Source organism: Prionailurus bengalensis, chromosome D2, assembly GCF_016509475.1.
Source record: "Prionailurus bengalensis isolate Pbe53 chromosome D2, Fcat_Pben_1.1_paternal_pri, whole genome shotgun sequence".
NCBI lineage: Eukaryota > Metazoa > Chordata > Mammalia > Carnivora > Felidae > Prionailurus > Prionailurus bengalensis.
Genome location: NC_057351.1, coordinates 6,260,374 through 6,404,552, shown reverse-complemented (window position 1 = coordinate 6,404,552; position 144,179 = coordinate 6,260,374). Strand labels below are relative to the sequence as shown.

The following is a 144,179-nucleotide window of genomic DNA, read 5'->3' as shown; positions in this document are numbered from 1 at the left end:
AAGACATGAACAGGCATTTCTCCAAAGAAGGCATTCAGATGGGCAACAGATACGTGACAAGATGTTCATTGTCACTTACCCTCAGGGAAATGCAAATCAAAACCACAATGAGATATCACCTCATACCTGTCAGAATGGCTAAAGTCGACAACACAAGAAAAAACAGGTGTTGGTGAGGATGGAGAGGAAAAGGAACCCTCATGCACTGTCGGTGGGAAGGCAAACTGGTGTAGCCACTCTGGAAGACAGGATGGCGGTTCCTCAAACAGTTAAAAATAGAACCTACCCTACAATCCAGCAATTGCACTACTAGGTATTTATCCAAAAAATACAAAACACTGATTCAAAGGCATACATGCACCCTGATGTTTATAGTAGCATTATTTACAATAGCCAAGATATGGAAGCAGCCCAAGTGTCCATCAATTGAGAATGGATAAAGAAGATGCGGTGTATATACACAAGGGAACATTATTCAGCCATCAAAACGAACGAAATCTTGCCATTTGCAACAACATGGATGGACCTAGGGCGTATTACGCTAAGCGAATTAAGTCAGTCAGAGAAAGACAAATACCATATGATTTCACTCATACGTGGAATTGAAGAAATAAAACAAATGAGCACAGGGAACAAAAGAGAGGGGCAAACCACAAAACAGACTCTCAACTACAGAGAAGAAACTGATGGTTACCAGATCCCAGGAACCAGGTTACCAGAGTTCAGGCGGAGGGGGAAACAGGTGATGGGGATGAAGGAGGGCACCTGTCGTGATGAGCACCGGGTGATGTAGGGAAGTGTTGAATCACTATTTTGTACACCTGAAACTACTATTACACTGTATGTTAACTGGGATAAAAAAAAAAAAGACCCATGAAGTAATTATGGGAAAACACAAACATCTGCTGGTGGTTAATGCTGGCTACATAGGTATCCATTATGTTATTATTGTTTTGATTTTTTCTAGATGTTTGTGGTACTTCACTGACATTTGTAAGAAGAGCACAACAGGCGGAGGTTAGCATGACCGTGAGGATGGGGGGAGGGAAGGAGGGACTCAAAGTAGGACTTCAGATTTGGGTGACAGTGCACTTGTCACGTGAGAATCAGGGACGAGCTGGTGGATGACAGCAGCACTTCTGGGTCCATAATATTTATTTATTTTTTTTTTATTTGAGAGCGAGAAAGAGAGAGAGAGAGAGAGTAAGACAGCGTACGAGTTGGGGAGAGGCAGAGAGAATCTCAACCGGGCTCCGCGCTCAGTGCCGAGCCCAACGTGGGGCTCGATCCCACGACCCCGGGATCATGACCCGAGCTGAAATCAAGAGCCGGACCCTCAACAGACTGAACCACCCAGGCGCCCCGTTGAGCGCATGATATTTAAAATTCTGGCTGGGTTTCATCTACAGGTGCCCCAAAGCCCACTGGAAATGCTCATTCTGACATTATCGGTAGTTTGGAGAAGAAAAGTAGCAGGATGTTGTTTAAGGGTTTCACCTCAGCTTTTCCTGAAGCGCTTTTAGAGCGACGAATTAGAAGCTGAAAAACCCGGGGGTTGTGGGTAGGGGGAAGAACATAGAAAAACCATAGAAAATTCCCGAAAAAGCAGTATCAATGACGGGACCTGCCATTGAACTCGAAATTGGTACCTGATTGTCTTCAAAGCCAAGGGGTAAAAAGCCTTGGCACGTGCAGGTAGTGGCTGTGGGGCAAGAACATCTGGAGGACTGGGCCATTCTGGGCCAACAGAGCAGGATTTCCTGGACAGTAGGTCCGCAGTGCCACCTACTGGGGAAGACAGGAAACAGTGCAAAGCCCGTAAAATATGTCCCATGACACACGGAGGAAATCTTTTGTTTTTTACTTAAGACCACATAATTTAACCAGATAATTTAGCTGCACTTACCTGATAATATATGTTTTTTTTTTTTTTTTTTTTTTTTTTGCAACAGAAATCACGAGTGGAGGAGGGGCAGAGAGACAAGGGCAGAGAGAGAAAGAATCCCAAGCAGGCTCTTCACTGCCCTGACGCGGGGCTTGAACTCATGAAACGTGAGATCATGACCTAGGCCGAAATCAAGAGTCAGACACTCAATTGACTGAGCCACCCAGACGCCCCTTACCTTATGATATTTTAATAGGTGAAGGCTTTTGAGAAGCTTTTACACCGTTTTTAATCTAATATGAACAAGAATCATGAGTAGGTTGTCAATACATGTTGAATCATGGTTTCATTTTTGTAAATTATTATTTTAAGTGATAGAGTTGAAGATTAAGAACCCCAAACCCCCAACCCCAAAGTGTACTTCTGATGCCCTTCTAGTCACAAGAATGTTAGTTTTAGGAGGTAAGCAAGTCTGGGAGGGAGAAGAAAAAGGCAAGCGACGTTTGTCAAGGGTCGCTTGGGTTTTGCTCCAAAGTGCTGTTCTCAGGACCATTTCTATCAGTGTCAGGAAAGAGTCCCATGATCTGGTAAGTTTGGGAACTACTGTGTACTAATCCCTTTCTCACTGACTCACAGGGCACATTAGAATAGTAGAGGTTTTTAGATTCTCTGAAGGCAAGAACTCTGTTTAATGCTAATTCAGTGTTTCCTAAACTTAGTAGAACACGACTTCTTTATTTTAAAGCATTTCCGATTTGGGGCTCTCACGTGCCAGATGCTAGGTGCTTGGTATACATTAGCTGATTTACACCTCATTACAGCCTGTGATTTGACAGAGAGGAAGATGCTGAGAGCCGAGGGGACTTTTGCAGTGCACATTTTTAGCGGCAGTGCAGGAACCGAAACCCAGGCCTGCCTGACACCTGAGCGGAGGCTGTCCCCAACGTTGCCACATGGCCTCCTGACACAACATTGTGGTTTCACATGGCCGAGGGCAGGCTCTTCTGCTTGGCAAGGGGTGGGGTGGTCACAAGAGCCCCCATTTTCAGCTGGCCTTTCTCTGGGGTGAGCACTTGAAACGGTCCTCTTGGAGAAGCAAATGATTTGCTTCTCCTGGACATTAGACATCGCAGCCTGCCTGTGACAAACGTGCTCTGTCACTCCTCACGAACTCAGCCGGCTCTTTCCAAAGCTGGCCTCATTTTGCAGGATACCTGGTGAGAAAGGATGTCTCTAGGGGATTGGTAGTTTGCACACCGTGCATCGGCTCTGGTTCCTTCCCAGGGCTGTACCGGGCTTGGGTTTTGTAGCCCTTAAAGCAGAATTTATAGCTGAATTCTCCGAGATTCAGAGTTCAAAGACATCTCCTGCGGGGATCATGGATTTTGTACGTTACCAACAAGGCACGGTTGGGAGAGAACAGACAGTTCCAGAAGGTCACCTGTCCAGAAGCTATTTTGAGGCAGACTATTTTGGGTGCTTTATATATGAAAGTTGAATGAGAGCAGGCCTTTCGAGCTCTGTGTCCTCACACGTGCAGAGGAAGCAAACGTACCTCGTTCCTCAGGCTGGACTGAGTCCCAAAGGGAATCTCAAAGGCCTTCATTCTCTCATTCCAAATTGTTGTCAGCCCATGATACTCAACAAACACCACCGCATAAAACACAGCTGACCGTTTGTCGACGTGGTAGAGGAAACCTCTGTGTCTGACCCATGTTTTAGAAAATATTTTGGATCCCTTCCTCCTGACTTCAAATGGTGGATTCAAAAGAAGGCGGATTTAGGAAGTTTGAGGACACAGGGGAAAATCTCAGACTTTTTACGTGGATTAGAAATATGATTACGACATGGGGCGCCTGGGTGGCTCAGTCGGTTGAGTGTCTGACTTCGGCTCGGGTCGTGATCTCATGGTTTGTGGGTTCGAGCCCCGCATCGGGCTCTGTGCTGACAGCTCAGAGCCTGGAGCCTGCTTCGGGTTCTGTGTCTCCCTCGCTCTCTGCCCCTTCACCACTCATGCTCTGTCTCTCTCTCTCTCAAAAAAAAAAAAAAAAAAAGAAATATGATCATTGCATTGGACGTCCATACATTGGACGACAGAGTAGTGAACTGCCCTGGGAGCCCCCAAACCAAGGTCAAAGCTCCAGGGCTGGAGGGCAAGCCTGCCCAGGTCTCTTTGCGTGAGGAGACCAGGAGCTCAGAGGAAGAGAAAATTAACTCTTGGACTTTGGCTTCTCCACAGGACCCCTCTCAGTTTTAGGGGAGCCATGTAATTTTTTTTAACGTTTATTTTTGAGAGAGACAGAGCACGAGCAGGGGAGGGGCAGAGAGAGAGGGAGGCCCAGGGCCTGACGTGGGGCTCGAACTCACAAACCTCGAGACCATGACCTGAGCTGACGTCGGACGCTCCACCGACTGAGCCACCCAGGCGCCCCAGGGGAGTCATTGAAACACCAAACCTAAGCCTCCTCCTTACTCTGCTTGTAGAGACGCAATAAGATATTTGAGTAGTAGAGAGAATATTCTAGTAACCATTCCATGACTCCGTGTGGTTGAGGACTCCTTGGCTGCCCCCCGACGTTGCTGGTTACTAAGGTAAACGCAGCTCCCTGGCTTCTGGTGTGTGAGCGCAGTCCATTGGCCTCTGTCGCTCTGGGACCTGCCACCCTCGCATATCCTAGCGCATGCAGCTCTGTGACCGCCTCTCCTATGTCAGCCCCGGCCTGTGGGGGAGAGCCACGAGTACATTCTTTACGGCGTGTGCTCTGGGCCGTCCGCTGCCGGGGCTTTTGGACGCACAGTCTCTCCAGCGGGCATGCTGCCTGTCTGTACCTTTTAATTTCCTCTACCATTTTTCAGGGCAACTCAGGCATTTCTGCTTCAATCAGAGCGGGCCACCGTTTTCTCCAGGCCCTCAAGAGTCACCTGTTACGTGCACGGGGATATTATCCAGTCAAAAAACCAAAAAAAAAAAAAAAAAAGCAGAGAATCCTGCTCTTTGCCACAACATGGATGGAGCTGGAGGGTTTTATGCTAAGTGAGATGAGCCAGACAAGAGAAAGACAAACGCTGCTAGATCTCATTTCTATATGGAACCCACACACACCCAGAAAGGGACTTACAGACACAGAGAGCAGACTGGCGGTTGCGAGGGCTGGAGGGTGGGGGCTGGGCCGAATGAGTGGATGTGGTGGAAAGGCACAGAGTTCCCCTCGGGAGAGAAGTAAGCGTCGAGCGCGGCCTGGTGACCCTGGTTAGCCACACCGTGTCGCAGATTTCAAAGGTGCCAAGAGGTTTGATCTTCAAGGTTCTCGCTGCGAGAAAGAAATTGGAAGGACGGGAGGCGATGGATGCGAAGCCAGGCTTCCCGTGTGATCCTGTCACGATGTGAACAAGCACCAATTCATGGCGTGGGCCTTCAAGTAATGCAATGTGGCGTGTCAAGAAAAATGTCGTCAGAATCAGGCAGAATAATGCCCCGCCCCAGCCCCAAAGATGGCTGTGTCCTCATCCCTGGACCCTGCAAGTATGTTACCTTACTCTGCAAAAGGAACTTGGCAGCTGTGACCAAGGACCTTAATGTAATTAAGATCAAGGATGGGGGGAGCGGTCCTCAGCTACCCAGGTGTACCTCCGTGTAATCACAAGGGTCCCTATTAGGGAAAGACGGAAGGGGGCGGCCAGGGAGCGAGACTGAAGGTACCGTACGAGGAGGGGGGGCCACAAGCCAAAGAAGGCCAGCAGCCTCTAGAAGCTGGAGAAGACGAGGAAGCAGATTTCCGCCCTGTCTCCAGAAGGAACACAGCTTTGCCAACGTCTGGATTTTAGCAAGATCCGTTTTGGCCTCCTGACCTCCACAGCTGCAAGACCCGAAATGTGTGTTGTTTTAAGCCACTAGAGCTCGTGATAATTTGCAGCAGCAGAGAACGAATACGGCCCGTGCCGGTGAGTGTGCCCCTTCCTGAGGGATCAATCCAACCCCACGGGTCCCCCTTCGTGTCTGCCTCTGTCTGCCGGGTCATTTTTGCCATGCCTGCTGGGGATATAACTTCTTTCTTCTCTTATCAGCCCCAGCATGCGTGAAGCATGAGTTATGCTGGAGTGGACGTCCCTGTTGGCCAGGCAGTCATCCTGAGGGGGTGGAGCACTGCCTTAGGGGGACATCTGTTGCCTTGTGGACAAACTTCCCCCAGCGTCTTCCCATCCTGGGGAGATGCTAGTTCTCCTGCAGAGGGGCGGGCCACTTTGGCAAGCTTTTGGTGGGGGTGGTGGGGTGTCTGCAGAACCAAGATCCTTGGGGGCATCCATTCCATGTTCCGGGGTCCCGTGTTTTCCCAGCCAGAGCCGTGGTTTTAGCTTAACTGCCCTATTTTGGCTGAGTATTTATTTTTTTTCCTTAATGTTTTTATTTATTTTGAGACAGAGAGAGACAGAGCATGAACAGGGGAGGGGCAGAGAGAGAGGGAGATACAGAATCCGAAGCAGGCTCCAGGCTCTGGGCCATCAGCACAGAACCTGATGCGGGGCTCGAACTCACGAACCGCGGGTCATGACCTGAGCCGAAGTCGGACGCTCAACCAACTGAGCCACCCAGGCGCCCCTTGGCTGAGTATTTAAATGTGAGTATGGAAAGGCGGCTGGAGTCCTGCAGCTTTCGCTATCAGGTTCTGAATATGGCCCTCAGCTGTTTGGCTTTTCTGCTGCAAGATAGAAGCCACCCGCAGAGGCGCTCAGGTTCTCTCACTGAGCCTGGAGCCCTTTCACACCACCCGTGCGGCCTTAATACAGCCTGGGAATGACTAAGCCACTCCCCTCGTCTTTGCAAGAGTTTTTCCCAAACACCCGAGTCCTTGTATGTTGAAGGCGTTCCCTTCTGCCAGGGCTTTCTCCCCCCACCCCGCTTAACCCCGGTGGCATCTTTAGGGATTAGGCTGCCAGCGGTGCAAAGGACTCCGTTGCATTAAGGATGGGGTCGTCCCTGCCGGCGGGATCATGAGAGAGCCGTCCTGAAACCTGACCACATAGCCTCTTTTCTCAGACACTTCTGGTGTCACCTGTGTCATCCGAGAGGCAGATGGCCAAAGATTAGACAGGCAAGAGATCATCCCTTGAGGATGCAGGGAGGGTGCGGAAGCAGGTTGGAGAAGCCTCAGGCTGCAGGGCGGATCTGGCATCAGTGAAGGGAGAGCAGCTGAGGATTCACAGACCCAGTGCCTTCCTGAGAAAGTCTAGGTAGGGCCGATGGGGGATCTCCAAGCAAAGCTTGCTTGATAGGTGACATCCATGCTGGGTAGGGATGGTCCTGTCCCAGTGCCCCTGCTGTGCTTGCTGTGAGGGTGACACCCAGAGAAAGTGTGGCTTGCTGTGAACTATGTGGTGGACCCAACTGTGGCGGGTCCTCCCCTAAAGGAGGTGTGAGTGGCACCCCTCCGTGGCCTTGGAACGGTCGATAACGTCAGTTCCTGAGTGAAGCTGCGAACGTTCGAAACTTGACAGAGCCGCTTATTAGCTACGGGATCAATTTCCGTAAGCCCTCGTTGTCATGTCCGAAATCGTGAGTTCATAAGAACTATCTCATGGGCGAGCTGTGAGGCTGGAGTGGGTGACTACGTGTGAAATGGGTCGGACACCAGTGGGCACACACAAGGGACATCAGAAACGGCAGCTGAACAAATCAACAAACCAGGACGGTGGCTGGAGAACCCGTTTTCCCGTTTGAGCCTACCTATTGCGCCAGGAAATGCTGTAGGGTGTGCACCCTTTCCTCTTGATACACGTGACAAATGATTAGTACGAGGCCCCTAGGCACCCCCATAACACTTGGCTGACCTTGGGATGCCACCTTCACTCGGGAGTGCCCTGTGGATTCTCTGCAAGCCTCGCAAGCTTGACAGGCGTGGTCACTGCATGGTCCCTTTCGCCGCATTCCCCTTGTGTCCGGGAACTCGGATTCTAATGGGGAGACACAGCCGTAGGAGGAATAATCACAATGCAAGGCAGGATGGAGAGAATGAGCGAAGGGGGAATGAAACATGCCGAGGTAGTAAGAGGAAGACATTGTCCCAGTGACGGGATCAGGGAGTCCTTCAAAGAGGAGACTTCACTGTACTTGAGTTGCACCCTAAAGCGGGACGTAACTTTCGAAAAGTGGGAATAGCTGAAAAGATAAGAGGGATGGGAAGGGAGGTAGACGTGGGGGAGACACTCGAGCCAGAAGATGTCGCTGGTGGAGAAGCAGAAGAGACTGGTCCTGGGGGCTTCGAAGAGGTGAGTCCTAGGGCAGGCGCAGCGTGGGAGCAAAGAAAATAGGACAGAAGACACCTTTCGCCAAGATCACTGTGGGCTTTCTATCTGAATGCCCTTCAAAGTCACTGGGGAGATACAACAAATGAATTCCTTAGAAGCTGTTTCTTGAATGGCTGTGAGAGTGAATTGAAGAGTTGGGTTTTATCAGGGAAGAACAGGAAAGGGGGTGCTGGACATAGTTCTTGTCTGGAAACGGTTCCCCTGTTTGTAGCATAAACTACAGATGGAAGGTGGGAGAATCCCTGGCCAGATGGGAGATGCCATCCGCCTCCTCCGATGGACTATGTTCATGGGTTTAGGATGCGGCAAACCCAAGCCGGTCTTCAAGATAAGCTATCTTAACTGCACAGAAAATGTTCACTGTCCTCATTTTCGATGTTAAATCTTGCTAAATTAGATTCCACATTTCTTTACTTGGTTAAGCATAGGACTCTAAGAATAATTTAATCGTTAATGCCTCAGGATCGTCATGGCAGGCATTGATTATGATGCTGGGCTGTATGGAGTAAAACATTTAGAGTTTAAAGTGTGTCAGACTGGGCCGCCTGGGTGGCTCCATCAGAGTTAAGCGTCTGACTCTTGATTTTGGCTCCTAAGCAGGCTCCAGGCTCCGAGCTGTCAGCACAGAGCCCGACGCGGGGCTCGAACTCACGGACCACGAGATCATGACCGGAGCCGAAGTCGGATGCTCAACCGACTGAGACAGGTGCCCCCCCAAATTAATATTATTAATTCTTCTTTTGCCTCCTTTCTGCTGCCGACTCTTGATAAAGGGCATTTCTATTATGGTCAGTTAATTATGGAAAGATTAATTGGTGGATCTTCTGTAAGATGTGGCTTCTAGCCTCAGCCCTGTCCCCAAGTAGTTATTTTATTTTTGGCATCATGTAACTTCCTCACCCTAATTTCCACCCGACGGAGAACACTTGTTACGTCCGATTCCCTTTGTTCAATTGAAGTCTGTTCAGCAAGACAAAGGGCCTCCAGGTCAGAATTCCCCAGGCTGGTCCAAAGTGTCTAAGTGTCATTAGCCAAGGTGACCACTGGATGTCACACTTGATCTAAGTTGCCACACACACAACGTCCCGTGCACGTTGGCTTGGACACTCTCAGGCTTTTAGGAGTTGAGTAGACCTTAGTGATCTTTGAAACCAGAGTCAGTGGCCGGCGGCTGGCAAGTTTTATTTCGCATATGCTTTATTGTTTTTCAGCTTCAATGGAACTTGAATTCATTAAGACTCTGTCCTATTCTCCAGAGTCCTCCTTGGGCCCTAAACTCACTTGGGTTATTACCCAGCAGGTTCCTCAAGGCAATAAAGGGGGGAGCACCCGGTCTCACTTTACAGAGAAGGCGACTGACCCCCAAGACACCTTCACAGTCTGACCGAGGACACAGGTTAAGTTCATAGTAAACGTGGGACGGGAACTGCTGTCATTTGACTCCCAGGTTGGCCTCTGGCATCGAGCCTGGCGCTTGAGAGATCTATCAAGATTATGCACCTTTAGGATATTTTTATAGTGCAGAAGCAGATGAGATCATTATGTAGCTGAACCTCTCTCCTAACCTCCGTCCAATCCACAAGCTTCAGAAAGCTTTGGCTGTCACATTGGCATTCTATCGGATGTTTTCTCTCGTGCATTTTATTGGGGGTTGGGGCTGCGGTTGGACATTGGAACGTGTTTCCCAGGGCACTTAGCGGAGAGACATCAGGCTAACAATAAAGTCCACAGCCTCTAACAGGAAACCAGTAAGACAAGTCAAGGGTCACGATTTATCCCAGCTCTTATCGGAAAAAGCAAGCCAACAGACCTCACTCTGAGTACTAATAAGTTACAATGTAACCGCACACACACGTTTAGATTTTTATAACTACCAGAGGGAGGACAGGCTAATGTTGCTCACATTGTACCCATTGCCTTTGGAAAGAGCGGGCCAGAGAGGGTCACGATCCCTCAAAGTTCGACTTCCCCGGTCGTGTTCTCGTTAGAAGAGCAGAAGGTTATTTGTGGGATTATCTCAGCAGAACTGCAAGCCTGCAGGACTACGGAGATACGAGTAAATCAGGCTTGCCCTGAAAATGTTTCACTGCCCAGGGCACCTGTCCCTGGATTCTGCTAAGTGTGGGGAGGTTATGGTCCCTTCCGTGGGCACCAGAAATACGGACGGTGGGCCATGCCTGTGTCTTCAGTTGGTGGGAGTTTTGAAGGTTCATAAGAAAGCAGGCTGGCAGTCTCTTTAAAGTCTGGTTTGCAGAATCTCGATGTCAAGGAGTAAAGAGCATGGTGTAGCCTTTAGAAGGGGAACAAATATTAAAGAGCGTCACGTCCAATCACTTCAGATCACAGATCATACTCACAAAGCCAACCACTGCAGCCAAGATGATGAACACAGCCATCCCCCCTTCAACGTTTTCTGCTGCTGTCTGGCCACCCATCCGTCTTCTCTCCCCCAGGCAGCCACGGATCTGCTTTCTCTCACTGTACAAGGGTCTCCATATTCTGGAACCTTACATAAATGGAAGCACACAGTGTGTACTCTCTTTTCGTTTGGCTTCCTTCACATGGCATACTTCCTTTGAGATGCCTCTGTCTTAACACTTATCAATAATTCATCCTACTTACTGCTGGGCAACATTCCTTGTATAAATGAGCCATAATTTCTTTATCCATTTATTCACCTTGTTAATAAATGGGTTTTTTCCAGTTGTCGGCTACTACAAATAAAGCTGCTATGAACATTCACGTTTAGGTCTTCCTATGGGTATAGGCTTTGGTTTCTCTTGGGTCAATACCTAGGGAGAGAGGGGCGCCTGGGTGGCTCAGTCAGTTAAGCGTCCCAACTCCTGATTTCTGCTCAGGTCATGATCTCATGGTTCATGAGTTTGAACCCCATGTCGGGCACTGTGCTGACAGCGTGGAGCCTGCTTGGGATTCTCTCTCTCCCTCTCTCTCTGCCCCTCCCCTGCTCGTGGTCTCTTTCTCTCTCACAATAAACAAATAAACGTTAAAGAAATACCTGGGTATAGAATAGCTAGATCATATGATAGGCATGTATTTAACTTAAAAAAAAAACAGCTTTATGGAGTTATATTGGATATATGGTACACTGGGCATATTTAAATGACAGAGTTTGATAAGTTTCAGCGTATTTATGTACCTGTGAAAGCATCACCACATTTAAGATAGTAAACGTATTGATCACTCAGAAACATTTCCTGGTGCTCCTTTGTAATCCTCCTTCCCTTCCCAACCTCAAACCCAGGCAACCTCTGATCCGTTTTCTGTCAAAAGAGAGTAGTTTGTATTTTCTAGAATTTTAGAGAATGGAGGAATATGGTGTGTGCTATTCTGTGTTTGGCATCTTTCATCCAATATAATTATTTTTAAATTCATCCATGTTGTAGCAAATAAAGAGTTCATTCCTTTTTAAAAAAAAATTATTTTGAGAGAGCGAGAGAGTGAGCAGGGGAGGGATAGAGAGAGAGGGAAAGAGAATCCCATGCAGGCTCCGCCTTGTCAGCACAGAACCCGATGCGGGGCTTACAAACCGTGAGACCATGGCCTGAGCCAAAATCCAGAGTCGGGTGGCTTAACAGACTGAGCCACCTGGGCGCCCCATCATTCCTCTTTCTTGATAAGTCGCATTCCATTAAATGGGTGGGTTTTTGGCTGTGACAGAGAAAGCCGGTAGGAACAGTCATGTACAAGTTTTTGAATGAAAAGAAGCTTTCATTTATCTCTGGCGAGGCATTTGGTGAGTGTGCGTTGCAACTCGTGCACATGCTTTCCACACTTGGTATGGCCTGTCTTTTTTTTTTTAATTTTTTTAATGTTTTTATTTATCTTTGAGACAGAGACAGAGCATGAGCAGGGGAGGGGCAGAGAGAGAGGGAGACACAGAATCCAAAGCGGGCTCCAGGCTCTGAGCTGGCAGCACAGAGCCCGACGCGGGGCTCGAACTCACGGACTGTGAGATCATGACCTGAGCTGAAGTCGGACGATTAACCGACCGAGCCACCCAGGCGCCCCGGGATGGTCTGTCCTTAATCTCAGCTATTCTCCTGCGTGTACGGAGCTCTCTCTCATGGTCTTTGCATTTCCCTGATGGGGAAATGATATTGAGTATCGATAATGATATTGAGTATTTTTAAATGTGTTTATTTGCCATCTGTACATGCTTTGGTCAAGTGTCCATTAACGTCTTTCGCTTATTTTTTATCAGATTGTTTTCTTTGTGTTAAGTTTTGAGAATTCTTTACATATTCTGGACACATGTCCTTTGTAAGATACCTGCTTTGCAAAGATTTTCTCCTCGTCTATGGCTTGTTTCACCTTCTCTTGTAGACCAGAAGTTTTTGATTTTGAGATTCAATTTATCAATTTGTTCTTTTATGGACTATGCTTTTGGTATTGTATCTAAGAAATATTTGCTTATCCTAGGGTCACAAAAATGTTCCCTTATTAATTTATTTATTGCCAGAAATATTTTTATTTTTTAATGTTGACTTATTTTTGAGACAGAGCCAGAGCACAAGCAGGAGAAGAGCTGAGAGAGAGGGAGACACAGAACTTGAAGCAGGCTCCAGGTTCTAAGCTGTCAGCACAGAGCCTGATGTAGGGCTTGAACTCGTAGAGTGTGAGATCATGACCTGAGTCAAAGTCGGACGTTTCACTAACTGAGCCACCCAGGTGCCCCATGAGCATAAGGTTTTAAAGTTTCTTTGTCTAAAAATATTCCTTCCTTTTCAATTTTCTAGACGAGTTTATATAGAATTGATATTTCTTCCTTAAATATCCGGTAGAATTCATCAGTATAGCCATTGAGACATGATGTTTTCTTTGTGGGGATGTTCTTATCTACAAGCTTAATTTGTTTAAAAGTCATTGGACTATTCATGCTATCTATTTCTTCTTGATTAGACTTTGGCAACTTGTGTCTTTCAAGGAACTTACCCATTTTGTAAACTGCTCGATTTCTTTTAATATATTTGTTCATAATTTTCCTTTGTTATCTTTTTAATATCTATAGAATGTGTGGTGTATTAGTAACTTGTTGTCTTTTCTCCTCTTTTTCTGATCAGTTTGGCTCGGGGCTTACTAATCTTACTAATCTTTGATTTATCAAAGAAATAACTTTTGGTTTCATTGCTTTTCTTTGTTGTTTTCCTGGGTTTTATTTCATTGATTTTCATGTTCATCTTTATTATTTCTTTTCTTCTGCATGTTTTCATTTGCCCTCTTTTTCTATATTAAAAAAAGATTTAAGACTTTCTTTCTAATATATGTATTTAGTGCTATAGGTACTCCTTTGTGGTATCCTGGATATTTTGATATACTGAGTTTTCCTTTACGTTCAGTTCAACATATGTTCTAAATTTTTTCTTTGACTGAGCCAACCAGGCACCCTTTTCCAGATAGTCTTTCTGTTACTGGTTTTCAGTTTGATTCCATTGTGATCAGAATATACTCTGTATGGCTAGGATTCTTTTAAGTTCTCTGAGATTTCTTTTACGGCCCCAAATGAGGTCTATCTTGGTAAATATTCTTTGCACATTTGAAAGGAATCTTTGCTTCATAAATTATTGAGAATAGTATTCCAATCTCCAGCCATAATCAGGCATTTTTTTATTCTCCTTTTAATTCCCTCAGTTTTTTGCTTCATGTATTTTGAAGTTCTATTATTAAGTGTACAAACATTTAAGATTGTTCTGTCTTGTTCAAATTAGCTCCTTTATCATTAGGAAATAGACTTCTTTATTCCTGACCATGATCTTTAACATGTCTTTTTGAGTTTTATTGTTGTTGTTGTTGTTGTTGTTTTTTGAGTACGTGTAGCCTGGGGTGAAAGTGGAATTTATGTCCATTAATACACACATTTAGCAATTTCCCTTCCCCGCTCTACTTTCTGAGATTTCTTTATGTTCTGTCTCCTGGGACTCCTTTGCCTGGTCTCTTTGGCTAACAGGATGTGTTTCTCTCAGTTCTGTCTTCCTGTGTTCTCATGCAGCTCTGTGTGGCTGGGTCTGCTCTCTGGGTGAAGTGGCAAGGGAAAAGAGTGAAAATGAGGATTCTTTCCACACTCTTCCTCCTCTGCCTGGATACTAGAATCTTCTCTGGGGGTCTCTGTGCTGCTGCCACTGCCGCTGCCCCCTTGCAAGGAGGTCAGGGGTGGGCAAGACAGGGAGAGAGAAAAGGAGGCTAAAAAAGGAAAAAATAAAGACAGTCCTCCACCCTCCCCCGCCCTGCTGGGTTCTTCCTTTCTTGGGCCTCTGGTCAGAAAAGGAGATTTCTCTTGGACGTTTTAGTGTTCATACTTGTAATATTTCATTACCCTGAGGTTAAATCCTAAGAGATAAAGGAGAAAAAAAAAACCCCACCAGGAAAGCTCACTATCATTATGGATCGATCTTCAAGTTTTGACTTTTCACCTCAAGCTGCCTGCTAGAATTTTCTATTGTCATTAGCGGGAGAAATCGACTGCAGTTGGATTGCTTGTTTGTACAGCACCAGAAGTCTGTGTGCCTGATTTTTACTTGTTCCTTAGAGAAGGGAACCCAGACATTTCCATCAGAATCCTATGTCCTATGTGTAGAGTTTTGTAATGATAATGACTTCTATTTATTTGGTTCTTACCATGTCAAACACTGTGATGAGTATCCTAATGTACATTATCTCAAAAAATCCGTATCATAACCCTATGAAAGAGATATTGTAGCTTCTCTTTAATGGATGAGGAAAGAGAATCAAGTGGATTAAGTTTTTCCCATGTTCCCAACAGTTGGTAGTTGGCAGAACAGACTCCATTTTGACTGGCTCCAAAGCCCGTGCTCTTAGCCATTCTGCAAGTTCGCATGGGATTAAAAAGAACAATTGGGACTATGTGGAACTGGACCCTGAACGGCAGAGCAGCAGGTCTCAGTACACAAACGCAAGCATGAAAGGAAAAAAATTATTTTTCTGTAACCTAACTTGATTTTTTCCTGAGCTCCCATCTCCGGGGGGGCAGGTACAAGCAAAAACTCGCCCACATTCGTCCTTCCATTGTTGAGATTGTGCAACAAATCATTGGTGTCCTACAGAGGAGTGGGGATGAATCCAGATTCCCTACGTTCTTAGTTTTTCAGATCTCTTTCTTCTCTCTCTCCCTGTCCGCATTCTATTTGGGGGATGAGAGCATGCCTCTTCCCCTCGCTTTTCCACGGTACTCTGTCTCTACCATAAATCACTTTCTCCCGGTCTTTTGCTTCCTCCCCAAACCCTGTAAATTCTTTGAATTGCTAAGGCATTTGGAAGACCAGAGCCAGAAAGGCTTGTGTGGACTCTGTTTGATGTTTGGCCAGATACTTTCATTGAAGCAGTGATAGATGGGCTTGCTGAGGAAAGAGGAAAATACATTGAGAATAGAAGTAAGTTGATATCTTTCCTTCTCTTTCCATGCCTTCCCTTCCCCTTCTTCATTTCCTCTCTCCCTCCTTCCCTCCCTTCCTTCTCTCCCTCCTCCCATCCCTCCCTCCTCTTCTGCTTCCTTGGGTCCTTCACTCTCTCGCTTCATCCCTCCCTCCCTTCCTTTCTTCTTCCCACCCCATCAGCATTTGTGAGCACCTCCTGCAAGGCATGTACAACTTCCTTAGCTTTTATTCTCCTCAGCATCGAGCATATGCTCCTGCATACTGACAACAGCAAGTTATTCATAAGCTCAAAAATTGGGTTGGTTTCGCAGGGTGATGCATGCCAACGTTGAACGACTGTATTATACACCTGAAACTAGTCTAACACTGTATCTTAACTAACTGGAATTAAAATAAAAACTTAAAAAAATCGGGTTGGTTCCTCTGACTTTGCATAAGAGCCTCGGTGACTCTGCTGATAAACACATTGGCATTTGCTGTAACTTTATAGCTTTTTTGCTATTGTAGCCGTTATCTGCTGTTCACAGCAGATTATCCTGAAGCTTAGCAAATTTAAAATACATTTATTATCTCATGACTCCTGTGGGGTGGACATCTGGGTGTAACGTAGCTCGGTGCTGGGCTTTAAGACTCTCTCCTCGTCCGTGATCGCTATGCTAGGCCCGGCTGTGGTCCGTCAAGGCTCCACTGAGGCAGGACCTGCTTCCAAAGCCCAGTCATGCAGTTGTGGGCAGCCCTTGGTTCACAGCCTGTCGGCTGCAGGCTGCCTCCAGTTCCCTGCCCCACGGCCCTTTCCATAGCATGGCTCCTGGCGTGGCAGCTGGCTTGACCAGAGTGAGCGAGCGAGACCCAGAGAGAGGCCAGTGAGATGGGGAGCATCATCTGTTACAACCTGATCTTAGAAGAGATGTCCCACATTCTAGTCATTAGAGGCGGTCACGGCCAGCTCCAGCCTGCCTTTACAGAAGAAGGTTATACAATGGTGTGAAGATGGGACCCGTGGAACCATCCCCACCACAGATGTACCTTCAACGGGTTACGAGACTTCGACAAACTCTGAGCTAAATGAACAGTTCCCCTTTCGTTTGGGAAGGGAGGGGTTCCAAGCCCAGTGTCAGATGATCTCATGTGCCATACTTCGTTTCACCCTCACACCTTTCCTGTGTTGCAAATACTTGTGGCAAGCTCTGTTGGTTCTCCTCAGTGTTCATCATTCCATTCTTTCATAGCAAAATACCTCTTTATGGTGGCCCAGATAAGGACTGCATTTCACATCCTCTCATGTGCCTAAGCTCTGCCCAGTGGGATGTAAGCCAGCGTGAAGCGTGGCAACTTCCAGTGCATCTCCTTAAGGGAAAGCTGCTTAGCTGTCTTTTCCTCTCCTTGTTTCTATCTTCTTTCCTTCTACCGGGATGTACGTGCCATCATCTTAGACCATGAGATGGAGATCCTACAAGTAAGGAGACAAGAAGAAAGACTTTCTGTTCGTAACCCTGTGAAGCCTTCTGCCAGCTTTGTACTACTTTTGGGACTTTTGGGGCCAGTGACCAGTTGTTGCCTTATTTAAACCGCTGCCATTTTGGATACTGTCACTGGCAGCCAAACCCACTCCCACCTAATTTGGAATCTAGTACTTAGAAGCGGGGTGCTACCCGTAACAAAAGTCAAAATACGCGGTGTTGGCTTAGGGCAGGGTTGGCAAACTTGTCGTAAAGGGACAGGTGGTAACTATTTTAGGCTCAGGGGGCCACCTAGGGTCTTGTCACAGATTTTCCCTTTATATTTAAGCAACCTTTTAAAGTGTAAAAAATGTCTTGGCTCAGTCCTTTAAAAAGATAACAACCGTTCTTAGCTCAAGGACCACCACCACCACCAACAAAAAAACCAGGTAGCTGGATCTGGCCTTTGAAGGATAGTTTGTGACCTCTGTTCTTTTCCATTAGGGATCAGCACCTGCCCCCAGGGCAAATGGCGACCTCAGAACCCACTGGCCTTTCTGGAGTCACGTTTTCTTATCATTTGTAGTTTCTGGGTATTTCTCTTGTTTTCTTTATTGATCGGAAAATAATGCACTTAATTGTTGAAAGTTCCCTTTACCCTCAGAAGATGCAGCAGGGGGAACTTGTATCAGAGATGCAAATGTATGGAAATCACCAAAGGATACCTGCTGTCATTACTAAGGTCATTACTGTTTAGGTATTGACTCCAGAAGAGTAAAGCTGTAGTTTTCAGGAAAGAGAAAATAAATCGGCGACTCAGGCTGGTACTTATTAAAACTTTATGAGGTTACATGAAAATTCCATCGAAATCATCTTGTCATCTTGAAGGTACACTAGTCATCACAATACTGCATTACTTCTTAGTTTCTGTCATTCACGATTGTAAGGCACCGGCTCCGTTGCATTTACATTTTCGAAGCCAATGATCACTGTCCTGATGAATGGATGTTGTCATTTTCCTTAGTATATTCAGATAGACCCGGGTCCTATAGGATATGGTACTCATAGTACAAAAACAGGCACACTATGCACATTCTTTAATACTGTTTCTGTTTCTCCTTTTCTTTGGTACCTCAGCTAACTAACGTCATGTAAATCAGGTCGATAGTACCAAAAAGGAAAAGAAGCAAGAGATTGTGTAACACCTGGAAACGAGAAACACAGTTTGCTGACGGCATTCTCTTTGTTGGGAGGAGGTAACGATGTCTGGCTGTAATGCAGTCAGAGAAATGAGAAAGCAAGGACTCGGGAAGGAATAGAAACAAAAATACCAATAATTGCACTAAATATTTAAACCAGTGATAATGATGGATTGATGTAAAGAGACTCATCTGCGGGTCTTGTCCCAAGATCCCCCAAATCTCTTAGGAATTACGGGAAAAAGTGCCAAATTTCAAAATAAAATTGCCGTTTGAAAAGAGCATGTATCCTGCATTGCAAATCATTTCTTGCAAACCATATAGGTATAGCTCAGGCTTGTTCAAAAGGTTTTTGAATTGTCTAAACACGAGTACGTTTAGAATCCAGAAATAGTTAATAACAAACTGTTTTCAAGTGAATAACAAAGTCTGGCTACCTGTTCTTTAACATCAGAAATCAGTGGGTGAACTTGGCAATTCCACGTTTCAAAACATGTGTTTTTGTTTTGTTTTGTGTTTTATAAAACTGCCCGTGTCATGTGCTGGTGAAGATGTACAGCAACTAGAACTCTTCTGTTTTTTTTTTTTTTAAGATTCTATTTTCAAGTAATTTCTACACCCAAAGTGGGGCTTGAACTCACAACCCTGAGATCAAGAATCATGTGTTTCACTGACTAAGATAGCCAGGTGCCCTTGCTGACGTCTGTTTTAAATCTGCACTGCTAACGAAGATTGTTTCCTCTTGTTTTTTGCACTATCTTTGCTATTTCTCCCAGGAAAGAGCTTTGAAAACTCATTTTACTTAAATCGCAATAATAACAGTTCAAGGGTGAAAGTCATCTTTGCCAAGGCTTACAACACCCACCTTGTATTTGACACTAATGGCTGAAACTTAAAATTGAGAACAGGGTTGATTTAATTTGGGGGATTCCGACTAAGTGAAAAAAGCTACCAGCTGGTGAATTTCAGTGCAATTACACTCAGTTTGTAAAAATGCAGACGATGTGTCACGGGACCGTGTACTGTGCTGTGGAAATACACACACACCCGTTCATAGTTTCCGGCAGAGGAGAAGGTGCGTAATAAATACAGACGAATCATCCATTCTATGAAATAGAGGCCTCTGGTTTATAGCAATAGAGATTATAATTTGTTTAATTCTTACTATCAGCGAAGAAAATGAGAGAGTAAAAGGAAGTTCTATAAAAAGGAAAGTATCTGTCAATATTCTTCTCCATTAAGAAATATTCAACACTTTATATGAGATTATATGAGGATAGTTCATGAGCAACAGTAATGTCGACGCGAGAGGCAGATATTTGAGCAAACCTGTAAAACACGGAAGGGAAAAACAGCGTGCCTTTTACGAGGAAGGCTGACGTTGGAAGCCCTTCCTGGTTTGCAGCATAAGGAGCTTGGTTTAAGGAAGAAAGGAACTCCCAAATCCTCCAAAACCCTCCCAATGCCCTACCTTTTATCTTGTTCCCTGTCCCATCTGGCCCCAGTGGCAGAGCTCAGGACCCAGAGCCCAGGGGCTTGGGGAGGACGACCAGGACCAGAAAGGGGTTGGTGGTGGGGTCACTGGGTGGGGAATGGATTGAGGGTAATCATAAATGAGAGGACGACACGTTTCTCTCGCTTTCTCTCTGCTTCTACCTCCGTCAGAAAGAAGTCAGTTGGGCATTTTCCTTTAACGTGCACCTGTTCTGGAGAGGATAAAGCCAATTCTATAAGATTAAAAAAAAAAAAAAAAAGGAACGACAAGAAAAGAAAAGGAGCCAACAAGATGAGGTCACTGTATAATTTGTTGTCTAAACTGGGACACATTTGTGAGTCTGAAGGGTTATTGTTAATATTGATAAACAGGGCTGTCCCGGCAAACAGAACATACTGTCATCCCAGAGGGACATAGTTAACCCCGAGTGGGGTTGATGTTCTTCAGTCTCCAAGAAGTCTCTGAAGGCAGCTTATTTTCTTTAAAGTGCTGTTTCTTGGCACCTCCCCTTCCCTTAGACAACGTAAGGAGAATGCAAGGAATATTCTTCTTGATTTCTCTCCCCAAACGGGAGAACAGTGGGAGGAGGGAGGTGTAGAAGGGTTCTAGATCTCATTCCAGGCATGTTCAAATGAATGGGGGCTTCTGGTTTCCAGGCAAATGAGTGAATTATTTTTCACTTCCAGATTGTTTACCAGTTTCTTTTCACTATTAGCTGAAGCATAAGGCTTTCTTTTTCTCTTTTCTACAAAACTGAGGTGACCTGAAAATGCCTAAAGTTCACATTCTCCCATCAGTGAGTGTATGTGTTCAAGATATGCACTGTTCTCCCTATTAAACTCACACATTCTACTTCCTGTAGAAATATTGTAAGAAAAACCTGGCTTGTAAAATGGACATTCTCTGTAGAATTTTCTGTAGAATTCGGTAGAATATTCTGTATGAATTTTCTGTTGAAAAAAGTTTTTGTATGTTCTACTCCATAAGCAAAGCGATCTGGCATGGAGGTCAGAAAGTCTCATTTCTCTGATGGTTTTACTCATTAGAGCAGGACATGCTTGGCTTTGTCCTAACATTGGCAAAGACAAACATCGATCCTGGTGGATACATGACATTTTCAATAACTATGTTCTTATAAAGCTTGAAGCATTTTCAAGACGTCACTAGAATGAAGTAGAATTTCAACATCATATTTGGTGATCAGTTCAACAAAAAGCAGTAGGTAACTGTTCCATGTCAGGTAGGAATATTGGGTCCCTAGTTTCTTTGTCTTCCAAGAAGTCCATTGAAATTCCCAAATTTTGCCGTTAATGTTTTCTTGTAAAAGTATTTACCACAAAGTTTACTGTAAGTGTCATACTTGAAGCTCGGTTTTGTCTTGGACAGAGGTATTTATATATAGGTAAAAATGTGTCCCCAAGATGTAAAAGATATAAGTTGTTTCATCTCCTGGGTATTTCTGTACGAATGAAGTCAAGGAGGTGATGAATGACCATGGCCTTGTGTGAACCCTGGGGCACACTGCTCGCTGTTAGTTGTAAGTTATTTGGGGGAAATCTTGGCTGGTCCTGGAGCTACGCAACATTACTATATTTTATCAAACTTTGTAGCTTTGGATACAAAAACAATTTACTCCAAATACTGTCTTTACTGACTCTTCTTCTTGAAAAGCCACCCTGGAGAATCTCCCTGTCCCCGTGGATTCAAACTGTGACCCAGTTGTCCAAGGCAGAACTAGAAAACAGTCATTTAAAACATCTTGTGAAAATGGACATAAATCAAAAATTACGTTGAGGCAATATTTATGAAAAGCTAATCCAGGTGAATGGGAGGTTGTGTTCACAAAAACTTTTTAAGTAAAACTAAACCTAATTTCCTGCATAATGGTTACATAGCCATAATAGCTATTAAATTACATAGCTATTAATACATAGCTATAATTTGATCTCCATTCACCATTAAAAAGTCCAGGACCTGTGGGTTGTTAGATATTTTTTGAAGTCAATGTTTTTTTTTAACGTGAGGTAGCTTTCTAGCAGTATTTTGGGTGCTTTTACGCCAACACAGTGTGGTCTGGCATGATACCAGGTTTGGGCACAGGTGGGAGGCAAGAACTGGCTATGCAGGAAAACTGTATCTTGCTACAGGTAAAGATGGTCTTCTAGTTACAGTAATGGAGTGGGAGAGAAAGATGGAAATTGGAGAATAAGCAGCACTCTTACGGGTAAGAGAATAGATATCTAATCTCACTACTGTACCATTTCTCGTGAGTAATGGTGGTTAATTTTAATTTTCACTAAGCTATTAAGTACCAAAACTTAGAAACTCAATTCTAATTTACTAGATGCTCCTAAATGATTGGTTTGGTACTCTGTTATCATTTGGTTGGTTTACTCATGTTAGTTTCTTCTGTGAAGAGTCTTTTCTAGGAAATAAGAAAGCAAGAAGTAACAAAAAAATAGATTTGATGCACAAGGTACAATAGGTATTAAGCAGGTGCTAATTTCCGACGTCCAAAAACATCAACATCATGTGAAGTAAACCTGTGGTCCCACACTTGATTTTTAAACATCTCATTTTTTTCAAGTTCCAAACTCATTATAGCTGGAGCTGTTCTACACGACTCAATTTGGGCAAAGTCAATACATATGGCACTACAGACACATTGATACTTTCTACGAATAGGTTCTAATGGAATTCAAAGTATTCTCTCGATTTTACTAGAATGAAGTAAAAGTTCAGCAAAAAGTAAAACCATAGTTACTTGCTTGAATACAATCCATCCTTACGAGGTAAATGTACGAATACCTGTGTTTCCTTGGTGTTCAAGTGGCAATTCTCGATACTTTGCTATTTTTGTACGTTTAGGCTTCTCTTCTTAGCCGTTAAAAAACTCATTATGATTTCACCCAGAATAATGATTTTTCTCATAAAAAGATTCCTGTGGTTAACTAACTGTTCATTTTGATTAAATTTAAAACTCCTCTGGATGAAACCTTCTATTTTGCATGGACGAGACATGTAGAAGGAATCTTTTCTATTTCCAGAGATTTTAAAAAACATTAAAACTTTTGCTCTTGGAGTTTGGAATGCTTTTTTGGACTCAGTGGGAATTTGCCTGCCTCAATGTAATTACTCTTTTTGAGTATAAAAGCAGGTCTGTCCAGGAATGTAGATTTGGACCTCAAAATTGCTTATGGAGGAATTTTTCACTTCCTCATTTTTCGAACTAGTTTGGTCCAAAAGTTAGTTTGAAGCCAGTATGAATTATATTCAAATTTGTACTTTTTATGAGACGAATATGTGTAAAAATATGATTTGGCTATTTAGAGAAATTTTTCTTGCATTTTTCTATTTAATGAAAAAGAAATAAAAAAGGAAGACATTAAGGGTTGAAGACAGGGTTGAAATGGAAAGATTATGGCCATTCTCAAAGTTAGTTGCACATTGAAATCACCTGAGATTTTTAAAAAGTACCGAGAATTTCACCCCGTGGTATTCTAATGTAATCCATATGAGGCGCCATCTTGGTAAAGGCATTCTGAAAAGGCTTCCGGGTGTTTCTGATGTGCAGTTAAGTTTGGGAGCCACTATCCTAGGGAATATGAGGATCAAAATGTAAAGTTGAAAGCACCGGGTCTTTCAGAGTGAGCTTAGCCTTGAGGCCTTTGATACCTGATTAGAATTAACAGAACTGAAAGGTTACAAGGACTTTTAACTCTTATTGGAATTTAGCTGATTTTGATTGGAATCTGGGCTGATTTTGGATCCCAGGATCCCATTCAAGAGTTGACCAATGGTTCTATGTTTTCATGTGTATGTTTTCCTTTGAGTCCTGTAGAATTTTTACCAGGGCCAAAGGATTTTTTTAAATGGAAATTCTGGTACTGTAGGTCTTAAACCACTAATGAGACTGAAACAGTAGTGATAGGTGTTTGGAGTTCAGACCGGGGTTATTTCTGTTTTGATACAGACGCAGTCATTTACATGTATGGCAAGAAAGTAGAGCTTTCTGCTCCCTCCATCCTGGTTTTTTGTAGCACCCGTATCCCTAGAAGATGTTCCTGGAGAGAGGCCTGAAGCCCTCGAGGATTTTGGTAAACAGCACCCTGGCTGGGTGTCTAAGAATCAGCTTCTGATCAATCGGCAGTGGTGGGTGTAAGGTTTCTGTGCTGAGTCCAAGACCAAAGGGCTCAGACGTGGTAAAGCTGTCCGATACTTGTTGAAAACAGAAGGGAGGAAAGGTAGAGGATTTCTGGGCAGATTTCATGCGAGTGGGTGAGACAGTCCAAGGCTGACCCCACGTCAATATAACAGTCTCTGAATGCCGGACGGTGGACTGGATGCTGCAAAAAGTCCAAAGAAATGAGAGTGGATCTTCACTCCTCTGTTTGAAAAGACTTCACAGCCCCTTTGCTGAGTAGGAAAAAGCATCACAAGTGATGATCGGTAGATCTGATGCGCCTTTTTATGGTATTAGGCACGAGCCACGTGAGACAGATACGAAAACAAATCAATGTGAACAAGCGAAAAGTTTACAAGGAGAAGTCCTTTTACGCTGGGGTGATTACTGTGTTGGGGGACCGTTGGCAAGGATGGGGGTTCCAGGGAAGGAGAGGTGCGGGCCGATGAGGTTAGTAGACAGTGGGCCCGGATTCATTTTATCGTTACCTGCAGGACATCACGCTGACTTCCACGAGGTCCCCAGGGGTCGAGGGGGCCACGAAGATGCTGACCTAGGACAGACTGACCCGGGGCACTTTTGGGACGGAAGTGATGCTGACCCCATCAGACCTGGGGCAGTCTTTCACGGACCCCAGCCTGAGGACCTACCCCACGCGGTAGGCAATGCGAACGCCTTTCAAAGAGCGTCCTCCCCCGCCCCCACCCTGCCTGTTTGTGACTCTCTGTGTGACAGAAGCAGCTGTGAGCCCAGGTTAAGACTCTGGAATTCACATGGCTCTCTTTGTTGTTTCTGGCCCAGGTCTGCTGACCCCTGAATGCTTGCTGGTTAACAGATCTCTCTTTACACTGTCAGGGTTCAGAAAGCCGTCACCAGGTCCCTCAGGAGCCTGGGAGAAACGACTGTTGGGGCAATGGTTCTTTAGCTTTCTGTTAGACAAAAGCCTGCTTGACATTTGATTTCACTGGGAATACAGCCTCCTATCATGATTCTACAATTAGTATACACTAACCAGTCTCGGGCAAGGCATCGCTTTAGGAAAAGTATTACTTGTGATCGTAAGGAAACTGAGTGAGAGGTTTATTTCTTCCGGATAGAGTTGTGTGTGTCTTATTCTTAAGTTAAAAGAAAGATATCTTCAGAAGGCTCCATATCCATCCCCTCGGGCAGTCACTGCAAAAGTGGGGTAGACCTCATACGTCGTATATGCTGCTAAGTCTTGTCCAAGGGTCACCGCTTGCTTGAGCTGGGCCGCGGACACAGGTGCACTTGCGTTAGGGACAGCGTATCCTGGAGAAGGAGGCAGAGAGAGCTTCAGCAAAGGCATCCGGGTGTCCTCCCTTTTGGGTAACTGTCTTCTTTTTGGGATATGAAAGTCTGACGTCGCTTAAAGCCAAAAGTTTAATACGTCCCTCTAAAAAAGTGAACTCCTGGGGCACCCGGGTGGCTCAGTCGGTTATGCGTCCGACTTGGGCTCCGGCCTTGACCTCACGGTGTGTGAGCTCAAGTCCCACGCCAGGCTGTCTGCTGTCAGCCTAGAGCCTGCTTTGGATCCTCTGTCCCCCTTCCCTCTGCCCCTCCCCCACTCTCTCTCTCTCTCTCTCACAAATCCACATTAAAAAAAATTAAAAAGGGAACTCAGGAGACATAATATCTAGACTCAGTGACTTAGGGGACAGTGTTCCTCGAAGCGAGGTCAACTATGTGTGCCTGATCCACTTCATGCTTGCAGAATCGGAAACACCAGAGATCGAGTCCGATAAACAGAAGCTTAACAGGATGCTGAGTTAATTACACTTGAGATTTGGGTCTTTATCAGAGGGGCGCAGAATTTACAAAGGAGGAGAGGTGATTGAGAGGTTGGCAGGGCTGGGGGAGTGGGGGCTCCGTGGGTCTGATTTTGTGCCCCCACCCCCATCTGAGTGAAATGTTAAAAACTCATTGCTTTTGCCCAAGAAGGACGTATAGGGAATAGGTAGACCCGTAGAAAAAATACTGAGCGTTTTCGCGTATTTCTACGTAGCACCGTGAAAGCAAATACGTGGGCTGTTTACATTTAGACCCGACCATGAAGGGCAAAGATCATCCTGCCTCACCAGCAAGCTGTCTGGAGGCCACGATGCTTGTCCTCACCCTCAGACAACTAAGGGGTTTGAGTGGTGAGGAGGCCATCACGGGCAGTCACATTAATATCACGTCTGGCTGACTGACACCCACGTTTAGAGAAAAGGGCCTAACAGCTATTACCTAAAAGCAATGTTTCCCTGTTAACATTTTAGATCAAAATTAAACCGTTTCTGAGACGACCCAAAAAGTGTGCAGGTGACAAGAAAAAGGGAAAAATATACTTAAGCAACAAACGGGGACCTGAAAAGAAAAAAAGAAAAGTAAAAGAAAAAGCCCATTTGGTTTATGTGCCGTGGCCGTCATCCCAACCCTAGACACATTGATTTCTTTCTGGTGGCTTCTCAGGAAGTGGTGGCAGGAAACTGGCTGGACTGTTTTTTTTAAAAATTAAATCCACTCCTTGGCTTGAACACTTTGGCCAGTAATGCTGACTAAGGCACGACTGAAGTTCGGTCTGTTTTCCAACGAGATGAGAAATGTGTTACCGATTACTTCCCTGACTTTGGAAATAGTATTTCTAAATAAGTGAGTAAGAAATACACATGTGTGAAGAGAGCGTGTGCATGTGTGCGTGCGTGTGTGTGGTGTAGATTCTATTTTAGGGATTTTGAATTTTCTTCTTCAACTTGGCTAATTTCCCAAGTGCAAGAGTATTTGGAATTGAAACAGATTCTTCCCTTGTGACCCATTATTCTTTGCTTGACTCCACAGCAAAGTTATAAGAGAGGCTCTCAGATTCTCAGGCGTCCCCAAGACAACTCTCATGCCCTAAATATTTTTTACCTCTTGTGGGAGCAAACAGAAGTGAGGACAAGAGCAAACGTTCTTAGGTAAAAGCAAATCTTTTGCAATGTGCAACTGGAAAATTCTGACAGTGGCTCATTTGTTTTTACAGTACATTATTTAAGTGGCTTTGGGGTGCAGCTGTCCACAAGACAGGGGCTGAACCTTCTCCCAGAACCAAGAAGCCGTGGCACAGGACCCCCAGGAGACTGACATGTCAACACCCTGTTGTGTGGGAAGCGAGCACGGGCCTGATGGCCCCAGCGCAGCCCAGGGGACCTGCCCTGTGCATTGGCAGCTGTGGTCTTGGCAACCTCGTGGGGGCACACCACGCATCTTCTCCACGTTCTACAGAACAAAGCTGGCATTGAGGTCACATTCACCGGTTGCAACCTTGCTTGCCAGAATGGAAAACACATTTGCAACTTTTGAGAAACAAAAGAAAATCAGAATGGGCCCAGGTGTTATGTTCATGAGCAACAGACAGTTCTCACGCCTGTACGTGCCCAATATACGAATGAATGCATGGATTGACAGAAATGCCCTATTTCTGGGTCCAGTCAGATCTCTTAATTTGTCTTAAGGGGGGTATGCCAATGCAGTGACTCATGACCAATTTCTTCAAAAGAAATGAACTTTTATTTGCTAAAAACTGAATGGAGTTACTCAACCTAACTGTTAAGGAAAAATTTCCAGGACAAATTTGTCATCTGGTTTCTTTGAATCTCTAGAGGGTTCACTTTTTAATTGTTAGCATTGGTTGTAGGTACATAATAAATGGGGGAAAGTCTTTTAAATGTGACCCTGGAGGCGTGTCGATCGACAGACAGGCTTTATTCTGAGCAAACAGTGCGCTCCAGACCAAAATTATAGAGCAGATAAAATGAGGGCTGATTATCCACATATTGAAAGGATCTCGAGCTGTCTCTGACTCTCTCTTGCACACAGAGTTTTTGACTTAAAATAACTTAAGAAATGCGTGGTCTACACGATTCTTCCAGAAAGCAAAGCAGCGAAAGTCAAGTTGAGTTGAAGATGAGAAAAGTGCAGATACTCCAAGGGCTCCTTAAAAGCCAGTTGACCTTGGCCAAATTACGTCATCATCCCTGTCCTTGGTTCCTTCAGCTCACAATGGACATTATGCCACAACCTACCTCTTGCGGGGGCCTGAGCGTCACTGATACAACATAAAGCATGCAGAGCATTTAGGTGAGCGCCTGGCGTGCCCTGAGCGTTCGAGTGAACATCAACTCTTAATAGGCAGTTCCAACCTCTCTCACTAAAAGTGAAAACCCAAGCCGACCAGATGCAGAGGCTGGCTCTGAGCCGAGCCTCGCCCCCGCTCCTGCCCCCCTCCCCCCTGACTCCTCTCTGTCCTACCTGGATGGTGCACTCGCCTGGAGAGCGTCTTTGGTCACAGATGGTGTAAGTCAGATTTCTTGTGGGTGGGGGTCATAAAGAGCTCTAAGGGTCCATGGCCCCAAGGGAGGGTTTCCCAAACACGCTGGGTGGGCTGCTGTGTCCAGCACAATTTTCCCTACCTGGGAAAGCAGCGGCGGCCGCGGGGGCGGTGGGGGCCTCGGCCCCGTCGGTGGGGATGCCCAGGGTGTGGAGGGTGTGCTCTGCCGCGTAGGTCTTGGCTTCATCCACGTAGGCACTTAGCTTCGGAGGCGTGAAGGGGTGGCTGCAAGACATATCCAGTCGGGGTAGGCATTTAAATTTGAGGTGCTGAGGGCTGAGATGGGAGCAAAGCTCTGTCGCTGTTAGCGTTTGCAGATGAGCGGGTAGTGGGGTTTTGTGTGCGTGGTTTTCATTCTCTTTGCATTTAAGACTTTATGTGTGTGTGTGTGTGTGTGTGTGTGTGTGCAGGGAGATTTGTGACCTGACCCAGGACCTCAGCGGTGGATATGACATTCCTGGGGCACACGCCTAATGCACCGCATGGCTGTTCTACTGCGCACGTGAACCAGGAAAGTTCCTAAAACGTGCAGAGACGCGGGCTTGAGGCGGGGATACCCACTCCCAGAGAGGATCTTTGATCCAAAATTTAAGTGACTGTGCACGGTGTCATGATGTACAACGTGGTGATTTCCCATGGTTCAACCTGAACGCTGCACAGGTAAAAGACGGGTGACAGTTTTCATTTCCGTTACATTTTACATCTGCAGTTTCTCATTGGTGGATGATGCTATGCAGTCTTCATCGTCTGTTTGAAACATGGGGACTTTGAGAGGCTGGCACCTCTATCCCGCTACACGACTGGACGTTTGCGTTTAATGAAAATTGAGTAGGCAGTAGACTGAAATATTTAGCTTATATAGATAGTGACAACGTAGGGGCACCTGAGTTGCCTAGTGTGTTCAGCGTCCAAATCTTGACGTCGGCTCAGGTCATGATCTCACAGTTCGTGGGATCAAGCCCTGTGTCAGGCTCTGCGCTGACCGCATGGAGCCTGCTTGGGATTCTCTCTCTCTCTCTCTCTCTCTCTCTCCCTCTCTTTCTTCCCCTCTCCTGCTCACGCACACCTTCTGTCTCTCTCAAAATAAACAAACATTTTCAAAAAAAGATAGTGACAAAATACACTCAATTTACTGGAGACTCTTACTCTAAAAAGGAATTTGGAGATGTTACGCACATGGCAGGATTCTGGCTGGCCAGGGCAGGAATGGTTATTTTGTATAAGAATAGTTGCCGTTGATCTTGTCCAATGGCCGAGTGCAGCTGATATACCGGTTGTCCCCAGTTATTTTTCTGACAAATTTCTTCTAATATCTATGAGAGTTAAAACAAAAAAAAAGTGATTTTCCTTCCAATTGTCGTATTTGCACTATTTCATCAGCTTGCAGGGTTTTAAACTCTAATCTTCAGTGTTGAAGCTAATGTAAGAAAATATAAAACGCCACATGGTTTAATGACTCATAAAATTTTAAGACGAACTCAACTTGAACTCCATTTAAAACGTTACATCTATTAATTCACAAAAATCGTTTCACGCCATTTATTCTAATATGTTTTTAGTTCAGTCCATTAGCCATAACTTTTTCTTCTTCTTTTTTTTTTTACCCATAGCTTAATTCTATGATTTGTTGGATGTATTTATTCCATTAAAGAAAAACTGACATTTCAGCACTGTGTGGCTGGATTTCCTCATTACCCTCAATCCTTCTGTCTACAGTGGTTTAGAGAAAATAACCTAAGAATATATTCCTACTTCATGTCGTTTGTCATAGGGTTTTAACTTTGCATTTTCGTAAAAATCAAGGTAAAAAGTTTAATGGGTTACTAGTTACTGGGATTACAACTGCTGACTGTACGGGACAGTCCTTGTCTCTCTGCTCCTGGTGGGCGTTCGTGACTCCACCGTGGAACTGTTAAGGCTCCAACTCTGTTGGTTTGGGTTGGCACAGCCTTCAGTGTCTAAGCTGTAGTTGTAGAGATTCAGAGACAAATTAAAGAACTTTCGTTAGTTGCTAGAGATGGTTCCTCACATATTACTATAAACCACGACCAACTTCTGATCTGGGTTGAATACAAGAAGGAGAGATTGTCCCTCACGCTATGACAGCTCATAGAACTATGACATGGAATTTATAACAATTACTATTTTTTATTTTCTTAAAAGATTTCCAAGTATCTTAGTTCTTTAATAAGGTGCCTTATTTTAAATTTTAACCCAAGAGGGGCGCCTAGGTGGCGCAGTCGATTAAGCGTCTGACTTCAGCCAGGTCACGATCTCGCAGTCCGTGAGTTCGAGCCCCGCGTCGGGCTCTGGGCTGATGGCTCAGAGCCTGGAGCCTGTTTCTGATTCTGTGTCTCCCTCTCTCTCTGCCCCTCCCCCATTCATGCTCTGTCTCTCTCTGTCTCAAAAATAAATAAACGTTGGAAAAAAAAATTTAAATTTTAACCCAAGATAGATTGGATGACAAGCTTTAGTGTTTTCTGAGCAAGGCTTCATCATGATTTTATTACAATTAATTTTATTACAATTAATTGGCTTATGTGTCAGCTGTCTCTTACTGGATTGCCATATGAGTTTTGATGGCAAAGACCGTATTATATTCTCTTTTCCATCCCCAGCACCTAACACAATAGTGGTGCGTGATACATGGCCAACAAATGGCTTTTGAATAAACAAATGGTTGCTGTTTACCGCTCTGATAGGCATCTTTATTTTTAATGGCCTGGGTAAGGATAGCAGCAACCTTAGATGAACTAATGTGGATGTGTAAGACAGCCATCAATCCTGCAAAAATAGTACTCAGGATGAGCTGTTAGAAAACCAAGTTTTCCACTTGCTTGCAATCATAAGGCCTACTTCCACTAACTTGGGGGCTTATACCTTTGGGCCTGGAGTAGGAATGTTTCCTTTAGGGTCCACAGACTATACCTCTGAACAACTGGTTATTGGTTCCTTAGCCAGTGTCTCTACAGGGAGACCATCAGAGGTACTGCACACCCACGGGCTAAGGGTTAACACATCCTGTTTTGTTTTATTTTTACCCCTGTTAATTCGTTTTCCATACTGGAACAGCTTTTATAACTTTTAATTTTCCAATAATAAAAACCACAGCCTCAAGCAGAAACATGGAGCTGTGGAATGAGAGCATTAAAAATTCCCCATAATCACTGCCCAACTATAATTATTGTAGAAGACTTAATTGGATAGGAGTGATGGCATCTCATAGTTAATATGGGTAATGATATCACCATTGGCAGCGTGGTTTTTATCTCTTAAACATAGTGTTTCTGGGGCGTCTGGGTGGCTCAGTAGGTTAAGTGTCCAACTTTGGCTCAGGTCACGATCTCACGGTTTGTGGGTTCGAGCCCGCATCGGGCTCTGTGCTGATAGCTCAGAGCTTGGAGCCCGCTTTGGATTCTGTCTCTCTCTCTCTCTCTCTCTCTCTCTCTCTCTGTCTCAAAAATAAATAAACATTAAAGAACCCCACAGTGTTTCCAATAAAGGATGCCTTTTATTGGCACATAAGAGTGGTCTATTCATTCCCTGTCACGAATACTCTCCATTAGCCTACTCCCACACAGTAGGCATTTATTTTGAGTCAGGGTCTTTGCTGCACTTTATTTGCATTTAAGGTATTGGTTAATAATTCTTAGTAGGATCTTCGTTTTCCAGTTGTTCAGATTATTTAGGGTGTCAAACTTCATTTTTAAGAAGAAGAGTGAAATGGGACAGTGACACTCAACAGCGGGGCATTCTCTCATTGTGTCGATTGGCTGCTTTATCTATGTAAACGAAACAAAACGAGCAGTGGCCCAAGTAGGGATCAAGTCAAATCATTTGACAAAAGGTGTATGAAGGTCTTTGGCCTAACTTAAGGAAACTATCTCCGGAATAACATCACCTACCTGGGGAGCAAGTTTAATTCCCTGGGGTTTTAAAGTGACAGGATTCATTGGGGTGAGCTCCATCCCAGGTAAAAGGTCGTAGAGTTTGTCTTCTCTCTTGTCTCCCTTGACCTGGTATCCACGACCCAGGCCTGTGTAGGTCAAATAGCCACGGCCACCTAGTCTTCTTACTCCCGCAGCCCCTACAGGTACATTCATGTAAATTTCTAGGAATGTAAGAAGGCATTAAACTGAATCAAACCACCAGAAAATCACCCTGAATCTTACTGAAATGGAAAAGTTAGCCCAAGTCCCATTGATTACCGCCCTGACGATGCACAGAAAACTCTAGGATTCTGATGTAATGAAACTCAACAAAAGGTAGGGGTTGCCACAGGTGTGTTTTTGTGTTTTCTTTTTGACTGGGGAAGAAAGCAATCCTATCAAAGCTATCATCACTAAGTACACGAGCAACTTTAAAACTTTGGTACAGAGAAAAATTTTGCAACTTCTGTCTGCAGTTAACCTTTTGTTGATATTTTTCTATAGGCTAATAAATGTTGGGAAGGCATTTATTTCAAGATCCCAGCGTGTTATGACCACATGTATTAAAATAAGAGTTGCATTTTTATCTTCGATTAGGAAATCAGAAATGAATTCTAGCTTCCCCAACAGTTCCGTCCCCAGTGATCAGTCAGGAAATGGAACATTGAGAAAACAGGTTTTTAAGTTCACTATTTTCGGTTTCATGGCCTGTCAATGTGAGGCTTAAATTCCCATTGAGTTTCATTAATAGATTCCTTTTGATTTTTTGTTTTGCTGTGTTGCCACTTTGATTTCCTACTGATGGCATAAAGTTGATAAAAAAATTAAATTGATTACCCTTCATCCATGAATCTCATTCATTGATTTCCTTTCTTGTTATAAGGTATTTTTTTCCCTTGGAGTGGAGTTTGTTTTTTTCCTACATTACAACTGGTTGCCAATTTATATTTAACGTATGCATTATTTAATAATATGATTTCAGATTATAAATTTGTAATATTTTAATGACATAATTTGCCACCACATAGATAGATTATACCGGAGGAAAACCTGATGATTTCCTTAGCATCATAATCTTGGGTAGAGTGATTTTATGATGATTATGGAAATTTTAAGGCTGTTGAAGACTAGAGATCTTAGGATGGCCAACTCAGTTTTCCTGAAAAATAGTAAAACACAGTAAGAGGATAGTTTCCACAGGAATCTGACATGCCCCTTTGCTTCTAACTAAAACCCAAGGATGGGATTTAAATACACAGTTTGTTGTCAGGTTGCCCAGAATGGTTTCATATTTGGAAGACTGAACTGGGATTCTTTTGGCATTAACTACATCCTAGCAGGACCATTCTGAAGGACCCCATTAGGCAGAGACAAACTAGTTGACTAGAAATTAAAAAAAATGCTTTCCTTTTCATCTATCTTGCTTGAACTGAGCCCAGAGCACTGCTTGAACATTTGGAACTCTTATAGGATTACATAGGAAAGATTTATCGTTTAGTAGTCAGTCTTTTTTCTATTTTGACTTTACTATTTAGTTCCCCATATCCTGGAGAAATAAGTTGATTTCCTCACTAGTGTGGCTTTTTAGAAGGCATAGTGCATAATCCTGGGAGGAGGTCAAATGAAAGCATGTCATGTGTCTCTTAGAACATGTTTATGATAATTTGATTTATATACGAATAGGCCCCTGAGTCGCCCTCAAAGGCACATGTGCCTTGACGTGTTTTTGCTATTTGACATAACTGGTTTTCATTGGCCCATCCTTGCTTTCATTTGTAAGTTTTCTAATGAGTCACAAATGACTGCAATATGGTGGTGGTCCAATGATAAGGGAGAAGCTAACTATTTAGTCTGTACAAACTTCATGCACCCATGCGAAGACCAAATGCATGCATTAGACTCCTTTGTACTATGTCCTGACCAAGTTTTTCCAATAACCAGTTGTAATGTGAAAAAAGATTTTTATGAAAGGACAACTATTGATATAATAATATTTGATTTTTCATGAACAATTTTCCAGTTCTTTTCTCCCGGTGGACCCATCCAATTTGTCTAAGGCTATTGCAATACAAATCATTTGAAATTGTAGAGTTATTCCAGGGCAAGAGCTGATGAGCATTACCTCTAACAGAAGGGGCTCGGATAATGGCCCTGTTGCCAAGATGTCCTTTAGTGGCTGGGAAATGAAGGCTGGGAATTGCTGTATAGGCCTGAGGGGCATAGAAGACAGGAGCTCCAAGGTAGGTTGTGGTGGGATCGTAAACATGGCTCAAAGAGTAGGTGTAGTCTCCTTGCAGCATGGCGCCCCTTCCGCCCGTGCCTCGGGTGTACCTAACGTAACTGTCCTTGTCCACTGGTTTGGCTAGGGTCACTTCAATGGGGGAACCATCTAGCACCTGTTGTAGAGAGCAAAGAAGAAACAACATCAGAAGATATGAAGGCAACCCAGTGCGGCTGAGCCCTAGTCTCCTGAGCGTTAGTCAATTTGCTGCTCTGTTCGCTGTTTCGCTTACACATACCTTGTCTCTTCATCGGTTCACGTTTGTGGGTCAGTTGAGTTTTCCTGAGTCGTTTTGTTGGTACATTGCACATAATATGCACCAGGTTTCACAGTGACAAACTGACCACTGTCTTCTGACATACAGGTTATAAATTATGTGAATACAGTCATTGCCACAGAGAGTTATCTGATATTTTTATGAGATATATATATTTTAAATTACATGTTATGTAATTCTAAGAAATTTTAGGTTAATAATGGGTGGAACATAATCTTTACTACTTAGCACAGCACAAAGAAGGTGAAAGGAAACCAATAAAGAAACCTTATCAGTTGTTAGCACGTTGGCACGGGTAGCCTAGTCAGGTCGTTCCAGCTGCCAGCCAGCTAAATAGCTTACTTCTTCTTTTTTTAATGTTTTGTTTATTTTTAAGAGAGAGAGAGCTAGAGCATGACCGGGGGAGGGGCAGAGAAAGGGGGACAGAGGATCCAAAGCGGGCTCTGCGCTGACACGCTGATCGTAGTGAGCCTGACGTGGGGCTTGAACTCATGAAACGTGACATCATGACCTGAGGTGAAGTCAGACACTCAAATGACTGAGCCACCCAGGTGCCCCTAAATGGCTTACTTCATAGAGCGGCTACACAATAGGTAAGTTTTTACTAGAAAAGAAAAGAGACTTAAAAATAAGGCCTTACTCAGGGAAGAGGGATCAAGGAGGCCACTGTACTTTCCCCCCAGGTACCCGTGAAGCAACCTTTTGATCTGTTGCACAGCTGGGAACTGGCAGAGAAACCAGGGGAAGCACCACAATTTCTCAAGTCACGCACTTCTTAAAACGTGTCCTCAAGAATTATTGGAGCGGCGTTTGCTTCCAACACAAGTTTCTAACATTTTGCAAACAGATCTCGACATGGAAGATAATGGATGTGTGTAGATCTATGCGTGCCACTCACTTTTCTCTCTTGCTTGCCAACACGGACAAAGATGGCTCTCAGCAAATGCTTGACGGATTGACGTATTTCCTATCAATGGGACAAGGTGTTGCGAGGAAGCATTTGTAGCTTCCTCTGAATAAGAATGTTGTGAGCCTCTATTTTTTTATAAAGAAAAGGAATGATACGAAGTGTTCGTGCAAGGATTCTCTGTCATAGCAGCTCGCCATTTGGTGAGAGCCTCAGTCCATTCTGGGGTCATTGAGGTTGGCCGGACAAAGTTGTGCTTCTTGGTTGTTGTGACCATTTTGGTCAGCCTTGGGGCAACTTGTTCTTAGTTTCCTATATCTGCCCTACTTTTTAGCAGCAAGAGCCAGTCTTGAATATGTTAGTTGGAATATACCGAGAGAGAATCCTGATGATATTCACCTATCTTTACAATGGCGTTGATATAATTAGAAGCAACAGATCAGAGTATCAAAGGAAGGGGGTGGTCTTGGTAATAAGATTCTTTATCTTCAGTCCTGTCTTGAGGAAGGTGAGAGAGACCCAAATAGGTCTCTGCTTATAGACCTTCCTATCAAGAGACATTTTTAATGGAATGATTCTTTACTGCAAAGTCAGGTTCCATACTGTAATAGAATTTGTGCTTCATTGTCCCCGTAGGAGTGGTTTTAAAATTTTTTTTTTAACATTTATTTATTTTTGAGAGAGAAAGAGAGAGAGCATGAGTGGGGGAGGGGAACAGAGAGAGGAGGACAGATTATCTGAAGCAGGCTCCAGGCTCTGAGCTGTCAGCACAGAGCCTGATGTGGGGCTTGAACTCCTGCACTGTGAGATCGTGGCCTGAGCCAAAGTCAGACGCTTAACCGACTGAGCCACCCAGGCACCCCTTGAGTGTTTTAAACTCAGTATTGTCTTTTAGTGATTTGCTCTAGACGTTTCAAGACCTAGGGTGATATATTATTCATTGGTATATTCCCAAGCCCCGAAAAATTCCTTACACATCACAGACATCCACAAGTATTTCTAAAATAGAGAACCACATGCAAAGCTCAGTTCATCCCCTTTCTCTCTAAATAGGTTTCCTTTCCTGGCTTCCCCCACAGTATCATCCTGATCCCCCATATTGAAAACCAGCCAATGGCTCCTGCTCACTCCGACATCCAATCAGTTCCTGGATGTTTTCAATTCATGCCCCATAGCCCTACGTGGAGATTTCTCCTACTTTCCTTTCCCGCCCTCCTTCAAGCCCTTATTCAAAATGAGAGAGAGAGAATGGGGGAGGGAAGGGCAGCAAAAGGAGAGAGAGAGAGAGGGAGAACCTTCAGCAGGCTCCATTGTCAGCGTGGAGCCCAATGTGGGACTTGATCCCATGACCCCGGGATCATGACCTGAGCTGAAATCAAGAGTTGGATGCTCAACTGATTGAGCCACCCAGGTGCTCCAAGACATAACATCTTTAAAAAATATACCTAGCTTATCTAGCTGTAAAATTTGGGAACAATTTGAGCATTTTTCCATCGTAATTATTTCAATGTAATTATTAGCGCTTAATTTATGACTGTCTCTTCTCAGCATTCATCATGTATCCTCAGGAATGTTCTCAAATGGAGAAACTGACCTATGAATTGTTTTCAGAGTAATAACAGCTTTATGGCACTAAATGTGATCGTCGATAAAGACGAGGTGGTGATTTGCTTCATGGACGTGTATTTAAATCCGCACGAATTTCTGCTTTGCAGTTTTTGGATTTTGGAGTCAGTACTTTCTCTCCTCCAGGACTCAAGCATGTCTGTGGACCCCAGATCGGCCCCTAAGCCCAGCCCCCCGTGACTGACGAACCTGCTCTGGGAGGTACTCCCTTAGCTGCTGGCCGTGTCCTTCGGCCAAACACCCCTGCTTCTTTCGCCCAAGGAGACCTGCTCTGTCCAGTCCTCTCTCTCTGAGGTTTCCTGTGATGTCTCCCGCCCCTTGTCGCCTTGACCCCAGGGGTGCGGTGACCCTCAGCTCCTCCACTCTCTTGCTTTCCCTTCCCCGCACTCACACTTCTGTACTTAGCCCCTTTGCCAGCTGGCTGCTGTGAGGACTGACTGGTGCAAAGCCCGACAGGCGACACAGCCCCCCTGCATCATGTTCTAACTGAATCGCTTCACCTTCCTTAGTCACTTCTTGCGCTTTCCAAATTCTGTGCCTCGGAAACCGCCTCTCCATTTCCATGTGTTTTGATTTGGGAAATCTGCCCAATTTTTATGGCTTCTTATAGTTACCATCTTCTCATCTCCACGAAGATTTTCTGATTCTGAATGGCTCATTCCTCCTTCCTTTGGATATACTCACCATTTTTTATGTGTATATATATATGTGTGTGTGTGTGTGTGTGTGTGTGTATATACATATATACACATATATATACACACACACATATATATACACATATACATACATATATACATATATATATACACATATACATATATATACGCATATATACACACATATATAATATATATATATGAAACTTATTTGGCTGAACTATGAAAGATGTGTGTGTACTTATATACATATACATATACATATACATACACATACATGTGTATACATATATGTGTATACATATATACACATACACATATATATACATATACACATATACATATATACACATATACATATACATATACACATATGCATATATATACACATATACATATATATACACACATATATAATATATATATGAAACTTATTTGGCTGAACTATGAAAGATGTGTGTGTACTTATATACATATACATATACATACACATACATGTGTATACATATATGTGTATACATATATGTACATATACATATATATACACATATACATATACACATATACATATATATACACATATATACACATATATACTATATATATATGAAACTTATGTGGCTGAACTATGAAAGATGTGTGTGTACTTATCTTATATACATATACATATACATATACATACACATACATGTGTATACATACATGTGTATACATATATACATATACATATGTATACACATATACATATACACATATACATATATATACACATATATATACATATACACATATATACACATATATAATATATATATGAAACTTATTTGGCTGAACTATGAAAGATGTGTGTGTACTTATTCCTCTGGTAGACTTTTAGCTTGCTGACAAGTATCTTTGGGTTTTTTTTGTATCCCAGACATGATTTAGCAAGATAAGTGGTCTATAGAAACGTTTTAGTGTTTTTTAAAAATATTTTTAAAATTTTATTCATTTATTTTTTCAACATTTATTTATTTTTGGGGGGACAGAGAGAGACAGAGCATGAACGGGGGAGGGGCAGAGAGAGAGGGAGACACAGAATCGGAAACAGGCTCCAGGCTCCGAGCCATCAGTCCAGAGCCTGACGCGGGGCTCGAACTCACGGACCGCGAGATTGTGACCTGGCTGAAGTCGGACGCTTAACCGACTGCGCCACCCAGGCGCCCCAAAATTTTATTTATTTTTGAGAGAGAGAGAGAGTGTGAGCAGGGGAGGGAAAGAGAGAGGAGAGACACAGAATCCAAAGCAGGCTCCAGGTGCTGAGCTGTCAGCACAGAGCCCGACGCGGGGCTTGAACTCACAAACTGCGAGATCATGACCTGAGCTGAAGTCGGACGCTCAACTGGCTGAGCCACCCAGGTGCCCCAAAGGGTTTTAATGTTTTTTGCATTGATAAGTAAATATTATATTGGTTTCTATTTACAAGTCAGGAGAAAGGACTTAGAAACTAGCTTTTTCCTGGACCTTATTCTTGGCCGGGTGAAGAGACCCAAAGCCTTCCAGAGTAGGGAGATCAAAACTCTGAGGGCGGACTGACAGCAGTGACCTTGACATCTTTTCTGGTCATCAGCCTCCAAAATACTGCACTACTGAGGTGATAATCTCTCAAAGTAATGACAGAAAGTTGCACCTGAGAAAAACACCTTGAAATAACCTACGCCAATACTCCAATCCCCCACTTGGGAAGGAAGTTGAGGGGCAGTGACTTGTTCAAATCAGCCCAAATTAGAGACAGGGCTGGACACAGGAGTCACATCTCCATGGTGTTTTCTGTCGCTGACTCTTCTGTTCATCTTCAATGGATTGAGAAAGTCATGTTAGAGGTAGAGAAAGCCTGAGTGACACAGACTTGTGGGATCGTTCTTTTGAACAAAATTTCCACACCAAACTTGGGTGGAACTTGTGTGTGTATGTGTGTGTGTGTGTGTGTGTGTACGCGCACATTGCCCTATATTACCTTTCCATTTAAAGCTTTCATTGCCTCAACTGCATCCTCTCGACTGCTGAAATGCACAAAAGCATAGTCGCGGATTTTCTTTACCCTCTCCACAGCACCTGTAAACAGAGAGAAAGTAGCCCCATTAGCAACCTTGAGACAACACCGAGAATGGTACATTTTAGCATTTGGCTTCCAAGAGTATTTGATTTTTTTTTGAGACTTATTATTTAGGTTAAGTTCTCCTTGAGAATGTTTGCTATGTCCAGGTTTACAATTGTACACATTCAGTAGAAGCTTTTGTTTGTAATTTTTTTTATATCACCTATATTCTTCCATATTATTATAGATTTGTGTTTTCCACTTCCTAGATTATAAGACCTTTAAGAGTAGAAGCATTATCTTATTTTGTCTCTATATAATGTAAACAATAGTAACTTATACTTGGTAAAATATTTTTTCAATTGTTTTGAACTATTGGTCATCCTATAAATATATATTTAGGTGATTACCTTATAAAATTTTATGGCTTTTCCCCCAGACAAATATTTTATTTCTTTTGATTTATGTAGTACAACTTTAGAATTAGGAGAGACTTTAGCAATGCTTTACTTTAAGCTTTTAGAGATTCACTTGACCTTGGGTGCCTGGGTGGCTCAGTCGGTTAAGTGTCCAACTCTTGGTTTTGGCTCAGATCACGATCTTGCAGTTTGTAGGTTCGAGCCCCGCATCAGGCTTTGTGCTGACAGTGTTGAGCCTGATCGGGATTCTCTCTCTCTGTCTCTCTCTTCCCTTCCCCTCTTGCTCTCTGTCTCTCAAAATAAATAAACTTAAAACAATAAAAAAAAATAAAAATTCACTTGACCTTAATTTATTTTTAACTTAAAGATTAGGAATCTAAGGTTCTAACAAGGAAGGTGAGCTTGTAAGGGCTCACACAGCTAGGAACTGGAACTCTGATCTCTTAACTGCTTCTCTGATAGTCTTTTGATTAAAAAAAAAAAAGGTAGTTTCTGAAAGAACATTTGAAAACCAAGATAGTTCTTTCCCTGCTGTTCATAATATCTGCATGTTGGAAACAATGTAGATATCCAAGAATTCTCTCTTGAGGAACATCTTTTACAGAAGCACTCCTATATGCAAAAGGATCATATATGAGGACGTTAGCTCTCACTGTTGTGGTAGCAAAAATAAAACAACTTAAAGTCCATTCTCCTGAGAGTGATTAAATCTGGTACATTCATATCAAATGAAATAAGTCTTTAGGGGAGCCTGGGCGGCTCAGTTGGTTAAGCGTCCAGCTCTTGGTTTTGGCTCAGGTCATGATCCCGCAGTTTGTAGGATGGAGCCCGCATCCCACTGTCTGTGCTGACGGTGTGGAGGCTGCTTGGGATTCTCTGTCTCTCCCTTTCTCTCCGCCCCTCCCCCAACCCTCTCTCTCAAACAAATAAAAAAAAAAGAAATGAGTCTTTAAAGAGAAAAGATAGACCTATGTATGCTTACACGGAAAGATTTAAGACCTATTGTGAAATTCAAAAATTTGTAAAATAGTAAGCATAATTTTGTAACATTTATGTTTTCAAAATCCCAACCCATGTATATGTACAGAGAAATATGGACACACACACACACACACACACACAGAGAGAAAGAGAGCTGGAAACCAAACTGTTAATACAGGTTATGTAAGGAATGGGGAGAAAATTTGCAGAGAATAAAGGGGACTTTCACATGTTAATTTATATTCTTTGGTATTTTACAAACATGTGCAATGTTTATTTCTATTGTTTGTGTAACAAAAAAATAACAAATCGACCTGACCTATTTTAATTTAGAGAGACTGCTGCAGGTGCTAATGGCAACATGAAAATAAAAAAGAAAGAAACGTTTTACCAACACGGTTGAACTTTATATTTTACCTTGATTATGAAAATGTTGTTAGAGAATATTGTTGCCTACTCAGTTTTAAAAATAGAAGTTTCGGGGCGCCTGGGTGGCTCAGTCAGTTAAGCGTGTGACTTTGGCTCAGGCCATGATCTTGCGGTTCGTGAGTTTGAGCCCCGCGTCGGGCTCTGTGCTGACAGCTCGGAGTCTGGAGCCCGCTTCAGAGTCTGTGTCTCCCTCTCTCTGCCCCTTCCCCACTTGCACTCTGTCTCTCAAAAATAAATAAACATTAAAAAAATTTTTAAATAGAAGTTTCACCTAGAGTGAAGGTAAAATGGAAACTTCTCTGACATTAACTTGTTAGTAGTTTAGTGTGACGACTGTCCTCTTTTAGTGACACTCAAGTGGGTGTGTCTTGAGAGATGCGGTTTCTTCTCCTCTCCTTAAGTTCCCAGACATCACATAGGATGGGACACTTTCCCAGTGGGGTCCAGAAGAGGACACGAGGGTTCTCCTTTTGTCGCCTCCCTATCAAAGCTCAGTCATCTATCCTATCAGATTCAAGGTCACAAAGACAGACGTTTTACTCTGCCACGTGGTTCAACGGCTCTATGTTACCTTCTTTGGGAACAACGGTAGGGCTGTATTGTCAGGATGATGTAAAACCATCATGGCCCTCTCTCTTCCCTCTGCATCCAGCCCTTGACTTCTTCTGGCAAAGGGTGTAGAGAGCAGAATTGTCCAGCTCAGCAGAGAACGTACGTAAAGGCAATTGAGACCACGAAGCATGGGACACGTAATTCCCTGAATTTCCAGCACAGTCTTCTTTCCTCCAGGGTCTGGGAGGGTAATTTTCATGACGTAACCCCATGGCTTGTCCTGGTGACTGAGAAGTCAAAGGTGGGCCAATAAGGACCTCTGTCTGTCCAGTCTTTGCTCTGTGCGTTCTCCAGTGCTGTCCTTCATCTGGGCTCCACTAGACTGGTAGCCCCCCGAGAACAAGATCTCCTTTGGGGCCATCTCGGTACTGTCTTCACCTAGGTCCTACCTCCTCCCTCGTGTACAGAGGCTGCTCTATAAATAGACATGGGACGAACAAATATTACTAGTCAATTCGCATGCCAGCTTCTGTAGTTCATATTAGTTAGGTGGCATTTCAGATGACAATGGATCTAAATGTCCTCAAATTCTGTTCGTAGACAAGGAAACAGACTGGCATTTTTGAGCAATACTGTTCAGCTACACCTGATTTTGGAAATGTTACTGTATGAAAATGTAGCCCCATGAAACAAATTTGAGCGTGTGAGCTTGGTTTTCTCTACAATGGTATTGACCATCCGGCTTATTATCGTATGCCCCTTCTTTAGTGTAGAGGAGTTTGTTTACTGATTGATCATCATCTGGCAGAGGGTGGAGGAAAACAAAATGCCCGTGGTCATCGTCAGCAATGGTGAAAAGACTCTGAAGTCCTAATACAGGGAATTAGAAAAATAGTACTCTGAAGAGCAGCACATCGAGTACCTGAAGAGAAACACACCTGGGATCCCAAGGAAGGTTATCAGAGGGGTGTGGTTCTCCAAGTGTGGTCTTCTGACCAGCAAGTACCAGCCTAGGTCCACCCCAGACCCATGACTCAGAAACCATGGGGCGGGGGAGCGGGGATGGGGCGAGGTGGCCAGCAGTCTGTTTTCACAAGCCCCTCCTGCAGATTCTGTTGCTAAACTGTTTTAGAGAAGTCAGATTTTGTAGAATGACTATAATTGGAATTTCCGCGCATACCCTTAGGCTACGCTGGGGAAGAACATACATTTTCAGCCCTAGTTCCTGTTCTGATTGTCATTGATCTCTCTGAGATATTTCCAGGCTAATCGGGGTTAAAACAAGACAGTCGAATATTTGCCAGGAATATTCGGGCTTTTCCGAGGGACCCAAACTTTAAATAGGATTTTTAAAGCGTTGTTTTCCTGTTTCTCCCCATACATTTTCCGAGAGAAGTATAAACACACCCTTTCCACTGGAAAATAAACCAGTTCAGCTCTGACTTTTTATTCCTAATACAGCAGATGTCTGCTAGTTATCCATCCTGTATAATTCATATTCTCTTGTGGAGTGCCAAGAAGCCGCCACACATCATTATAGAGCCCTGAGTTGTGCCATCAGAGGGAGAGAGGTGGAGAGGGAGAGAGCGCTAGCATTTATTATCTTCATTATAACTAGTAGGACAAAAAAAGCAAACAAAAAAAGGTTGTGTTTTAATTAGATCAAAAAATACCATGTACAGCTATCATCACCGTCCACTTCTAGAACCGTCTTATGAACGCCGACTGAAACGCTGTGTCTATGAAATAATTATTTCTGAATCCTTTGTCCCCTGTCCCTGGGTAACCACCATTCTGCACTCTGTCTCTACGAATGTGACGACTTTAGGTACCTCATATAACTGGCATCAGACGGCGTACGTCCTTTTGACTGTCTTGTTTCACTGGGATAAGGTCTCCGAGGTTCATTCAAGTTGCGCGTTTCAACACTCCCATCCGGTTTAGGTCTGAGTGTTGTTCCGCTGCTGGTAATCGTATGTTCGTTAGTACCCAGTGTGTGGTTTTCCACAGAGGCGGCACCAGTTTTGTATTTCCAGCTACAGGGCACATGGTTCTAATTGCCCCACAAACTCCCCAACGTTTCTGTGTCTTCTTCTTCTTGTTCGATTACTACTGCTACTCTTGCTATCTTGGGAGGCAGGAAATGGCTTTGGATTACATTTTCCCAGTGCATAGCGAGGGATGTTGAGCATCTTTTAATGGGCTTATGGGCTATGTGTATGTGGTAATTGGATAATAGCGTTTTGTGGACAAATATATAGTTGAAGTTTTACTTGTCTTAATTTTTAGCTGTTGACTTATTGGCACACTTGATATACTTGGGATGTCGATCCTTTATCGGCTATATTGTTTGTGGGTGTCTTCTCTTATTCTGTGAGTTGCTTTTGCAGTGTTGAAAGTGTCCCTTGATGCGCTTTTTAATTTGTATATAGTTCATTTAATCTATTTTTCTTTGTCGCCTCTACTTTTATTTATTTATTTATTTATTTATTTATTTTTTCAACGTTTATTTATTTATTTATTTTTTTTTTTTAATTTTTTTTTCAACGTTTATTTATTTTTGGGACAGAGAGAGACAGAGCACGAACGGGGGAGGGGCAGAGAGAGAGGGAGACACAGAATCGGAAACAGGCTCCAGGCTCTGAGCCATCAGCCCAGAGCCTGACGCGGGGCTCGAACTCACGGACCGCGAGATTGTGACCTGGCTGAAGTCGGACGCTTAACCGACTGCGCCACCCAGGCGCCCCATCAACGTTTATTTATTTTGGGGACAGAGAGAGACAGAGCATGAACGGGGGAGGGGCAGAGAGAGAGGGAGACACAGAATCAGAAACAGGCTCCAGGCTCTGAGCCATCAGCCCAGAGCCCGACGCGGGGCTCGAACTCACGGACCGTGAGATTGTGACCTGGCTGAAGTCGGACGCTTAACCGACTGCGCCACCCAGGCGCCCCTTGTCGCCTCTACTTTTAATACCATCCAAGAATTTATTGCCAAATCCAATGTCCATGAAGCTTTGCCCTGTATGTTCCCTTAGTGTTTTCCTAATACTAGCTTTGTTTTGATCAGTCTCTGATCCCTTTTGATTTAACTTTATACCTCATATCAATCCAGTCCAACTGTGTTATTTGCATGTGGACGTGCCATTCTCTCAATGCAATTTATTGAAAAGATTGGGAAAAAAAGTATTGAATAAAAATAAGAAGGTCGGAAGTCAACCCAAAGCGGGAGCAGCATCTACACACGCACGTCTCATTCCTCTGCCCACAAATGGGTCAACTTTTGCATCTCAGCTCACGCTTTACTCCTCTTAAACACGAGTCTCTCTGCGCCACAAGGGCGGGCTGTCATTGCTGTTATTCTTCTGGAGTATCTTGAACTCCTCCCACACACACCTCACACCTGTTCACTCCTCCCACAGTGCCTGGCACATAGGAGCTACTGAAGTAATGACCGTTGAATGAATGAGTGAATGAATGCAGTAAGGATGGGGCATGGAGGTCACAGAGTTGCAAAGAACATGGTCTTGGCCAGACCTGGACTCTAATCTGGGATTTGCCCCTTGCTAGTTGTATGACCCTGAGCATGCTACTTAACAGCTCTGGGTTCTGGTTTTCTCATTTTTACGATGGGAGTGACAGAGTAACCTATATCCTGGAGTCACGGTGCTGAATAAATGACACGTGCTGGGAAAGTGCCCGTGGCAATGCCTGGAGCATAAGTGAGCAGTCAGCAGCCAACCACTTGCAGTCTCTATGTTAGTAATGGACTCACAGCTGGAGGTATGGGGCCACACCATTATACTAGAATGGCAGGAAGTTGGCAGAATTCCCAAAGGCTGGCAAACAAAGAATCTGGTGAATCTTTCAAAAGCGAGAAGTGGCATCCTTACTAATTATCTTCAGAACAAATCATCAGCTTATTCTATTACACCTGACATGGCACCCAGAGTTGGCAACAGGAACACATGAGGGGAACGTTCTCTAGCCGACTTAACATGATGGCACCATGGCTCATGCTTATCAACAAAGTAGGGAATTACTACCTGGAGACAGAAACATTTTAATTTATGGAAAGGTGTTCCCACAGTGATAAACTTAGCCAGAGCGTGTCCCAAAACATGCTAATTCCACAAGATGATTAGCCAAAATAACGAGATCTGTACTCCAAAAATTTGGGAAATGAGACATCCTATATCTCTTCTTTTGGATACTTTCAAAGCATATTAGAAGGTTAAGGACTCTGATAAGTCCCACAATGAAAAAAAAATCTGTTTGATGTTGGTGAAGTTGTTGTTTACAAATTTATTTGACCATGGGTCTCTTTTATCAGTAGCATCTACTAACAGTCCATAGAATTAATGTTCCACAGAACTGGCTTTGGGAAATGATTATTTGGACATTGTTTGGTGAGATGTTTTACTGTCTCACTGTTATAGTTCCCATATGAGAAAAAAGTGATAAGGACTGAATCTCAGGTTCAGTTCCTTCCTCCTCCTCTTCACCCAAATGAGTCTCCTAGAATTAATTCTTACCTCCCTCCTTATGTACCTAAAGTCACAATCATGTTGCATTAGACCAGTGGTCCTCCACTGGGGGCAATTTTTCTCTCCAGGGTAAATGTCTGGAGACATTTTTGATTATTACAGCTTGCGACTGGCATCTAGTGGATAGAAGTGTGGGATGCTGTTAAAATTCCTATAATGTGCAGGACAGAGTCCCATGACCAAGAATTATATGGCCTAAACCATCAAGAGTACTGAGGCCGAGAAGCCCTGCCTCAGATCCAGAGTTATGGCCATGCATTCATCAACACAGTCAATATTTAGTGAGTGTCTACTATGACCTGGCACAGAGATAAGGGCTGAGGAGACAATAGAAGCTAAAAAACTCTCTTGGAATTTATAGTTTAGTGAAGGCAATGTGTGTTAATTAAGGCATCACACAGATAATTGTAAAATTATAATGTTGATCAATGTTATGGACCACATGTCCCTATTTTCTGATCCAAGGTTGAAATATGGTGTTTGTAGTCCTCATGCAGTTATGAGAGTGCCACACGAAGCCTGCCCTGTTTAAAGTTATGGGAAGTCATCTCAAGCCTAAGTGTTTTCAGAGCACATTTCAAAACAGTCATCTTATATGGTATGTCCCACCTGGTTTAATATTGTTGAATTCTTTCTCAATCATCTCTTCAGAAGTAGACAGCATCAGGTTTCTCACATACAGGATTTTCACCGAAGACATTGTGTCTTCGTCAACTTCTACTTCTGGTTCTGCCCAGTCTACTGCGATAGGATGTCCCCATAACTGAATTCTTCCTGTTCAAAAGGATCACAGGTATGATTAGTTATATAGAAACCAGGACAATGCCATCTCGGTTCACTGAGATGGCCTTTTAACTTCAGCGGATGCTTATGGTCTTGACTGAGCACAAAGACAAACATTAAAAGAGGTGGATACTGATTTCAAGAAACATTCCAAATAAATGGAAGAGCTGACTAGAAGGGACTTCTGTGTGACAGATGGTTTACAGTGATAATTGCATACAAAGGGAACCGGGATGTGGTTTGAAATGGGGCAGAAATGAGGCCACGATGGGCAGGTTTGGGTCTTTGAACAGCTCTCACGGGGAAAGTAAGTCTTTGAAAGTGAGATGGCGGAAGAAGAGAAGGGAAACAATGGGTTTAGGGCTTGGACATAGAGTCTGACTTCATGAAGCACTAAGGTCATTAGGGAGTATGTCTGCTGCTTCTAGAATCTGCGTGACCAGGTGCCACCACCAAGCAGTCTAAAAACCTGTGGTGTGTGGGCAGGAGTGAGCAGGGCTCAGGCAACCCTGGTTTGTTCTCTGTCCCTTATGCTTGGTCAGGGCTCCAATCATCTGTGTTCATGCCTAGTTCTCTGGCTGCACATGGGCAACTTGGGAATTGGCAGAAACATTCTTGATCCCGATTGAGAAGACAAAGAGTAATGGAAGGGTCTATGATGAGAAACCGAACTCTTTTTAAAGGGGTAGTTGTTCCCCATGACTATGTATATTTTTGTATTTCTACAGTTGCAATTTATTGAGTGTCTTGCACTATATACTGTGTTTTCCATATGCTACCTTGGTTCCCGCTCACAGTAACTCTCTGGGGGAGGGGAGTGACTGTCTCGATTTTACGGAAGAGGAAATGAGCTTTAGAGGGATGACTAACTTGCCCAGACCCACTTCACTTCTTCATGTCTCCTTTGTGTTTTGGGGTTACCCAGCCCTGGACCCCTACACAGGGCAGAGCCCAGCTGAAGTGATGGGGGGGTCAACTCAACTTCTAAATTTGATTGGAAGTCTTGTGTGTTTTTTTATTAGTTGTTTTGGAACAAGCTACAGCCTGGAAGCAATAAAAAGCTTGAGAGAACACAATCAGAAATTTTCAGTGTTGGTAAGGGTTCAGTTGTTCAATTATTATTCCACATGGGAGGCAATTATTTTCAATCAAAAGGCATCTTTTTATTCTTTGGAAAGCAGTTAGTGAAACCATCTGTGGCACTGACTCCCTGAAACCCAAACAAAAAAGAGATACGTTTACGTGAGTTAGCTAATCCCAGAGGGGCTGGTTCTTGTGGGACCCCAGTGGCTAACTACCTGCCCTGCATCCCAGGGGATAGTTTTCTTCATCCCTCTCTTCCCTCTTCTTCCCTCTGCTCCCTTCTATTCCTTCCCCTTCCTTTTCCTTTCACTCCTTTTGCTTTGTTTTCCTTCCCTTTCTTTTCTGTGCTTTACATAGTCCTTGCTGACTGTTCTAGCCCAAGATCCCCCTGGTTTCTGTAGCTGAGGGCTTCTCAGTGTCGGCCTCAGACTGTAAGGGCTTTGAGAAATACCAAACCTGAGTCCCACTCATTGTTGAGCTGGACCCAATTCCTTTCCACTTGCAACACTGGACTGTTAAGTTTTCAGAATTGTGTGAGCCAGTGGATGCCATCTTGGTAGTTTGAAGTCAGCCACAGTGGGACTGTTAATACCATGGGAATCTATACATACTACAAGGCAGGACTTTGGATTTTCTCTGGGAGTTGCCTGTTAAAGATTGACAGCTCAGGGGCGCCTGGGTGGCTCAGTTGGTTGAGCATCTGACTCTTGATTTCAGCTTGGGTTATGATTTCACAATTCGTGAGATCAAGCCCTGCATTGGCTTCCACCCTGTTAGTGCTATTAGCTTGGGACTCTCTCCCCACCCCCCCCACCCCTCCTCTGCTTGCACTCTTTCTCTTTCTCTCAAAATAAATAAACCTAAGTTAAAAAAAAAAGATTGACCAGCTCATCACTGACCCCAGGACTCTCCTTCCCAAATTTGATATGAGTGGTCCGGGTTTCAGGATTCTTAAAATCACCTCAGTTAATTCAGCCAAAGTTGAGAACACTGCTCTAGCCTTCCTGGCCTGGAACTACAGTCTGCCTTCAGCTGGCCTGAAAATCTGCAGAAGGCTGAAGGGGACAGAAATGAGAGGAGGTACGGTAAGCAGTGATCTCAAACATCCCCCTGAAAGTCAGTGTTGCAGAGGGATTTGGAAACATGGCCTCTGAAGCCAGACAAGTTCAAACCTCAGATCGCCAGCCTGGCTAGGACACCACCTTCCTAACCATCAATCTCTTCATTTATAAAATTGGGATAATCAAAGTCACTACCCAGTGCTGTTGTGAAAATAAAAGATGATACACATAAGGGACTTTTTTGTTTGGTCTCTTTTCTTGTGTGTCTAGTTTCCTCAGAGTGTGCACTCTTTGAGTGAAATAGTTAGGTTTGATTTTTTTTTAAGAATTTCCTTCAGAAGAGAGCAAAGCACATTGTAGAGTCTTAGTAAATGCTCCCATGCTGAGCATGGTTTCCACGTGTACTTGTTGACTTCCCATACAGGTGATGGCCAAAACCCTTAGTTGTAGGATTTAGCACTGGATCGCAAAACTAGCCTCCACTACAAGATCATCTGGAAAACTGAAAACACCAGTGCCCCAGAGAAGCAGATTCAGCTGAGGAGAGATTGATTTGGTTTCTGGTACTGTTTAAAAGCGTCCTCAGGTTATTCAGATCTGCGGCCCATGAGGGACAGTCATTGACTTAGATTGCAGGTTCTCAGACTCATGGTCTCAGAAGCATAGCATCCTGGAAACTTGTTACGAAGGCAAATTGGCAGACGCCATACCTGACCTTCTGACTCCGGAACCCTGGAGGTGGGGCCTGGTTAGCTGCACTTTGACAAACCCTCCAGGTGGTCCCCGTGCAGGCTGACGCTAGGGCTTTCCTCAGAGTATCCTTTGAATGTTCTGCTGGCCTCTCAGTTGGATGCAATGACTTTGTTTGACACACACCTCCACAAACTTGCAATGTCCAGAGAGGGCTGCTGCTGTCACCTGGGAAGGTAGGTGGCTGGGAGGCAATACATCGTGTTCGACAGCAATTTTCTGTCTGTCTCTAAGTCTGAATCAATGAAGAAGGAAAAGCTTCTTGTGGTCCTTGCTTATCACGTTTAGTAAAGATCTCCTTCTTTCAGACTAGGCCCTCCAGAGGACAGTCAGTGACTGAAATCCTCTGTTGTTGACTGTATGGTGAGGTAATAGAGTGTCCAAAGGGGAGTAGACTGTGCAGGTAGAGAGAACCACTTTCATGGGTCGATATGCTCTTTTCTTTGAAGACGGGAAGTTGAGGGGATATTCTAGTTCTTTAGGAACACTGGCTCCTGAAAACTATCTTTCTCCCATTTTGGGCCATCTTTCACTGCTGTGCTCCCCAACCCCCTTGGGACAGAGCGGCACCATTCAGTCTTTCCACACATAGAGATCAAATTCCTACTATTGGCAAGAATTGTAGAAAAGATGACCTGATATTTGGAAACAGTGATCTGAGGGTAATGTTCAGAATGGAGTAGGCAGATGGTGGGGTACGTCCAGAAGAACAGAGCGGGAAGAATAATCTCGAGTGTTTGAAAACAGTCTATGTTTGGGAATAAATGTTTTGAGACTCTAGGGGTAGTCTGAGGTCAGTATGGATACAAGGAACTTTTTCGTGGCAGAACTGTTGAACAGAGAAGAGTTGAAGAAGACACCAGAGATGAAGTTCAGGTCACCAAAAGGCTAAGGGTGCCTCATGAGGAGGGCCCGTGATTCTCTGTGCCTGGGCGGCACAGGTCTGACCATCGGGTGGTGATGGAGTAGTGAAAGGAAGCATCGACATTAAAAATGCGCATCTCTCTAAAGGACTCAGCAAATTTGGGGGCTGTTTCCTATCTTTTCCCTTATAAGCTGCCTCCATGAAAATATGGATAAAAAGTCTTCCCCAAGATCAGAAGCCGTCTTCCAATTTTGCAAACTTCTAGAGGGTGAATGCTCTCATTGAGTTAACACTTGTTTATGTTCTGAAGTATAGTTGATACCCATGTTACCCTAGTGCCAGGGGCAAAACATAGTGACCGGACAACTCTATGCTCACCACAAGTGTCGCTACCATGGCCCCATACAACGCCATTGACTACAACGTCGTTACAGTACCATTGACTACATTCCGACTCTGTACCTTCCGTCCCTGTGACTTCATCATGGCTTGTTTGTAAGGATGTGTATGTGGACAATGTAAATCTAGGTGGTGGTTGTTTTGTCTTAATTCTCATGGCTTTTCCATGGTGTTCAAGAGAAGAGTTGACTCCAATGTGTCCACTCTGGCATTCTTGAAATCCTCTCATTTTAGTATCTATGCCTCTTAATACCTTACTTTGTGTAAATTTTGGTGACTATTTTAGAATGAGCAGAGGACTTTCAACAATTTACCCTAAGCTGATCTGACTGAGGGAGGGCCTTTGTTGGAGTCTTTTAATCTCTGGAATTGGTGGCTGTTGCCCAAAGAGGACCCACCCTGTGGTTGTAGCACCTACTAGGTACCTTTCTGTGGAGGGCTGTTATTTCTACCCCGCCCCCCAGCCCCACATTAGACACTGAGGCATCACGGTATGAGTTCATGTCACTTAATTGCCATCAGGCTAATGTGTCGCTTGCAGGCTTATTCTACATTGTAATGGACAACCTCCTCCATTTCTAGTAAGCCTGAAAACAGCATCTGTATAGAAAAATAATGTATATATTCACTTTTGAGAAGATTCCTCACTTTAACACCTTGTTACAGGGCTGCTGCAGCTCCTAGCTCTGGAAGTCCCCAGGGCAAGTGCATTAGACTAAGGGCATGTTTTCCAGAACCCATTCTGTGAAAACTTCAGGGAGCTTAGTCTACGGTAACATAGATAAGAAGGGGAAGGGAGTTAGGATAGCGCAGAAGCAAAGCTCCAGAGCAAGCCAACCACACCCAGCAGATACCTCCTCTGCAGGGCACACAGCAGCCTGAGGCAGAGCAGAGGAACCTTCTCTTTGGGGAGGGGATGCCAACCTGGCAGCAGCTTCCTTCGGGCCATGGCAGCTGTCCGATGACTCTCGTACTCCACGAAGGCAAAGCCCCGGTTTCTGGTTTTATCTGCGGCGCTCGGGTAGACAATGACGTCGACGACTCCCTCGGTGACCTTTTTCATCTCTGCTAAGATCTCTTCTCGCTTTTTGGTCTTGGGAATCCCCCCGACAAACAACCGGCAGTTGTCCACACTGGCGCACACCCCTAAGAGACGCCCGTTTCTGCAAAAATAATGAATGAATGAATGAATGAATGGCATTCTGCTTGGCAAGAATCCTGTGTGATTGAGGTTTAAGAAGTTGAAGACACGAGGGGCCCCTGGGTGGCTCAGTCGGTTAAGCATCCGACTTTGGCTCAGGTCATGATCTCACGATTTGTGGGTTTAAGCCCCATGTTGGGCTCTGTGCTGACAGCTCAGAGCCTGGAGCCTGTGTCGGATTCTGTGTCTCCCATTCTCTCTCTCTCTCTGCCCTTCTCCTGCTCATGCTCTGTCTCTCAAAAATAAATAAATGTTAAAAAAATTTTTTTTAAATATAAATAGCTCTTTAAAAGCTAAGTCCACCTTGGGGTGCCTGGGTGGCTTAGTCGGTTGAGCGTCCAACTTCGGCTCAGGTCATGATCTCCTGGTCTGTGAGTTGGAGCCCTGCGTCGGGCTCTGTGCTGACGGCTCGGGGCCTGGAGCCTGCTTCCGATTCTGTGTCTCCCTCTCTCTCTGCCCCTCCCCCATTTGTGCTCGCTCTCTCTCTCCCTCTCTCAAAAATAAATAATCATTAAAATTTTTTCCAAAAAAAAAAAAAAAAGAAGAAGTCGAAGACATGTGAGCATGGACCTGATAAGTCCTGCAGATGTGACATGTTTGGTCTTCATAGTGTTTTCTCACCCCCCAGGATAATTCCCGATCCTGGGGCTGCTGCACCTTGGCCCACGTTGCTCACACTGCCTGCCTGGGTGGGGACGGTCATGAACTTGCAAACCTGGCTGCTCCCTGTCCTCGCCAGCCCAACGGGGAAGCTATTCTGACACGCCTTAGAAATTTTCACATAGCATCTTACTTGGCCTACGCTAAACCTGTGATATGGGCAGAACAGGTGCTGTTTCCATTTTCCAGATGAAAAACTCGAGGCTCCGAGAAATTAAGTGGCTTGCTTCAGATGGTAGAGATCTTAAGGGAGGAAATTGGCCTCCGGACTCTCCGTTCAGTTCCTGTTTCTTCTCTATGGTGTTGCTGATTAGCAAGTTAATGTTCATCTCCACCGGCAGAGTGCAGGTTAAGCTTTTCTGGGGGGACATTTGGGGAAATGTGTCAGAAATCTTTTGTATATGATTTGGGGGCACATAGTGCCCCTTCTGGGAAAGTATCTTTAGGGAAGAGTTGAACACCAACATTTTTTGTAAGGATATTCACTGCTATTACTTAAAATAGTCCCCAGATTGGAAATAATCAAAATATCCCAGCATCCAGGACCGGCGTAAGGCCTCTTGGCTGAGATGATATCGACTCTGAGGTTGGACGTTTCCTCCTTGTGCACCATAACAGGCTTGTCACCCTGGGTTCTTCCTCACTAAATCCTAATGGCCACCGTTAGGCCGTCTAAAAATGCCTCTTCATCTTTCTAAATGTCCCTTTGGGTGAATGCTACTGCTCCTGGCTGAGAATCACTGGTGAACAAGAGACGGGCATTTATACCGTAGAATGCTCGAAAGTCATTATGGGTAGTAATGTAGAAGGGTATTTATTGGTTAAAAAACGGCTCACAATATGCTGCTGGCTTCAAAATAGATGGCAAAATACATATATGAGGAGACCATTTTGATGGACACGGTGCTGAAAACCTAGGAAGGCAATAAAGAGCCAACATAGTGATTATCTCGGGGCAACGGGGTTATGGAGGAATGGTTTGCACGTTAATGTTTTTTTTTTCATTTTGGCTTTTGCTATTTGTTGTATATCAGGCTGTGTGACTTTTCTAATAACAGGAAGTTATTAAAAATGGGTAAAGTTCCATTAACAGAAATGACTTGTGCGTCATGAGCAGAGGCGCTCAGCTGGGTGAGCGGGGGGGGGGGGGGTTGCTCTGCTTTCTGGGAGCTGGTGGTGTCGAGTCCTGTGCAGGTGCTGTCACCAGGACAGGGGCCCTGCCCCGGTGTCCTCCATGCCTTGCTGAAGAGCTGGGGACCCAGTATCAGAGGTGTGACAGGTCCATTACAGTCTGGTTGACATTGCCCCAGGAATGTGGTTTTTCCCCGGGGTTGGGGGGGGGGAGGGAAGGGTGGATAAAGTAATCTTCAGGATTTTTGTTTTTGTTTCGCTTGCTTACCTTCAACCCCCCCTCTATGCCAAGATACTATTTCTTTAGAAAGTCTCTTCTTTTTGAGGAAGGGCCAGTCAGGTGTCAGTGGCCAGCAGGTGGAGCCTGGAGCCTCCGTGTCCTAGTTTTAAATCTGTGTGGTTTGTCCTGCACTTTCCCAGCGCTGCTTGGAGGTGAAAAGCCACCTCTCACAAGCTGAGGGCACGGCTTTCATGTCTCTAGAAGCCAGGCATGAGACAAATCTCCGTGAATATTTGCTGAGGAGGAGGATGATACGACAATTGTGGGTCTTTTCCGCATAAAGAACCTTATCGATCCCCTGAGAAAGGGTGGCTAAGAGCCAGTTGAAGTTTATCCTTCTCTGCGAGAAAGGTTCTCTCTCTGGCAGGACTGATCCAAGGCAGAGCGGGAGCAGGTGAGGACGGCTCTAGGGTATCTATTCTTTGGCTTCATATTCTATTTATCCCACACTGTGATTTTTAAAGTACCTCTGTGCCTTCCCCTTGCTTCTGGCATCCAACCTGAACTTTGACTTTCACCAGCTTTCTCTTTCCCGATGCTTTATAATATTCCTCGTCCTCCGCCCTCTCCTCCTCCCCCTCCTCCTCCCTCTCCTCTCCCTCCTCCTCCTGTCTGCTGTAATCATCAGCAAACACTCATAGAGCATGTGATCTGTGCCAGGCACTGAGCTTCACTGCATGGTCTATTTATGTTTCACGATGCCCCCACGGGGTAAGTATCGTTTTACCTCTTTTATAGTTGAAGACCCTGAAAGTCACAGAGAATTCTGTTACGGGTCAGGGACTGTAATGGATCGATTGTGTTCATTATTCATAGCCTCTCTCTCTTCCCAAAGCACGGACAGGCCCCAGGGTGTAACAACGTGTTGAGACCCGTGCTGATTCCCTACGTAGCTGAGTCAACATCCGCCTCAACTTCAAAGCTATTTTGGGGATAACTCTTGCTCTTAAGATGTCTAGGCTCCATGAAAGAGCAAGGAGTGGGGACTCTTCCGATCCCCAGATCCTTGTGGCTGGAATATTTAAAAGTTACATTAAAATAGAGCTTGCTGTGGCCCTGTCCAAAACAGTTCAGGAGTGCATTATTTTCCGCGACAGATGCCAAGAACACGTGAGTAATTATGTGCTGATGGTAAAACTTGCCGCACGAGGTTCCAGGATTTCTCCGAAGGCACCTGTGCTCTGATTGCCTGGTTCCCATGCCAGACAACCCTCCACATTCCAGACAGAACTCTTTGGGATCCGTGGAGCCATGTGCGGAACTTCCTGGATACCTTCCTCCACACCCGGGTTCCAGGCTCTGACCTTGGGATGGGGTGGCTGGGCTGTTACAGTTGCCAATCCAGTCAATATCTCGGCGGCTGGAGAGTTTTAAGAAAAATGACCCAGTAATTGATTTTACAGAATTATGAGGATAATACGTGACTTATTTGGGGCGTAGAGGAAGGAAGTGAGGGAAAAGATAATTGTAGGAAATCTGCTCTCTATTCACGTCTAGGATGACAATAATTTTCAGAGGCAGAGAGGAAATCAATGAAAACTGCATCTTGGAATTGATGAATGTGCTAATATGTAAGAGTTCTGTCATTTATTGACCTATTACTGGGGTAAACATTGAAAAATCTTTAGAGCATCCCCACAATAACACCTATGAAATGAGGACTCATATCACCACTTTAGGGAGGAGGACACTGAGGCTCGGAGAGGTTATGTCACTTGCTGGCACTCAGGCGAAGCCTGTCTGACCCCAAAGCTATTACTTTTCAACGGTTCCACTAATCTTTCTTCCAGGTGGCCCAGGACTTCCTTTATGAGAGAATTCAGGACAGTTCCCTCTCTATGTGAAGGTGTTAGAACTCCGTTTCGTGATGCTAGTCATATTTCCAGCCAATAAAAGCCAATTATTGATTGCACAGGGCCAATTGTGCCCTGGAACCTTCCACTGGTCCCATGATTTGCAACATCACCTATGTTTGGCTGGCTCTGTGACCTCTGTCCTGACTCTGATATCATGCAGACGATCACCTCTTCAACCGCTCCCCCGAGATGTCTCGCATGAATCTCGAATGTAAATCCACCCCAACTCAGCTCTTCATGTGTCCAGCAGGCTATTCTCTCATTCTTTCCCATCTCAGTGACTCTATCTCATCCACAGATACTGGGACCCACATTCTAGCTTTCTTCCCTGAATTCGAACATCGCTTGTACTCTCAATCCAATATGGAGCCCGTCTTGTCTGTGCAACCTCCAGAAGGCATCCCAGATTCGGCTTCTCTGAGCACCTGCACTGCCGGCCCCTGTACACCTGCCATCATCTGTCGTCCAGACCTAAATGAGTCTCCCGCTGCAGCTTCCCCCTTTCCATCTTTGCCTACCTGTTACTTCACCCAACAGCCAGAGTTCTGTTTTAAAAAGCACAGACCTAGTGAAATGTTTTCCCCTTTTTATTAGAATAAAAGCTAAATTTTGAATCGCGGTGTATAGGGCTCTCCAACTGCATCAGCTTCAACTCTCCCATCTGTTTCCAACTCCTCGGTGCTGTTCTCTAACACACTGAGCTTGTTCCCACTTGGGAAACGTTGCCCTTGGTGTTCTTATTCTCTGGAATCGTCTTCCTCCAGGTCTGGCTGTGACGGCTGACTCTTTCCATTCAAGTTGCGTGTACAGTTTTACTTATCCCGGAGGGCAGGTTCTTAAGGACACCAAGTTAGAGTAGCCATTTCCTCGCAGGTGGTTTTATTTTTTCACTCTTAATTTATCTTTCGAGTGTAGTTGACACACAATGTGACATGGCATTCAAGTGCTATGAAAGCCCAGAGTGCCATACTCACCACAAGCATAGCTACCGTCTGTCACCATAAGACGCCGTTACAGTACCATCGTACCCTATGCTGTGACCTTCATCCCTGTGACTTATTCACTCCATGACTGGAAGCCTGTGTCTCCCCCCGCCTATCACCCATTTTGTTCGGCTCCCCCAACCCCGGCAACCATCACTTTGCTCTCTGTATTTGTAGGTCTGGTTCTGCTTTTTGTTTGTTGCGTTTGCTTTCTTCGAGTCCACTTATGACTGTCCTACTCTTAAACAATCTGTATCCATTTGCTTACAGGGAAGGGTATCCTGATATTTCCAATGTGTTGAACAGTGCCCAGCACATATTTATGCAGATCCGTTGTCTGCTTCATTTTCCATCAGGAGAGGCGGGTCTTACCTAATTTCGTAGTTGTTAAGTTGTTTGATGGCGTCCTTGGCTTCTTGTCTATTTGAGAAAGTTACAAAAGCATACCCTCGATTGTTGCCATTAAAATCCATCATCATCCTCATTTCATAAATTTTACCCATCTGCAGGGAAAAGAGAGAGAGAGAGAGAGAGAGAGAGAGAGAGAGAGAGAGAGTCCAGTTTGTCTATTTGTCCTTCCAAGTGAAAACACACCCACACAACGTTTTCTGAAGTCTTACCTCTGCTATGTTTGACATTTGCATCCCGTGTGGAACGCTTTGCATAGTTTCATTCTGGGTTCGGATCTGCTATCTGACTCACGGGCAAAGTCAAGTTACATAACGAAAACGTGTACACGTGGCATTTCAGCCTGACTTAACAGAGTATGTTTTCAACGGAGTAAATGGCCTTTCATCATTCAGTTATCTATGGATCTATCCCCCATCCCAGGGACCTGAAAACGCGTTTGTCCCCAGAAGGACAATGTCTTGACAGATTTGTCCTTGCCCTCTACATTGCCTCTGAAGTTTCCATAGTTTTCTCTTTCCTTGGTCATACTCCACCACTGATGTTTAAAACAAAAACCCGGATGCTCATTTGAAACCTTGCTGAGCTGATTTCTTAGCTGTCTTTCTGCCACCATGATCTCAAGATGTACAGGGAAGATGTGATTTAGAGGACGATCTGGGAATTCCTGTTGTTTTTTTCATCTGTAGGCTGAAGGTCGGTGCTAGTCTTACGTGACTGGCCCAACATCAGGACCTCCACAGTAGGAGGACACTCACCGTATCCCTCTGGCCTCAGATCTTTTGCTTTGCCTATAAACTATTCCTTCTTGCTACCACAAATCTTCTCCGGCAAGCCAGGCTCAGTAATTTATTATTGCTGGCCACTGTACGATGAGTGACCCTAACAGGCCAGGCACATACAGGGAGAAGAGGTGTCATTAAATGTGTGCGACTACCCTGGTGGTTGGTTACCCCTTGGAACTGCCTCCTCCCCATTTTCAGGTTCAGTATCTAAGATTCTTACCGGATTAAATCCCCATAGTTTGTGCACATGCCAAATGAGATTGTTTGTACAAAATTAGGAATGGTTCCGAAACTGAGGCTGACTTATACATCCAAGCGATTTTGGCATTTAGAGAAAGAAATTTTTTCTAAATTTTCTATGGGGCACCTGGGTGGCTCAGTCGGTTAAGTGTCCGACTTTGGCTCGGGTCATGATCTCACAGCATGAGTTTGAGCCCCACGCCGGGCTCTGTGCTGACGGCTCAGAGCCTGGAGCCTGCTTCGGATTCTGTGTCTGCCCCTCCTCAACTTGCACTTTGTCTTCTCCCTCTCAAAAATAAACAAACATTAAAAAAATTTTAACTTTTCTAGGAATGGGGCTGTTGAAACACCACTTGGTAAAATAATAAAAATAAAATTTAATTTTGTGTCCTCCCTGTAAGTTTGGGTTTAGTAACAGTGTATCGCTTGGAATTAAAACGAGGAAATGTATTCCTTAACTATATAATGACTTTGAGAAACTACATTATTAATCTTGTTGATGCCTTAGGGCAGACAAATTGAAACCTGTAGAAGGAAATTTCATTCTGAATCACTATGTGTGGATACACCTTTGAGCCACGACAAGTGCACGCATTCTTTAAATGCAAAGGGTATACTTTTTAAAACCGGATTAAAATGTCAAGTTGGAGAAGTATCTTATTCTGGAAGGTTGTTGGAGTATTATTATAGACTGATAGCTATCTTGCTGCGAACTCCATATGTCTGTGCCATTTCAGATCAAAGATCAGAATTTGAAAGTTAGCAGCAGCAGTTCAAGCTGTCAGTCAAGGAAGAGCTACATCAAGTCAGTGGCAATAAGGGGACAACCACTCACAGGAAGGTTTTAACTTTGTCCCTGTTGAGGAACAGCAGTTGGAAGAGACACCATCACTGACCAAGAACAAGTGTGAAACAAAGTGTGGAGTATTTTCCCCTTGAAAAAAAAATTAAATTTTGACTCACTTTTTCACATAATGGTATAAGTTCATCCTCAAAAAGGTCTCGTGGAAGTTTCCCAATAAAAATCTCACAGCCCCTTTCTGGGGGTGCAGCATCCCAGCCAGGTGGAGGTCCACCATATTTTCTTTGCCCGTTTTCCTGCAAATCCAGGGTGGATTGTACGAGGGAGAGAAGAAAACAGTAAGACCTTTAGTTTGAGTGCCTCAGTTATTTTCAAAGTCATGATAAGGAACAGATTTATCATTGACAAGTAATAGCTGGTCAGAGGATAAAATCAAGGTCCTTTACGTGGATTTTAATACCATGCTCTGTGCTTCAGCAACTTGCTTGCAATAAGTGTCATGAAAATGTGTCAGGTGCTGGACAGATATTATTATTGTTGTTCACACTCACCAATGCCTGACCATCAAAGGATTGGACAATAATTTCAATCTGAGGCTCTGCTGTAACCTGGAGTCTGTGGGGTGGCGGTAAGGGTTCTGGAGTTGGGCTGCCTGGCTCTATGACTCACTAGCTATAGGGCTTTGGGCAAATGGCTTAACTTCTTGGAACCTCAGTTTTCTCATATACAAAGTGGGGATAATATTGGCTTTTTGATTAAGGGAGATAATACATCAAATATGCGTGGCACCGTTCTCGGCATCTCATAGCCAATAGTGATGAATTCTCTTCTCGTCTCCCTGAATTCGGGCCCTCTCATTGGCCAAGCAAGGGAGGCCATGGGAGCCCCTACATAGAAACATTGTGGATTAATGTTTGAAGGTGTGGATTGGCTAATTTTGGGGGTAGCTAGTGAGAAACCTAAATCTGTTTTCAAAGCTGACAGGATGGTGAGAGGGGTTTACTAATGTTGGATCTCTTTGTGGGGAACAGAGCTGTTCTCAGTCCAAATAGAATTTCCTACTCCTCCTCCTCCCTCCTCTTCCTCCTCCTCTTCCTCCTCCTCTTCCTCCTCCTCCCCCTCCTCCCCCTCCTCCTCCCCCCTCCTCCTCCTCCTCCCCCTCCTCCTCCTCCTCTTCCTCCTTCTTTTGGCTTTGTCTTAACTAACCCTTGGTGAAACCAACCAACCCTTGGCCTTCTTTGGGAAGGAGTAGTTCTGGTTCTTTTCTTTACTAGACATTAGATATTAAAGATAGCATTACTGTCTTTATTTTTCCAGAAGTTGAAGACCGGAAAGCAACTTCAGGGGCCCCATGTGAAGTGTGGGCCTGGTCCACCATTGCTGACCTGGGATAGTGTATTTGCTGGGGAGGGTCTTCTTATTCCCACTTAGGCAAAGCCAGAGATCTTTGTCTTTACACCCTTATTATGACTTTTGGAGAAAGGTGAATATAGGGGACGGAATGACAGTATTCATTGCTAACTTCTACAAGTGATACTTTAAGAAGTTTTAAACTATAAGAAGTTTTAAACTATAAAATGACATACGTTGTTGGAGAAAACAGTAACGTAGAAGAGAAAAAACACGGTAAATATATAAGGTAAAAAGAAACATTTCCCAGTGCGTCACCCTACCCATCTGTAGAAGCAGTTAGTGTTTTTTGCGTTTCCAAATATTTTTCCACGTAGATTCTTAAAAGTCAGATGTTAGTTGTTTAAAGACCTTGTTTTACAGGATTGTTTAAAATCAAAAGTAGGGGCGCCTGGGTGGCGCAGTCGGTTAAGCGTCCAACTTCAGCCAGGTCACGATCTCGCGGTCCGTGAGTTCGAGCCCCGCATCAGGCTCTGGGCTGATGGCTCAGAGCCTGGAGCCTGCTTCCGATTCTGTGTCTCCCTCTCTCTCTGCCCCTCCCCCATTCATGCTGTCTCTCTCTGTCTTAAAAATAAACGTTGAAAAAAAAATTAAAAAAAAAATCAAAAGTAAAGTGGCCGCTAGTTTCACTGTTAAATCTTTCTGTATCCCAAGTTGAGACTTCCTCAATTATTTTATAAGTATTAGCACAAAGGCTTTTGGATCACAACGTAAATTACGTCTCTGGTCGTGATCACTTTTTTATTCCTAATTTGTATCATGTTGCTTTCAATTAAAAAAAAAGGGCGTCGGATGGGTGTTCTACCTTTGCCTTGATTATTTTATGCTTCCGACAACTGGGTGCTTCTTTTACTGAGTATTTAAACATTTGCCTCAAGAGTTCTTATCCTTTTTTCCTTCCCCTGTATTTTGGCAGACCCATCTAGCAGCAAAACATTTACATCACTGAGAAATGAAATGTTTTATACTTATAGGGGGAAAAAACTCCTTAAGAGTTCAGTGAGCTGTATCTTAACCAAGAATTTATTGAAAAATACGAAGTCGAGGGGCGCCTGGGTGGCACAGTCGGTTAAGTGTCCGACTTCAGCCAGGTCACGATCTCGCGGTCCGTGAGTTCGAGCCCCGCGTCGGGCTCTGGGCTGATGGCTCAGAGCCTGGAGCCTGTTTCCGATTCTGTGTCTCCCTCTCTCTCTGCCCCTCCCCTGTTCATGCTCTGTCTCTCTCTGTCCCAAAAATAAATAAACGTTAAAAAAAAAAATTTAAAAAAAAAAAAAGAAAAATACGAAGTCGATATTTTCAGAGATGTATTAAAAACTTCTATTTATTTCTTGTCCAACAGAAACCTATACGGCACTTGCTATATACCAGACGCTGTCGTAACCCTTAAAGAACGTCACAGGTTCAGGGCCATGGCTCTCCTGGTTTTACCCAAAACACTGAAGCCTAGGCAGATTAAGTAATTTGCTGAGGTCACATGGTTGGGAAGAGGCAGAGCTGGGATTTGAACCCAGGCAGTATGGTTTCAGAGACCATCAGCCTTATCCCCACATTTTGCCTTGTTATATGGAAGCTTAATCACTTAGATCCATACCTTTAAACACTCATTTAAGAAAAAAAAAATCAGCATGCTGTTAAATTGCAAGCTCTCTGCTGCATTTAAAATCCTTTCCAATTTCCAATCATTTTATTACACAAATTTTGGAAGGACATATCTAATATCTGTTGCCTATAAGGAGGCATATTTCTTTCACCAAAGTAAAATCCACCTTCTTGGTTTGACCCTCACCATTTGGTTGAGGATGATCCCTTGGGGGCGATTTCTGTGCATGTTAAATGCCTAGAGGTCTAGTCGATGGATTATTGGAATACACAGCATAAATTTGGTAGTATTTTTATTCTTCAGGTTGAAGAAACCCAACTTTTATCCCATAATACTAAAGTAGCGATTCCAGAATTTCTGATCTGGCAGGCTTTGTCTGACAGTTGGAAAATAAATAGGCAACCAACAGATTGACCTTTAAAATTTTCCCTTCAACTTTCTTTCTTGCTATAATTGCTAAAAATATCACTGACTATTTTGTGGACATCACGTGCATGGGAGGCTTCATCTGCTTATGAGCCAAGATGACTGCACAGGAGAGCTTATTGTCTTTCTATGGTTTCTATGAACACTTGAAAAAAATTCCCCAAGGATATTTTTGGGGATCACAGAGTCTGGCTGGTTCAGAGACACCTCAAAGTTCATGCCTGGGGGAGATCTGTTCTACCCACCACCCACTGGACTTGGAATACACCAGGCTGGAAGTCTAGACCAATTTAAGACCACGCTGGGCGTTAGTCATGGTATTAGAATAGCTGTCCATTACTCAGAAAGGACAGTTGGGAGCTGTATTGTCGGTATTTTTGGCACTGTTTTTATAGTTAAGGAGTTTAAAATAGATAAAGCCCGCTTATAATGGCTCTTTCCCCGACTGGCTGATGTCCTTCTCAGGGGACACATTCCCTCAGCACAAAAGTATTAATAGTTCCGAGAGAGAGAATATAGGTTTTTGTTTTTCTTGAGAGGATGTTCATTAAACTCTGGGAACCTGTACATTTCTAATGGAAGATCTGGAAACCACTTACTGTCTGTTATAACGCATACATACATAGAAACCTTCACCTAGGTAAATGACAAATTGCAGACCTAATTCTAACTATAAATCCAGGGGGTTGAATTCACATATTGGATGCTGAGCCTACCTAGTCATTCAGTTTATATATCAAGAGTATTTGAAAGTTCCTCTGTCACAGATTTTAAATCTTTCATTATGGAACCGTAGAGTCTTTAAGAAATGATGTATACCATGTTGAGTGAAACCACTCGCACTTTCATAAATGATTGTAGGCAATGAATTTTAGCATGAGGTCACATGGGCTGAGTTCATTTTGACCACCTGGCATCTGCTCTTTTTGTACATCTGGGGGATCTGAGCAAAATTGCATTTTCCTACAAGAGTTAAGAAAGGCCAGATACTTGTCATTCCAAATTCTTTTGCAGCTGGGACAGTCATGGTTACAATAAAGTGAACTTGAATTCTGGTGTAGGAATCATACTGGTGCAAACTTATAATGTCGAGCGCCCATGATATATTTTCTTATTATTCCAGATTTGTGTTGTGGTTTCCTAAAACCATACTTCCTAAAAACCTTAAACCCCCCCCCCTGAAAGCTTACTCTTAAATCTAGTTCTCCAAAATTATAAACAAACACTCTTATAGTAAACTTCTTTCCTGCGTAACCGGCAGGAGTTGACTTCTGTTATTTACACACAATAGTAGCAGGAAAAAAAATCCCACAACACTTAACCCTAATTGAGTTACTGTGCTAAATTATGGGCTTTCCATGTATTAACTCGCTTAATCTCAACAAACCCAACAGGATGATAGCATTCATCTTAGAGATGAAAAATCCAAGGCACACACTGTGTCCCAAGTCACTCAAGCTGTAAGTTACAAAGACAAAATTTGAATCCTAAGCCCTATGCCTGTGATGATATTTTTCTTTGGTTTTTATATTAACCCAATATGCTCATTTTACAGATGAGGAAATTGAGTCCAGAGATATTACAGGGCTCACCTAAAGTCACACTGGTTTAGTTTCTTGCAGAAAACACTAGTCTGAGGGTCCAATAATTCTCAATCTGATGAATTTCATGGGACATATACTGTTAACAGTCACGAAAGCATTTTTCTCATAATTCTTCATGTTGCACTATGCCTACTTTTTTCATTCAGCTTCACCAGACCTAGAGACCAGATGGTTTGTTGTCTCCTCTTAGTGAGCCCATTTATAAACTGGAAGGAGATTAATTAATAAACCCTCTTACAGTCTTCTTCTTTTTTTTAATTTCCTGAACAGTAATTTTAATTCCTTGAATGATTCTTTGGAAATGATCTGTAATCCTCATCGTGGTTGCCTTTAGTCCTTTGTTTTTTCTTGCCAAGGGGAAGAAATTGTGTACGGTCCCTTACTAAACTGTTTTCAGATGTTCTCTTGCCCATTTTCCAATTGCTGATGTTTATATTTATTTCTGTTCCTGTTAGCTCAGGTGCTGGATGGTCCACTCAGGCTTGGTGGCATTTGTAGCCTTTGCAAGCATGCCAGTCACCGGGGCCATGGCCAGAGCACTGGTTCAGAGGCCAGACTCTTGTAGACTGTTCTCAACAGTCAACGTCAGTGTATCAAGAACATCTTTCGGGACTGTGTCTTTTGAAGTTTATGACTTAATACCGTGTGTTCCCAGTTATTTGTAAGATTGAATAAAGTTATTAGGCATTATTTCTATTCCCACCTATATACCACCTATATATCTCCTATGTCATAGGGTTCAAGGCAAATGTAAGAGTACTTAAATGAGATGCACCCAAAGGATCCTCTTAGATGTGATTTCACTTTTGGTCTGCTTAGGACCTTTCTGTTGTCTGAGGACAGCAGATGGTGATGTGGGGAGCACTCATTTTGTTGATTCTATATAAAGATAATCATCTGTTTGTGTTTTAATTATTCACTCTCACAACTTAACATCAGTGACTTCAGGTTGGTAAAATCTATTTTAGGCTGAGAAATTTTAGGGAGCAGAGTTTTTTAAATTTATATACTGTTGAATTTGACATGACCCTTATTAGTTACATATTGGTTCTTAATTTTTTAATACTTTGTTTTGAGAGAAAGAGTGTGAGTGGGGGAGGGGCAGAGAGTGGGAGAGAGAATCCCAAGCAGGCTCCATGCTGTTAGCACAGAGCCCGATTTGGGGCTCTATCTCATGACCGTGAGATCATGACCTGAGCAGAAATCAAGAGTTGATGCTTCACCGACTGAGCTATCCAGGTGTCCCCCCACCCCCCACCAATTATTAGCTATATTTTTTACAGCCCTTTAAAAGCATGCTCAATATGAATGTCAGGTATTACTTTTCTACAAATAGAGCAATAATAATTGTGATGTAAGGGCTGAATAAATGGGATGTGGCAATTGGCAGAAAGCGAAACCACCTCTGGAAACCGAGAGGAAAAGCTAAAGCAGGGATATAATAAGCAAGTACAAATTGAACTTTCTCCTCACACAGCTTTGTGTTTCTGAAAACGTGGTGTGGGGGATATTACGTAGTTTACAGGCCGATGTTTTATCTCAGGAGGCACTTTATTGTACATGAGAAAACATGTAATTATATGAAACCTGTGGCTTTTCTGTTTACATAAGTGAGAGAAAGTTTACTTCTAAACTTAACTTGAATAGAAATGGCTGATTCAATAAATTCTGAATAATATTCTTGGTGGCGTGCATTCATGGCAAAGATCACAAAAAGAATCACAAATCGATTTTGGCTCTTGGAAACTTCACTCTCAGCAGAGTCCTTATGTTTGATCGCACAAAAAAAAATATATGCTACAGTTCTCCCATGAAAATGACTTTTTTTAGCAAATTAGGAATCACGTTCTTGTTTCACTTTGGAAAGCTGACTTTTGAAGGCCTGTTGCCTTGCAAAACACTCCTAATGTCATCTCACGTTACTTGTCGTCTTACGGAGGCAGAACTAATTGACATTATCAAGTGCTGCATTTAATAACCTGTAATAATTTCCTTTTCCCTTGAAGGATTACATGTGGCAAACCATTCTTTTGGAATTCAGCAATTCACTATTTGAAGCATTCAAAAGCCAACAGCCCTTTAAACATACCTTGTATCTTGTAAAGCTCTTTATAATACGCGTTTCTGGCCAATTTCATGGGAATAGTCAATTCAAGAACATCCTTATGAAAATTTCGAAATCAGAAAAACTTTTTGGAGTGTGTCTGCCTTTACTAAGAAGAAAAGTAAAATGCCAACTCACTTCTAAGATCCTGCGTTCACATTTTGCAACAAAATCCATGGACCCCACAGCACTTGTTTGTGTGAGACCAGATTCACCGTGCTCACGCCTTCATCTGGCTCCAGGCACGTGCGTGGACACACTGCTGAAATCTATAAGAACCTCTTGATCCCACCCAAGAAATAACTGGGTAACAGCTTTGGTGATTCCTTTATCCTTTTTGGGCTTTTACCTTTCAGAACGTGTGATTTATTCAATAGGCCCAATTATAGATTCAGTTCGCCTTTTTGAATTAATATTCCAGTAGACGGAGATCTGGTTACATTATACAAAGCTGTCCACATTACAGATAAAGACATCGGTCCACATGCAGGTGAAGAACGTTGGTTTGAGGGACCGACCTCTTATCCTGTCCTACCTGGTTCAACGTATGCCAAGAATGTCACCTAATGCATTTGTTTTTTGGCACGAGAGGAATTTTATACAGTAATTATTCTCCTTACCAAATTCCCCGTGAATTTTAATTTCTGGCAAGCTGAGGGATTTGAGAAGACACGTAGCCTTTCCCGACTTTAAAGTCTTTGTTTATAAAAAACAGGGCTGACTGGGTGATGGCAAAAGTCTTGTGACGGTGATAGAATGCTCCTGAAAGGGAGGCTACCCTGACCCCACAGTTCATTGTGGGACAATGTTCAGAGGATGTTTTGTGAGTTAGTCAAAAGGACCCTTAAAGGGAATGCTGTGGAAATTTAAAGAATCAATATCTTTCTGATTGCATGTCTGCTTGATACCTATCCTATTACTTAAAGACTTTCTTTGCATCGGTTTCTTTTTCTTAAAGAAGCTTAGGCAAAAAAGAAAACCTGAATTATTCTTATAAGTGAAATAGCAAGATCCTTTCGCACAACTGGAAGGCAATTATGAAAACAACCGTACACGAGGGAAATCATGATCACAGTGTCGCTCGGCTTGTTGTCTAAAACCTCTGAGCCCGAGTCCTGTCCTCGGTGTTTAAGAAAAGATCAGCAGGGGCTGGGGAGGGGTTTAAGACGTACCTCCAACAACTAACTCTTCCTATCAGAAAGCCTGAAGGAGGACGGAAACTACAGTTGACCTTGGACCACTGGGGGTTTGAACTGCGCCGGTCCACTTAGGTGCAGATTTTTTACGGTTCTGTAAATATATGTTCTCTTCCTTATGATTTTCTTGACATCTTCTGTCTAGCTTTATTGTAAGAGTACTGTGTATATACATATATATATATATATAATATATCATATTAATTGGTGTTAATTGACCTTTTATGGTCAGCAGTAGGCTGTTAGTGATTAAGTTGGGGGGAGTTAAAAGTTATAGGCAGAGTTTTGACTGTGTGTCGGGGGTCAGCACCCAACCCCCACACTGTTCAAGCGTCAGCTGTAGCATAATTCCTACTCTGAGATTCAGTCACGTAATGCTGTGTTAAGGCTTCATTTAACATCATCTCCGCTCTCTCCCCTGCACCTCTGAAACAATGTTGAAAAAGAATCGCAAGTATGAAATCCTACACAGATTCATGACTGCATGTTGTGTGAGCTGCCTTTTTTAGTCTTTGCCTATGTTGGAAAGCTATCTTTGAATCTCATGACAAACTCTCAGTTTCTTTAAGTGAAGAGTCACTTATTTTTGGTTCACTATTATACTTATTTTGAGGAGCACCTGGGTGGCTCATTTGGCTAAGTGTCTGACTTTGGCTAAGGTCATGATCTCACGGTGTGTGAGATCAAGCCCTGCATCAGGCTCTGTGCTGATGCCTCAGAGCCTGGAGCTTCCTTCAGATCCTGTGTTTCCCTCTCTCTCTCCCCTTCCCTACTTGCACTCTGTCTCTTTCTCTCTCTCAAAAATAAATAAACATTAAAAATAATTTTAAAATATTTATTTTGATAACCCTTAATACTTGTTTTGATCAGTATTAAAGAAACAATAATTTGAGAAGTCCTGAAGTTGCCTATAAGTGAAGTCCATAGTCCCAAAGAGCTGTCCATGCTTCTATATATTTGAGTCATGAAGTTCACACCTATTTTTACATGGAAAACCCCATGTGCTTGTAGTTTAAGGAAAAACACCATCAGATGTAGTTTCCAAAGATTTTGAACCTTATATTGAAGAGCTCATAAATAACCAATCCTCTTTGAAGCTATTTGAGGAGAAGTTCATTGATGTCTGCAAATAACTTCAGGAATGCATTTCTATTTCTCAGAATCCTGAGGTTCCTGTCACCTGTCAGGCATACGTTTTCCTCAGAAAGATTCATGGGACTATTGTGTCATTTGGAGTCTGCCATACCGTGCTGTGGCACTTGTGCCTCGTAGAAGCAAAGCTTCTTAGGAGTTTCAAAGTTGGTCTGTGGGTGGCTGGGGTGAGAAGCTTAGGGAAATGTGTGTCTCTGATGATAAACTGGCCCCATCCTGTTCTCAGGCTTAGTCTCCCTATTTCAAGAAATAGTATTAACACACTTGGTGAATGACTTATGTCCTTGGATAGCCGGGACATGAGCAGGTGGTCACAGGCACTGGAAGGAAAAGTAGAACCTGAGAGCTATATTTTACCATGAAGTCAAATTCCTATTCCTGTCCCCAGGACTTTGTGTGGTGGCTGGGAAGGAATGCCAATGCCACAGTGTTTTCCCAGCTGCCCCTCTCGGTGCTAATCTGGATGAAGCCAATTGTAAACACTGGGATCCCGAGTTGCTTATTTCCATTGCATTATTCATAAGAAAAAAATTGCAACTTAAGAACTACCCAAGTAAAAGGACTAAAGTACGTCATACAAAACTGGAGAGATGAAGGGAGTTATTTTGGGGGCACCCTTAGAGAGGGATGGTATCCCAATCCTATTTATATTTGATCTAACACTATCCTTTCTGACTTAGGACTTGTACCTTTACGTGAGTTTTGTTGAGGAGGTGAACAAATTATAATTAAGATATACAGCTGTATTGAAAGTCCATGTAAGAGAATATGCACCATGAGCAAAGTTCGAGGGGTGGGAATTAAGCTGTATTTTGTCCCTAGTCTGAGGGACCTGTTTCCAGGAACCCAGGCTCATGGCTGATTAACAGAGGGGAAGGATGGAGTCCACTCATTTCTCTAATTTATCTAGTGTAATCTTACTGGGTCTTCGAAAGTAAGATGCACTGATGTCTTGGCTGTTCAAAAGTGCTGTGCATTTTATAAATGTTTTGGTTCAGTTGTCCTGCCCAAGTGGTCCCCTCTGCCAAGGATGGTATTTTCTCTGGCTCCTTGCAAGGTTTGTTTTTGTTGGCACATGTCTTCCAAGTCCCAGCATCAGTGTCCTCTTGCTTGAAGAGGGTCACCTGCCATTCTCTGACACACGACCGGTTTATGATACCTGTGGCTCTTAACGTGATCTGTGGTTATTTGGTTTCTCAGTTATTTTCTGCCTGTCCCTTGAGAATAACCTTTATGAAGGCAGGACCCATGTCCCTCTTTGTGGAGTCAATGAGCGAATGAGGGCTCAAGCTGGAGCTGGCGGGGGTGGGTAGGAGAAATAGGCACCACCTGCTTCTTTTCAGGACGTTTAGACACTCATCTGTGTTATGGGGAATTTTCTTAAAAAACAGCGGATTTGCCTCTAAAACAAAGTACTAGCGTAAGCATTAGAGTCGGGGGCAGCAAACTTTTTCTGTCAAGCCCCAGATAGTTGCTATTTTTGGCTTTTTAAAAGACAACCCTTTAAAAATGTGAAAAATCATTCGTAGGCTGAGATTATGGCAAAAACAGGCAGGAGCCAAATTTGAGTCATGGGTCCAGTTTGCTGACCTCTGGGTCATGTCTCTACTGAATTGTATAACCCTGGGGCTTGTTTTCTGACTGCAAGATGAAAGGGTTGGGTTATATCAATATTAAGCCAATTTCACACATACAAAGATTTGAAAGACCAGCCTGACGAACCCAGGTACTACTATCCTGCACCTTTAATAATGAGGTTTTCTCCATGAAATTTCCCCAATTTTTCTACTGCTAATGGAATGCTGCTTAGAACATTTCCCCACTTCATGAGACTTTTTCCCCTTACAATAAAAATAGTCCATACCCACTATAGAAAGTTTGGGGGGGAGGGGGGAAGAACATCAGGCAAGAAAAATTTACCCTAATCAAAGATTACATTTTATTACTTTTTAGGGTTTTTACCATGTGTAAATAATCTCTCAGAATATTATTTGGAAGCTGTATACAGCTTTGCGTTCTGATTTTTAGGTAAACATTCGTGTTTGGACATTTCTCCAAGACTTTCTTTGAAAGCATAGTTTTACATGACTATATAACTGGTAAATGGAAGGGTGATCATATTTTCTGTGAGCGGTAATATTTTATTGGACATTTAGGATGTATCTAAACTTTCAACATTATACATTTCACTATGAGGAACATCCCTATGTGTAAATATTGGTCCTCACTCATTAGGTCAGGGGATGGTCTGTTTTATCACTCTGTACAGAAAGGTAATGCCCACAGCTGTATTCCTCACTCAATGCATTTTTAATTTTGGATAAACTTTCATTGCAACAACATTCTACGCATTTTAGGTCAGACACTACATCTTATACTTCTGTAACCCCAAGGCCTTCCACTTGCACATTGTATTCAATAGTAGGGACTAAGGAAACAAAAACTAACAACAAATAAAATGCTTTATGTGTGCTAAAAACAGCCATTAGATTAGGAATGTGATGGGGGAACGCCCAGTGGCTCAGTGAGGATCCAACTCGTGGTTTCAGCTCAGGTCATGACCTCACAGTTTGGGGGTTCAAGCTCCACGTTGGGTTCAGCACTGCTGGTGCAGAGCCTGCTTGAGATTCTCTCTTTTCCTCTCTCTCTCTCTCTCTTTCTCTTTCTGCCCCTCCTGTGCACTCTTTGTCTCAAATATAAGTAAACATTAAAAATAGAAAATAGATTATCAATAGGGTAGTTGAACAAACAGTGCTAATCCATACCATATTTTGAACTATTTAAAAATAATATAAAAGTATGGGAATACATGATAAACGTAAGTATTTATAAGTAATATCATATCAAGTATCCTACTTTAAAAAATATTCAGGGGTGCCTGGGTGTCTCAGTAGGTTAAGTGTCAGGCTTTAGCTCAGGTCATGATCTTGTGGTTTGTGAGTTCGAGCCCTGCGTGGGGCTCTGTGCTGATGGCTCGGAGCCTGGAGCCTGCTTTGGAGTCTGTGTACCCCCTCCCTCTCTGCCCTCCCCCGCTCACACTCTGTCTCTCTCTTTCTCTCAAAAATAATAAACACTTAAAAAAATTAAAAAATATTCAGACTACTCGAGGGCAATCTTTATTAAATCTATTTTAGTTTTAATAGAATTAAAATTGATGTAAACTGATTGCACCTTGGGCAGGAAGTTTCCTGCAAACGCTCATCTATGAAAACATAATATCTTTCTGGTGTTATAGAGAAGATTCCAGGTGGGAGGACCATCACATGCCAGAGTTTATGACCCACATTATTCATGCATTCTTGAAGAAAGGGTCATCATAATCTGATTTCTTTTCTTTGACGCTCAAAAACATATTTGTTTTGGGAAATTTGGCAAGTTCAGTTAAGAATGAAAAAGTAGGGGGGTAGAAAGCACCTCATGTAATTACATTGTCTGGAGACACAGGGTGCCTGCAAGGAAACAGCCAGCATACTTTCTTCCAAAATATTTCCACTCGGCCCTAATGCAAGTGTGAAGGTGAGAGTTTAACTTGTCACCATCACACAGACTTTAGCCACACTTATTGAACGTCTACTGAATGCAGGGGACCGCGTGAACTTCCTTGTATTCTCTGAGATACTTTGATAAAATTTTCAGCTATCGATATCCAAAGATGTGCTTTACGACATCTTTTTTTGTTTTAAACAAGCGGGTGTTTTCAAACCCTCAAAGGCGCAAGGTGTTGTATCAGTTGGGATAGAAAAGACTGGCTCGTGTTATTAAGTAACCTGCAAAATTCTATTTTTGACAGCTGTATTTGTCCTGCCGGTGATAAGAGAGCACCAATTAGTCACCCCCTGGCTTTTGAGTTCTTGTTTTGCAAGTATTCAACGTTCCATCCCACAGGCTGTAAAGATCCAACAAAAAGAAATCCTCCAAAAATCTAACTGGCAGGCACCATAAAATTTTAAATGGCCCTTTTGTGGGTATGCTCCCTGAATTGTACTCAGATGTTTCTTTATCTTAAGTTCTTGTGCAGGGATTTTTATTGTAATTTTTTATTATTTTCTGAAACATTTATTTTTGAGAGAGAGAGTGTGTGAGAGAGTGTAAGCGGGGTAGGGGCAGAGTGAGAGAGGGGGGCAGAGGATCCAAAGCAGGCTCCACGCTAACAGCAAAGAGGCTGACGTGGGGGCTCAGACCCGCAAACTGCAAGATCATGGCCTGAACCGAAGTCAGATGCTTAACCAACTGAGCCACCCAGAGACGGCACCCTGTGTAGAGACTTAAAAAAGGAAACCTGTTCACTCTTGTGTGGATCCTGAGAAACTTAACAGAAGACCATGGGGGAGAGGAAGGGAAAAAAATAGGGAGGGAGCCAAACCATAAGAGACTCTGAAAAACAGATTAAACTGAGGGTTGATGGGGGGTGGCAGGGAGAGATGGGTGGGTGATGGGCATTGAGAAGGGCACCTGTTGGGATGAGCACTGGGCGTTGCGTTGTATGGAAACCATTTTGACAATAAATTTCATCTTAAAAAAATGAAAAAAGAAACCTGATGTTGCCCTCTGTTTTTGAAGGCGGAAGTACGGAGAAGGTTGGAGGGTCTCCCCTAAGTCCCAAAGCGCCGAGGCTGTGCCTCCAACACACCTCTTTCAGTCACTTACTCCAGTCTGCTGACCAGCGACTGGATTGAACAGATACCAGGATTGCAGCATTGTGACCAGCAGCTTTGGGGTAAGACCTAGCCAGTATTCTGGAAATTAAGGCCAAGAGTAATTAAGGGATGTGTGGAAGATCGTACACCTGCTATGTGGCCAAGAATAGGTTAAACCACAGGTTTCCAACTTGAGGTCTTGAGTGGCTTCCTGCACTTTGCAGCCAAAATCAGGAGAGCTCTTCCAATTCACTCAACACGGTTGTCATGTATGTATTTAGACCCTGATCAGAGGCTTTTGATTGGGAGAGCGCGACTTGGCAATTCTAGGTTTTACATTACGGAAGAATTTCTGACCCAAGAGTCATTCTGCTAACACAGAAATAGCATTACCTAGAGTGAATCATGTTACCAAGTTTAGGCTCAACCAAATATTGTTTGCATGCCTTGGCATGCTAATCACTAAAATATCAATCATAAAGATAATATTATAACAGCTCTTAGTTCTGTATAATCTTGCCAGAAATTCTGGCTAATAGCCATAGAATTATAGCCTGTAAATCGTGGGCAAGCTACCGAATCAATCGTGCCTTGTTTTCCTTATCTGGACACTGGAGATGATCACAGTGTCGTTGTAAGCACCCACCTGCCCCCTCCCCTCCGCTTCGATCCCTTCCTCCTGCTCCAGCTCGGAGTCAGCAGGTGTAGTTCGCAGACTGGCATGGGAAGTTAGGCTTCGGAATGCACAGAGGAAGAAAGCGGGAAGCACCCTGTACCCTGACATACTTGCGAAGGGAAGTAGCTATAACTTGGAAGTTTCTCTCATACTACACCAGGCCTATTATTGAGTGGAACTTTTTTTATTACCTGCAAGTTACCAGAAAAGTCATGAGGCTTGCCCTGAATTTCACTTGGGGGAAAAGGACGGACCAGGGCTTAGAATAACATTGAACAGGTGATGTACATTGTTTTGTGATCAGTTCTCATCAAGTTCTGCTTGTTGAATGTAATGATTATATATTCATCGTTTTATTTAATAATTTTCTTCAACACATTTAGGTTTACGATGTTGAGGTGTTGTAAATAATGCCACCCTCGACAGGTTTATAGACATTCGTAGCATTATATTTGGACCTGTACAGATTCACTTCCAGAAGAGGAACATCCTTATACATAAATATTAAGAAATTGGGGTGCTTGGGGGGCTCAGTTGGTTAAGCGTCAGACTTTGGCTCGGGTCATGATTCTGCGGTTTGTGAGTTTGAGCCCCACGTTGGGCTCTGTGCTGACAACTCGGAGCCTGGCGCCTGCTTCGGATTCTGTGTCTCCCTCTCTCTCTGCCCCTCCCCTGCTCACGCTGTCTCTCTCTCTCTCTTTCTCTCTCTCAAAAATAAAAATAAACATTACAAAAAAAGAATTTGCTTTCAAAAGGGTACCACCACTCTCTTTGCATGAGTGTTCCAGATACAAAGAAAGTAAAAAGAAAAACTTAAATATTTTTGGTAACATTTCAACATAACTACACGTAGTACACTTGGCAACAATCTGACAAAGGAATATGTAATAAAAGGACCCAGCATATTTAATTGTTATCCATATGAAATTTGTATTCCATGAAAGCACGTGGATTTGGTTAAGTTAGAAAAGCATGTGGTTGATAGAGTACAGCTGGGAATGAAAATGCGTTGTCTGACGGTAAAAATGGCAACATTTTTTCTTCAAGTAAGATAATTAATATCCCTAACACTAGTTTTCAATCTGTCATAACCTCTCTGAAGGAGGCTTTCATAGAAACCATGATCTATAGATAATTCTTAATGATCACTGTCTGTAAACAACCAGTTCTAGGACTTTTTTGCTTTTCCTTCTGCTGGAGATGGGGAGAAATTATTACGTACCGTGAACTTGGTTGGGTAGCTGTTATGAGAAAACATCATGGAACAGCTAGGATGACCCAACGGTCAGTCCTGGGACCCCACATCTACATCTTCCCGCATCCCCAGTAGGGAGCTTCTCTGGAAACAGGCTGGTCCTGGGAGAGTTTGCTCTCTGCTGATTCTTGAATCACTGGTGTGGGTCTGCTTCACAGAAAGCATTGGGTGGTAGACACCAATGGCCTTTTCAGAGACCAAAGCGATCTTTCAAAGCTGCGATAGTCTCTCTGACTGTGAACCCGGATTCTGCCTTCAAATGACCGGTGAAGGTTAAGCTGATAACCCAGAGTAGAAAAGACCATCACCATCCAGGGTCACCTACAACCCTGAAATGACGTGGCTTCTTCCCCCCCAGGAAGGAACATCCGTCAACAGTTACACGACCGACCGTTCACATTTTGCACCTTAGGACCACAAATATTCCCACCATTCAGTGGATTCAGTGGTAGGTCTCAGCAGATATCACGAGAAGCTCCTACCTGGACCAAGCTATATCCTGTGCGCTGGACCAATGCGCGAAGGGCTGCTTCCTTCTGGGTTCCGCTCAATCCATCCCCGGATTTGTGATTTGATTCCATTGAGAGTGATTATCGGCAAAAAATCAGGTTAATTAGGGTTGCTCACTGAAACCAAATTTAAGATAAATTAAGTAAATTACTGTTACCAAGTCCAAACTTGTCCTTCTCATGAAGGACATCTTCAGGAAACATTCTCTATAAATAAGCCATTAAGGTTAGAGCCACAAACAGCCACACATGAACATGGCTGGTTAGATGTCCTCCTTAAGAGTTTTGTTTTTTTTTTTAAATATTCAATTTTAGTTGGAATTTAGAAGTCACAAACGAGTAATACCCCTTCTCCAATGAGAACACAGATCAATAGATCTCAATGCAATTATTTTAGAATGTCACCATATGCTCAAAAACAAATTATTATGTCAATTAAAAATACACAGAATGGGGGTGCCTGGGTGACTCAGTGGGTTAAACGTCTGACTTCGGCTCAGGCAATGATCTCACAGTTCGTGGGTTCAAGCCCCGCGTTGGGCTCTGTGCTGACAGCTCGGAGCCTGGAGCCTGCTTTGGATTCTGTGTCTCCTCCTCTTTCTCTACCCCTTCCCCCCTCATGTGCTCGCTCTCTCTCTCTCTCTCTCTCTGTCTCTTAAGAATGAATAAATTAAAAAAAATTAAATATGCAGAATGGTCCTTGCAGATCATCTATCGCTTAGATCATCCGGGAGAGGACATGAAGCCCTTTGCGAAAAATCTAAGAGATTATGAAAGCCTACGTATGTGCATGCTTATGTAGGTGTGAAGGCAGAATTTCAGACTTTTATTGTCTATACTTTTTATTTGGGAACCAAGTTTGAACTCCATTCCAAATGTGATAATTGCTCATCATTAGAGGTTCACAGGGTAAGGGTGTGGCCATCTCGAATGGTCCAGGCTGTGGTAGCAGGAGGCCCTGGAGGCTCCCGTGTGCTGAGGGCCATATTCCGATCTGCTGGCTTGGCGTGAGGGCTCAGTGAAGGTTCCGCGCTGGGCTTTCCCTCTGCTTACTGGGCTTTGCCAACAGGGACAGAAGAAGTGTGCTTTACAGTGATTTGAATCACATGCAGACTGAACGCATTTTGCTATGGGCCCTTCGAAAACTTTTCCGTGGTATGCACTGAGATTGCCTACACTACTTTGGGTGGTCATTTAAGGGTTCAGAATGAAGGTGCCGTTGATAACATATGGAACGAGTTACAAAATTGGGTGAAAAGGGAAGCTGCAGGCATCATGTCGATAAACTACAGATTCACAGAATTCTCCTAAGGTGATAACTAATAGACAAGCATCATCTAGCAGCTTCTAGAAAGCAATACTTGCAAGAAAATGTAGAAAGCCAAAGGAAAAATGAGATCCCAGAGCGACTATTCGTCAGCTATTACAGGGACAGAGCAATTTCATGCTTGGCATAAAAGCACGGCCATTGCTGCCCTGGACTCTTCTAGTAATTCTTGCTTACGTCTAACCCGGGTCAACCCCAATTTTACTTTTTCATTCTCTCAAGCAGTATTTAGTCAGTGCTGTCTGCACACCAGCTTCACCCCCTGCCCAGCTTTAAGGCCCCTTGTGTTAGTGAAGTGCGTTAAGTTAACGTACCAGTTTCCGTCGCGATCCTTTGTGAAAGGCAGTGTTCCCCCTGCCCCCGCCGACCCCTGCAGTCCTAACTTTGTATCATGGCAAAGACAAATTAGAAACTAGTTTTCTGGGGCGCCTGGGTGGCGCAGTCGGTTAAGCGTCCGACTTCAGCCAGGTCACGATCTCGCGGTCCGTGAGTTCGTGCCCCGCGTCGGGCTCTGGGCTGATGGCTCGGAGCCTGGAGCCTGTTTCCGATTCTGTGTCTCCCTCTCTCTCTGCTCCTCCCCCGTTCATGCTCTGTCTCTCTCTGTCCCAAAAATAAATAAACGTTGAAAAAAAAAAAAATTTAAAAAAAAAAAAAAAAAAAAAAAAAAAAAAGAAACTAGTTTTCTAATAGTGGTGATTTGGGACATGTAGCTTTCCTGACACTTTTATCATATAAATAACCATTCTAGGGATGCTACACGGTGGGGATAAAAGGAGACCCGTATTTGCTTTATAATTCTACCTGAATGCTGACTACAGTTATGTTAACTGTCTTTTCTTCAGGATACTCTCAACAACCCCCCCCCACAACTGCCCCCCTGTGCTGGATTGAACCCACAAAAGCAGAGAGGCCCACAGGTGGACTGGGGTCCGGTGATGTCAGCCACATTTGTCATCATATCTTACGGATGTCTGAAGGCCAAGCCTACAGTCTTGTGGATTTGTAGATTTACTCTTTGCCGACCTTCATGTTTTCCAGCAAAAAATAACAGTTTGTGGTGAAATGACAAGTTTTATTTGCAAAGCCTACCTTTAGTTTGGTTAATTATTAGTCAAGATAATTGAAGACGCTTTTCTGTCACAAAGGTCTTTTGGTCACGTGAACTTACTCTGACATGATTGAGAAAATCTGTAGAACATCGCAATATAGTGTCACAACTTTGGAAGTCAGGTCAGGGCGCAGAAATAGAATTCAGAATTTGCTACAAGAGACATCCAGTCTTCCATGTTTATTTCCCAAAAACAATCCCCTTTCCCAACACTGACCTAACCTGAAGGCTGAACTTGGAGCCCAGATAAATATTTCTTCAAGCAAGTCAAACTTCTGTTAAATCTGGTCAGTTTGGAAGAAAGATGGCACAGTGCATTTTCTAATTAACATCTTGTAACTGTTCCGATCTGAGACCACTGAATTTTGAAAGAGTAGTTCCCCAAGTAATTTATGGATGCGAGAGGATTAAAACCTATACATGGCAGACATGAGGAACCTTGCAGTAAAGGAGAGCACTCATGAGTACTAAGTATATGAATATACTTCTCAATAAGTAAGAATTGCTTATTTATTAAAATGTTTACTGAGTATCTACTATCATGCAAGAATTTTTTGAGACACTAGGAAAATAGCAGAGAACAAAACAAACCCATCTCCCCTCAAAACTTCACGGAGTTTTCTAGAGGGTGAGAGAGGTCATAAACAAGTAACACACACAGTGTGCTGGTGCTAATTTCTGAGGAGAAAAAAATATAAATGGAAAAGGGATACAAAGTGTGTGTGTGTGTTGGTGGAGAAGGTGAAATGTTAGTGTGATCCTGACGGGGGGAATTTGGGGAGAGACCTGGTGACGTGAGGGATGTGTTTGGGGGAGACCATTCCAGGCGGAAGGCCTGTGAGCATAAGGACCCTGAGGTGGGAGCTTGTTGGTGGAGACAAGGAGAGGCTGGGGCTGAGTGAATGAGAGCAGAAATGGGAGTTATGAGAGAGACGATGGTGGCCCAGGCCACAAAGGATTTTGTTGGTCACAGGGAGGACTTTGGCTTTTGCTCTAAGATGTGAAGCCAGAGGATCAACAAGATGTTTAACAGGGTCGTTCCAACATGGAAGGGAGTCGGGCAGGGCTGGGACTGAGCTGGGTAATGCAAACATGTTAGTCCTGTTTTTATGAACGTGTTTGTGATTTTGTTCATTGTGATGCTTTTGGCAAGGATTCTGATTTTAAAAGATCTTGCATTAAAACATGACTTGGCCTGACACGTGAGTTTTTCTGATGTTGCATGTGAGGTAGTGCCTGAATCACCTCGTGCTTGTCAGCAGAAGGCTCATGGGGAGGAGGAGGGAGACCAGTCAGAAACCATTGTACCTTCAGGGCAAGAGGGAGTCGTGGCTTCAGCCAAGAGTGGTGAGGAAGGGCCAGATCTTGGATGTATTTTACAGGTGCATTGGATGCATCATGGGAGAAAAACAAGATGAGTCAAGGATGCCATCCAGTGTTCTGGCTTGGGCAACCGGAAGAATAGAACTGTTCTCAGCTCAGATGGGGAAGAACAGATCTGTGGAAGGTCAGGAGCTCCATCATAAGCATGCCCATCTGGAGATGCCTGTTAGACAGCCCCATGGAGAGGCTGAGTGGACAGTCAGATACATGAGCTGGAATTTTCTGGGAGAGTTCCAGGCAGGAGACGTCAGCTGGGAAGCTATCTCCCTGGAGGTGATACTGAAGCTGTGAAGTTGAGTGAGATCATGTACAAGCTAAGTGTAGAAAGTAGGTCCAAGGACTGATCTTTAGAGCACTCCAACTTTTGGAAGTCAGGAAGACCAGGAGTAACCTGCAAAGGAGAATGACCTGGAACAGAGAATGGCAGAAGGGGAGCCAGATGAAGGAGGTGGATGGAAAGCCAAAAAAAGAAAGGATTTTGAGAATGGATGAGTGACGAGGTGTCTGCATCCTACCAAGTCAAGTAGGGTGAAGCCCAAATAGGGATGTAGACCCTGGAGCTAGACATCTGGAGTCAAATCCTCATTCTGCCTCTCACTATGAGAGGAAGAAAAGAACTGGAAAGTTCTTTAACCTCTTGGTGTCCATGTGTTCTCAACTAAGAAAGCAATAGTATTTCTCCCAGGGTTGTTGTATTACATGAGTAATTAAGTTGAAAGAGCTTTGGAAGAGTTCCTGGCACATAGTGAGAATGAGATTAGCGTCAGGCACAGATATCTATGATTTTAAAAAATGAGAAAGTGAGAGATGGCATAGTCACCAGGCACTTCAACTTCTCAGGATCTGCAGTAAGACATTCCACACTTTCTTGGAAAAGCATTGTTACCTAGATGTTAACAGCTGAGAGAAGAACGGGGCAATGGATGGAAGTCAGATGGAGAGAGGTACCATCACCATTACAGGCAAGAATGGGGGGGTCCCCATCACTGCCTCAGTGTGGTAGGGAGCACGAGGGGAGAACACGCCAGCCCAGGGCTTGGTTTACACCTGGCCTGGGGCAAGTGCTCCGACACGACTTGCAATTACCACCCATGACTCCTGCTGGCGGAGAGCCGCAGAGCGCCCAGTAAGTTATCTATTATGTTATTTTAATTGTTATTATCATTAATCTCTAATTCTATGGGGTAGCATTTCAAAATCGCTTTCTGGGAAGATATAGTCCTGGGTCTTCAGCATGATTAATGGTCCCTCCAGCACTAGATTCCCTTCTGGCATCCTAATGTACCTGCCACCGGGGGCTGCCATGTTTTCTCACACTTGCTGGCTCCCTGCTTGGAATGCCATTCCTTTCCCTTGCCTTCCCACATCTAAGCTTCACTACATTGGCCCTGTTATCCTTCCAGACTGAAGGATATTGAAGGATATTGAAATGTCTGATGTGATCCTTCCTTTGATACCCTCTCTTGGGTAACAGTACCACCCCCTTAATGCTCTCAAGAAAGTCTCTATATCCCTGTACTGTTGCACATAATCTTGCAATTATTTGCTTACATGGCTGTCTTGCTCACCACACTGTGAGTGCCCTGAGCGTAAGGACTGTGCTGTATTCACCTTTCTGTGCCCAGAAGGCTCAGCCTGGCACTTTGCTAAGTGCTCCATAAATAACTTGTAGAACCAACGGAAGACCTTGGGTGAGCATTTTGTAAATGACAATAACCTACACTTGATCTGAAGTAAAATGAATCTGCCTCAAATCTCCTACCACTTATTATTCTTCTGGTTCCCATCACTTCCAGAAAGTTCTACCCTGAGCTAAATTTGCTTTTTGTGAGAAATTGATGTCAGTGTTTTCACTGCATTTATGAACATGTTATCATCTTTGGGAGAGAGACCAGAAGGGTAAAACTGAAGAAGAGTACAAAGGGATTGAAAAACAGAGTTGACATTTCAATTCACTTTTCTTCTTTTCAATGCCTTTCTGGTTTCATATTTGCAACATTGGTGACTATTTGATCCAGACAAGAAGGGCCTAGAAGTTATTGAGGGTTCAAGATTTCTGCCTTCCTGAAAGTCACAGGTTGATTGGAATGAACACCTCCCCTCCTCACTTGGTTGAGATTTTTCAATAGAAATTTCCAGAGTGCACCGTTGGGCAAGGTCAGAGCTTGCTGTCCCTGGCTCTTGACCCTGGTGGCCTCAGGTGCCAGTGGGTCCTGGCTCAGGGAAGGTGGCAAGGAGACAAAGATAAGGAGAAAGAGGCATGAGAAAAGCAGGTTGGGAAGCAAAATCTGACTTTTCTGCATCTACAGCTGTGAGGGGCATACACAGCAGGCTGTCCTTTCTATATAACCTTCATCTCTCAAGAAGAAAAGCCTCTGTAAAGACTGAACATGTCAATCAGGCTCACATAGAGAACCAAATTGTGGAAGGAAAAAGCACGAAGGGATTTGAGGTGACAGTTGTCGGATTCGCCCAAAGGTCCCGCAGTGTTGGAGGTAAGCACCCTCTTGGAACATGAGTTGGCAGCTATGGCAACAGAGAAAGGGGGAAAACAAGTTTGTTTTTTGAAATAGTAAGTTAGGCAAGACAAAGGTAAGAAGTGCATGGTGGAGAGCGCACTGAGCGCGCGGGAAGAGTAGCTTGGAAAGGCAAAAGCAGCCGCGGTAGGGTAGTTAAGAGGCCGAGAAGAACAAAATGGAGAGCAAGGATAAAGACAGGGGTTAAAGTGAGTGGGTTTCTTGGTTTGCAAACTAAACGAAGTCATTATCCTCCATTTCAACCAAAAGGGCAACAGGTATGAACGTCATATCCGCTTCATGCCAGGCACTACGCTAGACGGTTTACTCAGGAAATGGAGTAGTTTGGGTAATGGTCTAGTTTCTGGATGCATGTCATGGACTTTTTCCAGAGAGGAGGAAGAAGGACACTGTGTGGAAGGACAGACGCTTTCTGACCTGGTAAGCAGAGTCAGAGGTGTTCTTTGGGACCTGGGCGAGCAACGTGCCCCGTGTGCATTTCCTGCCAGTGGGTTCCCCTGGGACCTCTCCAGACCCACGCCAGGCCTCCCCAGCGTTTGGTTGTGCATTCGGGTCGCATGACGTAGGCTGGACGTGACCCTTACACAGCATGCAAGTTGGACACGTGGTTTTATCGTGAGTTTCAGCCATTCAGTATCTCCTGGGAATTGTACACAGAAGGAGTCCCAGACTGTATCGAAATGGTTTGTGCCGGACGGATGACCAAAGTTGATGTATTTGTTTAATGACGTTCCGTTAAGGTTACCGTGCATTACTTGATAACGAAACAGAAACCAGTTCTCATATTCTCCTTGGAAATACTTACAATCGGTCTTAGGTTTACTGGGAAGTGGATTCAGGTGAGAGCTCGTTAGTCGGCCACGCATCCCAAACCAGAGCAAAATTAATAGAGAACGTACATATGTCAAATTCCAAAATGTAGCCATAAAAACATCCCGCCAAGTCCCAAGATGTGGCGTCTTATTTTTAAGAATCAATAAAAATAAAAACCAGCTAAAAAATTAAACCAGAACCCCTTCTAGGTTATTAAGGCATTAGTAATGAATCATGCATTAATTTGGGCCTGGCCAATTTGGGCCGAGGCAAGGCTTAAAGTAGAGAAAAATAAAAGTTGTTCATAATAGATACATTAGCTTAGAATTATCGAAAAAATCCTCCTCATGTATTAGGTTACATGTCTTCAGAGAAAGACAAGCTTGCATGGCAATTGCTGTCCTGCCACCAATGATTTAACTTTTCTAAGGCCCTGGTTCCTGTTCCAAGAGCAGGAGCATGGATACCTAACTTGAAGTTAAAAGTTGTCTTTTAGCAAAGGCTTAAACATCTCAGAGAATGGATATGGAGCACCTAGTAGAGTGCTGGGGATACAGGAAATGCTCACTGAATATTTCCTTCTCGTTCCTTCTCTGCTGCTCTGGGTGACTTATCTCAGCATCATCTGTGGTCCTCTGCATGGCTAGTCTCCCTCTAGAAACTGTCCAAGGTAAAGAGAATGCAGTATTGAATGTGTTATCTTGACCTCTTTCATGTTGCTTTCGTAGTTGATCTATTTTTTTTTAATGTTTACTTGAGACAGAGAGAGAGAGCACAAGTTGTGGAGGGGCACAGAGAGAGGGAGACACAGAATCCAAAGCAAGCTCCAGGCTCTGAGCTGTCAGTACAGAGCCTGACATGGGGCTTGAACTCATGGACCACAAGATCATGACCTGAGCTGAAGTCGGATGCTTAGCTGATGAGCCACCCAGGTACCCCAATAATTGATCTACTTATTTCATGTATTTATTGTCACTTCTCAGTAGGAAAAATCCTGAAGGTATTCAGTGTGTGTGTGTGTGTGTGTGTGTGTGTGTGTGGTCATATAGCATGTTAGTGTTATAATGAAGATTGGACACAACTTAAATATCAGTGATTAAGAAATATTTGAATAAATGGTGCAGTGTAGCTAATAAAACTGATATCCTAGTACAATATTTACTTTAGACAGATATTTGTGAAATAGAATTGAGTAGTCTACTAAACAGGCATAGTCTGATTTCATTTGTGTTAACTTTCATACTCATAAGGAATTATAAAAGGCTAACTGGTTATGCTTGGGTGGTAGGTTAACAGATTGGTTTAACGTTCTCATTTGACTATTTTTAACTTTCTACAATATATAGCTCTTACTCTAATAATTAAAAAATAAATGACACTAATAAATGAAGGTCAATGGAAACAAATCATCAAAAATAAAGATGCAGTCAAGATTCTATTCTGAGGAAACTGGTGATCATTATTTAGAAAAAAAATACTGGAAATTACTACAGGTTTCCAACTAAAGAGACCAGAGAAAGAACGAAGTAGACTTTATGAAATCAGAAGGAATCCAAGTAAAAGGAAATCAGTGAGACAGAAAAATCTGTAGACTTGATAAATGTAAGAGCTCATCGAAAAGGTTGGTAAATTAGCACCTCTGGCCAACCTTGATGAAGTGAAAGGGAGAACCATATTTTAAAAACAGGAGGGAAAAATGGATAGAATCACAGGCAGAGAGACTTTTAAAGAAGAAAATGTTTTTATCAATACACTGACAAATATGGTAAAGTAGCCAATTACCTAGTAAACTCAAGGGTAAAATAAAAATTTGAATAGGCTGATAACCACACGTTGTAATGAAAAAATTCACTGTCTTCCTCCTAAATAACACAAGATCCAGATGGTTTTCTTGGGCAAGTTTTAGAACTCATTTAAGAAACAAGTAATTCCTTGACTATATAAAGCCTTATAAAACAGAAAATAATGCAAAACTGATACTAAATCCATCAATAATTTCATATCTCTGATACAAAGCCAGACGGAGATATCACAAAATAGAAAGCTCTAGACCCCAACATCACGTATAAATCTAAACACGGACTAAAAACAGCAGAGCATCAAAATACTAATATACCATAGACACAATGGATTTCTTACAAAAACACAAAGACTGTTCAACTTCAGGGATTCTTATTAGTTTGATCCACATCAGTGAGGAAGAAAAAACCGTGATCATCCCAGTAAATGTAAAACTAGCACTCCCTTAAATTCAACACCTACTATTGGTTTAGAAAAATGACCCAACTCTTCAAGTTAGCGGTAGAATAAAACATACTTAAGTTGATGGAGAGCACGAGAAACATACAGAATAGCGAAACACCGCAATCACTCACCCTCATCAAAAGTAAGTGAATCGACTATGCAGGGTGGTTAGAACAAAGGCATACTACAAGAACAGTTACAAAAACGAGTTCCTCAATGAAGCAGAGATGGCAAGTGAAATGAAAGAATCTTAACCATATAAACAAAATTTGTAAAAATATAATGTGGACTATCCACAATCGTTATGAAGAAAATGACAAAATTACATTGAAGGATCTAACGCCTGGACACACGAAAGTGTTATTCTCGAAAGATATCCATTCTCCCCAAATTATTAATGTAGTGCAATACCAATTTAAAACTCAATAAAATTATTTTTAAATATGCCACATTGAGTCTAGCATTGATCGGGCAGGAAAACCATTCAGGAAGTACCACAACATGTACTAAATGTATAGTATTCCTGGGAACCAGCCTTAATTAACGGTTAAAATTAAAATGGGCACATGAATAGACAAGTGGATGAATGGAGTGGCAGAAAAAAAGTCTAGACCTTTGGTTTTGTTTATATTTGAATTTGCCACTAGGTGTTACTTCAAAGGCTAGATTGTAGACACTTGGAGAAAAAAGTAAAGTTGGCTTACCATCTAACAGCATATAGCCAAATTTTAAGTGGATTAATGAAAAAACCTTTAAAAGCACTGTATAACTACTAGACGACAAGACGGAACATTTTTATACTCTTGTGATGCAGAAGGGCTTCTGAATCAGGCATATCAACAGCCATAAATGAAAAGACTAACAGATTTGGCTATGTAAAAATTACAAATATCTGTAACGGTACGAGAAAGTTAAAAAGCCATAGACAGGAAGAAAATGATTGCTATTTTTATACAATAGACCGAGAATCAGTATCTTTAATATACAAAGAGTGCTTTTAGTTCAATAATAAAGAGAGTCCCACATCAGTGGGCAAATGAGCAAAGGGCAGGAGCAGTTAATTCACAGAAAAAAGAAAAATCGTTTGTAAACTTATTTAAATACTCATCAGAACCGAAAAGGTAAAATAAAACAAAAACACAAGATACCTTGTTTTTGCCTATTATGTAGCAAAATTTGAAAAGATTTTAAATAATGAATAGAGCTAACATGTATTGAGCATTTCTATGTTTCAAAAACTTTAAACCGAATTCATTTACTCCTCATAAAAACTCAGTGGGGTAGGTAGTATCTTTCCTATGACGGGTAATAAACCAAGTTAGAGAGATCAGTTAATGTATCCGAGGTCACCCAGGTGACAAGGGACAGACCCATCATTTGAATATTCTGGGGCCAGAGTCTGGGCTCTTTATCACTATATTCACCTTAAAAAAATAGGTGAATGGTGCAGAAGGAGGAGGGAGATTATAAAACCTCTCCAGCTTCTCCTTAAGAGTCTTTGTAAGAAACCTGGTGACACCACAATGCAACTGATGAGGCAGATACTGTGGGGTTGTGTCTTCTTCCACTTCCACAGGGACAGATGGTTTTGGTCACCTAAAGCACCAGGGTAACTTGGCCTGTTTGCTGAAAAGAAAAGGAGCTTTTATCATCTAAGTAGTGCTGTGGGTAGACTGTGTGATGATTCACTTGGATGCATGCAGGATCCGATCTCCTTTGGACATGGTCCAAAATGGATACATGGTCATTTCCAGCTCTCTGCTGTGCACTTGGTCACACATACTGCCCTGAAACCTTACCCCTCACGCTTCTGGGCAGAACGTGGAGCCTTCATAGATGACCAGGTGATGTATCACTTGGCAGGATGTGACTTGAATTCCATGTTAATTTCCCTTCTTAAAGTGTGGGTTCCTTCTTCCCATTGACCTTTACTCTTCTGGGTTGTAGACCGCCAGAGGGAGTCGGCTATGAGCCACATGTCTGACGTAGCCCAGCGATGGTTAACAGACTCAAGTACAACTATTTTGGGAGCAGGGTCTCCTCTCTGTCCCTCTGTCTCCATCTTCAAATGTCCATCTGGGTCCTCTTTTCCTTTTCCTATCCCTTACTCTCTCTTTAATCCCTTTATTTTGTTCTCTCTCCTTCTTTGGTGACAACCCTGGCCAAAGAAACTGCTGATTCCACCTGGAAGGTACATCCTACTTTTTTTTAAAAAAAGTTTTTATTTACTTATTTTGAGAGAGAGAGAGGGATAGAAAGTAAGCAGGGGAGAGGCAGAGAGAGAGGATCCCAAGCAGGCTCACACTGTCAGCACAGACCCGGCATGGGTTTGTGATCCCACAAACTGTGAGATAAAGACCTGAGCCGAAATCAAGAGTCAGATGTTCAACCGACTGAGCCCTCCAGGCACCCCAGGTACATCCTGCTTTTAAGACAAGGTGTTAACAGCTGTAGAGAGGCAGTGCTGGTGGAGGCTACTTTGTCAAGAGACAGTTATTTTTGCAAAGATGCTTTGGGCCAGCTGATACTTTGATGATTGTTTGTTGATGTTTAAATCTATCCATCATCTTATTTGGAGTCATTTGAAACACTACATAGAGTAACTTAAAACTGCAAAACCTAAGATACAGGGGAAATTGTACTGTCGTAAAAATATTTATGGGGAAAATGGAACGATACTAGAGAAAGTTCAGTTGGAACGAGTGATTTAAAATTATCAGAGAAAATCAATAAGGAGATGTACAATAGTCAAATGATTATATTGTGATTTATGTGTGTTCCTTGTCTATACAGATATGTATATACATATGTATCTATACACATACACACCTGGACTGAATTTCAGCATTATAAATATGCATGGGGTGAGAAGGTATGTTTTTTTTCAATTTTTTTAAAAAGTTTTTTATTTTTGAGAGAGAGAGAGAACAGGGGAGGGGCAGAGAGAGAGCAAGAGAGAGAATTCTAAGCAGGCTCCACACTGTCAGTATGGAACCTGATGTGGGTCTCAAACTCAGTAACCGCGAGACCATGAGCGGAGCCAAAACCAAGAGTCAGATGCTTAACCAACTGGGCCGCCCAGGTGCCCCACTTCTTTTTATTTTTTTAAGCACTAATTCAAAACCAGGAATCAGACACAATCTCAGTTGAGAAGAACAAGTTCCCCAAACTCTTGGGAAAGTTAAGCGCATCCATCTGGTCCACAGCTGATCATTCTTGCCAAACCGGTCCTGACATCTAGATATTCTTTTTTGTTTTGTTTGAGGGAAAAGTAATTTCACATAGACAATATATTTTCCCTTAAAAAGTACATTTGAGATTGCATAATTTGTGCTCCAATGGAAACACCTCCTGTTGTTTTTTTTTAAAGCATATTCTTTTTTTTTTTTTTTTAATTTTTTTTTTCAACGTTTATTTATTTTTGGGACAGAGAGAGACAGAGCATGAACGGGGGAGGGGCAGAGAGAGAGGGAGACACAGAATTGGAAACAGGCTCCAGGCTCTGAGCCATCAGCCCAGAGCCTGACGCGGGGCTCGAACTCACGGACCGCGAGATCGTGACCTGGCTGAAGTCAGACGCTTAACCGACTGCGCCACCCAGGCGCCCCTAAAGCATATTCTTAAGGAGATATAATAGAGGTACATTTGATCTGCTTGAAAACACATTACCCATGTCTTTGCTTACGATGCCCTTCAAGTACCAACAAGAAGCCATTAAATCCCAGGGCTTTAGCCTGAAACTGTAAATTACACAAGGAAATGCAGGTGAGGAAGCATTAACCTATGCATGTTTTGTCAAAATAGGACTTTGAGATTGAACTGCAACTTTCCTGAATTTTAGCGAGTCCTATTTGCTCCCTTAAATCTCGCCCTCCTCAATTTTTTATCATGCTCTGAGAAACAGCTTCTCTGTAATCTTCTCAGAGGAAGTGTCTGGTTTGAATGAATTCCTTCATCGTGACTTGAGAAGGAGGGCCCCAGACTTAAAATATCGTACCGCGATACAACATACTCCACACTGGCCCAGAGAAAGTCATTTGAGAATTGCTCTAGCCAGGTTGAGCTGACAACAGAGAAGGCATGCTGGGGGAGGGACAGAAGGACTTCCTGCTTCTGGCTTGACATTATAATCACGTGTACCTGGGATGCATCCTCCCCACCCTGGAGGGACCAGATTCACCCGGTCTGGAGTGGGGCCCCGGAAATGGGATGATGTAAGCCTCCAAAGTGACACTGATTGGCCGCTGAGCTTGAAACTGTTGCATTAAACTCTAGTCCATCCATGTTAAATGTCAAAACAAAAACATGGGCAGCAATGGAATTTACCCCACCTGGCAAATAGACGGGATAGACGTCACATTAAGACAATTGTATTAAAGAGAAGAAAAAGCCTATAAAAGAAAGGTAGAAGATCATAGGAGAAAAAAGAGGGATGGTTCCAAATTTTCTCTAATAATTATTGACATTTTCATCCTTTCTGATGAATAAATCTTTTCCTAAGCTAGTATTTAGAAATAAAACCTTTGAAATGCCCCCCTCCCCCAAACTATGTTCTTACTAGATTCTGGCTCAAGTGGTTTGCTTTCAACTGTTTCCATGAAGACTGGCCAATGAGGTACTTATATTCCCACTGTGGCTCGCATGTGGAGAGGAAGCAGAAGTGAGACTGAATGGATGGAGAGTGGGCAATGAGGAAAGAGGCTGGGAGGAGACCAGAGGAGGGAGGCGCTGAGCCAGGGTAACAGGGGAACCCCCTCTGCAGGTCCAGAATCACTCCTGCTGAACCCTGAAAGCCTCTTTCTCTGGAACAGGAAGTCTGATCTTGGCTTTTTTCCTGCCTTGAGTACATGTATATTCTCACCTGTTGCTCGTCTTGTACTCCTCCCCTCGTCTCCCACCCCTTGTTCCGTTACTGGACTCAACCTGAGCTCACGGTGTACAACGCACAAGTCCCCGCCTCTTTCTGGCTGCCTCAGTCTTCTTGAAAGATCCCTTGCAATATTCTCCTGCTCAAAAGCCCTCATTGGCCTCATCGCAGACTACAGAGGAGGAATCCATTCCCCCAGCCTGACTTCTGTGCCTGCTGTAACCTGGCCCTAAGTCTACTTTCCTGGTCGTGTTCCAGGGCAAGTCCAGAGTATCTATTCTGTGCTTCTCCCACACACGCCAGTTGCTTCTTAGGTTCTTTGTTCCTCTTTGCCATTTGCCTTGCGCCTAGTTCCCCGCTTCCTTTCACAGTCTTCCTGGCCGAGACAAACCCAAGCTCCTTCTGAGTGCGTGCCGTTATATGGGTATACGTGTATGAATGCACAAATGTGTGTGTGTAGACATGGGTGTGTACATACACACAAGTGTGACTCAACTCCTGGCTGCCAGTGTCGGTAGTGTGCCATCGCACAGGAGACTTCTCTGTACGCCCCTTTCCTTTTGTAACTGACTCTGACCCCATCATTTTGTTTTATTGTTTTTTATTTATTTTAGAGAGAGAGAGACAGAGAGACAGAGAGGGAGAGAGAGAACGAGTGGAGGAGGGGCAGAGAGAGAGGGAGACACAGAATCCGAAGCAGGCTCCAGGCTCTGAGCTGTCAGCACAGAGCCTGATGCTGGGCTCAAACCCACGGACCGCGAGATCATGACCTGAGCCGAAGGCAGATGCGTAACTGACTGAGCCCCCCAGGTGCCCCATGGGCCCACCACTTCTTTACAAATCTTTCAGCCTTGGCTCAGCTTGGATGAGAATATCAGAAACTCAGAGAGAGATCTTCCAACATGACCTCTGGCTGGTAATGCTGAAGACTGAGAGATGAACAAGTCTTTCAATCCAAAAATGATCTGAGAAAACTTGAATAGTAGGTGGGAATCGCATGTGCAAGAGGAGGGAGGGGGTGATGGGGGAAGAAATGGAGAGCTTTGCAATCAGACAACATAGGAACTCTTGACGCCATTAAGTTTCTACTGTATTGGCTGATTTTACGCGCCAACTGGACGGGGCCATAGGGCGCCCTGACATTTGGCCAAATATTATTCCGGGTGTGTCTGTAAAGGTCTTTCTGGTTGAGATTAAGTTTAATTGGTAGACTGAGTAAAGCCCCTCCCCATTTGGTGGTGGGTCTCATCCAATCAGTTGAAGACCAGAATTGAAAAGAAAGCTTAAGTGGGAGGGAACCCCACCTTCCCGGGACATCAGTCTTTTCTGGACTTCAGACTTGAGCTGAAACCCTGGCTCTTGTGCCTCCTGCCTGCCGGCTTTCAGACTGGAAGTACATATCATCTGTCCTGGGTCTCCAGCTTGCCAACTTCAGGGCTTGGGGCTTCTCCGCCTCCATAATCATGCGAGTCAACCACTTACAAGTAAGTGGAAGATAGATACATCTTAGAGGTGCTAGTAACTAGTACTAGTATCTTAAGGTACCAGAATAATGACAAGAACAAAACTGCTTTTTTATATGCACTGAAATTCCAATTGGAATATCAGCTCTGTTTCTCCAGAGAACACTGGCTAACGCACATACACATATGGTTTCAGTGCTGTCACGTTTCTAGTAACCGTAAGATTAGGCTGCAGATGGCTATTGTGTCCTCTTCACTCAGTAATGATACCCAACTCTTCCCACCATGCCTGACCCTCTTAAAGATCCCTGGGAAAGACGACAGGCAGACTTTAGAAATTCTAGAGTGGCCTTAGAAGAACAGAATTTCTTTGCCCATATGTTTAATTTCTAAGTTGATGTACACATTGGGAAAGTGGTAATCACAGCATGTGATGTAGATGTTTTTCAGCCTAAAAGCGGATGTTTATTCAATAGCTCTGGGACCAATTATTTGTGCGGCAGATTATAGGGGCCTGACGAGCTGTGAACACTATATTTCATTCATTCTTGGACTCGTGTTATGATGTCTCTTCTTTCTAGTTGAGATTGTCCTTTTGAACTTAATTGCTGCATCTGGTTTCCTCGGACCAATTTGGAACAATTAGGTCGAACATTCAATTCTCACCATGACTGCCAAGCACTGATTAATAAAATATGTTTGGGGCTTGAGTGAAGCTTACAAAAATCCAACTATCTAAAGCTCTGTATGGCAGTAACCCTGAGGCAATCTGATGCTTGTAATGAAAGATAGCCTTATGTTTCCTTTCAAAAAATTAGATTATGGAAGTTCTGATTTTATGCAACTTACATGCCATGGTATAAATTGTCTGTACTAAGTTCTTTGTCCTTATTTCTATTCAGCCACTGGAGTCTGACATTTTTCTGTCTCTTAATTAATTAATTGATGGATTAATTAATTCCCATGGCCATTAATTAGCAAGTATGCAACCATCATTTCATGCCTAGATTTTGTCTTACCTTGACCTCTGGCCTTTTTTCTAACTCTAACATCCTCTGCATAGCATTCGTTAATGTTCTCAACCATTTTGTTATGACATTTTCCTACTAAAAGACTTTCCATGGTCCCTATTCTACAACTCTATCAACCTATGTCATCACCTGTCAAATGCACCCAACTTTATATTTCCAGTGTATAGCTTCTCTCTACTCAGACCAGCCCAGAAGCCTAGGAGTCAGGAGAAGAATGGAGACAGAGACTCTAGGGGACAGAGGTATACATGAAAACAGCACAGATGGTGGAGAAGTTGAGTATAGTTGGAATGTTGAAAGTTGAGTGTAGCTGGGATGTTGAAAGTTGAGTGTAGTTGGGATGTTGAATGTTGAGTGTATTTAGAATGTTGAAAGTTGAGTGTAGTTGGAACGTTGAAAGTTGAGTGTAGTTGGAAAGTTGAATGCAAGTGGCGTGGAGGGGATCAGGTTCGGTAGTGACAACAGGTACGGCCAGTGAGGCAGGCAAGAATGAAACCAATACTGGCACGATGGCACGATGGCACGATGGAGTTTTCTGGGCTTCTTATGAATTCGGCATGGAAGAATTCCAACAGGTCCCTGTGTACTTTAGGAAGATGATTCCGCCAGTGTTGCAGACAATGTATTAGAGGCAGAAAGAGTAGTCTGGGGACCTGTGGGGAAAAAAGAAGTGTCCAGCTATGGCCGGCAGTGAGGATGAAGAGATGGAGAACCAGAGCCTTCCCATGGACAGACACGCATCTTTCAGCTCCAGGCCCGAGCACCGAGCCTGACACTTAGTAGACACTTCATCACACGTATCTGCTGAGCTGAACGGAAACTTTCTATAGCCTCTCCGACTACTCCAGACTTTGTTCTCTCTGTCCTAACTTTCTAGTTTCACCACATGATGACAAAATACACAGTATTTTGCCCTTTGTTGTTTATTATCGATTCCCAGGTTGGAGGGTGGCATAGTCGGCAAACCAAGGGATCATGGGTTTGGACCAACTCAATTTCCAATGTTGGAGCTCTACCCTTAAGAGCTTTGTAAACTTTGGTCAAGTTGTTTAACCAGATCCCAGTTTCTTCATTTTGAAATTGGGGATCATGATGCCTACCTCATCGTGTAGCTATAGTGAGGCAAAAAGCTAGGACAAGTACACGGCACAGACTTTGGTACATGGCGCTCTATGATGTTTTTCTTTACCTCTTCTACTGTCTTGCTCTCCCCAGTCAGGTGCCTCTTTTATTCCACAGACAATATTATGAATCTGTTATTTGCACAGCAATGTGTTTGGTCTGCGAATTGAAAAATAAATAGGATACCTTTCTTGCCTTTCAGGACCCCCTAGTAAATAGTATTCATTTTTCCAGCAAAGTGAGAGACTGTGGGGAAGGGAGAGATTAATAATCTGGGGCCTGGTATGGGAGCTCTAGGGAAACCCTTCATGGGCCCCTTGAAGTGATAGGGACAATAGTACTTCTTTGTGTCCAGCACAGCATCTAGAAGAATGCTGAGCTCAAGCAAGGGGTCAACCAGTCAGCCCTGGTGGACAGAGTAACATAGTAATCCCAAGGGATTACCTCTTCCTGACCCTCTACCCACCATTCCTCTTTATTTTTTACTTATTTTTAATATTTTTAATGTTTATTTATTTTTGGGAGAGAGAGAGAGAGAGAAAGAGTTTGTGTGTGTGAGCAGGGGCAGGGGAGGGGCAGAGAGAGAGGGAGAGACACAGAACTCAAAGTGGGCTCCAGGCTCTGTGCTGTCAGCACAGAGCCCGACGCGGGGATCGAACTCATGAACTGTGAGATCATGACCCGAGCTGAAGTCGAACGCTCAACTGGCTGAGCCACCCACACACCCCAACCCGCCATTCCTCTTAAAGTAGATGCTGATACCTAACCCCCTCCTTACCAGTCCCGATGCTCCGTTTGGCCCCTGCCCCCATAATTTTCTCTGTTGCCCTGCCTTTGCCGGGGGGGTGGGGTGACTGATTTGGCAACAGGTTGTCTTCTTTCAGGCCTTCATTTTTGTCACATTAATAACCACGCTATTCTTCAATCTGCATCGTCGTGAGTGGCTTTGAGCACTGATGGGTTCTTGGTTGTAAGGATGCACATAAAACAGGCCGAGAGGCTCACACTCTGGTGTGAAGTCCACATTTCTATTCCGCTTCCTTGATAATTAGCTAGGTTCCTTCAGATCATTTTATACTGACTTAATTAGGAGCCTCTGCCTGTGATGGAGAACATCTCTGCCTTGGAGAAGCAGCAACAGTGTCAGGGAGAAATTGTCCCTAATTTGCTCCACAGGCCAGTGGCGAGGAGAGTTATTTCTGAGCCGCCTGACCTCCGGTCTAAATAACTTTCTACAGGTTGACCCCAGGGCCCATCTCTCTCTCTCTCTCTCTCTAGTCATTTGGTTCTAGGAAAGCGCTGCATCATCAACCCAGGAATGAGAGGATTATTATAGATGCCACAGCCCAGGTTTGTGCGCACCTGCTTGCTATCGTACTAAGCACTTCGCGTGTAATTTCTGATCTCATCCCCAAGGTAACCGTGATTTTACAGGAGAGGAAACAGGCACAGGGAAGTTAAACCATTTGCTGCAGGTCACATTGCTGGGAAATGGTGGGGCCGGGATTCAAGCCCAGCCACTCTGGGTCTCCAGCCCCCGGCTTTAGCAGTGCCACTGACTTCTCTTTGCTCTATGCCGTGCACGAATCTGTCCGTTAGACCACCGTGCTTCGGGGAATCCTTTGAAATACTGACGTTCTAAATTCTTATTACAGGAAGTAGTTGGCTTTGCAGCTTGTTTTGAAAGGCAAGTGAAAATAAGAGTTTCTAGACAGGATAGGTTTTTCTCCTACCTTAAAATACCCTAAAGGGGGGCGCCTGGGTGGCGCAGTCGGTTAAGCGTCCGACTTCAGCCAGGTCACGATCTCGCGGTCCGTGAGTTCGAGCCCCGCGTCAGGCTCTGGGCTGATGGCTCAGAGCCTGGAGCCTGCTTCCGATTCTGTGTCTCCCTCTCTCTCTGCCCCTCCCTCGTTCATGCTCTGTCTCTCTCTGTCCCAAAAATAAATAAACGTTGAAAAAAAAAATTAAAAAAAAAATACCCTAAAGGGCCACGTAATAGCAATTCTTGGAAGATTCCAATTCTAGTCAATGCCCCTGTGTTACGTATCTGTTCTGTAGTGAGGGAGAGACATCGGGGAAATTCCTATCTGGTAAGTGTGATGCTCAAATGTCTGTAATAATAATTCAACATTAATAAACAAATGCTTCCTCAAAGATCAAATAGCTGCCCTACAAATACTTACATTCTCCTCTGGTTCCCTAGGACACTTCCATCCTTGGCCATTTCTCTCTTACATGTCTCCTTTCCTATCGTCACAACCTACTTGTCCTAAATGCCGTTCCTGCAAGGCTTTACCTGGCTAGTTAATTTGCTAAGTGATTTTAGGCTAACGTGTTCCTGAATGTGAACACCTCTAAGTGTCCCTATCATTCATACCCTGTATCCCGAGTAATTTGTATTCTACTATGGAAACATACTCTTATTATCCTAAATGAATAATTCTATTGAGGCTGGTGGGCCTGCTATTTGGGAACATTTGGTCTCAATTTAAAGCTCCAAACTAGGTCAGTTTAAATATGGGACTCCCTTAGCATTTACAGACCTAGCAGCCCAGTTATTCTGTCCCTGGGGAGAAGAGTGTGTCCCCCAGCTGGGAGGCGCCCGTCTTGAGACACAAGCAGAATGTGGGCCTCGGGCAGGCATGTCATTAGGACAATTACCCTGCAGTACTGCAAACCCCTCGCTGCACTCCTGGTGCCCGTGCCTGCGCATCTCTTCTGCGGTCTGGGCCTGGCCCTCTCACTAGGTCACGAAAGGGGTCTCCTTCAACTGAGTCTCTGGCTGCGTCCGTCTGGGAGTCTGGGCCTCGCGAGGAGGGTGGGACTCAGAGAGAAGGCCGTTTTCCTGCCAACCACGGGGGCCTGTTAGTCTGCCTCCCGGGATTCGTGGAGAGACTCAGGCTGAATACAGGGGCGGTGCAGCGAGGGCTCCTATAAGGCGCAGGGCCTGCCTGCGGGTTGGGGGTCTGCACTTGGGTGCTTACCCTAACAGAAAAATGTCTTTTACCCTTGGGAAACTCCTTTAGCTTTTCTCTGTCCAATAACGGACCTCCAAAATTTAGTTGTAGTTCCAAGATTCAGCCCTTCTCGGTGCCCCCTTCATGCTCTGTTTTCAGAGCGCTCCGTGCCGGCCGGTTGGAGCTCACTCCTGTTTCCACCGCTTTTTGTTTTATTTTATTTTATTTTACTTATTTTTTTAATGTTTTTTATTTTGTTTTAGAGAGAGTGAGAGAGAGACAGCGAGCAAGCAGGGTTGGGACAGAGAGAGAAGGAGACACAGAATCCGAAGCAGGCTCCAGGCTCTGAGCTGTCAGCGTGGAGCCCGACCTGGGGCTGGAACCCATGAACCGTGAGATCATGACCTGAGCCGAAGTCAGACACTCAACCGACTGAGCCCCCCAGGCGCCCCTCCACCGCTTTTTAGCCTTGTGCAGCCTTGGGTACGTTTCTCCACATTCCTAAGCCTTGGCTTCTTTATTGGACGAACCGCATGGCAATAGCACCTATTGCACAGAATTCCACAGGGTCGTATGAGTTAGTGTATGTGCCCGGCATGTGGCAGGAGCCCACATGGCAGGAGCTAAGGGCTATTATTCATATCATTGTTACCATCACGATAGGGTGCCGGTCCTGACTGGTTGGCCATAAATGCCCGCCCTGGGAGGCACTGCTGGGGATCTTCAGGAAAGAGGGTTCCCGACACAGTCACTTCGATGGGCCGATGTCCCGCCTCCATGGTATCAGAGTCTGTTCTCTGACTTCCACGGCAAGTAATCAAAACTATTAGGTTTAAATAAATCCAAGAAGCCCATCTGCTTCAGGCAGAAGGTCCCAGCTAGAAAGATGAGCAGTCAACTCAGTCCCAGCATCAAAGCTGCATGGAAGAGTGCTGAAGATGAGTTGGGGGGAATGAAAACCGGTCACCTTGACGCATGATGTCCTGCCAGTGTCCTGCCAGTGTCCGTTATTCCTCTCACCTTCCACGGGGATTCTCTTTACTTTTTTTTGTGTTTATTTATCTTTGAGACAGAACCAGAGCATGAGTGGGGGAGGGGCAGAGAGAGAGGGAGACACAGAATCCTCAGCAGGCTCCAGAACGGAGCTGTCGGCGGCACCGAGCCCGATGCGGGGTTCAAACCCACAAACCGCGAGATCGTGACCTAAGCCGAAGCCAGATGCGTAACTGACTGAGCCACCCAGGCGCCCTATTTATTTGTTTTTGAGAGAGAGGGAGAGCACAAGCAGAGGAGGGGCAGAGAGAGAGAGAGGGAGACACAGAATCCGAAGCAGGCTCCAGAACTGAGCTGTCAGCACAGAGCCCAACATGGGGCTCGAACCCACAACCATGAGATAGGACCTGAGTCGAAGTCAGACGCCTAACTGACTGAGCCACCCAGGTGCCACCTTTCCACGGGGATTCTTATCTTTTCTGCCTAGTTTCATCTAGGCTCTTAGTTAACTCAGCACTGGGTCAGTTACATCCAGTACGGAGGTGTAGTCTCCATACGCAATCTGCCCTCTGCTGCGGGAGCCCAGCTCGGCTGCTAAACTCTAGTGGCCATGTTGCAACCTCCTCGCTCTGTACAACTGGAAAAATGAGCAATGACTCGGTGACCTGGAAGAAAGCAGGCATGCTGAATTGACAGTGAAGAGATGTGGCACTAGAAAAAGTCCAAATGCTTCTGTATAAAGTGTTTTGTAAACTAGAATATTCTATAGAAATAAGGTATTACAGTAGGTAATTCTGCCATGTAAGTGTTCTTTGAATCATTTGGGCATCCCAAAACAATGATCATTTTTTAACCGCTGGAAGAAGAGGAGGAATCACTGTATCACTGAAGGGGGGCGGGGTTTAGTGAATGGCAAACCAGTTTGGCCACTCTGTTGTGCCATGCGGCCAAATTGTCGTGTGCTAATTCTCTTAGCCATGTTATTGCCGGGGGCGCAGCCCTATACCTAACCTTGCAAACTGGAGGGGGTTAAGTTAGCCCTTATTCTTGCCTTCCTCTTAATATTACCAGGGATGGAACCCTACTGGAATAAACAAACCTGGAAAATACTTTCCATATGATTGTTAATACCTACACATATAAAATTCCAGGTACCTATCTGTGTAAGGAAAAAAAAAGGTAAGTTTATATATCTTAAAAAAAATCAAGGGGCGCCTGGGTGGCGCAGTCGGTTAAGCGTCCGACTTCAGCCAGGTCACGATCTCGCGGTCCGTGAGTTCGAGCCCCGCGTCAGGCTCTGGGCTGATGGCTCAGAGCCTGGAGCCTGTTTCCGATTCTGTGTCTCCCTCTCTCTCTGCCCCTCCCCCGTTCATGCTCTGTCTCTCTCTGTCCCAAAAAAAAAAAAAAAAATCAAATTAAAGGGGTGCCAGGGTGGCTCAGTCGGTTGAGCATACGACTCTTGATTTTAACGCACGTCATGATCTCATGGTTCGTGAGTTCAAGCCCCATGTCGGGCTCTGTGCTGGTGGTGGGGAGGCTTGTTGAGATTTTCTCTCTCTCTCTCTCTCTCTCAATCCCTTTCTGCCCTGCCCCCCTCCCCCAAAATAGATAGATAAACTTAAAAAAAAAACATCAAATTAGCAAACTCGAGATACCAGCATGTTTTCGTCAAGGCAGCCATTTTTATAAACGGAGGTCTCTAAATTTTCGGTTTGGGTGAATCAAAAATACTCCACACAAAACCTTAATTTGTTAAATTAAGACTTCTACATAGTTCTTAAAGCTGAGGTCCTCGTTGGACTGGGGTGGATGGGCTAAAGTATTAAATGAGCTCTCCTGATCCCATCAGCAGGACATTTTACAGCCGCCTGGACCCTACAGTGACGCTTCTCCTTCTCCGGATGCTTTCCGGGGGGGGGGGGGGGAGTGGGGACTGTTAGAACTGCACTTTAGAGGAGCCTGGTTACTGTTTCCAAGAGTAAGATCAAATGGTGTTTACCCTCCGTCGATCAATACCGTCTTGTTTGAGCGGATTGGGTCACTTAGAGACACATAAGGTAATGAAAATTATTGCGCAATGGTACCCAGCGTCCTACCCCGCTCGCCGAGGGATGACAGTATTTTAAGAGCAGGTTCCCGAAACCGACGTGTCACATCGACTGGCTGTGTGGTGAAATGAACACCCGCTTGGGACCGGATGCCCTGTGGGTTCTCTGCCAAGGGCCCTGGGCTTTTAGCTGAGCGCTTCCTTGAGCAACCTTCTCTAAAACAAAAGTATACTCTGCTCTGTGTTGCTGCTGTCTGTGTAGAATAAAAGAAAGTCAGAGGGGTTTTTTTTGTTTTTTGTTTTTGTCTTTTTGTCCGAATAGATAGAATATGGTTACCATTGGTGGCTGATCAGAACTTTATCGTTTGTGTACAGTTTTCGATCGCAAGCGTATCAGTACAGTCTAAACGAAGAGCAGCTAAGTGGGGCGAGTTTCAGGAAATTTTGCTGGAGGTTGTTACAAACAGAGACACGGGAAGAGGACCACGTTTTGCTGAATTCCTACCGTGTGCCCCGGATGGCGCCTGAACCGTTTGGCTATGTCATCTTGTTAAACCCTCGCTAAATTCTGTGGGGTGGGTCCTACTGTCCTGGCACACTTGAGGAATCTGAGCCCAGGGAAGTTAAGTAGTGGGCCCGAGGCCACACAGCGAGGGGAGCTTGGGAACAGGCCTTCCGAGCGAGCTCTGTCAGAGGAAGAGTCTGGTGTTCTTTCTGTAATGAATTTGGAAAGTCTCGAAGAGAGGCATGGTCTTGTTTGTTGGGAGATTGCTAGGCTCTCAGGTCCCTCGGATGGTTTCAGCTGGTTCCGGGTTTAGGGGCCGCAAAAATGTTTGTTCTTTCTCAATCTGTGTTCTCAAGAATACCATTTCTGAGACATGTCAGTAGATGTTCCCGAGTGATGTTCTGTTATAGATGAAGCTCAGGAAGCAAAATACCACCCACCCCTAGACGCTCACCAGAAACGGATACGTTGACACGCGCGGTAAATGCCTAGCCCCCCGGCAAGTACAATTACAATGGTTTACTAACTGGGTGATGTCGAGCCTGGTAGGTAACTAATCTGTACTCAATTTTCTCATTAGTAAAATGTTATAATAGTGTCTTACCTTCCATGGCTGTTCTGAAAATAATGTAGATAAACAGGAGTGGACTGGGCGATACGGTGCTTAACAAACGTCTGCGATTATTATTACTGCAAACATTCATGTGATAACATTCACCTGCTTTAACCTAACTACTTTTCCTCAACTTGACATTGGGGTTACTTCTGGGGGGGGGCCACATTTATTAACATCCACTGAATACAGCGTAGGACATGTTGTATTTGAGACAACACAGAGTCAACTTGGGATTAGCCCACTGAAAAATAGTAACTAAATATTCAATAATAATAACAACAAACAACAACAACAACAACTATTCAGTGTTTCCCTATCCATCATGTCAGTTCATATTTGCCCACTGTTTTTCTTTCTTTTCCTTTCTTTTTGACAATTCTCTTTCCCCTTCCCTTACACCTGATAAATAGTAAGTTGGAACAGTAAAACGTGAGAATGGTCTCAAATGGGCAGTATTAACATGATTCTGGAAACGATGGCCCTGAAAAGTCATCTAGTCACTCATGTCTATTAGCCCGTATTTGGCAGGGGAAGGCCTCAGCTCCCCAACAAGTAAGCCCTCTCGTTATCTCCAGATCTACATTCCTACTGTTTATACCTCAGCACATATTACCAAGGATGCTTCAGACCAGACCAACACATCTTTGGAGCTTCGAAATCATAACGAAAGCTGAGTCCGTCAATGTGTGTTTTGCGAAACACTAATCGGGTACCATGCACAAAAATGTTCTGTTCCTCGCCTCCTGGGAGATACCCAATGCGCATCTGACAAGTCCTACTGCAAATACACCTGTTTAACTTGGAGCCCCATTTCTCCTTCACATTTATTTTCACCATCATGGCACAAGAGTAATTCCGTCAGAGTTTAAGAGATTTCTGGTAGGAATGGATATTCCTGGTAAGTGCTCTGACTGCCATCTTTCTTTAGAGAAAATCGCATCGTATTTTGGTTGTGAATCATCTTTTTGGGGTGAACAGAATGATCACGTGAAAATATATCTGCTGCGGCACTTGCCCAAACCATCCCCAAAGGAAAAGCTCTAATAATCGGCTATCCCCAAGGCTGAGGTTTAACATACTCAAAGCCAATCATTTTCCATGACTGTTTTTGTTTTGTTTTTTGTTTTTTCTGTTTTGCTAGAATGAAAAGCAAATAGCTTAGGCTGTTCCTTTGGTGAGAGGTAGGATCCTGGCAAAAGACACAGAGAGAATTGACCAAGGTGATTTTGTGTGGGTTTCTTTTCTGTGGGGTTTCGCATTTTAGATTTTGGTTTTCAGTGGTTGTGAAGGATAAGAGAGAGGGAAGGAGAGACTTGAACATACAAAATCTCAAGTATAGTAGGGATTGTGACCTACACAGAGAACTCAGAATCTGCTGGTGATATTAATGCTATTTCTCCTGTAATTACATTTTTTTTAATGTTTCCAGGGGTCCTAGGATCAGGACAGCCAACCACAGTTCTCCCAGCTGTGTGGCTACTGCTAAATATACTTCTCCGACACATCAGCCCTGCACTTGAACCTAAAGCGGTAAATCTACTTTGCAGCTTCAGAATTTGATTAAACCAAGTAGTGGAAGATGGCTGCCATTTCATTCTGAGATCATATGATGGTCCCAATCTGTTCTTTGGTTTTTGGGTTGCTCCATTCGTATGAAAACAGCCAGAAAGCACCCTGAATTAGGCTCTAGGGTCGAAGAGGGCAGGAGCTGTTCTCACTGCATTCCCACGGAGCCACCCTGCACAGTTTCCCAGAGCCGAAGCAGAAAAAGCAAAACACATGCACCGTACCTGAGCGATTTCAGAGATCCCCACCCGGAAAAGGTTTCCTTGATTATGGCGAGTTCAACGTGTCACTCTGGTTATGCCCTAATCATCATATCAAACTCCAAAGGTTCAGTGGCTTTAGGTTTGGTTTACAATTGCTGGGAGTTAAACTTTAACCCGCCCTGTCCCTCGCATCCATGCAGCCCTTTGACCGGATAATTGGGTCACCGCAGCCCAGCAGAGTCGACAACACGACCGTGAGCATTTGTTCACAGCATCAAGATACGTTTTGCGCGAAACACCAGTGGCGTGAATATGATTTTGAGGCCGTTTTCGTGAGTTGCGTATTGAAAAGAGTGGAAATCTCTGCAGTGTGCATAATGGGGCTTTTATTTACGTTAGCTCCCTTGTTTTCTGTTGCATCAAAATGACATTAAGTCTAAGGTACATTTGGGAGAAACTTTTTTTTTTTTTTTTACACTTTTTATACCACTGTGGTACACGGAGTAAAGTGTGGCGTTTCGGGTCAAGCATGTAGATACATGTTGGCTTACAAGGAGAAACTACACAAAGCGTTTGTATAACCAAGCAAGTAGGGTCCGATGGGTTGGGGAAACACGCTTCTTTTTACAATAGCTGCTCATCTCCACCTTGAGAGGGCACAGTTACTGCGGACGCACAGCGATGAGCCGTGTACTGGGTCCTCTGGGATCTGAAGCTGTTATTCATGGCTTGAAATCTCAGTGGTAACTGCATTTCTTTTCTGAAGAAATTTTTTTATTAAAAAAAGTTGTTTAATGTTTCTTTCTCTTTGAGAGAAGGTCAAAGCGTGAGCGGGGAGGGGCAGAGAGAGAAAGAGAGAGGGAGACACAGAATCCGAAGCAGGCTCCAGGCTCCCAGCTGTCAGCGTGGAGGCGGATGCAGGGCTTGAACCGATGAACCGTGGCATCGTGACCTGAGCTGAAGTCAGATGCTTAATCAACTGAGCCACCCGGGTGCCCCAAGCATCTAACTCTTGATTTTGGCTCAGGTCATGATCTCACGGTGCAGGAGTTCGAGCCCCATATCAGACTCTGCGCTGACAGAGCAGAGCCTGCTTGGGATTCTCTCTCTCTCTCCCTCTCTCCCTCTCTCTGCTCCTCCCCCTCTTTTTCTCTCTCTCAAAATAAATAAACTTGAAAAAAAATTAAAAGCAAAAACACCACAAAACCAAAGCCCTCTGAATTTTGAGTAAAATTTGGCTTCTAAGCCACAGACCTCCAAACCAGATTTAGAGGCTACCCTCGCTTGGCTCCAGTTCAAGTTAGAGGAGTCTAATTTTCTGGGGTGACAACACAAGTTTTGCCCTGGAGTTGTGCCCTGGGACTGGGCTCTGGGGGAAGCACTCATGCTCCAGGAAGCCACACAGCTGCACGAGGGACACATCCCCGGACAACCCTAGGGGTGGACCCCCTCCGAGCTGTGTCCCTGGGGTTTCCCGGGGAAAGCTCAGTCCGGGTTTGCACGGTTCCCGAGCGAGTGGGGGATCCTTGCCATGCGTTTGCGGAGAACTGTGGGGGAGATGTCAGTCCAGGGACAGTTTCCTTCGCTGTTTTGTGTGGCAGGTGCCTGAGGTAGGTGCAAAATGGAGACGTGGAGGGAAGAGCCCTGGGGTTTCAGGTATCTCATGGAAACAGAAAAACACAGCAGGTAAAAGATGGCATTGATGAACTAGTTATAAAAAAAAAATTGGCTTCTCATGTGAGGGGTCCTGGCATTCAACAGGACAGGGCTGTGCTCATGTGAGACCAAAGGGTTTGAAAAATCAGTTAAAAGAGCCCTAAAATCTGATAATTAGATTGGCCAATTGACATATTAGCCAGCAGACCAAAGGCAGTAATGAATTTGGTGGCATTAGGATGTTGCTGGCAAGTTTTTCCTTTTTTATTTCCTAAATCCTATCTCCTCGCTGTGATAGGGATATCGCGGTCTGTAGCAAAGAGGGAAATCATAGACTATCTCTTTCTGGAGGGTACTTAAGGGGACAGTCTGTGGCCCTGGGACCAAGGGAAGACACACTTGTGACTCTGATCCCATCAGCCCAACCAAGGGAAATAACTGTACCCGGAATGGCGGGGGTTAGCCCTTCTGGGCCCTTGTTCTCCTAGGAGGGACAAAGCCAGAAGCAAATAAACCATTACACGGTGTGAACAAAAAGCAAATTGGTTTCAGTAGTGGCTGGTGAATAGTTGGTCATCTGTCTCGTCTACAGTCACCCAGGACCTACTAAGCATCGTGTTACATGGGTGGTTATTTAAAATGCAGGCTGAGTCTCTTAGCAGGCTGTCAAATCATTAACCTGGGCTGTGGCCAACATTAAAGCAGAAGAGAAACTGTCAGGTGAATTGTACGCAGAAGGGGTACGTTCATGAAACTTTGGTTTCAGGTGCATGTGTTTGTGGGCATGTGTGTATTGCTTATGATGAAAAATTTACACTAAGGCACAATTTTCAAAGCTTCAAAATAATATGTTAGTTTTCAGGGGTTCAGTGGTTGACCAACCAGATGCAGAGTATACTCATTAAAATTTTTCTTAACGTTTTATTTATTTTTGAGACAGGGAGAGACAGAGCATGAGCAGGGGAGGGTCAGAGAGAGAGGGAGACACAGAATATGAAACGGGCTCCAGGCTCTGAGCTGTCAGCCCAGAGCCCGATGCGGGGCTCGAACTCACGGACCGCGAGATCGTGACCTGAGCCGAAGTCGGCCGCTCAATCGACTGAGCCACCCAGGCGCCCCTAGAGTATACCCATTAAGCAAATACTCCCCACAACACTCCACTAAAGGATAGTTGGAACAGGTATTACAAAGGAAGAGTACAGGATGCTAAACACAGCATTAGACACAGGTGGAACTGGGGAGGGGGGACTGAGGAAAGTCTTCCAGAATGTCTGAGACCAGAAGGGGGAGGGCACGAAGGTGGGCATTAGAGCAGGTGGAAGCAACACAGTGGATGCCACGAGTTTGAGTGACTTTGGCACAAATAACTGATAGAGGCCAGGTGTGAGGGGGAGAAAGAGGCTGGAGCCCAGTAAGTGGCACCGGGGACCTTCAGTGCTACCCCCGGGCAAGGGGGAGTCCCTAGAAGGGTTTTAAGAAAGTGAACCATGTGATCGATTTGTGTATTTGGGGTGTAGAGTTGAGAGCAAATTGTTGGGGGATAACAGTGCCTGCCTCTCTCCCTTTTTTAAGTCAAAATATGTTTGTCTTAGAATTATTCATACATATATATATAGTTGTATAAATTATATACATTATAAATATAAATACTCATATATACAAATAAGAGAGATTTGGATTCGAGGCAGGAGAAGCATCTGACAGACCATTTGGAGAGAAGGTGGCAGGTGATGGGGGTTGATCAGGGTGCTGGCAACGGAGCAAGAATGAACAGACGAAGGAAGAGATGTGCATAGCTGTCTGCGATTAGTCCGTAGTAGGTGCTCATTAAACGGTAGTTATCATTTGCATGTGAGTTTCTTGGCTTGTGGATTCTAACTGATCTTGCCTGTAATATCCAACTGTCTTCGCCACCCAGCAGAGCTGGCATATTTAGGTAAAAATCATTGATTGTTTATTGATGGCGTAGGTAAAACATAAAACCGTCAAAAACTTCAAAGCCAAAGATTACCAAGACCTAGAAGTTTCCCTTCTGGCCACAACCCCTCCCTCTCCTACCTCAGTGAAAGATTTCTTTACTGTCGTCAACTTCCTAGGAACTCCAAGTACATTTTGGAAGGGGGTATTTAATGAACTGGAATGGAGTGTTCTAGAAAATGAAAGGGCCATGCCAGACACACTACACAGGGCAAGCGTCTTATTTTCTTTCCTGGTCCGATGTGTGGGAAGAGCTCTGAGCAAGGAGCTGGTACTTGGGGAAACCAGTGCTAACGTCGTCCCTCGGGAGCTCTGTCACCTTGAGCAAGTTTCTGCCCCTTGTGCGGGTCTCCGTGTCCTCACCTTTGATGAGGACAGCATCTCCCTCAGGATTATGGAGAGGGTCAGATGAGTTGGCATGCGTGAAACTGATTTGAAAATAACAGGGTGCCGTCAGAGCAGAGTGGAATCATTACGGAGCAAGTTAAACCTGCATCCTCAAGGCTGTGTCAGGGGAACGTCTTCATCTGTGAAATAAGGACTTCTAGAATGTAAGCCTGCTCCTTCAGAGATGCGCGGCACTTTGAACCTAAAAGCTTGGTGCTTATTCTTACTGCCTGCGAGACGGGAAGAGGGCGGCACTGAATTCACAAGGTTAGAATCCGTCTGTTCTCTAGCGTCCCATCTCAGGATTTTAGACCTTGTGAAGCGTATTGGTTTTGTAACTACAGCCATCTAGTGTTGATTGATTAAAACATGCACATGCTCGTGGACATACACACACATGAATGCAGGTGCGCACACACACACACACACACACACACACACACACACTCACACTCCTTTGTTTTGGGCTCTAGGAAATTGCATTTGGTTCTCCTGACACCTTTGAACGGTATTTTCACTGTGCCCTAGTTGTAGGGTGAAATGACTCGAGAAAGTATCTGAAGTCTAGGTTCCCTCTAAAAATCATGGAAGCAAGTGGGATACTCCATACTGTCTTTTCCACGTGAGTGGAGGGGCGCCTGGGCAGCCCAGTCGGGTAAGCGATGGCTCTTGATTTCAGTTCAGGTCATGATCTCATGGTTCGTGGGTTTGAGCCCTGTGTTGGGCTCTGTGCTGACAGTGCAGAGACTGCTTGGGTTTTTCTCTCTCCATCTCTCTCTCTCTCTCTCTCTCTCTCTCTCTCTCTCTCAGCCCCTCCCCCCAAATAAATAAATAAACATTAAAAAATAAATAAACATGAGTATCCTCCTCATGTCAGTCCCTGTTTCTTCTCATAGTCAGTCTTAGGTTTCATGAATGATCTTGAAATTAGAGTTTCCAAATGTCTCATTGTGTTTTTTTTAAAGCAATGTTGAGTTCATCCCCAAAGCAAAAGCAAATATTAATTTTTGTAAAAGAACAATTTTAGAAAAAATTCGATCACCAATCTGGTGATTTTCTTTATTAATATCAGAAAACACCAATCATCGGTGATTGGCTCACACACGAGTGAGCAGGGGAGAGGCAGAGAGAGAGGGAGACACAGAATCTGAAGCAGGTTCCAGCCTCTGAGCTGTCAGCACAGAGCCCAATGCGGGGCTCGAACCCACGAGCTGTGAGATCATGACCTGAGCCGAAGTCGAATGCTCAACTGACTGGGCCACCCAGGCGCTCCATAGAAGTTCCGTTTTGTTTCCGTTTTGTTACTTTTCTTCGCCTTAAGTTCCATCTTTTATTTCATAAACATGATGAGCATATTTCTTTTATAGCCCGTATGTGATCATTACAGTCTAGGAAGCGATTAGCAGTCGAATTCTTCTCTTTGTTGTTTGTGGACCCTCTCTGAAGATGCCACATGTCCACATAGTTTGCCACTGTAGGTCGTGGGGTTATGTGCAATAGAAGCTTTTTATATGTGGGAATCCTGGATCTGAGTTTGCCAGCTGGGTGGTGAGGGAGCATCACTACAGAGAGGCTCTACGTGGGCTTTCCCTGGGACACATTTCTGTCTTGACTTTCTTACCTCGGGATTTCTGAGACTGCAGGGTACAGATGAGACATGTGGATGTGTGTGTGTGTTCGTGTGTAAGTATATATATTTTATAAAGAGATGTAGCTACACCTTATAGCTATCTTAAGATGGGCATAAGGAAAGGGCAGTGGTTAAAAACAGGAGAAATTCGGGGCGCCTGGGTGGCGCAGTCGGTTAAGCGTCCGACTTCAGCCAGGTCACGATCTCGCGGTCCGTGAGTTCGAGCCCCGCGTCAGGCTCTGGGCTGAGGGCTCAGAGCCTGGAGCCTGTTTCCGATTCTGTGTCTCCCTCTCTCTCTGCCCCTCCCCTGTTCATGCTCTGTCTCTCTCTGTCCCAAAAATAAATAAACGTTGAAAAAAAAAAAAAAAAAAAAAAAAAATTAAAAACAGGAGAAATTTGATCTCATTCAGAGGGAAGATTGAGACAGACAAATTCCATTTTCATTTCCCTTCGCCAGGGGGCAAACATTTTCCAGTTTACATTTCATTTTGGGTGGTGCAGCTCATTTAAGAGTCCTGGCTCCCTTACTTTTTTTTTTTTTTTAACGCTCCTTAAATTTACTTTCCTTCCTGTGAGTTCAGCTAGGCATTTACGTGAACATTCTATTTTCTCTCCGCATCTCCACATCTTTTAGTGGAAATTATATTAATTTGAATATATTAATTAATTTGAATTAAGTTTTGATTCTTATAATAGGAAGCCCCAAATAGCAGTGATATAAACAGGATAAAAGTTTATTTCTTTTCTAAAATGTTTGTTTATTTTTGAGACGGAGAGACAGAGTGTAGGTAGGGGAGGAGCAGAGAGAGAGAGAGAGGGAGACACAGAATCTGAAGCAGGTTCCAGCCTCTGAGCTGTCAGCACAGAGCTGACACGGGGCTCGAACTCCTGAGCTGTGAGATCATGACCTGAGCCAAAGTCAGACACTTAACTGACTAAGCCACCTAAGTGCCCCTATATACATATATTTTTAAAAAGTGTTTATTTTGAGAGAGAGAGAGAGAGAGAGAGAGAGAGAATGGGGGAGAGGCAGAGAGAGAGGGAGACAGAGAATCTCAAGCAGGCTCTACACCATCAGCACAGACCCCAGTGCTGGACTCGAACTCATGAGATCATGACCTGGGCCGAAATCAAGAGTCAGAAGCTTAACAGACTGAGCCACCCAGGTGCCCCATTATGTAAAATAAGTCAAAGGAGGCAATGAGAGGTAGCAGGGGGCCTATGGGACTTTATCAGGGACTCCTTCCTGTCCTCAGCTGCAATGTGACCCCCATTTTCATACACTGGGGTCCTGCTTGAGTTCATCAGGACAGATGAAATCCAGAGGGTAGGGTCAAGAAAGGGGCTAGAGGTCGTGTCCCTCTCTTGAGGGAGACTCTCCTCAAAGTCCCACTCGACAATTCTGGCCACGTCCCACTGGTCAAAATTTGGTCTTCTGGTCTCCCAGATTGTATGTGGGGGGACTCTTCTTCCGAGGCTGTCCCAAGTAAGACAAGGTTCTTTTACGACGAGGACAGAGTCGAGGTGGACAACCAGTCTTTTCCATAATGAGAAGTTTCTCAAGATGTCTAGCCTGCAGGATTGTGGCTCTAGGAACGATTTTCATTGAATACTTATATAACACTTGATACTTGAGTCATTGGAGCTGGCGGGCGTGGTCTCCACTCTCGTGGGACTTTAATCCCAAGGGATATATTGTCATACACATAATAACTTCATCTCTAGGGAGACGTTTCATGTCTCTGAGTCTCCATTTTCTTCTCTGCATCCGCCTAAGGACTGTTGTGATGGTTAATTTCGTATGTCAACTTGGCTAGGCTATGGTCCCCAGGTATTTGGTCAAACGTTATTCTAGATGTCACTGTGAGGATATTTTTAGGTGAGAGGAGCATTTGAATCAGTAGACTTTGAGGAAAGCAGATCACTCTCCATAATGCAGCCTGCTTGTGGGCTCCCACTGGGGCTCCTGCCTGCTGGTTTCCCCTGCAGACTATGGACTTGCCATGGCTCCAAGATCACATGAGCCAATTCCTTAAAATCTCTCTCTCTGTGTAGATGTATATTTGGGCACACACACATACATGTATACATGTATATTATATACATGTAATTCTAATTATGTTTACACACACACACACACACACACACACACACACACCATCTTATTGGCTCTGAAACAGAACCATGACTGATACAGTTTTATAGATCATGGAATACACAAGGTGAGAGGAGGTCTAGATCCTGTTGTACGGAGGTAGAGAAGGTGAAGTGTTAAAGCTATGCACACTGTTCTCTGAAGTCTCACCAAGTGTGAGCAGGCACTGGGAAAGTAGGGAACTGGGCCAGGCACCTTATTACTAGAGAGTGAGGAAACCCAGCATCCAGGGGACAAGCTAGGTAAGCACCACCAGCCCGTCCTCACACAACGCCCCCACTCGTGTGCATGCACACCCACACGCTCACATGTCCACACTCATGCACATACACACACACACCAGAGGCAGGCTAATATAAAACTTACCTTAGAAATCTGATCATAATAAAACAGAGACGATAAAGTTAAAAATTAAACGACTGAAGTCCAAAAGCATCTGAAAAGCGACAACTCCGTGCTGAAGCAGCCACATTTTGAATATAGAATTTCCAAGAATTATTACCCTCAGACATACTTGATAGAAATTAGCACTCACCAGAGAAAATAGGTTACCATGAAAAAAAGAAATGATGGGCAGCTAGAAATATTTCAGTACTGCTTGCATTCTGATAATAAGAATGTATTTAGGCATTACTTATAATAGTAATTAGTTTTAAAGCAAAATCTACATACTGCTATGGGTAAAGTGTTCGCTAAATAGATTGCTGAAGAAATACTAAAAGTGAACTTGTTGTGTTGGAATGGAATTGGGCCAAGAAAAGAGAAGGACAGGAGTGCTTACTTTATGTATTTATTTTTGAGAGCGAGAGAGAAAGAGAGCGGGGGGGGGGGGAGGGAAGAGAGAGAGAGAGGGTGAGAGAGAGAGAATATGAGTAGGGGAGGGGCAGAGGGAGAGGGAGAGAGGGAATCCTAAGGAGGCACCACGCTCTGTACAGAGCCTGAGGAAGGCTCCATCCCACGACTCTGGGATCATGATCTGGGCCCAAATCAAGAGTCAGACACTTGACCGACTGAACCACCCAGTCGTGCTTACTTTAAATTTTGTTCCGGTCCCAGGAATGGCGGTCACTCTACTGAGCCTGGAAGAAGGGTATTCCCCTTTACCACCTGGGTGGTCATCATACCATTAAAGTGGTCACTTCCCTTCCAGCAGCAGAACTCTGTGATTCTTCCGTAATCTGAGTTTCCGAAGGCCAAGTGTGCCGGTGGGGCTGAAGCCATGGCAAGTGGGGAGCTCTGAGTAGGCTTCCAGGTGGAGCTCAGAGTCAGAAGCCCCCATCCACAGGAAGATGAAAGAGGCCATGAAATCTGGAGAGTCTTTAATCTGAATCTCTCCTTTTACAACTGAAGAAATTGAGAAAGAGGCGACTGGGGAGGCTGGTAGAGGGAAAAATGACTCCCACACTTGAATTCCTATTTCGGAACCTAGAGGGTTCTGGGTTTCATCTGGGGGGTCTGGGTGGGACTCATGGGAATGACATGGCGGACTGTTGGTGTCTGGTAGGGTGGTCTAGTTCCTGAGACAGATGTTCTGCCTCCATAAAATCTAGCTCTCTCACTCGCCAGCTGTGAAATCTTGGTGAAATTACGTAAGTTCTTGATGCTTAATTTCCTTCTCTCTGAAATGGGGCATTTTGAGAAAAATTATATAAAGCGTTTAACCGTTGTCGGGCATACTCTCAAGTATTCAGTGGATGTTAGCTTTAGATCATTGAAGTAAAACGTGTGCTCCAAGTGATTTAATTCACCATCCAGAAAGGTTTACTAGTGAAGCGGGAAGGGAAGGGTTCCTTTATACTGTTGTTTGACAGAAATATAGAAGAGACACTGTCAGGGCTCATGGTGTATACAGTTTGTGTCAAAACACAGAGTGTGCCTGGTGTTCAGGAAGGTGCTATTATGCCTGAGCCCCGGCGTGAGAGAAGGCGCCTTGTGGTATAAAATGCAGAACAGGTTGTGTTTGCTTTGGCCAGCGAGAATATTTTGGGATTTTGTTGCTGGAAAAATTTTGGCCTGTCCACACAAATTACTTCTAACCCATTAACTTCACACATCGGCGCACCACTGAAAAGAGAACGACCAAATTTTACAACCTCCCCCAATACTGTTCACTCAGTTGGAAAACGAGCTCCATGTTAATGGCAGTTACTTTGGATTTGTTTGCTGCAAAAGAGACATTCAACCAAAACACCAGTTAAAGGCACACTTAATTTGGCAAGACCTACTTTGCTGAGTTCCTTTGAGTTCAAACATCTGACTGCTAACTGTGCCTGAGAGTTGTTTTAATTTTTTCTTCCTTTCCTTCCCTTTCCTTTCCTTCCTTCTTTCCCACCCTACTTCCCTCCTTTCTTTCTCTCTTTCTTTTATTTCTCATCCTTTCCTTTCCTTTCTTTCTCCTTCCTTTCTCCTTCCTCCCTTCTTTTTTTCTTTCTTTCTTAATTTTTAGAAGGAAAGTAGACTGACATTTTTTCCATCCTGTGAACTTTTTACATTCTCCTATAACTGGCCAGAACAGGCCTTTATTAAGATGTTTTTTAATATATGAAATTTATTGTCAAATTAGTTTCCATACAATGCCCAGTGCTCATCCCAAAAGATGCCCTCTTCAATGTCCATCGCCTCCCCTCCCCTCCCTCCCACGCCCTGTCAACCCTCAGTTTGTTCTCAGTTTTTAAGAGTCTCTTATGCTTTGGCTCTCTCTCCCACTCTAACCTCTTTTATTTTTTTCCTTCCCCTCCCCCAGGGGTTTCTGTTAAGTTTCTCAGGATCCACATAAGAGTGAAAACATGGCATCTGTCTTTCTCTGTATGGCTTATTTCACTTAGCATAACACTCTCCAGTTCCATCCACGTTGCTACAAAGGGCCATATTTCATTCTTTCTCATTGCCACGTAGTACTCCATTGTGTATATAAACCACAATTTCTTTATCCATTCATCAGTTGATGGGCATTTAGGCTTTTTCCACAATTTGGCTATTGTTGAGAGTTCTGCTATAAACATTGGGATGCAAGTGCCCCTATGCATCAGCACTCCTGTATCCCTTGGGGAAATTCCTAGCAGTGCTATTGCTGGGTCATAGGGTAGGTCTATTTTTAATTTTTTTGAGGAACCTCCACCCTGTTCTCCAGAGCAGCTGCACCAATTTGCATTCCCACCAACAGTGCAAGAGGGTTCCCATTTCTCCACATCCTCGCCAGCATCTGTAGTCTTCTGATTTGTTCATTTTAGCCACTCTGACTGGTGTGAGGTGATAACTCAGTGTGGTTTTGATTTGAATTTCCCTGATGAGGAGTGACATTGAGCATCTTCTCATGTGCCTGTTGGCCATCTGGATGTCTTCTTTAGAGAAGTGTCTATTCATGTTTTCTGCCCATTTCTTGACTGGATTATTTGTTTCTTGGGTGTGGGGTTTGGTGAGCTCTTTTTAGATTTTGGATACTAGCCCTTTGTCTGATATGTCATTTGCAAATACCTTTTCCCATTCCATTGGTTGTCTTTTAGTTTTGTTGATTGTTTCCTTTGCAGTGCAGAAGCTTTTTATCTTCATGAGGTCCCAATAGTTCCTTTTTGCTTTTAATTCCCTTGCCATTGCGGATGTGTCAAGTAAGAAATTGTTGCAGCTGAGGTCAGAGAGGTTTTTTCCTGCTTTCCCCTCTAGGGTTTTGATGGTTTCCCGTCTCACATTCAGGTGCCTTATCCATTTTGAGTTTATTTTTGTGAATGGTGTAAGAAAGTGGTCTAGTTTCATCCTTCTGCATGTTGCTGTCCAGTTCTCCCAGCACCATTTGGTAAAGAGACTGTCTTTTTTCCATTGGGTATTCTTTCCTGCTTTGTCAAAGATGAGTTGGCCATACTTTTGTGGGTCTAGTTCTGGGGTTTCTATTCTATTCCATTGGTCTATGTGTCTGTTTTTGTGCCAATACCATGCTGTCTTGATGATTACAGCTTTGCAGTAGAGGCAAAAGTCTGGGATTATGATGCCTCCTGCTTTGGTCTTCTTCAAAATTCCTTTGGCTATTCGGGGCCTTTGGTGGTTCCATATGAATTCTAGGATTCCTTGTTCTAGCTTCGAGAAGAATGCTGGTGCAATTTTGATTGGGATTGCATTGAATGTGCAGATAGCTTTGGGAAGTATTGACATTTTGACGATATTTATTCTTCCAACCCATGAGAATGGAACGTTTTTCCGTTTCTTTGTATCTTCTTCAATTTCCTTTGTAAGCTTTCTATAGTTTTCAGCATACAGATGTCTTACATCTTTGGTTAGGTTTATTCCTAGGTATTTTATGATTCTTGGTGCAATTGTGAATGGGATCAGTTTCTTTATTTGTCTTTCTGTTGCTTCATTATTGGTATATAAGAATGCAATTCATTTCTGTACATTCATTTTGTATCCTGCGACTTTGCTGAATTCATGGATCAGTTCTAGCAGACTTTTGGTGGAGTCTGTCGGGTTTTCCGTGTATGATATCATGTCATCTGCAAAAAGTGAAAGCTTGACTTCATCTTTGCCAATTTTGATGCCTTTGATTTCCTTTTGTTGTCTGATTGCTGACGCTAGCACTTCCCACACTATCTTAAACAACAGCGGTGAGAGTGGACATCTCTGTCGTGTTCCTGATCTCAGGGAGAAAGCTCTCGGTTTTTCCCCATTGAGGATGATATTAGCTGTGGGCTTTTCATAAATGGCTTTTATGATGCTTAAGTATCTTCCTTCTATCCCAACTTTCTTGAGGGTTTTTATTAAGAAAGGATGCTGAATTTTGTCAGATGCTTTTTCTGCATCGATTGACAGGATCATATGGTTCTTATCTTTTCTTTTATTAATGTGATGTATCACATTGATTGATTTGTGAATGTTGAACCAGCCCTGCATCCCAGGAATGAATCCCACTTGATCATGGTGAATAATTCTTTTTATAAGCTGTTGAATTCAATTTGCTAGTATCTTAGTGAGAATTTTTGCATCCATATTCATCAGGGATATTGGCCTGTAGTTCTCTTTCTTTGCTGGGTCTCTGTCTGGTTTAGGAATCAAAGTAATGCTGGCTTCATAGAATGAGTCTGGAAGTTTTCCTTCCCTTTCTATTTTTTGGAACAGCTTGAGAAGGATAGGTATTATCTCTGCTTTAAATGTCTGGTAGAATTCCCCAGGGAAGCCATCTGGTCCTGGACTCTTATTTGTTGGGAGATTTTTGATAACCTATTCAATTTCTTCGCTGGTTATGGGTCTGTTCAAGCTTTCTATTTCCTCCTGTTTGAGTTTTGGAAGTGTGTGGGTGCTTAGGAATTTGTCCATTTCTTCCAGGTTGTCCAGTTTTTTGGCATATAATTTTTCATAGTATTCCCTGATAATTGCTTGTATTTCTGAGGGATTGGTTGTAATAATTGCATTTTCATTCATGGTTTTATCTATTTGGGTCATCTCCCTCTTCTTTTTGAGAAGCCTGGCTAGAGGTTTATCAGGTTTGTTTTTTTTTCAAAAACCAACTCTTGGTTTCATTGATCTGTTCTACAGTTTTTTTAGATTCTATATTGTTTATTTCCACTCTGATCTTTATTATTTCTCTTCTTCTGCTGGGTTTGGGGTGTCTTTACTGCTCTGCTTCTATTTCCTTTAGGTGTGCTGTTAGATTTTGTATTTGGGATTTTTCTGGTTTCTTGAGATCGGCCTGGATTGCAATGTATTTTCCTCTCAGGAGTGCCTTCACTGCATCCCAAAGCATTTGGATTATTGTATTTTCATTTTCTTTTGTTTCCATATATTTTTTAATTTCTTCTCTAATTGCCTGGTTGACCCATTCATTCTTCGGTAGGGTGTTCTTTAACCTCCGTGCTTTTGGAGGTTTTCCAGAGTTTTTCCTGTGGTTGATTTCAAGCTTCATAGCATTGTGTTCTGAAAGTATGCATGGTATGATCTCAATTCTTGTATACTTCTGAAGGGCTGTTTTGTGACCCAGTATGTGATCTATGTTGGAGAATGTTCCATGTGCACTCGAGAAGAAAGTATATTCTGTTGCTTTGGGATGCAGAGTTCTAAATAGATCTGTCAAGTCCATCTGAAACAATGTATCATTCAGGGCCCTTGTTTCTTTATTGACCATGTGTCTAGATGATCTATCCATTGTTGTAAGTGGAGTATTCAAGTCCCCTGCAGTTACCACATTCTTATCAATAAGGTTGCTTATGTTTGTGAGTAATTGTTTTATATATTTGGGGGCTCCCGTATTCGGTGCATAGACATTTATAATTGTCAGTTCTTCTTGATGGATAGACCCTGTAATTATTATATAATGCCCTTCTTTATCTCTTGTTACAGCCTTTAATTTAAAGTCTAGTTTGTCTGACATAAGTATGGCTACTCCAGCTTTCTTTTGACTTCCAGTATCATGATAGGTAGTTCTCCATCCCCTCACTTTCCATCTCAAAGTGTCCTCAGGTCTAAAATGAGTCTCTTGTAGATAGCAAATAGATGGGTCTTGTTTTTTTATCCATTCTGATACCCTATGTCTTTTGGTTGGTGCATTTAGTCCATTTACATTCAGTGTTATTATAGAATGATATGGGTTTAGAGTCGTTGTGATGTCTGTAGGTTTCAGGCTTGTAGCGATGTCTCTGGTACTTTGTCTCACAGGATCCCCCTTAGGATCTCTTGTAGGGCTGGTTTAGTGGTGATTAATTCTTTCAGTTTTTGTTTGTTTGGGAAGACCTTTATCTCTCCTTCTATTCTAAATGACAGATTTGCTGGATAGAGGATTCTCGGCTGCATATTTTTTCTGTTCATCACATTGAAGATTTCCTGCCATTCCTTTCTGGCCTGTCAAGTTTCAGTAGAGAGATCCATCACGAGTCTTATCGGTCTCCCTTTATATGTTAGAGCACGTTTATCCCTGGCTGCTTTCAGAATTTTCTCTTTATCCTTGTATTTTGCCAGTTTCACTATGATATGTTGTGCAGAAAATCGATTCAAGTTACTTCTGAAGGGAGTTCTCTGTGCCTCTTGGATTTCAATGCCTGTTTCCTTCCCCAGATCAGGGAAGTTCTCAGCTATTATTTCTTCAAGTACCCCTTCAGCACCTTTCCCTCTCTCTTCCTCCTCTGGGATACCAATTATGCATATATTATTTCTTTTTAGTGTATCACTTAGTTCTCTAATTTTCCCCTCATACTCCTGGATTTTTTTTATCTCTCTTTTTCTCAGCTTCTTCTTTTTCCATAATTTTATCTTCTAGTTCACCTATTCTCTCCTCTGCCCCTTCAATCCGAACTATGGTCATCTCCATTTTATTTTGCAGCTCGTTTATAGCATTTTTTAGCTCCTCCTGGCTGTTCCTTAGTCCCTTGATCTCTGTAGCAATAGATTCTCTGCTGTCCTTTATACTGTTTTCAAGCCCAGTGATTAATTTTATGACTATTATTCTAAATTCACTTTCTGTTATATTGTTTAAATCGTTTTTGATCAGTTCATTAGCTGTTTTTATTTCCTGGAGGTTCTTTTGAGGGGAATTCTTCCATTTTGTCATTTTGGATAGTCCCTGGAGGGGTGCGGACCTGCAGGGCACTTCCCCTGTGCTGTGGTGTATAACTGGAGTTGGTGTGCGGGGCCGCAGTCAGACCTGACGTCTGCCCCCAGCCCACCGCTGGGGCCACAGTCAGACTGGCTGTGCCTTCTCTTCCCCTCTCCTAGGGGCGGGATTCACTGTGTGGTGGTGTGGCCCGTCTGGGCTACTTGCACACTGCCAGGCTTGTGGTGCTGGGGATCTGGCGTATTAGCTGGGGTGGGTAGGCAAGGGGGCAGGAGGGGCAGGCTTAGCTCACTTCTCCTTAGGTGATCCACTTCAGGAGGGGCCCTGTGGCACCGGGAGGGAGTCAGACCTGCCGGAGGGGTGGATCCGCAGAAGCATAGTGTTGGGTGTTTGCACCGTGCAAGCCAGTTCCCTGGCAGGAACCGGTTCCCTTTGGGATTTTGGCTGGGGGTTGGGCGAGGGCGATGGCGCTGGTGAGCACCTTTGTTCCCCGCCAAGCTGCGCTCTGTCGTCCGGGGCTCAACAACTCTCCCTCCCATTGTCCTCCAGCCCTCCCGTTCTCCGAGCAGAGCTGTTAGCTTATAACCTTCTAGATTTCAAGTCCCGCTTGCTGTCAGAACACACTCTGTCCGGCCCCTCCACTTTTGCCAGCCAGACTCGGAGGCTCTGCTTGGCCGGCAGGCTGCCCCTCCACCCCGGCTCCCTCCGGCCAGTCCGTGGAGCACGCACCGCCTCTCACTCCTTCCTACTCTCTTCCGTGGGTCTCTCGTCTGCACTTGGCTCCGGAGACTCCGTTCTGCTAGTTTCTGGTGGTTTTCTGGGTTAGTTAGGCAGGTGTCAGTACAGGCCTTTAAAAATGATTCGAACCTGTTAGGAAATATCCTGTGTCATAGAAAATAAACAATGATTCTGAGTTAGATAGAAAAAGCAGGGAGCCAGCTCTGGCAGGTGTGCCACGGAATCTCTGAACCTTAGTTTCTTCATATGCAAAATGGGAGTTTGCGTACTTACCTTCAGAAGTGCTATAAGGAGGAAGGACTTTGTCCGAGGACCTTACCGCCACGCTGCACACACTAGCATTTAATACATGTGAGTTTCCTTCATAGGCTGATGGGCTAAGGGTGGCATTTTGGAGGAAGCAGTCATGCTCGAGGTGGGACATGATCCCCTCCCCAAGGCAATGGCCCTTGGCAAGCCTGACTCAGATGAGTGACTCCAGTAATGAGTGGTACAGATTTTTGCTAAGGAAGGAGATCCTTTAAAAAAAAAAAAAAAGAGAAGTAAATCTTAGAATTAAAGCATTAGCTGCTCTTTAATGAGCCCAGATTCAGCTCTTCCAATGCTGCCTCAGGAGAACCATTTATAAATGTGCAAAAACAGAAGTCAGAAGTCAAATCGAACAATTTCCTGCTCTACCCACTTGCATACAACCTCTCTTTAGGAGCCCTGTTTAAAACGCTTTTAAGGGGTGCCTGGTGGCTCGGTCGGTTAAGTGTCCGACTTTGGCTCAGGTCATGATCTCACGGTCCGTGAGTTTGAGCCCCGCGTCAGGCTCTGTGCTGACAGCTCAGAGCCTGGAGCCTGTTTCAGATTCTGTGTCTCCCTCTCTCTCTGCCCCTCCCCTGTTCATGCTCTGTCTCTCTGTGTCAAAAATAAATAAACGTTAAAAAAAATTTAAAAAGAAAATAAAATGCTTTTAAAAGAACACTTATTAAAGGTTAGAATGGGTGCATTCCAGATTTTTTTTTTACAAACATGTCCTTAAACTTTATTTTTAGAACAGTTTTAAAGGTACAGAAAGGTTGTAAAGACAGTATATTCCCAGATATCCGGTACCCAGTTTTCTTATTATTAACATCTTCTATTCATCTAGCACATGTATTACAATTAGTGAACCAGTATTGATAGGTTGTTTCTAATGAAAATCAGTACTTCATTCGGACCTTAAATTTTACCCAATGTTCTGTCCATCCCAGGAGCCCATCAGGGGATACTATATTGCATTTACTCATCATGTCTCCTACAGTGCTTGGCTAGGACGTTTTCTCAGACTTCCCTTGTTTTTTGATGACCTTGGTAGTCTTGAGGCATACAGATAAAGAATTTTGTAGAATGTCCTTTCGTTAAAATTTATCTCAAGTTTTTCTCGCGATTAGACTGGGATGATGGATTTGGGGAAGATCTCAGAGGTACCGTGCTGTTTGAATTGCATTGTTTCAGGAATACATGCTGTCGGCATGATTTCCGACTGTGGGTGTTAACGTTGGTCCCCTGGATGAAGTGTGTTCAACAGGTTTTCTGTACTGTAAAGTTACTGTTTTTGTTTTAATTTAAGAGAGAGACAGACAGACAGCACAAGCAGGGTGAGGGGCAGAGAGAGAGAGAGAATCCCAAGCAGGCTCCTGAGGTCAGCTCAGAACCTAATGAGGGGCTCAAACTCACGAACCAGGAGATCATGACCTGAGTGGAAATCAAGAGTTCAGACGCTTACCGACTGAGCCCCCCAGGGGTCCCTGTAAATTACTCTTTATTTTCTCCTTTGTAAATTGCACTCTCCGGAACGGTCTCCACACACAGTCCACACTCAAGGATCAGGAATTATGTTCCCTCTCCTTCAGGGTTACTTTGTTTGGAATCCTGCTTGGGAGATTTGTCTCTGCTCCCCTCTTCACTCACTCATTCATTTATATCCGTATGGACTCGTGAATATTTATTTACACTTTGGGTTATCATCTGATACTATTTTCTTGCTCATAATTGTTCCAGGTTTGGCTGTTGGAAACCCTTTCCAAAGAGTCCGTTGCTCTTTTGAAGTACAGTTTTCACAGTTAATTCTTTAATCTAATGTAGTTTTCTGCACAAAACTAGAAGAAACTTGATGAGGGCAGGGTGTGTGTCTAATTTTGATTGTTTACCTCTGTATACCTAGGACTTAGAGGAATACTATGTTCCTGAAATATAGTACGTGCTCAATGGATATGGAGCGGAGAGATACAACGATGAATGGGTCAAAGAATGTATCAGACACTGTGCAAGGCACATCACATGCACCATTCCTAAACTTCAAAGTAATTCTGAAGAGAAGGCATTATTCCCTATGTTATAAGTACGCCCAAGGTCGCACAGCCCATAAGCAAGAGCTTGAACCCAAGATTGCCTCATTTTATTTACATAGGCAGCCCTGAATATTGCTGCTGAGAAAAATGTCAAGGCTCTCCAAAAAGTCAAATTACAAGGTTATATTCATGTGTCAGTAATCATTATCATTATCATTACCATTATTTCTTTCCTTGTCTCTTTCTCTTCCTTTATATTTATATACAACCAGGTACTGTCTGTTGTTGTCAATGGAACCCAAAGAATCGGTATAAATCTCAAGAAAGTATTTAAATTTTTTCAGTCCTTGCTTCAGTGTGTAAATGATGCATCCTCCAACCATTTCTCACATATCCCAGTTTGCATGAGAAATTCCAAATTTTGACTAAGCGACATATGTAAATCAATGCAAGTGACTCTGATATACTGGTGAGAGATGAATAAAGCACCCTTCTGACCTTCACGGAAAGGCTCAGTTGGGACCCTGGGCTTTATTTTATCACTTTGTAAGTTAGTGACAGTGGGCAGTGAGGTATCACGGAAAGTAAATAGGTTTAGGGGATGGAAAGACCAGGTTTGACACATGGCTCTGCCATCGTCCCGCCAGAGACCTCACATAAGTTCCCTAACACTTGCAAGCCTCAGTTTTCCCCTTCATAAACCAATGATATTTAAAGCAGTCACCTCATAAGTGAAGATTAAGTGGGGCATTGGGTATTAAGGGCATAATACAGTGCCTGTCACAGGGAACTCAGCACATGATCGTTATTTTTTGGGTTTTTTTTTGTCATTATTATTGTTCCCTTTCTTCTCAGGAGATCAGAGTATATTTGGGTGGGTTTTTTTTAAGCGTTTTATTTTAACGGAGGACTGGTAGGGAATATAGAGAGACAAGCTGAGGACTCATTAACTGCACACAACTGATTTTGGAGGATGTGTAATTTCAAGATAAGCCTCTATTTTTCTTGAAAATATATTGTTAGCTTGAATATATTTATTCTCAAATTGTAATCTGAGTTATAAAGATTGCTTCTAGGCTCTGTTCAACCGGCACCCCTCACACTCTGTGATAAACATGTCCCATGCATTTTTAAATGACCCTGAACATAGACCATCCTTTACTGCACTTACTTAAGAACATTGTATTCTATACTCAAGGTGGGGGGGCTCGAACTCACAACCCTGAGATCAAGAGTCTTATGCTCTACCAACTGAACCAGCCAGGAATTCAAGGGGAAAAAAAACAGATGAACCCAAGGGAAGGGGGAAAAAGAGGGAAGAAAACCATAAAAATCCTTCTAAGGGACAGAGAACAAACGGAGGGTTGATGGAAGGATGTGATGGGGGATGGACTAGGTGGGTGATCGGTATTAAGGAGGACACCTGTTGGGATGAGCACCGGGCGTTGTGTGTTAGTGGTGAACCACTGAACTCCTGAAACCAATATGGCGCTGTATGTTAACTAACTACAGCTTAAATAAAAATTTGAAAGGAAAAAAATATAAGAAAATAAGTGTTTTGGCGGGGGGGGGGGGGGGGAGAAGAACATGGTATTTTAAACCCAGTGATATCAAACTCCTCTTTGTATGGTGGCAGATAATAAAAACGCTCTTCAGTCAGGTTGGGTGTGTTGGAGAGGGAATTATAATGTGACTATAATGCCTGTTGCCACCAGTTTCTGTGTCCTTCAAGAATTGCTTTCTGGTACCGTGTAAAGGGTCACCAATGATCCATCATTCAAGCAGTAAATCACGGTTGCCTTACAGAATCCTGTTCTTGGCCCTACCTCTCCAGTTGTTTGACATGATTCTGTGACAGCAGGAGGGAGGGTGGCCTCCCCACGGTCATGTTCACACGTTGATGCTGGGGCGGTGCACTGTAACAATAGGGACATGTGTCGGCCCATACACTGTATTGCAGCGATTCTAAGACGCCTATTTTCTACATTTTAATACTTCAACATGCCTTAAACAATCACTGTTGGCCAGGCAGTAAGGGTGATGTGGTCATTGCCTGTATATGCGTATCAGTATTTGAAGAATGGTGTCACGGGGCTGGAGGAAAGTCCTGAAGGTAGTCGTGGACCATTCCTTTTAAAAAAACAAAACAAAACACCATCACCAGTGGCCTTAATGGTACAGTAGAAGATAATATATGGAAAAAACTAGATCCAAGGAAAGCCAGACTAAGGGTGAAGTTTTGAGATGACCTTGAATTGTCTTCCCTGCACCCTTTTATTATGTATAAAAAAGATATCTAATAAAAATCTATGCCCAAATAAGTCTAAAAGACCTATTTCAATAACAGAGTTTCAAAAAAATCTAAACGTGAGGCCCCTGAGTTGCTCAGTCGGTTAAGCATCCGACTCTTGATCTCAGTTCAGGTCATGATCTCACCATTGGGGTTATCAGATTGAGCCCTGCACTGGGCTCTGCACTGACAGTGTGGAGCCTGTTTGAGATTCTCATTCTCTCCCTCTCTTTCTCTGCCACTCCCCTGCCTATGCTCTCTCTCTCTCTCTTTTGCTCTCAAGTAAAGAAACTTAAATCCAAATGTAAGAAAGCATTATATCATGGGGATAGAGGTTTTTCTTAACAGTGCATAAAACAGTGGCATATCTTACAATGGCTGGTGTATTAGGTTTGATAAAATATGGCAGCTGGATGTCCTCAGGTAGCATAGGCTTTTGGTTTGTTTTAGAACTTCTGGCTACATTTTTCAGCCCACACTCCCGGTATATTACATCAACCTCAGTATTGTAAGGTTGACTCAGGCCTCACATCCCTACAGAGAAAAATCCAGAGGAAGAGAAAGATCTTCATAGGTCTATTCTTCAGTCAACCGTTGTCTGTAGGGAAAAGCCATGCTTGGCTTAAGTCTGGCTTCATAAGCCAATTATTGGCAAAGGAGAATTACATTGTCACAATTAAGAGCAATCAGGGTCTAATCTGAAAACCACATGGGACCACTCACAATGGGGGAAAGGTGGAAAAATGTGCAAAGGCAGCTATGGCATCCACTGCAAGGGTTTTCTTTCAAGTTGTATTAAACCAACAGCACTGATGCACTTTTTTTTTTTTGTCAAGGTGCACTTTTAAAGTTAAATACTATTGTGGAAACCAAAATCTCTTCCCATTACCTGATTCAACAAGCATCAAATGTTCTGGTAAGTATCTGTACACAATGAAGTCTATCTGTAGTCACCATGTTTAAATAGCGGCAAAGTTGTAAAATGCTTTCTTGGAGCAAACACGTAGGGTATTTGTGATTTGTTTCTTAAAATATTCCAGTATGTGAATGTTCCCATAGTGTCACGAATGATACCAGCATTTCAGAGAATCAGAGCTGGGCGAGGATATTTTAGCCCAGTACCTGGGAAAATGAAACACTGCTCTTTAGGAAGGTGTTTGCTTAAAGTTGACTGGTCTCAGACAAGTGTTTTTCTAACCTGGGGAGAGAGAAGAGTTGCCATTTTCTGGATTGGAGAAAAGAGATGGGATCTCTTCTATACCTGAGGTGTGTGTTTTCACTTATTATCTGTTTTCTTCTGGAAAATGACTCAAGGAGACACTGTTGGTGATTTGTAGGTAGAGAGACGCAGGGTTTTTTTCCGCCCCTGAGACGATAGAATCTTAAATTTGTGGACAAAATGGTCAATTTCCTTATTCATCCCTGGGAGGGACAGTTGGAACTTCTGGGGTCTGGATGATGGGTTAGACGTTTTTGTTCCCCACTGTAGAGTTGGGAGCAGAGGTATCAGAAACGCCAGGAAAATAAGAGCCAAATCTCACTGGTGACCCAAAAGGGAATGTGATTGAATCCCACCTGGTTTTCCAGGAAGACATATTGACAGAGTCCTCAACACCGTAGACTCTGGTGTTAGACTTGGGTTTCAATTCACTTCTTTTTTAAAATTTTTCTTTAAATTTTTTATTTATTTTGGAGAGAGAGAGAGAGAGAGCGAGCTTTAGTGGGGGAGGGGCAGAGAGGGAGAGGGAGACACAGAATCCACAGCAGGCTCCAGGCTCTGAGCTGTCAGCACAGAGCCCGACAGGGGGCTCGAACTCGTGAACTGTGAGATCATGACTTCACCAGAAGCTGGACGCTTATCTGACTGAGCCCCCAGGCGGCCCAGGTATAATGTTCTGAATAGGCGAGAGGGGATGGACTCAAGGAGACAAACGGAAAAGACTGGAAGGAAGAGGGGTGTATCTCACCGTTTTTGTGAATTTAGTGTGCGTACAAGTGTGGGTTGTAGGAATCTTGTCAACAGGGCAGATGCTAACTCAGTGGGGCTGAGCTGGGGCCTCAGAGTCTGAATTTCTGACAAACTTCCTGGTGACGTCAAGGCTACACTGTAGGGACTAGACTCTGCGTGTCAAGCTCTAGAGAAATTATTCAGTCAAACACTATAGGGATGGAATCAGGGGGCTGTATTTTTAGTAAGCCTCCCAGATGCTTATGAGCCATATCAAAGTTATAGAATATGCTGGGATTAATGAAAGAGGAAAGATAGAGATTTTAGGAAGTCCAGAGGGACCAGCCAGGTTGGACTCAAGTCAAAGAGGCCAAGATTAATGTACAATAATGCTTAACTGGAATTCTGGGATCCTCTCATATAAGTTCTTATTAGACTGAGAACAAAATGATGCCTTTAGCAGATTCCAACCTGGCTAAACTTTGGATTGCTTAAAATGAGGAACTATATATCCCATCCAATTTAATGCCTGCATATTTCCGGTCACCTTAACCCGAACGCCTCTGAACTTATTGGCAAATTCTGCAAACAAGTGGGAGAGTGTTCTAACACCTGGCACTGTTTTGTGAAGGACCGACTGTGTTTAACAAATGGAATTTGCATCCGTGGCGAAGTCATAGGGCCCTTATTGAAGATGATGAGAATGAGATAACCAGCTTGTGCTTTAGCTTCAATGAGCTTTTCTTTTTCATATTTGCAAATTAAATTTCTTTGCAAGGTTCTATTTAGACTGCAATATCGATGGCTTACTATTAATATTGAAGAGGAGAAAGGAACATGTAATTAATATTTTGTAGGTCTTTGGCCGTGGGCCATGGCTACATACTATTTTTACATGACTTTAATGATGAGAAGGAGAGCACAGTCATTAAATCTCTAAAGTCAGCAGAGCTGGTATCTCATGGACAGAATCTAAAATCACATTGCACTTAAGGTTCTGTGGAATAATAATATTCACCTAATAAGAACTTTATCGACTGATTGTATATCCATCACATCTGAAAGGGCTTCTAGCAGATTGAACAAATACCCGAGTGCTGTGTAAAGATACTCTGGTGGGTGCTGGGCACTGGGTAGAGGAGACATAAGACTTAAGGGTTGACTTCAAGGGCTTGCAGCCCCAGGAAGAAGAAAATCCAGGCACCTGATGAAAGGTACAAAGGGTTGTATCCGACCCAAAGGGTCAGCAGAAGCCGGGGCTTTGTAGGGAGGTGGTGAGAGCACATGAATTACAGGCTTGATTGTGGAATTCAGCAACACTCTCCAAAATGTAAAACATGCACTTAGACTCGCGTCTCCTAGATGGTGTGTACTACCCGGGTGCTGCTCCGGGCCTTGTGGGTCTTGAAGCATGTGTAATTTTGTGGTTCCCTCTTTATGGGGGGAAAAAAAAACCACACCAGAAGGACCCAGGCAGGGGAGGGACACGGACACTGGAGTTTCATTAGCTTCATTGTAAACATGCCTCTGCTTAGAGCTGGGTGTGTTCATTAGCACAACTGTTCATAGCAAAAGACTGCACTAATCAAATTGTTTATTGGAGTGCTGGCTAAAGAAATGACGATAAATTTTATAATGCAATATTCTCCAGCTGCTGAAAAGGACAAAGGTGATCTGTCTATATGTATTGATAGAGCACAATCTCTAAGACACTATTAGGTGACAAAAGCCAAGTGCAGAATGGTGTGTATAGTGTGCTGTTATTTATTTATTTTTTAATATGAAATTTATTGTCAAAGTGGTTTCCACACAGCACCCAGTGCTCATCCCAAGAGGTGCCCTCCTCAATGCCCATTACCCACTTTCCCTTCTCCCCCCACGCCCCATCCACCCTCAGTTTGTTCTCAGTATTTAAGAGTCTCTTATGGTTTGCCTCCTTCCCTCTCTGTAACTTTTTACCCCCTCTTTCCCTCCACCCTTGGTCTTCTGTTAAGTTTCTCAGGATCCACGTTAAGAGTGAAAACATATGGTATCTGTCTTTCTCTAACTGACTTACTTCACTTAGCATAACACTCTCCAGTTCCATCCACATTGCTACAAAAGGCCATATTTCATTCTTTCTCATTGCCATGTAGTATTCCATTGTGTATATAAACCACAATTTCCTTATCCATTCATCAGTTGATGGACATTTAGGCTCTTTCCATAATTTGGCTACTGTTGAAAGCACTGCTATACACATTGGGGTGCAAGTGCCCCTATGCTTCAGCACTCTGTATCCCTTGGGTATATTCCTAGCAGTGCTACTGCTGGGTCATAGGGTAGATGTATTTTTAATTTTTTGAGGAACCTCCACACTGTTTTCCAGAGCAGCTACACCAGTTTGCATTCCCACCAATAGTGCAAGAGGGTTCCCGTTTCTCCACATCCTCTCCAGCATCTATAGTCTCCTGATTTCTTCATTTTGGCCACTCTGACTGGCGTGAGGTTTTGATTTGTATTTCCCTGATGAGGAGGGACATTGGGCATCTTCTCATGTGCCTGTTGGCCATCTGGATGTCTTCTTTAGAGAAGTGTCTATTCATGTTTTCTGCCCATTTCTTGACTGGATTATTTGTTTCTTGGGTGTGGGGTTTGGTGAGCTCTTTTTAGATTTTGGATACTAGCCCTTTGTCCGATATGTCATTTGCAAATACCTTTTCCCATTCCATTGGTTGTCTTTTAGTTTTGTTGATTGTTTCCTTTGCAGTGCAGAAGCTTTTTATCTTCATGAGGTCCCAATAGTTCCTTTTTGCTTTTAATTCCCTTGCCATTGCGGATGTGTCAAGTAAGAAATTGTTGCAGCTGAGGTCAGAGAGGTTTTTTTCCTGCTTTCCCCTCTAGGGTTTTGATGGTTTCCCGTCTCACATTCAGGTGCCTTATCCATTTTGAGTTTATTTTTGTGAATGGTGTAAGAAAGTGGTCTAGTTTCATCCTTCTGCATGTTGCTGTCCAGTTCTCCCAGCACCATTTGGTAAAGAGACTGTCTTTTTTCCATTGGGTATTCTTTCCTGCTTTGTCAAAGATTAGTTGGCCATACGTTTGTGGGTCCAATTCTGGAGTCTCTATTCTATTCCATTGGTCTATGTGTCTGTTTTTGTGCCAATACCATGCTGTCTTGATGATTACAGCTTTGTAGTAGAGGCTAAAGTCTGGTATTGTGATGCCTCCCGCTTTGGTCTTCTTCAATATTACTTTGGCTATTCGGGGCCTTTGGTGGTTCCATATGAATTTTAGGATTCCTTGTTCTAGCTTCGAGAAGAATGCTGGTGCAATTTTGATTGGGATTGCATTGAATGTGTAGGTAGCTTTGGGCAGTATTGACATTTTGACAATATTTATTCTTCCAACCCATGAGCATGGAACGTTTTTCCGTTTCTTTGTATCGTCTTCAATTTCCTTCGTAAGCTTTCTATAGTTTTCAGCATACAGATGTCTTACATCTTTGGTTAGGTTTATTCCTAGGTATTTTATGATTCTTGGTGCAATTGTGAATGGGATCAGTTTCTTTATTTGTCTTTCTGTTGCTTCATTATTGGTGTATAAGAATGCAATTCATTTCTGTACATTCATTTTGTATCCTGCGACTTTGCTGAATTCATGGATCAGTTCTAGCAGACTTTTGGTGGAGTCTGTCGGGTTTTCCATGTATAATATCATGTCATCTGCAAAAAGTGAAAGCTTGACTTCATCTTTGCCAATTTTGATGCCTTTGATTTCCTTTTGTTGTCTGATTGCTGACGCTAGCACTTCCCACACTATGTTAAACAACAGCGGTGAGAGTGGACATCTCTGTCGTGTTCCTGATCTCAGGGAGAAAGCTCTCGGTTTTTCCCCATTGAGGATGATATTAGCTGTGGGCTTTTCATAAATGGCTTTTATGATGCTTAAGTATCTTCCTTCTATCCCAACTTTCTCGAGGGTTTTTATTAAGAAAGGATGCTGAATTTTGTCAAATGTTTTTTCTGCATCGATTGACAGGATCATGTGGTTCTTATCTTTTCTTTTATTAATGTGATGTATCACGTTGATTGATTTGCAAATGTTGAACCAGCTCTGCATCCCAGGAATGAATCCCACTTGATCATGGTGAATAATTACTTTTATATGCTGTTGAATTCGATTTGCTAGTATCTTATTGAGAATTTTTGCATCCATATTCATCAGGGATATTGGCCTGTAGTTCTCTTTCTTTGCTGGGTCTCTGTATGGTTTAGGAATCAAAGTAACACTGGCTTCATAGAATGAGTCTGGAAGTTTTCCTTCCCTTTCTATTTTTTGGAATAGCTTGAGAAGGATAGGTATTATCTCTGCTTTAAATGTCTGGTAGAATTCCCCCTGGGAAGCCATCTGGTCCTGGACTCTTATTTGTTGGGAGATTTTTGATAAATGATTCAACTTCTTTGCTGATTATGGGTCTGTTCAAGGTTTCTTTTTCTTCCTGTTTGAGTTTTGGGAGTATGTGGGTGCTTAGGAATTTGTCCATTTCTTCCCGGTTGTCCATTTTTTTTGGCATGTAATTTTTCATAGTATTCCCTGATAATTGCCTGTATTTCTGAGGGATTGGTTGTAATAATTCCATTTTCATTCATGATTTTATCTATTTGGGTCATCTCCCTTTTCTTTTTGAGAAGCCTGGCTAGAGGTTTACCAATTTTGTTTATTTTTTCAAAGAAACAACTCTTGGTTTCATTGATCTGCTCTACAGATTTTTTTAGATTCTATACTGTTTATTTCTGCTCTGATCTTTATTATATCTCTTCTTCTCCTCGGTTTGAGGTTTCTTTTCTCTTCTGCTTCTATTTCCTTTAGGTGTGCTGTTAGATTTTGTATTTGGGATTTTTCTGGTTTCTTGAGATAGGCCTGGATTGCAGTGTATTTCCCTCTCAGGAAATACACCCTAAAGCGTTTGGATTGTTGTATTTTCATTTTCATTTGTTTCCATATATTTTTAATTTCTTCTCTAATTGCTTGGTTGACCCATTCATTATTTAGTAGGGTGTTCTTTAACCTCCGTGCTTTTGGAGGTTTTCCAGAGTTTTTCCTGTGGTTGATTTCAAGCTTCATAGCATTGTGTTCTGAAAGTATGCATGGTATGATCTCAATTCTTGTATACTTCTGAAGGGCTGTTTTGTGACCCAGTATGTGATCTATGTTGGAGAATGTTCCATGTGCACTCGAGAAGAAAGTATGTTCTGTTGCTTTGGGATGCAGAGTTCTAAATAGATCTGTCAAGTCCATCTGATCCAATGTATCATTCGGGGCCCTTGTTTCTTTATTGATCCTGTGTCTAGATGATCTATCCATTGTTGTAAGTGGTGTATTAAAATTCCCTGCAATTACCACATTCTTGTCAATAAGGTTGCTTATGTTTGTGAGTAATTGTTTTATATATTTGGGGGCTCCTGTATTAGGTGCATAGACATTTATAATTGATAGCTCTTCCTGATGGATAGACCCTGTAATTATTACATAATGCCCTTCTTCATCTCTTGTTACAGTCTTTCATTTAAAGTCTAGTTTGTCTGATATAAGATGGCTACTCCAGCTTTCTTTTGACTTCTAGTAGAATGGTAGTTCTCCATCCCCTCACTTTCAGTCTGAAGGTGTCCTCAGATCTAAAATAGGTCTCTTATAGACAGAAAATAGATGGGTCTTGTTTTGTTTTGTGTTTTTTTTAATCCATTCTGATACCCTATGTCTTTTGGTTGAAGCATTTAGTCCATTTACATTCAGTGTTATTACTGAAAGAAATGGGTTTAGAGTCGTTATGATGTCTGTAGGTTTCATGCTTGTAGTGATGTCTCTGGTCCTTTGTGGTCCTTGCAACACTTCACTCACAGAGTCCCCCTTAGGATCTCTTGTAGGGCTGGTTTAGTGATGATGAATTCCTTCAGTTTTTGTTTGTTTGGTAAAACCTTTATCTCTCCTTCTACTCTGAATGGCAGACTTGCTGGGTAAAGGATCTCGGCTGCATATTTTTTCTGTTCATCACATTGAAGATTTCCTGCCATTCCTTTCTGGCCTGCCAAGTTCCAGTAGATAGGTCTGCCACTAGTCTTATGGGTCTCCCTTTGTAAGGGAGCCTGTTTATCCCTAGCTGCTTTCAGAATTTTCTCTTTATACCTGTATTTTGCCAGTTTTACTATGATACGTTGTGCAGAAGATCGATTCAAGTTACATCTGAAGGGAGTTCTCTGTGCCTCTTGGATTTCAATGCCTTTTTCTTTCCCCAGATCAGGGAAGTTCTCAGCTATGATTTGTTCAAGTGTACCTTCAACCCCTTTCTCTCTCTCTTCCTCTTCTGGAATTCCTATGATACAGATATTGTTCGTTTGCATCACTTAGTTCTCTAATTCTCCCCTCATACTCCTGGATTTTTTTTATCTCTCTTTTCCTCAGCTTCCTCTTTTTCCATAATTTTATCTTCTAACTCACCCATTCTCTCCTCTGCCTCTTCAATCCCAGCTGTGGTCACCTCCATTTTACTTTGCAGCTCATTTATAGCATTTTTTAGCTCCTCATGACTGTTTCTTAGTCCATTGATCTCTGTAGCAATAGATTCTCTGCTGTCCTCTATGCCCAGTGATTAATTTTATGACTATTATTCTAAATTCTTGTTCTGTTATATTGCTTAAATCGTTTTTGATCAATTCGTTAGCTGTCGCTACTTCCTGGAGTTTCTTTTGAGGAGAGTTCTTCTGTTTTGTCATTTTGGTTAGTCCCTGGAGTGGAGCAGAACTTTGGGACACTTCCCCTGTGCTGCCCAGAGTAACTTGTATTGGTGGGCGGGGCCACATTCAGACCCAATGTCTGTCCCCAGCCCACCGCTGGGGCCACAGTCAGGCTGGTGTGTACCTTATCTTCCCCTCTCCCAGGGGCAGGACTCACTGTGGAGTGGTGTGGCCCCTGTCTGGGCTGCTTGCACACCGCCAGGCTTGTGGTGCTGCTTCGGTGGGATCTGGCGTATTAGACGGGGTGGTTCCGCAAGGTGCACAGGGCGGGAGGGGCAGACTCAGCTTGCTTTGCCCTTGGTGGTCCCCTGCGGGAGGGGCCCTGTGGGACCGGGAGGGAGGCAGACCCATCAGAGGAATGGATCCACAGAAGCGCAGCATTGGGTGTGTGCGTGGTGCAAGCAAGTTCCGTGATGGGGACTGGTTCCCTTTGGGGTTCCGGCTGGGGCATGGGCGAGGGAGGCGGCGCTGGTCAGCGCCTTTGTTCCCCGCCAAGCTGAGCTCTGTCTTCTGGGGCTCAACACCTCTCCCTCCCAGCATCCTCTCGCCCTCCCGCTCTCCAAGCAGAGCTGCTGACTTTTAACGTTCCAGATGTTTAGTCTGGCTGGCTGTCAGAACTCCATCCAGCCCCTCCACTTTTGCAAGCCAGACTCGGGGGCTCTGCTTTGCCAGGCGGGCTGCCCCTCCACCCTGGCTCCCTCCCGCCAGTCCGTGGAGCGCCCACCATCTCTCCGCCCTTCCTACCCTCTTCTGTGGCCTCTATGCTTGGCTCTGGAGAGTCCATTCTGCTAGTCTTCTGGCGGTTTTCTGGGTGATTTAGGCAGGTGTGGGTGGAATCTAAGCGATCGGCAGAACGAGGTGAGGCCAGCGCCCTCCTACGCCGCCATCTTCCCTCTCCCTATCCGCTGTTATTTATTTTAAAAAGGGGGGACATGTACAGGCAGAAATCTACACACAGTGAATAGCTCCAGAACTGGCAGTGTTGTTGCCTCTGGGAAGGGGTGCATGGAGGGCAGTTGATGGCACAAGGAGAGGTACTTTTCCCTCACATCCTTTTGCATCATTTGAAGGTTTACTCATGTGGGAAACAAAGGCAGAAGGAAATGTCAGATAAAATTGAATTTCCTTACAACCTGCAGCCCTTTGACCGATACTCTATGCAGGCAGAGTAGAACATTCCTCTAGGAACTTCCCACTGTCTTAATGTTAACACTTGGCTAGAAGGAGAAACAACCTGAGTGGGAGAATGGTCAGGCCTCCAGGATCCTGGGAGTCCTCTCTAGCACACGAAAGTCCTCTTGGAAAGAAACCTCCCTTTTTCTTCACCTCCCCTAACTCCCATGTGTATAACCAACCTCTCCTCACAACCCCTGGACAGCTCTTTCTGTGGATGGGTCCTGTCCTTGGGCTTTAATAAAACCACCTTTTTGCCCCGAAGACGTCTCAAAAATTCTCTCTTGGCTGGTGGCCCCAAACCCCAACATTTTCCACATCATTTACCACAGGTACTTGTAACATGTTTGAAAATGAAAGTTAAAAGCAGCTACAACAACTAAAACAAGAGCATTTGAGTCTGGGGCACCTGGTGGCTCAGTCGGTCACGCGTCCGACTTTGGCTCCGACCATGATCTCATGGTTCAGGAGTTGGAGCCCCACCTCAGGCTCTGTGCCTACAGCGTGGAGCCTGGAACCTGCTTCGGATTCTGTGTCCCCCTCTCTCTGCCCCTCCCCCACGTGCGCTCTGTCTCTCTCAAAGATAAATAAACATTAAAAAGAAAAAAGAGTATTTGCGATGAGGGAGCATCAGGCAAGCCGACAGGCCACAAACACCCTGCCCCCCTTCCACAGCTGGGTGGAGACAAGTGTGATACTCCTCGGGCACTCCTGGCCACCCAAGAACAAAGGAAAGGGGGAAAACAGATGGTTAACTGATAGAGATCACAGTCCTGCAGGACCTGAGTCTCCATCACCCCTCCGTAGTGATGTGGCGACAGGGGCAGGAGAAAATGGCAGATAGAACTAAGTTTCCTTATACCCTGAAGCCCATTGACTAACGCTTGAGGCCGGCAGAGCAAACGGTTCTCCGGGAACCCCCTGCTGTCTCAATGCTAATGCTTTGCTGGAAAGAAAACCACCCTAGCTTCTGGCCTCCACTGTCCTGGGAATCTTCTTTAGCATATGAAAATCTCACTGGAAACTTCCCCTGGACTTTACCTCCCCCAGTCTCTCCTCATGGTCCCCGGGCAGATCTTCCTGGCCACGGGTCCTGTCCCCGAGCTTCAGTAAAATCACCTTTTTGCACCAAAGACGTCTTCGAGAATTTTTTCTTGGCCTTTGGCTCCGGACCCCACAGACCCCACTGTCACCCCCAAAAACCTCATCATTTTAGTCAGGCCTTGAAAGGAACCAGCATGAAGATCTGTTTGGCCCTTGTAGGGGGTGAAGGTGGGTCCCACTGTTGAAGAAGCTCTTTCACGGGGGCGCTGGGGGCCACATCACGGAGGACACCGCCCCCCGCCCCCCGAAAGTAACTGTGTTTTGCAGATACTCCTCTGGCAGTGCTGGCGGGATGGATTGGAGTCAGGAGGCCGGTTCTGAGCCCGCGGTCACTGTGGACTCCCAGGAGGCCTACGGCGAGCGTCTCGGCAGTGATTTGCGAGCAAGAGGACAGGCAGAAAGGGCAGAGTGGAAGAGACGGAGAGAGGGACCCCTGTGAGTCAGGGGGCGCGTTAGCTCTGGAGGGAAGCGTGATGCAGAAAAGGACCCCAAGGGACTGAGGAAATAAGGCCAACGTAGGAAGGAAGAATAGTGCCCAGGGGTGCGTTCTGAGAGGTTTTTGTCAGAGGGTTGGCGGTATGCGTGAGTTCTCTTACTAAAGCTTTACCCATGTGGGGAAGCTCCTGTCGCCATCAGCCCATCACAACTTCTTCCCTCTTCTCCCGATGCCCTGGGGAAGGAAAAGTCTTCTCAGGACCTCTGGCTCATGGTCCCTCTCATCTGGCTGATGAGAAACCTGCGGCCTCATCAGAGGTTCTCACACCTTAGCTCCTGGAAATAGGAAGGGAAGCATAGGGCTCATTGGGCCACACGGAGGTGAAGTTCATTGTGCACCCCAGGGAAGTAGGAATGGAGGTGAGAATGGGGTGCGGGGAGCAGGCTGCTCTCAGGGCTCTGGGGGAGCTCCTCCCAGAAGTTGAATAAATGGCACCTGTAAGGCGGGATCTTCTCCCTAGGAACAGTTCCCTCACCCCTCGGCAAGTGATCCTGCCTTGCTGAGGAGGTTTCAAATTCTTTTAACTTTTTAGAGGGAGAGAGAGCAACTCAGGCTCCACGCTCAGCCCGGAGCCCAACGTGGGGGTTGAGTGATCCCACAGCCCAGAGATCATGACCTGAGCCGACATCAAGAGTCAGAGGCTCAACCAACAGTGCCCACCCAGGTGCCCCAGATCTTTTAGTTAAAGACCGGGGTTTTTGTTCTTCGGAGGTTGGGATGAAAAGCGAATTCATCCTGGTTGTGGTAACTCTGTGTCCCATCAGACCGTCTGTCACCACAGAGGGGAGACAGAGAAGTAGAAATTGCATCAAAGGCTATCCCCCCGCTGCGCTTGGGGCTTAGTTTCTGGGGTACGAACCCACTGATCCGGGGCCGGCATGATGAATAAAGTTGCCTCCTGGACAGAAAAGCTTCGGTGTCCTGTCTCGCTGTGCGAGAATCCTCCTACAGGGTTGGCTTCGGTAAAGTGTTACTCAAAACGGGGACTAGGACCACGGGAGAGAGAATCACTCAGGAATGCGCCGAGGAATCAGATTCCTGGGATCTACTGAGGCACCAGTGAACAACAAACTCCAGAAGGAGGTCAGGCCTGGGGATCTGCATTTTGACAAGCGCTCTCTGGTGATTCTTTTGCTCACTAGACCCTGGCAACCATCACTTATGGCTTCAGGCTTCCTCCTCTTTTCTCTCTTCACTCCCTCTGAGGGTCCTGTCCCTGAGCTTCCTGTCAGCTCTTGAGCCAGTGGCCGTCGTTCCGGGTTGTCTCCGCCCCCCTCTGTCATGGGACTTCCCGCACTCCCTGTTAAGTGTGTACTTGCCTTTCCTCCACTGGCAGGTGCATTCTTGGGGGCCAGGAACTGTGTATTTTGTTTTTCCATGCCCTGTTCTAGAATTCTCGGCATTGAACACCTCACTGAAGAGCTCTCGATCACGGGGGCTGGGACAGTGCTGCGGTGAGATCTGCTCTCCATCAGTGAAGAGCTATGGCTTCCAAAAACGTTGAATGGAATCGGGTCAGCTCAGCGATTTCCTGATTTCTCCTTAGCCTTTTGTGTCCTCAGCAGGGATCTGGAAATAGCACGTGGATGAGCTCATTCATGGAGGGACAGCTTGTCTTCTTCGCTTGGATCTCTCCTGGGCTTTTCGTGTCCCCCCCACCTTTGGGGGTCCCTCCCCACTTCTCATGATACATAGCCGTACTGGCTACTGTGTGCAAAATTCAGATAGGAAAATCAGAAGAGGTTAAACCTGAGTTTCACCCCAAAATAACTCCAGAGCCCTGGGCTCACATTGGTGGACGACACCAGAGATGGGAAAACAGGTCAGTGACAAATTTAGGTCCTGATTTCATCAGGTAGTCTGGCAGCCAGCCAGGACGCAGGACAGCTCAGATAGCAGAGAGAGTGTGTTCCTCTCTCCTAGCCTGCTGCCTGTAGGCTTTTAGCCCCAACGCCTCAGGCGGGGTTGCTAAGCACTTGCGTGGTTTACAAAGCACTTTCAAATTAATTTAGATCAGGCCGTCGCTGGTTGTAATGGAAGTTGTTGAACTGGCATCAGACAGGCCCCAGAACCATTTCTAGAATGTATTTCCCTCACCTTTGTTCCTTCAAAAATCAATAGATTTTCTCTAGAGCCTGGGGTTTTAGGGGCTGGAAAAAGGAAGATCTGAAGTCAGCAAGCTTTTGAAAGATCCCTAGTATTTGCAAGTGCTCCGGGTGGAGAGCTGGCCAGCCGGCCAGCACACACAGAGTCAAGTTCTGGGGTCCGGAGAAAGAGGATGGCTTGGCACGGAGCCTCTGGGCTCACCCACAGAGCCTCCGGAGGCTCCGGAACAGGTGGTTTTCTTCCCCCACCCAGTCTGGCTCAGGGCTCCCCGCCAGCGCCTGCACCTGCCTTATTGCTGGGAGTTCTGTCTTGGCCTGTGGGGAGGGCAGGGGGGTTTGGCTCATCAGTGCACAGCCTGGGCAGCTGGACCTGCACTGCCGGGTCTGGGAAAACATGACTGAGGCTCCAGGGGTACATTTTACCTCTCGTGGAGTCTGCGGGCAGGTGGTGGGTGTGAGTGGCTCATGCGCTGGCCCTCCAACTCCCGGCAGGCGTGGGCCTCTCGATCCCCCCCACTCCGCAGTAACGACTCTGCCCCAGGACCTGGCAGAAACGTCTCTCTTCCTGGGGGTGCTTTTAAGTGTCTGTGTCTGTTTTCCTGGGACCCTGCCTCCTTCAGGGGTTGGCCGCCTATCTTGCTGATCCATGTCTACCTCCCAGGGAGGACCAAGGTGGGCGGTGGTCCTGAGGGAGGTGCTCAGAGCCTGCAGGTGCCCCCCTGGCGCGGCCGCCGGACCCGGCCTCCTGCCGCCACGGTCAACCTCTCGGAATGCTTTCTTGTGGCGTGTTATTTCTTTGATTCCAGTTGCATTACCAAATGCCCTGTAAAGAAAATTTTTTTAATTGATTTATTTATTTTGAGGGAGAAAGAGGGCCGCGAGCAGAGGAGGGGCAGAGAGAGAGCGGGAGAGAGAGTCCCAAGCAGGTTCCGTGCTGTCTGTGCAGAGCCGGACACGGGGCTCGATCTCACAAGCCGTGCCACCATGACCCCAGTGGAAATCAAGAGTGGGACGCTTAACTGATGGAGTCGTCCAGGCGCCGCCACCAATGCCCTTTTAGTCTCTTGCTCTTTGGATGTGTTGGGCCCCAGAAGTCGGCAGAGGATTTGGAGTGGGAATAGGCTCTTCCTTCCAGTGCACGTATGAACTGCCTCCTTGTCTCTTCCTCCGTAAGTAGGATTATTGTGTTGTCTGGATCTCATTCTTGGGAAGTTATATCTGAGAAGTGTGCGTATGCTTATACAGACAGTAGAATAAATACTTGAAGGAAGGCGTGTTCGGATTGATAGTTTAGAAATACCTGCTTGGGTCAGTATATCCCCTGCCTGTGGTATCCGATTTCCCTCTGGCTGTCAGACCTACTATTCGGAGTCTCATTTCTTCAAGTCTGGTTCCAACAGGTGACCTCATTCATGTTTAATTAATGAACGTAACTGGCTCATCTTAATGACTTATTCATGCAGAGTAATATATTTTCATTTTGGGAAAGGCTTTAATGCTCTAAACTTAAAGGTGAACTATCAGATTTAAAAGACAATTTGATGAGGGCTTCAGTTGAGCCCGGAACTTTTGTTCCGGTTTTGGCATAGTTTGCTCTCTTAACATTCGGTATTTTGTTGAACCGGTCCTCAGTTATCTCAGGCTAGAAGTGACTGGCGATAATAATAACAGTTTCATTCTGCCGTTTCAAAGTGTGCAGTCAGGGGGCGCCTGGATGGCTCAGTCCGTTGAGCGGCCGACTTCGGCTCAGCTCATGATCTCTCACGGATCGTGGGTTCGAGCCCCACGTCAGGCTCTGCGCTGACAGTTCAGAGCCTGGAGCCTGTTTCGGATTCTGGGTCTCTCTCTCTCTCTCTCTCTCTGTTCCTCCCCCGGTCCTGCTCTGTCTCTCTGTCTCTCAAAAAATAAACATTAAAAATTTTTTTTAAAAAGTGTGCAATCAGGTGCCTATCAAAGCATGCCTACCATGTGAAGGAATCACCCGGGGCCTCTGTTGAAACACAAGATTCCCGGACCCCGTGCCCAGGAGAGGTTCTGACTGGTCGGTCTGGGGCTGGCCTGAGAATTTACATTCCTGAAAGATGGCAGGTGATGTAGCTGACAGTGAACCGCCTTTGGAGTCCTACTGGCTACGTCTCAAACAAGCACTTCTCAGACTTGGCTGTGAAGCAGGATCAGATGATGGTCTCAGTCACAGATTCTTAGGCTCTGCCTTTGGAGATGGGATTCCGTCCCCATGGGAGGGACCTGAGGATCTTTGTTGTTCATAGGAAAATCTTTGTTGTTGCCGTTGTTGTTTATATCCTGCATGATACTTTTCGGTTTTTCCACTAACTTTAGATTTACAGAGATGTTACCCGAACCAGAGTTCCCGTGTACGCCTCATCCAGCTTCTCCTGATGCTAACAGTTTACATAATCTTTTTTTTAAGTTTATTTATTTATTTTGAGAGAGAGAGGGAGAGAGAGAATCCCAAGCAGGCTCCATGCTGTCAGTGCAGAGCCTGACATGGGGCTCCATACCACGAACCATGAGATCATGACCTGAGCTGAAACCGAGTGTTGGATGCTTAACCCACTGAGCCACCCAGGCACCCCTACATAGTCTTAATATAATCATCAAAACAGGGAAATAGATGCTGCTATAATACTATTAACTAAACCACCCACCCCTCGAAGAAGTCATGCACAACGACTTTGTGGTAGGCTTTGAACAATGGCCCCAAAGATGCCCACATGCTAAGCCCCAGAACCTGTGGATGCCACCTTACGTGGAATTGTGGAACACCTACAGGTACTAATCAGGGATTGAAGCATGAAGAGATTGTCCTCGATTGCCTGGATGGACCTGATACAATCACAAGGTCCTTAGAATCATAAGGGACAAAAGACACAAATTCAACATCAGATAAGAAGACAATGCATGCGTGGAAACAGAGGGAGAACAGGCATTTTGAGGTAGGGTCATGAACCCAGGAATGAGGACCGTCTTCTGAAGCTGGGAAAGGCAAGAAGAAAGAACCAGACTACCCCAGCACCTGGAGTTTGGCCCTGTAAGACTCCTTTTGGATGTCTGGCCTCCAGAACAGTAAGAAAAACAATGGTACTGTTTAATGCCACTGAGCTTGTGGTAATTTCTTAGAGCAGCAATAGGAAACGAATGCAGAGTGTGTAGATAGTGCTTGAGAATCGCTGAACCTCACCAGGGTTGTTGACGGAATTCAATAACATAACTTATGTGGAAGTGTATTCTCGTATTGTATTCCCGTATCTACGGTGGGGGCTCACTGAAAGATGACAGCTGAAGCAAACGTTAAGACTGCCAGGGCTGTTTTTCACTGTTTGAGAAAGAACGTTGGCTTAATTGGTAAGAACAGAAAAGACCTCTGTCCCGGGAGGTTATAGATGAACCTCGCTTTGCCGCCTGTCCCCTTGGTCTTTGTACGTGAAGGGCCACTCAAGAGACCAAACCTTCCTTATAAAGGCAGTGATTTGAGTTGTTCCGTTTCCTTATCTTCACTGAGAATGGAGTTGCTTTTATTTAAAACACACACACGTAGCTTAAAGATTTGCATGCATTGGCGTACTTTCTTATTTTTGAATTAGAGTTTTTAAAAAGGAGTGCTTCCTTTTGGGTTCATGTTAGATTTTGACCTCTGTGACTTTATTTTCCTCTTCATTGTTCATTTTGATCTGATCTTTTGATTTCTCTTTATCTTTTATCAATTCAAATCTTTTATTTTTCTTTCAATCTAATTCAGCTGTGCTGATTTCTGTTTTCCTTTTAATAATAATACTTTCCCCTTATTTTGTTCACTGTATTTTTTTACTAACAACGTTAGGCTGCAATGAACTTACTATCTTTGTTTTGATATAGCCCCTGTTTACATGTTCCTTTATATTTATTTAATTGTGTAACTTGTTTTTATAATTGCAGCAGGAAGTCTGCTCTTTGGGAGATAGGGACTCCACTCCACCATGAATGGAGAATGTGTAGGTCTTTGTCTCCAGCCAATTCTTCAGGTGTCACTTTTAATAAAAGTCATATTCAGGGCTTCTGGGTAGCTCAGTGGGTTAGGCATCTGACTCTTGGTTTCGGCTCAGGTCATGACCTCTCGGTTCATGAGTTCAAACCCCGCATCAGGCTCTGCACTGACAGTGCATAGCCTGCTTGGGATTCTCTCTCTCTCTCTCTCCTTCCCTCCCTCCCTCCCTCCCTCCCTCCTCCACTGCTCTCTCTCTCTCTCTCTCTCTGCCCTTCTCATGTTCTTTCTCTCTCAAAATAAATGAACTTAAAAATTTTTTTTAAAAAGTCATATTCCACTCAATATTGGTTCCCAAACACACACACCTCACTAAACGTATGTCAGAAACACTTTTAAAGGATAGTCATGATTCTCCCAGAAGGAAGACAGTGAGAAATGAGATTGTTTGCTGACATCATTAATGGCCTTGTTTGCAGATGTCATTAATGACCACACATGCATTCTGAAGTCTTTGGGGAGGCTGTTCTTAGGGAAGGTAGCAGCAGGGATGCTCAAAGTTGCTTCGGAGAAGACTGGCTTTCTTCCCTCAGTTCCTCTGTCGAGCCAGAATTATTATAAATTTCCAGATGTCCTTCAAACTCTCCAGCTGTTGCTCCAAATTCTGTTTTCATAAGTTTGTATGAAGTCTAGACTTTTCAAGACACCTTTCTTCACATTCAAGACTTTGACTCTGTGTCGGTTGGATTTCTTGGGTATGATAAACAAAAGCAGGCTCTGGGTAACCAAAACCAGAAAACAGTATTTTTGACATATTTTGGGGGGTAGCTCCCAGAAACTTCTGGAAGGTGCAGGCTCAAAACACAGGCAGGACCAAGGGAGACTGGGCATTGGGAGTTCTTAGTCAAGTTCACATCACAGACACAGTCAGGTTGGGGAGTCACCACTGGTAATAGGTTCAAGGTCCTGTCAAGGCCAAGGACTCTGATATCAGTAACTTTGGTGGTGCTTTCATACCCCTCACCCCTACTTCCCAAGATTCAAAACTCTGAGTAGGAGAATTCAACTGGCTAGGCTTTAGCCATCTTCTCTTATTCTGGCAGCCAGGGATAGGAAGAGGATAAATCTCCCTTGGACTTGCATAGTCAGAGGCAGATTCCTAAATAGTAAGGGTGCTCAAATGATGGGCAGCCAAAATATTACAGATGTGCACTTACAGAGGCTCCATCCCGCAAACAGGATGTAAAGGCAGTGGGTGATGTTTGAGATGGTTCAAGCCTATGTTTTTCAAGCCACGGCATATCATCAGCTCTCTGCTCTCAATGTTTGTAAGCCTGGTATCGCTTTCTGAAGTCTCTTCACTATTGATCCTTAAAACCCATTTGCAGTTTCTCTATCAAGAGGACTTTCCTTGTCTCTTATCGGATCATTTATTCTTTTTTTTTTTTATTAAAAAAATTTTTTTTCAACGTTTATTTATTTTTGGGACAGAGAGAGACAGAGCATGAATGGGCGAGGGGCAGAGAGAGAGGGAGACACAGAATTGGAAACAGGCTCCAGGCTCTGAGCCATCAGCCCAGAGCCCGACGCGGGGCTCGAACTCACGGACCGCGAGATCGTGACCTGGCTGAAGTCGGACGCTTAACCGACTGCGCCACCCAGGCGCCCCTCGGATCATTTATTCTTAAAGCTGGAAGGGGTCTTAGAGACAAAGGCATCTATTCAATAAAGATGTATTTTGGCTGCCAGTAATGGAATACCCAAATGAAAATGGGTATCTCCATTTTCTGAGAATAGCATGAAAATATGTTGCTTAATAACTTCCATGGCCGGTAATTCAGCGGCTCAAAAGTGACAGAGCTCTGGCTCAGATTCTGTACAAACCTCTTATCATCCTCATCATTGTGGCAAGACAGCTACCACAGCTCCGGGCATGAAAGCTTCCAAATGCATATAGAAGGCGAGTTTATTTTCAGTAGTGAGGAACACCTTTCCCAGAAGACCCCAGGCAGAGCGATCCGTTTCCATTGGCCAAGAATGGTCAGATGCTCATGTCCTAGCTAATAGGAGGCTAGAGAAGTCAGGTGGTGATTTTTAGCCTCTATTGTGGGAGATGAGCTCCCCCGGCCAGAGTCCTGGCAACCAGCACCGTTTGATATAGCACCCAACTCAGCACTTGACTTTCAAGGAAACTGAGCCACAGCATGAGTCAAACAGTCTTTCCAAAGTCACAAGATTCATCAATAACAGACCCAATAACAGAACCAGGGAACTTGGTTGAGTGCCCGTTACTCTGTTTAGCATTCCTCCAATATTCC

The 144,179-nt window shown here is 44.0% G+C and overlaps 1 protein-coding gene across 2 annotated transcripts; it reads right to left on the bottom strand.

Moving 5' to 3' along the window:
* Positions 1–24,972: 24,972 nt before the first annotated feature.
* On the bottom strand, positions 24,973–103,730 carry A1CF (APOBEC1 complementation factor). Of its 2 annotated transcripts, none has more exons than XM_043596144.1 (12): positions 103,623–103,730; positions 76,793–76,936; positions 60,412–60,546; positions 58,388–58,518; positions 52,829–53,067; positions 47,573–47,737; positions 39,958–40,055; positions 34,334–34,607; positions 32,188–32,393; positions 29,459–29,595; positions 28,365–28,507; positions 24,973–25,203 (listed from the first exon to the last, which is right to left on the bottom strand). In XM_043596144.1, the coding sequence occupies exons 2-12, from the start codon at positions 76,889–76,891 to the stop codon at positions 25,052–25,054; spliced, it is 1,779 nt and encodes a 592-aa protein (XP_043452079.1). In that variant the 5' UTR covers positions 76,892–76,936; positions 103,623–103,730; the 3' UTR covers positions 24,973–25,051. The 2 variants fall into 2 exon arrangements, with proteins under 2 accessions (XP_043452079.1, XP_043452080.1); XM_043596145.1 differs by having other exon boundaries at positions 32,188–32,369.
* Positions 103,731–144,179: the final 40,449 nt, after the last annotated feature.

Excerpts from the sequence above, each read along its gene's own strand:
- A1CF (XM_043596144.1), bottom strand. The coding sequence starts at position 76,891 with ATGGAATCAAATCACAAATCCGGGGATGGATTGAGCGGAACCCAGAAG. Across the intron at positions 53,068-58,387 it reads CTTAACAACTACGAAATTAG|AAACGGGCGTCTCTTAGGGG; the intron begins GTAAGACCCGCC and ends TTATTTTTGCAG. Across the intron at positions 34,608-39,957 it reads TGAAAGCTTTAAATGGAAAG|GTGCTAGATGGTTCCCCCAT; the intron begins GTAATATAGGGC and ends TCTCTACAACAG.